The following is a 142,909-nucleotide window of genomic DNA, read 5'->3' on the forward strand; positions in this document are numbered from 1 at the left end:
TCTTTATTCCCGAACTCACACCAGCCGTCTACAATCACGTTCTGGGGAAATCCACGTTCTCTGCCCAAATCCACATCCACTGGGCTTCTGTCTCCCAAAAAATACTGTCTGAATCCCGTGAGAACTCAAGGGGAACTCAGGCAGCAGGATACGCCCTATTCCCAGCAGGAATAATCTTAAACCTTAAACCTGGAACCTAAACCGGGAACGCCCTAATCCGCCTTGGTCCTTGAGCAAGGTCACCTACATTCAATGTCACTGCAACATGGGGTACGCTGGCAAGGAAATTGTCATACCTACTTGGCTAATGGCTCCCAGCAAGTTTTAAAATCTTAACTTTCATATTTAGGTCACTGATCCACTTTTAGACAATTTTTGTAGATAATGTGAGAAAGAGGTCCAACCAACTTGACTCTTTTGCATGTATACATCCAGTTATACCAGCACAATTTATTAAAGAGTCTATCCTTTCCCCACCTAATAGTCTTGACAGCCTTGTTGAACATTCAGTAGCAAAGAATGCATGAGTTTATTTCTGAACTCTCAATTCTATCCCATTGATCTGTTTGTATGTTAGTCCCACACTATTTTGGTTATTGTATATTTGTAATGTATTTTGAAACCAAGTTTTTTAATCTATGAATATTGGCTGCCTTTGCTTTATTTATATATTCTTTATATTCTTTTATAATTTTTGTAGTTTTAGTAAACAAGCCTTTCACTGGTTAAGTTTATTTGTAGGTATTTTATTATTTGATGCTATTGTAAATGAAACTATTTTCCGAATTTTCGTGTTGGATTGTTCATTTCTGATGTATAGAAATGCAACCAATTCTGTGTGTCAATCTTGTACTCTGCAACTTTGCCAAATTTTTGTTATAAACCTGGTAAGGATTTTAATGGATTATTTGGCATTTTCTACATATATATAAGATAATGTCATCTTGGATTATAGTTTTGTTTCTTGCTTTTTTTATCTTGATGTCTTTTAATTCCTTTTCTTACCTAATTCCAATAGCTAGAACTTCTAGTTTGATGTTAAATAGCAATTATGAAAATGAGCACCTTTGTCTTATACCTGGTCTTAGAAATCATTCAGTCTTTCACTACTGAGCATGATATTAACTGTGGTGTTTTGACAAATGCTCTCTATTATGTTCAGGAAGTTCCTTTCTGTTCCATTTTTTTTCAAATATTTTTTGTCTTGAGGTATATTGTATTTTTCCCCCTGTGTCAACTAAGATGCAGAGGTGTATTATTTTATTTTGCCTTTTTTCTGTTATTGTGGTATATTGCATTGCTTGGTCTTTTTATGTCAACTCATGTACATTCTCTGAATAAATCTCACTTGGTCGTGGTGTATAATCCTTCTAATGTGTCATTGGATTCTGTTTGTTGAGAATTTTTGCATCTATCATGAAAGATATTGGTCTCTAGCATTTTCATGATGTCACCTTAGCTTTATTCTCATGGCAATACTGGCTTTATAGAATAAGTGAGGAAGTGTTCCCTTTTCCTCTATTTTTGGAAAAACTGTCAGAAGTATTGATGCTAATTTTTTAAAAAATGTTTATAAAACTTACGAGTAAGGCCATCTGACCCAGAATGTGTGTGCGTATGTGTGTGTGTGTGTGTATACACACATACACAGAGGTTTGTTTTGTTTTGTTTTGTTTTTTGGTGGAGGGATATTTTTCATTACTGGCTCAATCTATTTTTTTTATAGATCCTTTTGGACTTTCTACTTCTATTTCTTCCTGAGTTAATTTTTTGCAATTGTTAGAGTTTCTAGAAATTTGTTCACTTCCTTCTAGGTGATCTCATTTGTTGGTGTACAGTTATTCATGATATTTTCTTATGATTTTTTTATATCTGTAAAGTTGGCAGTAATAGCCCCCACTTTCATGTGATTTTCATTATTTGAATCTTCTCTTTTTTCTTAATCATTTAGATGAAGGTTTGTCAAATGGTTGATTGTTCAGAAAATCAAATTTTGCTTTCAACATGCGTTACTTTGAAACAGTACTGTGTGCCTGAGCTGCACTACAGATGGGTTGTCCACCACACTCTAGTTCTTCCCCCACCACCCCAAATGTTTATGGTTCCTGCAACATCATGTAGCAGCATCATGTAGGGTTCCCCAACCAACCATGGTTGATTGGTTCATCTCACGATCTCCGCCACCTGTTGCCCACCCAGAGCGAGGCCCGAAATGTCCACCCATCAGAATCTCTGCCACATCCAGCTCTGTGGGCTTCTTTTCATGCCACCTATATATACAAAAAAGCATAACCTGAATTTTCTGATGTTTGCCAGAGCACTGTGGCCCTCCCTGGGACACCTCAGAAGCCACAACAACAGGTAGAAAACTTCATCCTGCAGGCATTAGGAAACCTCATCCCGCAGGCACTCTGCAAGCCTTGGGGCAGGGAGGCCAGCAGGGTGTGACTGTGTTTCTCTTTCCCCAACTTGCCACTGCCATGTCCTGGGGGCATCTGTGAATTCCTTCTAAGGGCTCTATCCTCTCCCCAATCCTCCTTGCTACAGCAGGAGGCATCATACTGAGATCCAAGGTTAGTCATAGAGCATCTGAACTCCAGAACACAGAATTAACTCCTTAATACAGGCTTGAAACAAATCCTCTTCAGTCACTTGAGAGAGCTTTTCAGCAAGCAAACGTGGTAAAGATCCTGAGTTCTTTCTTTTTCCTCCCCAAAGTTTACGCGACCTGAAAATATGGAAACATCTGATCAACTACCTTTACGTTCTTAGTTAATAAAGACTTGACTATTTTGATGACCTTTTATTTCTATTTTTAATCATTTGGATGCCTTAGTGAACTCCCAAGATGGGGAAAACATCAGGTCTCCCCCCCTACTCGACATTTTCTTTCTTATTTTCTTTCTTTGAGTCGCTGCCTTTATTCTGGTTACTTCATGCTGCTTTGTCACTTAAAACGAAAATAGTTTGTTATTTTTATGATGAAGACATAACCTAAAGCAGATAGGAATTTGAAAACTACTTTTTCTGTGGGTACCCTATTAGTCCTGATAGTGTTTAACTAAAACCAAAGGTACAAAATCCTAGAACTCACTCATCTATTTTTGTAATCACAGGAAACACGTAAACCAGAGAAACCACAATGAACTAAAAGCAACTGTGAAGACAAGAGGCAAGAATATATATATATATATAATATATATATACACATACATACATACACACACACATATATATGTCCACTGCAGAGGACAGAGACTGTTACCAGGGCATCATCAAAGTACCATCAGACCACTGATGGACCTTTCTGCCTTCTTGTCTCACCACGGATTCTCTCCATCCCTGCTTTCCCCACATTTGCATGGGGTTCAGCCACAGGAGGTGCTGGCAGAGATCAGAGGGTGGGAGCAAAAGGCTAGAGCAACTTTCAGGACCCTTTTTTCCTCTGTTGTCCTGTTCTGCAAAGTTCTAATGAGAACTCGGGTGATACTGGCTGTTTTTGGTTGGGGGACTCTTCAAGTTCTCAGAAGAAAAAAAAATTGTTTTGCCTCAACCCTGATAATTTCTCAGTTGGAATAGACAAAAGACAGTTAACCAAGAGGGAGGAAAAAAGAAGTATATTAACATGTATATTTCATATCTAGGTAGCATATATCCAGGGAATGAATAATTCTCAAGCAGGCGGCTTTGGATTTCAGCTTATAAAGCATCTTCAATGAAAAACAGTAAAATTTAAGAGAAATGACAAGACAAAGGAAAAGGAATTTGAGTTTCTAAGGGTGGAAAGTTGTGGGAAGGCAAATAAATGGCAGATAAAGATTGGTTAGAAAAGCTTGTTAATGCAAATTCTTCTGGTACCATTTCCCTGTTGATAAGGATCTGAAGTTGTCTCTGGTGGTTAACCTTTGCTCTCTCTGGTAGAAGGGGTGTGGGACACTTTTTGCCTTTATAAAATCTATGTATTATTTTAGAGGGAAGGCAGAGAACTTTTCTGCATCTGCTCCTTCCAAATTACTTTCAGCTCATCGATCCTAATGCCAAAGAAGAATATTTTGGGGTGCACATTCTGGACTTCCACAAACCATAGGAGTCTTAGTTTCTGATGTTGCTAGACTCTGGACACCTCGCCACCCCTTTGGATCTCTCAACCCTGGTTGCCCTTCTGTAAGTACTTTCCAACTTATACAATCTCTTGCAAATTTCAGCCGCAGGTGTCACTAGTTTCCTGTGGTCAGATAGGATTTAAATCCTGGCTCTGCTGTCACCTACTTCAGCACCTCTCCTTAATGACAAAATGACAGGACTAGACCCAATGATCTCTAGTGTGCGGATAGAAATGTAAAGTGGTCCTAATTGGAGACAGCAAACTTCTTGGGTCTTGACCTTCCCTATCTTGGGTTGAATCAAAAAAAAAAAAAAAACTGATGGCAAGATCCAGGGTCAGGAGATTCCAGACATAGCAGGACACCCTGTTCCTGAACAAGGAAGGAAAGGAACTGCCTTCTAAAGAAAACCCTGAGGCCATCCTTGCTTAGCACAAAAACCTTGTCTTACACGGTACCCACCCACGGTTAAACTTACTCATTTCTAGAAAGGATACCTGGACTGCACTGAGGGTCTCTTGCTATTGTTATCCTGGACTGGCTGTATCCTTCAACTCTGCCCTCTGCACATGGCTCAGGTGAAGCTGTTTGTCCCTCATTGAGTGCCTACTGTGTGCCAGATACTATACTAGCTGTTTTATGATCATTTAACCCTTATAGGCTTCAGAGATCTTATGATTCTCGAGGAAGTGGAAGCTTAGAAATTTGCAAAGGACATAGCATGAGGTCCTCACCCCAGGGCCTGCTGAATTCTAGAGAGTTCCAGGGACTGGCTCAGATGATCCCACCTAAGACCTATCAGACCTTAGGGATGGTTCTTACACTGCAGAATTTTGTTTTCTCTTAACAAAATATCTTTCAGAGGAGTGGGACCTATAATAAGTGAGACTATTCTTGCTGAGGATGTCCCTGACCCCACAGATCATTTAGCTATCACTTTCATTAAACGCTTGATCTAATTAAAGTTTTAAAACAGATCCTAAATTCACAGCACTGAAACCAGTGCACCCAGTCACAGTAAAACCCCATCACGTTTCCTGCACCACAGCAAACAGTCCCCTTGCATTTATCCTCTAGGAAATGCTCAGTTCTGCTGTTTTTATGTCATGCAAATGATCACAAGTAGCAGGGCAGCAAGTGGAAAAGTTCCAGATGCAGAGACCCATCAGATAAAGAAGCCCAGTGTCAGTTAGATGTCAGAACAGATGTACAGGGACTCCCTGACTCACAATCAAGGTTGCACAAGCAAGATTTCAAAATCAATCCTCCTCTGGAGACCTCAGCCCAGTAGTGTTCAACGTTCCTATCTGGAAAAGAAGAACTGTATCTTCTTGATGCTTTTTTTTTTTAAATCTTCACCATCACTTGCCCTTATATCTCCGCCTTCTCTTTCTGCAGGAAACTTTATTTCCTACTTCTGCACACCCAGTTTCTACCTCCAGATCCGTCTGGTGCACTTGCTGAGAAGCCTGAGACACTGGGGCCACCTGGAAGAAGCCATCCACTGGTGAGTTGCAGGGGATTTTTCCACTACTTTAGGAACCAGAGACTCAAAGCTGGAAGTGCAGGGTGCAGGTTTACCTGAGGGGCTGCATTAGCAGATGTTAAGAAGACCCAGATGACAGTGAGGAAATGCAGGGTGGGACACGTTGTGACTTTCCCTGGGACTTAGGTGATGGCAAAAAGTGGACAACAAAGAAGTAAGAACAGCTGCTATGTCCAACCACCCTCCAAGCTCCCATGGGCTCTTTCTGTGCCTCTGAGCATGCAGGGGCTTCAAAGAGCTGGAACTTTCTATCTTGAAATCTTTCCCTCTTTTCCCTATAGGGGACAATTCAGGCCCTGGACCAAAATGTGCCTCTTGCCTCCACTCAGGAGGTCCACTGAGACTGAAGGGAGAAATTTCTTTTTTCTGAGAGGTGGCTGCTCCCTATCAGTTCTGGATGATCTGTCCTGATGCTTGAAATGACACCTAAGACAGTGCCACTATGTAGGAACCCAGTGCTAGCTAGCTGTGCTGAAGTTTAAGTTCATGAGTCTGCACGCAGTAGTTAACACAGCACCTGCAGCTTCAGGGGCACTGAAGTTGGAATTCTCTAGTGGGTGCATTTTTTCCCAACTTAGATCTTATTTAGCTTCTCCAGTTTTCAATATTTTGACTTGGTGGTGTGAAATGTGGCAGTCACAGGAGAGAGGGAAAGATTGGGTTTATGGATAGATGAAAACAAATGTATAATCACTGCCAGGAAAAAAAAAAATCAAGTCCTAGGGATGTAGGTCTTCTTGTTTTTGTTATTATCATTACAAAGAGTTTCATGTGCTCAAGCAGTGAACATTGGCTAGTACCTCTTTTTGATAGATGAAATCATAAGAGCTTGACATGGAAGCATAATCCAGTCATTGACCCTGAGAGGCATACAATGTGTGGAAGATCATGTGACATGTGCCTATTTGACTGTGTAAGGTGGTTTGACAGAGCGTGCACATTAGTCTTCACAGAGAAGGAAAATTGGAGCAGGAGGTATTAAAGGATGAATAGGTGCTCACTGACATTTTAGGCAGAGGAACAAGTACATACAAAACCACTGATGCATGAGGGAAATAGTGAGAAACTAGTAAGAAACTAGCTTAGAAAGGCCCTGCTGAGCTGTCTGGCTGTTGTCTTTAAGATTCTGCCATATATAAGTCTGAAGGTTTTAGGCTGAGAAGCTCATGATGCAATTTCAGCTTTAGAGAAGACATATTGAAAAGGAACATGGCTACGGACCAGGCAGGAGCAAAGGAAAGACCACAACAAAGCAAGGGCTGAGGAGTTTATGAGACAAGAAACTGACATTTGAAAGAGATGCAGAGGGGAGGAATCTGAGAGGTCTTTGTTAGGTAGGACTTTTATGACAATAATAACTCAGAGCCTCTCTCCCCCTAGAGCCTATGCTAAATCCTCACTTATCTCTAACGGTCTTCGTAGCAACTCAATGTTTTATATGCAAGGCAACTAATACTTGAAAACGTCATTGACCTCAAATTACACAACTTAGACATTGGAGGGAAGATTCCAATCCAGGTCCATTTGGCTCCAAAGATCTGACCCCAAGTTTTCTGAAGAGGAAGGGATCCAGGGTAATGCCAAGTATTGTTTCTTAGACAACAAAGTAACAATTAAGATAAGGATCCCACAACCTAGAGCAAATTTCAGGGAATGCTTAGTTGGTGGCTGGTTGAATGTGTGGTACCTGCTTGAGGCCTGTATTGCTCACTGATGAATCTCCAGCGCCTAAAACAAGACTATGAATCATAGCGGGCACTCCACAAACATTGGTGAAGCAAATAAATCCATGGGGAGATAAGCAGAGGACAATGAAAAGTTCGACTCTGAGATTCAGGGAAAAGGTGCAACTTGAAGAAGGGATTTTGAGAAGCATTAGCACACAGGGGGGTCAGACACTGAGATTGACTGAGATGATTCAGGAAGAACTTTGGAGCAAAAATAAAAGGCAAATGATAAGAAATGAAAGCCAAGAAATCATAAGAGCTTGACATGGAAGCATGATCCAGTCATTGACCTTGAGAGGCATACAATGTGTGGAAGATCATGTGACATGTGCTTATTTGGCATAAGAGCTTACAGTACGTGAGGGCTCATATGGTGTGGGCAGGGGGGAGAGATGCCAACAAAAAACATTAATAAGAGGTTGTCAGAAAGGAGCTTCCTCCTAGAAGCAAAGAGCTTTAAGTGGAGAAAGTTAGCAAAAGATCAATTGCTCTATGAAGATGAAATTGGAACAAAATTAAGGCATTTGAAAATTGGGTTGTCATAGCAATCTCAGCAAGAAAAGTGGAGGTAGAAAGTTGAGAGGGTCATCAAAATGCTTTTGGCTGCAAGTAATAGAAAATGCAATTCACGATGGCTTTTTCTTTCCCATCAAATGATAATGTTAGAAGATGAGCAGTTCTCATCTCCTGGGACTTTTCATGGCTTTTCTCTAGTTCTCTGGGTTTCTTGTTTATGGTCCCAAGTATCAAGCCCAGATAAGACAAGCTGCAAAAGTCAAAGAGCAGGAAGTGTTTCTTCTGTGTCTCTCTTACCTTTCCAGAAGATTCACTTGTCCAGGGCTGGATCACAAGCCTGTGTGCTACCTGCAGAGGAGCTAAAGAAAGTTAAGCATGCAGAAGTTTTAGTTAAGCAGGAATGATGCTGGTTTGGGGGAGACAAAGGCATTGGAAATGGCTGTTGGGTGGACAAACCAGTGTCTGATAAAAAGAATAAAAGGGAAGTGGGGCACTTGCTTTCAAGGAGATGGTTGTGAAGGAGAGACCAAAGACCAGAAATTTGCTTCAGTTGCAAGGCTGTTTGGACCATGGATGGTGACATGTTTGTTATGCGGTCCTCATTCCATTCTCTTTTACAGAACAGGGGAAAATGGAAGACAAGGACACGTTACCCCAGTTCATCCATAATATATTATCCACATCTCATTCTTTGTTTATAAGAAGTATTAAAGGAAGCAATGAAGAATCCACCACCACATATGACTATGACTACAGCAGTCCCTGTTACAAACCCGACGTGAAGTACATTGGAGCCCTGCTCCTGCCCCCGCTCTACTCTCTGGTGTTCATCTTTGGTTTCGTGGGCAACCTGCTGGTAGTTCTCATCCTGATCAACTGCAAAAAGCTAAAGAGCATGACTGACATCTACCTGCTCAATTTGGCCATCTCCGACCTGCTTTTCCTTCTCACTCTCCCATTCTGGGCTCACTATGCTGCAAATGAATGGATCTTTGGAGATGTCATGTGTAAGTCACTCACGGGGATGTATCAAATCGGTTATTTTGGAGGAATCTTTTTCATCATCCTCCTGACAATTGATAGGTACCTGGCCATTGTCCACGCTGTGTTTGCTTTAAAAGCAAGGACTGTCACCTTTGGGGTGGTGACAAGTGGGATCACCTGGGTGGCGGCCATGTTTGCCTCTGTCCCAGGAATCATCTTTACTAGATTCCAAGAAGAAAATTCTCATTACTCCTGTGGCCCATATTTTCCATTAAAATGGAAGAACTTTCATACAATAATGAGGAATGTCTTGAGCCTGGTGCTGCCCCTGCTTGTCATGGTCATCTGCTACTCGGGGATCCTGAGAACCCTGCTTCGGTGTCGGAATGAGAGGAAGAGACACAAGGCTGTGAGGCTCATCTTCACCATCATGATTGTCTACTTTCTTTTCTGGGCTCCCTACAACATCGTCCTCCTCCTGACCACCTTCCAGGAATTCTTTGGCCTGAGTAACTGTGAGAGCACCAGTCAGCTGGACCAAGCCATGCAGGTGACAGAGACTCTCGGGATGACGCACTGTTGCATCAACCCTGTCATCTACGCCTTCGTCGGGGAGAAGTTCAGAAGGTATCTCTCGGTGTTCTTCCGGAAGCACATCGCCAAGCATCTCTGCAAACAGTGTCCAGTTTTCTACAGGGAGACAGCAGATCGAGTGAGCTCCACATACACCCCTTCCACTGGGGAGCAGGATGTCTCAGTTGGCTTGTAAAATGAGTGACGATTTGCTTGTTGTACTTTAAGGGAGATGACAGTCCATATGTTCTCAAGCCTCTGCTGAAGAAGAAAGATCTATAAAATCAGGCACCCAGGAACCAAAGGGCCGTGCCAGGACAGACTCATGTCACTCTCTGTATCTCTAATGCATGCTCAGGGAATAGTCCAGAACAACTGGGGCTGCTGTTCCTGCCTCCTGGTGCCTTCCTCCCCCCCACAGTCCTTATCATGTCACTCTTGACTGTACAATTGTCCCTACTCCAAAAGACAGTTTGTGAAGGTCCAGAGGAGCAGACCAAGGGAGCATGTGAAGGAAACTACACACACATATGCCCCTTGACGGTCACAGGAGAGAAACAGCAAATGGTGGGGACACTGAGTCATGTCCTCGAGGCAGAGGAGACTGGAGACAGGAGTGACAGAGGCTCCTGCAGTGAAAATCACACGTCTTGGCCTGCGACTCTCAGTGTCTAAATTACCAGGCAGGGTAAGCCTAGATGAGGAAGGTTCTAGATGGGTTGGGAACTAATGTTTCCTAGTCTACCTTCCAGAGCTTTATTTTTTGATACAGGCATAGAGTTCAGACATTTTTTTTAAAATAGAAAAATAAAATAAGCCTGAAAATTGTAACTTGCATGATGAAGTGTTATTTAAAGAGTTGCTCATTTAATATTGTATTAATTAAAGAGACAACTCTGGCTTTGAGCTTAAAAGCTTGGAGCCTGACGTGTGCTTGGGAGACTGGGGACCTAACGCAGCTGCCTAAGAGAATGTGTTCTCCCCAAATGTATTTTTCTGTCATTACAAAGTCATGGATTTAAACATTTTCAAGTGCTTCAATGCCCTGCAGATGGCCTTGCTGATGACGAGTGGTCCCCTTTGGGCCAGAGGGAACTCCTAAGACAAGCTGGCTTCTGATCCGACGTCTTAAAGTCTACTTGTAATGGAGGGAGTTAGAGAAGCTCGCTTGCTCGCTCGAGTGAGCAAGGGCCTTCCTCTTGGTTGAGCCACATTAAGGATGCTCTTAGCTGTCACCTGGTGCATTTCTGATCTGATGGAAGCAAGAAACATTGGGAATTAGGCAGCTTGGGGGCTGGAAGTTACTAATGTGTAACTTCATTTTACCACATGGCCAGAGGTTTCTGGAAGTTGGGGCAGTGGGGGATGTCACCTTCATATATCCTAACAAATGCATATGATTCGATTTTGATGATGATGAAATGTAAATATTGGAAAATAAATCAGTGTTTTAACTATATTGTTAAAAAAATATTTTTTAAAAGCCATTGTCTTTTTTGTTAGACTGTGGTATGGGAGACTGTGTTTTGTTCACAATTTTACACTTGTGCTCTAGTCACACACCTGCCTTTGCTGTGTGACTTGCAGCCTGTCCTGTGGGTCACACAGCCCCATCCTGATCACAGCCACTGGGCCACTGGAATGTGAGCACAAGTGACATCTGCCTCATGCAAACAGAGCCTTAAGAGTGACTGGGCAGAGCCTCTTCTCAGCCACTAGAAGGCCTAAAGCCCAGCCCAGTTCACACTTGTGAGCCCCATGTCCTGGGGGGAACCTCTCAGTGGGCAATTAGAGGTAAACAGAGATGAGGTGAGGAAAGCTCACCACGACAAACCACAGGTGTCTCAAGACATTCTTGATGGAGGAGGAGGCTCACCATAGCCTACCCCATACCATCCCCCTTGGGTGTGATGCCCAAAGCATCTAGGAAGGGCTGGTCATTTTGCAGAGAGGCCCTGAAGCTGTCAGGGAGGGAGGGCTTACTCACCAAGACCCCATCCTTCCTCTTTTGCTTTTGCTCATAATCTAAACTTCCCTGACAAATTGAAACAGTGTCAGGTGAGATTGGCCCACAAGAAAGCCCACCTGGCACCACTCCGGGAAGCACACCACAAGAGAAGAGTCTGGTCTGCCGAGCGTCTGATTTTGCAAGGCAGCTCAGGATGGAGGGGATGGGGCCCGAGTTTGGGGAGTGATGGAGGTTGGAAATTTCTCCAGGTGTGGTCACTTTGGCACTGTGTTTGTAGGTTGGGAAAGTGCATGTCTGGGGTTGTAAACAGTTGTGTAATGTCATGGGTGAACCCAGATGGGGGGCCTGCTGAGACCCAAGCCCAAGATCAGGTATTTATAAGGCCTCTTCCTGCCACCGTCTAGGTACTCCCCAGCACAGCAGCCTCACAAGCAAAGATCAGGGCATTGAATAAAGTCTCATGTTGTACTGTCTCCTATAAAGCATCCTAACGTCCTCCATTCATGATATGAAATTATTTTATTTCTCTCCAATCAGTTTCAGCCCTAGGGTCAACTGGATTCTAAAGGGCTTCGCCTAGGCTAGGGGTGTGTCCTGTTCTTTCTGCACGAGCCCATGGCTAGTGACCTACGTCAGGGAGTCCTTCTGTGCTGCTCCCTCTTCTGGACAAGTATTGAGAGGAGGGGGAGATAGTTGGGAAAAGGGTGAATGCATCTTTACCCAGTCGACCCCTGCCATAGTCCACCAGAAAGGCAGGCATAATTGTGTGCTCCCTTCAAAGGGCCTAGAGCTGGTGGGGTTCCCCATGGTCACTTCTTAGACACACAGGGTCTCTCTTCAACTAGACTTCTTCCAGCCTACTATTTCTTGGGCGCTGGGTTCGCCTCACACAGACCTTGGGATCCAGCATAAGGGCTCTTGCCCAGTTACCTCTTGTCAGGTGACTCGGGCAAGTGCAGCCTAGGGACACTCTTGCAGCATAACTGACATGACATCTCCACCCACCACCTTCCTCCAATCTCTAGTCCTCTGGTCAGCTGAAGGCTGCCTCGTGAGGGACCCACGGGAAAGGAGTGCTGGCCTTACTTTTGGCAAACCCCCATTCCTCACCCTCTTCTCTCAGAGCCCCCCTGGGCCTTGAGGAAAGAGACTCCACTATGTTCTCCATCAATACCACATCGGCAACCCTTCCCCCACAATGGACTCCTTATGAAGGCTGGGGTGGAAGGGGACGATGTGATGGGTGGAGGCACAGGGCTGGTTATGTCACCTCTTAGTAAGCCCTGAAGAGGTGTTTGACCTCAGGTGTCAGTGGTTTTCTCTAGAACAATAGGGCACACCTCTTTGCCCTCATCCTTAAGCCATACTTGCCAGTACTGGGGCAACCAAAAGAGCCCTACCTAATATCCTGTTATGCAGAGAGCTAAATATAGAGCTGCAGGTGTGGCCTGACCCACTTAAGATGACATCGGGTCTCTGTGCACCTTAATCAGCATGTTGGACTTCGGTGTTGCCACGCCTCAGACCACATGAGCTCCTGAAAGAAATATCCCCGATGTGTAGGGCACACGTCTAAGCTGAGTCAAGGGGATTCTTCCACCATGTCTGGACATATCTAAGCACACGGACAGCCTGCTGGTGCCTACTGGGTTGGATGTTTTTCATGGAGTGTGTCAGGGATGTGGCACGTGGGCTGGGAAGAGGGTTATCCTGAGAAGGGTCCAGAGGGGACAAAGGCAGGAATGAAAGAGCAGCATGGTCACCTCATGTCACAGGCGTCTGAGACAGAAGGTGGCGAGGTCATCCCCACATAGGATGCTAGGAGTCCCAGGACCCAAGCCTCATTGCTAAGGCAAGCAGGTGACCCAGGGTGACACTGAGGAGAGAGAGTTGCTCCTCTTTCTGTGAAGACTGTGGGGATTCTCTGGCTGTCTTGGCAAAGGTGGCTTTGGGGACACTAGGAGTTTCCTCCTTGACAGGACGTCACAGCATTGTTGGTGGCTACAGTTCAGCATTGTTCATATTAGTGGACAACACCACCAAGAGCCTGGTGGTGTATTAATAGGGCACCGTTAAACATAGTCAAAGGGGTGACGTGGAAAGATAGAAACCATACAGGAGAGGACAGCATCTGGGATCCTGTCGAGTCGGAGTTAAACAATAGGTGGATTTAATCTGTATGAAGTCACAGAGAGACTTACTTCCAGGCAAGGCCCAGGGCGCCTTTCTGGGTGGTAGGGAAGTATAGTCCTCAAGGTGGTGGTGCCAGGAGTGTGTGCAAATTCAAACTCACCAAGCTGTACAACCCAAACCAGCACCCTAGGCTGTCTGTGAGACCTCAAGAAAAATAGAAAGTAAAGAACTATGATTTTAATAAAGATGCCTGTACTGTCATCTTGAGCAAAATAAAAAACCAAAAAGCCTCAGCGCATAGAGTGGTACACGTGTGAGAACAATCGAAAGGCGTGCGCGAGAAAAGGCAGGAATTGAAAAACATCAGTAAAAGGAATTGCTTTGAGATTGTGAGAATATGCCTGATTTTTCCCTACTTTCTGTTTTTTCCCAATTTCGTGCCATGAGCATATGTTGGTTTTATAATTAGATCTTTATTTTTCAAAATAAAAGACCATCTGGTATCTTTACAGTCCATCTCACCATCAAGCCAATCCTGACCTGGAGTCAACTCAAGCCCCAGGCATTTTCCAAAGAGCTGCCATAAAGCAGGATTTTAAGTCACTGTACTTCTGTCATTGACCCTTCCAATATCAAGAAGAAGCAACGTTCTCCCCCATCTGTTGATGATGCTTTGAGCATATGGCCCAGAGGTGGTGTGAGCAAGGAGAAAAGCAACCTCCGGAACATCAGTGCAAGAGATGGAGCTGCTGTTTGAAAACTAGCCCCAAAGGAGAGGTGGTGTGAGACACTTTCCAACGTGGGCATCAAGTCTGGAGCAGGAAACTGATCAAAGGATTATTTCTCATGGGGTCCGAACACCATACATAGGAGACTGAGAGCCATGCAAATGGAGAAGAGAGAATAGACAGAGAAGCAGAGACGAGAAACCAAGTCACAGAGTGATCAAGAGCTAGCTCGTTATTGTTACGTCCAGAACAGAGTTTCATTTATTAATTACTAAAGAATTTCTCATGGGTCCTCACTTAGTTGTGCATCCTTGGAACGGACCCCCATCCTAGAGGTAACTGGAACAGCTCTTTGGACCAGACACTGCAAGGAGAGTGAACACCCTGCTGAGTTGTGCTTCCTTGTTTCAGCCCATGAATCCTCACCCTGTTTCCCAAACTGCGTGGAGTTATGTACTATTTAAGTACAAGCTGACCCTGGGTCTAGAACATCACCGGAGGGATGAGGAAATGGAAACTCACAGAGGGGAAGTAACAAGTCAAAGTCATCCCCCAGGCACTGAGCAACTTCACAGTGCCCTCTGGGGGTGAGCAGGCCCTCACATCCTCAGCCACCCTGATGGCAGTCACCAGGGACACGGGTCTACACAGTGACAGTAAGAACCAACAACAGTCATAAACAGAAACATAACATTTGGCCAAGAGTTTCGCCCAAGAGCCAGACCCGTGAACACACAGGCTATCCGTCAAAGAGCCCAAACCAGAGCTATGTTACTTATGTGGTATAAATTTTTATGTCTGTTTATTGATATCCTGGGTTGCCAACGCTTTCTGAAGCACCCTTTGTATGTCCCCGTTTGAACAGCCCACAGAGGGCAGGGGTCTGAAGAGGATGGACATCCCTGTAACATTTGATCTTGACCACAGACATAGAGAATAGGCTTATGGTTTGTTTGTTGTTTGTTTTTAACCCTATTTTACAGATAAGAAAACAAGGTACAGCGAGAATCAGTAACTTTGTCTAGAGTTAAGTAATAAATAATGAAGCCAGGGTTGGACCCCCAACAGCTTTCACTGTTGCCTTTTGAATCGCATGCATGGAATGAACTTGAATGAATGCCCCCTAATTCATTGTCCTCCTGCTGGGTACCGAGTCCTGAGCACTGTCGTAATAGTCATACACCCCATGCAGGGTGGTTCTCGAGGGCTGAGCTGTTTCTGTACTTTTCTGGCTTTTTCTGAGCAGTCATTTTTTTCTATTCTCCAAGAACTGACTGCCTTTCAGTTTCTAATTTGCTGATACTAATCTGCTCCAGGCACGGTCTCCAGGAAACTCATTTTATTAGGGAAAAACAAATGTTCTCAAAATTTATTTATAAAATAAACTCTAAGAAAGGATCACTGAAGGAGTATCTAAGAACTCGGTGTTAATTGTGAGTTTGGTATCTGCTAAATGCCTGCTGTGGGTGCCTCATATAATCTTTCCAACAAACCCATTGAATGGCTGCTCTTATTCAGCCCACTACACAGAAGAGAAAGCTGAGAGTAGAGTCGGGCTTCAAGCTTGACCATCTGACCCCAGGGGCCACTTGCTCAGTCTGGGTACTAGGCTACCTCCACAGGTTTGGGAGCTTATTATTTTGCTTTTTGGAGTCTCCTTGGCCTTCTTGTGGATCATAAGCCATAGCTTCTTATTTCATCTCTGAAGTAATGGAAGCCCAGGAGTGCTCTTGAGACTCAGCTCTGTTGTCATTAGTTTGAGGTTTGGAGATAAGTCACCAAACACCAAGAGATCTTGACAGGACTGTACACAGTGTTAGCATAGAATCCTGGACATGACCACATTAATTTCTCTCCAAATAAATTATGTCCTTATGTGAGGAACTCAGACATCTGTCAATCTGCCTGGGTGTGGGCAATCATAAATGCTCACTGGATTGGAGGGTCATGCACAGAAATGCATGAGGATATGCGCCATGGGACACTATACTCAGAGAAAGATGGGAAATGTGTCTTGTTCCCAGGTGAACCTATGGTTAAGACCCTCTAGACAACCAGCTATTTTAGTTTACAAAGAAAAACAGGATTGGGTGGTGAGCCCATGTGAGTGAGCTGTGGTGGTTCAGGGGATGGAACGAGAGTGGGCAAAAGGGGGCACATGTAAAAAGTAGGGTTCCCCTTTGAAATATATATATATATATATATATATATATATATATATATATAAAGTTGGCTTTAATCAAGAGCAACTATTTAAAGAGTCCAGCTTTCTCATCCATTCAGCCTTACCACAAGATCTTTACAGATCTTCTGTAAATCATTTGCATCTTGGACACCAATTTCTTTTATTCAAACAATGGGCTTTTGATTAGATGGCTATGTCTACCTCTAGCTCTAATATCCCTAATTCTTTCTAGTTCCTAACAGACTCTGTGTAGTGGGATGAGCAGAGAATAAAAGTGAAATAAATCATGGAATGGGAGAAGCTGGCAAATAAATAAGGCCAGACCTCTTTTCTGTAGTCTATTTTAAATGAAACTTAGAAGGAAAAAAAAAAGAAGAAGAAGAAGAACTGTTCTCTGATTCTTTTCCCCTGCAATACACTTATTCATTAATCTCCGCCCCCCTTTAAGAGAAACTGTGCATTTCCTACTTCTAAACTGGCTGTATACTCAATTTGCACAGCTCAGTTAGCCAGAGGAGCTGAGACATCCGTTTCCCCCTACAAGAAACTCTGGTAAGTCATCTCTCAGCCTCTTGGTCTCTTAGCTCAGCTTCTGTAATGAGTAAAACCTTTACAGGAAACGCAGAGAAGACATCTGGCAGCACCAGGTGCCCAGAGAACTATCTTAAAATATGATCGTTAATAGAAGGAAAGAATTGGGATGTAGGGCAAGGGCCAGAGTAAGATAGCATCAAAGATACAAAAACATGATTATGAATGAAAGACTGAAGAGGGAGTAATATTACTTTTAAAACAAGTAATCCTCACCTCTGAAAAAGAAAGACTTCCAGAGAGAGGAATCTGTTGAAATCTCAGCAGGGACTCTCCTGAGTTAAGGAGAACTGAAACCACTCCTGTGGGTGCCATTGAGCATGTGCCCCCCCCCGCCCCGAAGCTAAATCCCGTACTACCCCACCCCACCTCCCCAAAAAAAGGGAAGCCTCAAAAATTGTCCAATTTAATATCAAATTACAAACATCAAATAAAGTTTCCTTCTAGTGGGTCAGTTTCATTTAGGATACGATTCCTTTTCTGGCTCAGAATTAAAGTGAGATTTCTCTGGGTGTTTCTTTAAGCCACCTCATGTGGGGTCCACAGAGTTCATGAGTAACCAGGATTAACTAGAGAGGATTTTCAGCTCAAGTGGTGGAATTTGAACACACTGGCCAAGCCAGCTGGTTGTATAGCCAAACTGCCTCAAACCGAGGACATCCACCTTTGGAAGTAGATGAAGTGTTTTCTTTTGGGTCATTTCTTTGTGTTTGTATGACAGCTCTTAGATGTGATAACTCAGAAACTACCAACACAAACTCCAGAGAAAAATGTTAGGATGGCAGCTTGGTTTGATCACTGGTGTTGGCTTCTGTCACCTTCCTGGGGACTTGGGCATCAACCCATTCCACTCTGACAATGGGTCACCAGTGGAGGGTCCTGTTCTTTAATTCTTTTGCCAAGAAGGTAGCATGGTGGTGGGGTGACATAGTGGTTGCAGTGCAGTTCCTTCCTTGCTGTGTGGCTTTGGGCAAGTTACTCATTCTTCCTGTGCTTGGGGGGTCCCGTCTGCAAAATGCGAACAATATTACCTGCCTCATAATGTTGCCCAGAGGATTAAATGAACAACTGGGTATGAAGCTCAGCATGGTGATTGGCCTCAAGTATATACCTGGGGACCTGGTGATTCTTACTGGCTCACTGGTGGTGTGTGTTTTTCGTGAGTTAAATAACTCTGGGGAACAGCCAGTTCCATATAGATTACAAAACAGTGAGTTACACTGTGCCTGATTCCGTTTCTCAAAACTGCTATCCTCGCTACATTCACCACACATTGCCATAGAAAACAAACTTTTCCTTGATGAGATGGTGCTTTTGTGAATTTCAGCTCCATCTGGTGAGTAGGGAGGATAGCAGCAAAACTTACCTTCCCAGAAAAGTGGATTGTTTGGAAAGAAGAAGGAAGTTCAGTTAAATGTAGAAATCTATGCATCAAAGGAAAGACCTGTTAAAGTAGAAAAGAGTGCACACTCAGAACAGACCACTAACTACACTCAACTTCATGAAATATCACTTTCTCTCTATTCACAGGATCAAACAAGATGGATTATCAAGTGTCAAGTCCCAGCTCTTACATCGATTACGAGACGTCAGAACCCTGCGTTAAAATTGACGTGAGGCAAATTGCAGCCAGGCTCCTGCCCCCGCTCTATTCTCTAGTGTTCATCTTTGGTGTCGTGGGCAACCTGCTGGTAGTTCTCATCCTGATCAACTGCAAAAGGCTGAAGAGCATGACTGACATCTACTTGCTCAACTTGGCCATCTCTGACCTGCTTTTCCTTCTTACCCTCCCATTCTGGGCTCACTATGCCGCCGCCCAGTGGGACTTTGGAAATGCAATGTGTCAGATTTTGACAGCAGTCTATTACATAGGCTTCTTCTCTGGAATCTTCTTCATCATCCTTCTGACAATAGACAGATACCTGGCCATCGTCCACGCTGTGTTTGCTCTCAAGGCCAGGACAGTCACCTTCGGGTTGGTGACAAGTGGGATCACCTGGGTCGCGGCCATGCTTGCCTCTCTCCCAGGAATGATCTTTACCAAATCTCAAAAAGAAGCTTCCCGTCATACCTGCAGCCCTCATTTTCCAGCCAGTCAATATCATTTCTGGAAGAAATTCCAGACATTAAAGATGGTCACCTTAGGCCTGGTGTTGCCCCTGCTCATCATGGTCATCTGCTACTCAGGGATCCTGAGAACCCTGCTTCGATGTCGGAGCGAGAAGAGACACAAGGCTGTGAGGCTCATCTTCACCATCATGATTGTCTACTTTCTTTTCTGGGCTCCCTACAACATCGTCCTCCTCCTGACCACCTTCCAGGAATTCTTTGGCCTGAATAATTGCGATAGTTCTAACAGACTGGACCAAGCCATGCAGGTGACAGAAACTCTCGGGATGACGCACTGTTGCATCAACCCTGTCATCTATGCCTTCGTCGGGGAGAAGTTCAGAAGGTATCTCTCGGTGTTCTTTCAGAAACACATCGCCAAGCACTTTTGCAAACTCTGTCCCAACTTCCAAAAGGAAGTCCCTGAGCGCGTAAGCTCAGTTTATACCCGATCTACTGGGGAGCAGGATATCTCAGTTGGCTTATGAGCTGGACTCAAGCTGGCCTATGACCTGGACTGCATTGTGTCTGTGACTCAGTTTTTATACACATCCTGGGGGGTGGGAGTGATTCTTTTAAAAAAAGAAGTTACTGTCACAGAGAGTCCAAGATTCGCCCCCTATTTGACATCTCTTTTGAGTATATTGGATCTTTTAAGCCCAGCAGCTTTCTAAGCTGAATCCAAATATGTTGATGAAATAGCAACCTTCTCATGTCCCCACCACTTTTATTAGGTTATTGGCAAACTCTTCTTTCACTGAAAAAGTTGCCTATATAAAAGCAATCCTCAGAGAACTGCTGATTCTTCAGTGTATCTGAAAAAAAAAAAATCAAGAAGCGTTTTGTTCAGGTTCATAGCTTGTTCAAGGCAACATACAGATTGTAAATGTGTTGAAAATAGATCTTTGGTGATTAGAATGAAAGATAAAAATGTGATCAGTTAAGAAATGGTATCTTCCTTGTGTGACTTCCCCAGAAAGTTCCATAGACTTTCAGGATCAGGTGAGCACCCCGTGGTCTAGAACAGCTGAGAATGCTTCTTTTTTTTGGGGGGGGGTTAGGGGAGGGGTACTGGGGATTGAACCCTGGGGCACTCAACCACTGAGCCACATCACCAGCTCTATTTTGTATCTCATTTAGAGACAGGGTCTCACTGAGTTGCTTAGCGCCTCACTTTTGCTGAGGCTGGCTTTGAACTTGCCATCCTCCTGCTTCATCCTTCTACGCCATTGGGATTAAAGGTGTGCACCACCATGCCTGGCATGAGAACGCTTCTTCATGAGAAGGAATTTGAGTTGGATCATCAGTCGGTGGAGAGGCTGAAACCTGTGCTTCAGGCTGCAGAACTGTGTGTGCAAAGCTTGTGCTTCAGGCTGCAGGATTGTGTGTGCAAAGCTTGGCTATACGAAGACACTGGGTTGGTTGGGAGAGAGCCTGGGGAGGAAGGACAGAGTCGGATCACAAGGAGCTTGACACCACTGCTCTATCAGAGTCATGAGCAGAGCAGAGCTCCCTGGCCTGTGAGGCATAAGACTTATTTCATGGCAATGGATGGCCTGGAAAGGTGAGCATTTAGGGCCTGAAGACCAACAGCAGTAAGGTGGGAGGGGAATGGCTTCCACCAAGGATCAGGCCCCGCTCCCATGGGGGAGAGAAGGTTAGTACGGCATTTAGGGTATAAAGTTAGCAGAACATGTATGAATTTTGAATTGGAGGTTGGATGGCAAAGAGGAGTCGGGGAGGACCCTGAGGCTTCAAGCCCATCAGAGAAGGCCTTGAAGAGACATCAAAAACGAAGGGAGAAGGGTTAGGTAGAGAAGAAGGGGTTTGGGCATCAGAGGATGAGTCCCATTTTCTGAGTTGAATCTTGCCTTCCCCAGAGGGGCTCCAGGCTGTCTTCACTGAAGGCTCCTGTCTGCAGAGCTGTCCTCCTCGTCCCAGCTAGGATCATGGGGTCCTTCCACGAGGCTCAGAAACACTAGATTTGTGAATAGCTGAGCTGAGGTCTACAAACACATTGTGGATCACACGGGAGTTCTAGGTGAGGATGGCTCATGTAGTTGAAATCCAGAGGGCTGGGATGTAGGTCAGTGGTTGAGCCCTTGCCTGGCATGCATGAAGCCCCAGTTCCTTCCACAACTCCACAAAAACAACAAACAAACAAACAAACAAACAAATCCAGAGTGTTATAATCTCACACAAGAAGGCCCAAAGAGGTGAGGGGAAGCTCTCTTGCCCAAGATTCTGTCTGCTCAGAAGCGTGAGCTCTCTGGATTTACCTATCTATATGCAAAGGGGGAAGTAACACATACATTTGGAAACAAGTTGCCCTGAGTTTCAGAAGCCACAAAAGTACAATTTACTAACCTCCATGTTTCAGGCCAAGTGTGGGGGTGCTGGATACTTTTTGCAGAAGCCTCCAGAAGAACTATACCCAAACATTTAGGGATGCATTCTCTTCAAGGGAGGGTGGGATTTTTTGTTTTTGTTTTTGTTTTTGTTTTTACATCCCTGGGGTTGTTTGAACTTCAGAGTTGTTAAGACAATCACAGCAAAGGCTACGTTAGGAAACATAAGTGGGTAAGAATCACTCAGGGGATTAAAGGGTCAGAATGATCAGAAGTGCTACTGGTTTTTCTCAAGCTTCTGAATGTGAAACTAGGGCATGTGGCTGTCAGCAGGAAATGAACAAATGGAAATGTCTTTCCTTTGTTCCGAAGGTCATTGAAAGTGCATGCGGAGCTACACCCCTCACCCCAAGTCAGTCCAAACATCTGACATCACTGAGGGTCCAAGATTCATCCAATCTCTTTACCTATCCATATGCAAAGGGGGGAAATGACACCTACAACTTGTTTCCAAATGTAGTTTCTTCCAAACTCCTTGGAAGAAAATATGCCTCTAATAAAAACCACCTTATAAATATAACTGTATTTTTTTATTTGTTTTAATTAGTTATAAATGACAGTAGAATGCACTTTGATACATCATACAAAATGGAGTGTAATTTCTCATCCTTGTGGTTGTACATGATGTAGAATCTCACCGGTCATATAGTTATATAAGCACATAGGGTAATAATGTGTGAGAACTACATGACCTAGAGTGGTTGTTACAATGGAAGGAATTGATAATTTCAAGACGCCGAGTCAATGATCTGAAAAAAAGAAATCTGATCTCCCAGAGGTTGGTCCCATTCTGCTCGGGCTAAGAAAAGGAATAATCCCATGTGTAATGATGATTATCAGAGTATATATCAAGGAGACTAACTGATGAGGCTAAGATTTTAAAAAGCTTTCATCATCCAAACATCGTAGGTGATCGTGCCTTTACTGAAGCCAGCGATGGCAGACTGTGCCTTGCTGTGGAATATGGAGGTGAAAAGTCTCTAAATGATTTCATAGAAGAGTGAAATAAAGACGGCCGATAAAATAAAATCAGCAGCTCTGATTTTAAAAGTTGCTTTGAACATGGCAAGAGGAGAGGGCTAAAGTGTCTGCACCGAGAAAAAAAAAATTGCTTCATGGAGACATGAAGTCTTCAAATGTTGTAATTAAAGGTGATTTTTGAAACAATTGAAATCTGTGATGTAGGTGTCTCTCTACCATTGGTTGAAAATACGACTGATTAAACTTTTGATGAAAGTGACTTCAATGATGAGGCATACTATGCAGCTTTGGGAAGAACTGGATGAATCATATGAGAAAGTGATTGAACTTTTCTCTGTATGCACTAATGAAGATCCTAACGTGTTCCTTGGTTGCACACATTGATGAAGCCTTAAAATTCAATGACCAGTGATCATATTCATGACCGCCTCACCGTGATGTATGGTTTGTGTCTCTAACTGTTCTGTTAACTTGGATACATTTGTATAGCTCCTAGGATGATCCATAGTTCTAGACTCTGGATGAGGTCCTACAATAGGACCAGAGTATTATTATTAATAGTTCTAGACTCTGGGAGAGGTCCTACAATAGGACCAGAGTATTATTATTAACATTTGAATAAAAGGCTACTTTTAATAGTTTTATATTAAGCACTCAGTATCATATTAAATATTCTGTAAAGTTTAAAAAGAATAGCTATGCAGGTACTTAGAAATTGCTCATACAGACTTAAAACACTAGCTATAAATGTTGTAAACTGTCTAATATTAATTTGAATCAAGGGACCCTTACTTTTATTAATGACCTTTCTTCAATTTTTCTCCTTTCATGATCTATTAATATTAGCACTCCTTGAGTTTGAGCTCAACATGACCTTCAGGATTGGCCTCTACTCAACATCCCCAGGGTGAAGGCACCTACCATCAAAAATAAATATAAATTAAAAATAAGCATAATTGTATTCTTGTCCTTTCGGTCAGTGTACATTTAGAGAACAGCACACAGAATTGTCAAACTATGTTATAAGTAACACCCTTAGTTTAAATAATACTTCATTTAAATGTGTGTGTGGGGGGGTTGTTTCCTTTTAAATATTTTTAAAAGTCCCCTTTCTTTATGAAACAATTTGCCATGGTAATTTGCATTTAAAGATGTTACTTCTAAGGGTGGACCTGAAAACTTTTAAATTTCAAATTGAATCCTACTTCTCAAGCAAAAGAGTTAGCAGGTCTAAAAAAAGAAACGGGCTGCTGTGAGTCCATTGCCCGTTTGCAAAGGAAGACAGCATGCCACCTCCAAGTCTCATGATTCACCCACGGTCCTGAGTTGAGGGGCTAAAATAAGTGAGCATGAGACTGGTTTCTGTAACAGCTTCTTTACGTCGCTTAAAATTCCTCCCAAAGACTTGACTTTCATTGCAGCGTTATTAAATGTTACTTTTGAATTTCCGTGCACATGTTTCTTAGCCTGAGAGGGGACAGGTGCTCCAGGTGGCCTGTCTAGGTCACATTCACAGTTTGGAGCTTGCTGGTTTTCAGTGTGCTGCACATTCAGCTTCCGGAGAAGGTCGCGGCAGCAGACACTGGAGTCGGCCATGGTCCTGCTTGGAAGCACCTGAACAGAGCTGGGTCTGGCCAGGAGCAGCTTCTCCTCCCTGAACCTGAAGAGCTGCCTCCCGTCTTGTAGGTCAAAAGGTGGAATGAGGGGAGGAAGGCTGGAGTCAGATGAGAGGGAAAAGGACAGGGAGAAGGGAGGCCCATGCCCTCCAATGGAAACCTCCTGGGGAGGTTAGATGGTGCCCGTTTTATGGCTTCTCTATTTTCCATCTCATTCAATGACTCCAGTGTTGACCTGAAGAAATGCTACCTGGGCTGTGGGCAGTCTTACCCTACCTCTTGAGTTTGAGCTCATTGTGACCTTCAGGATTCACCTCTACTCACCATCACCCAGGGTGAAGGCACCTACCATCACCCAGAGGTCCCTGTCAAGGAGGGGGTCACACACATGATATGGGAAAAGTCAAAATAGAGGTGAATGTCCTGAGCGAGGAGAAATAATGTGCAAATTCATAAATTGAGAGTCTGTGTGCATTTGTATTCCAGGGGTTCTTAGTTTAAATAGTTCTGACTATAATACACGCTGATACTTCCACAGTTATGATGAAGTTTACAGGTCATTTATTTTCCATCAGAGATACAGATTCCCAAACATGAGCATAACTTTGGAGTATTAATCCTTCTAATGGCTAGAAGTGCAGCTGCCAACCAGAGAGCAAGCCTTAAACCTTCCACCTGCTCTTCCTCACAATCCTATTCATGTCACCATTGCCCATGGGGATGAGGGGACAACTGAAACACAATATAAAAGCATTTCCATAGCTCCTTTCTCTGAAATAAAATTCACTATAAAAGTCTTGCTTGTGTTTCTCCCAAAATTCAGTCAAATTTTAATAGATCATATATTTCTTTCATAAATCTTCTATAAGCATTATAAGTCTTGCTTATATTGGGCTCCATATTGACACTGCTTAGTTTGATTATAAGTTCTGTGAAATCATTGCGATTCTGTCATGTTTGGGGGATTTGTTTTTGATTCTTGAGGGATAACCAGATTTTTAAAGCCTGAGTGGAAAGACTTAGGAGTCATTCTCAAACTAGATTCAAAGATCCGTCAAAGCCAGAAAGAACCATGGACTCTGCTGCCCCCGTGAGGCCACATGAGGAAACCCATCAGGGTGCAGGGCTGCAAGCCTTGACCAGAGAATTCCAAGGAGTATTTTACATTCAGCAGTTTAGCCTTTGCTTCTGCATCATTCCAGTTGTGGACAGAGGTGTTCCCACAGCAGCTCAGGGTAGATGATGCAAAGCTCATGAATTGTGAAGAGCAAGAGGTGCATCATTTGAGAAGGCAGGTTGATGCCAGGAGTGAAATTAAGGTTCCAGTTGCCCAAGCCAATCTCCACAGTGTACTTAGCCCAAGATTGCAAAAAAGGTCAGAAAATGCATTTTTCATAGTCCATACAAGTTTCTTCTGCATGTCACTCTGTCATCCTGTATATCCAAAGTGTTTGAAGTGATCAAATATGAAGGGAATGCAGGTGGGTTCATTATTTACACTGTCCTTTGTCCATGACTTTATCTCTCTGTTTTCATAGAACCCTCTTGTGGAATCCTATACTTTGAAAATGCAAAGTTTCAAGGACCAGTCAGCCCAGCCCCCTTGTGCCATAGATGAAGAGTGAAGTTTACCCCAAGCACCAGTGACTCTGATGTAGCAGGCCTTGGTGCCAAGCCCTGGCCCTTTGGATGGTGTTTCCTAATCCTACATGGACAGCGAGTGATGAGTAGGGAAGGTGGAAGAGGTTCTAACTCTCTGCTCCTGATAATCACACTCACAGAAGTTCAGGGAGTTGAGCCCAAAATTCATGAAGGTCATGCTCTGGCCCTGATTGAGTCTTGGCAGCATATTAGAATCACTGGGAGACTTTTACAAAGAGTGACACTGGGTCACACCCCAAGCAAATCTGATTTGATCCGTGGCAACGTGACCGGTAGTTCTATTAGAAACCCAGATAAGATGTGAGAGCAATCCAGCTGCAAGGTGACACACCCTGTTGGTGACCAGGGTTGATTCAACTGATCTGGCTGAGTAGCAGCGTGTCCCCTCCCTCCCTCACTGCTCCTGTGCGTTCTGTGTACTCAGTGGAAGAGGATGACCTTCCCGGATGGAGGAGGACCATTCTTCACTGGAGGATACACAAGTAGCTACAGTCCCCAGCTGGAACCTCCAAACCTGCCCCCAAGAAAGTTCCCAGGTGATTCTAAGCATAGCCAAGCTTGAGAACCGCTGCTTAAAGCCAAACTGAGATCAAGGATTGTGACCTCAGCAAAAGCATGCCTGGCTTGGAAGGAGGTGGCATGTGGGCCAGGGAGAGTCTGGATTCATCTCCTCCATTTTTATAACAGAATGGTAACCCCATCTTCTTCAAGCCTGTTTTTTAAAAGCTTATGAATCTAGACTTAATTGGCAATTATGAAATATTTGTAGTTGAGGCTCCAAGTATTCAGTTTCACTTCTGGTTTGGAATCATGCTTTGGCCCCTCTTCTCCAAACGAAAAATAAATAGAAGCAGGATGTCTGGAGCCCGGGCTGAGCTTGGTGATTTCAAAACCAAGAGAGAACAAGTCTCTTGTGTAGAAAAGGGTCATAGATATTTTATAAATGAATATGGAATTTGCTTATGTTGGAAAAAGAGTTCTCCTCCCACCCAGTTTCCTGTCCCTCCAGTGACACTGGAGCTCTGTCTAATAGAGCATTATTCCTGGAGAACTGGGAGTCTATGCCAGTTCATGCCAGCCCCAGGTCAAGGCCAAGGTAACTCAGCAGGGAATTAAAAGTTAGTGTTAAAATAGCAGTTTTCACAGGGCTCAAAGAATGGTCTGAATATGTGTACACGCACACAAAACAGACAAACAGCTCCTACTGCAAAGTAAATATCAGTGAAAATTTACTATTTGGGGTTTAAATCAAGACAACATCCTACAATTCAATTGCATTGAATGTAACACAATATAACTAATATTAAAAATAGAAAGTGGAGCACTGTGGCCTGTAGTCCTAGCTATTCTGGAGGCTTAGACAAGAGAATCACTTGAGCCCAAGAGGTCAAGGCCAGCCTAAAATAAAGCAATGTAGTGAGGTCCCATCTAAAAATAAATAAAAAAATGAAAATCTGATGGGAGCATTTTGGTATAGTCTATAAAAATTCTTCTACTTAGGTTTACTTTCAGAAGCTAAGATTATTCAAAAAAAAATACTTTTTAAGAAAATTATGATGCCTCCCAACAGTTCCACCAGGACTATGTCAATTGGTCAACTCAATCTTCTTCCTGCTGGACCAAAGAGTGGAAACTCAAAAGTCAGACTGACCTGAATTCCAACTTGAGGCTACGGGAGCTTGGGAAGGGACTTAAAGTCTCCAGGTCTCAGGTTCCTTCTTGGTAATTTGGGATACTGCTAATATTTATGTAATAGGGCTGAGTTGGAATAGACAGCGTCTCGCCCAGTGATGTCCAGTGGAAATTTCCATAGGGATAAACCTGTGCCATATCTGTGTTTTCCAATATGGCAGCCACCAGACTAGTGCAAAATATGGCTAGTGTGACTGAAGAACTGATATTTTAATTTTATTTAATTTTAACTCTAATGTGGCCAGCACTATTGAATTCACCTGATATCAATCATATCAATATCACTCAATGTCACTATATGAATTCACCTGATATCAATAGTTCTGGTCAGATTGTATTGGACCATGAAAGTCTGGCATGCAAAAAATTAAATGTCAGTGGACTTGGAATCTGGAGTCAGGGCATCCTAGCTTTGAGTTACTATGCAAGTTACTTACTGTCTCTAAGCCTCAGTTTCCTCATCTATAATAATAATAATAATACCTGCCTCAGAGGTTTGGTCAGAGAATAAATGAGAAATTGCATGTTCAGGACTAAACATAGCACACAGAAGTTTTTGAACCGTTAGCTACTTTAACAGTTTACTAGTAATGGATATTTCCCCTTTAGGTTAGAATTGTACTTCCCCAGATTGCTCTTAAATGTGCTGACCAATACGGGTCCCTCTCTGAAGTGGCATGAAACACTAGAAGATTAAACTTGAATGAAGTCTCCTTGCATGTGAAATCGACAGTGGTCTGACTACTTGATGGAAAGGACCTCACACTGTGTAGCTTTGTATTAAATCTCCTCAGCTATGTTGCTGCTTTTGAAGGCTTTTAGGATGAATCCACCTGATTTCCATAGTTTGGGTCAGATATAGACTCTATAGCTCAAGGCAAACCAGGAGAGCCAGTGAGACAGCCAACTCTCCACCCATCCCCCTGGATTCCAAGATAAGCTTAGACGCCAGGAAAACAAGTGGGCATGACTTTATCAGAAACTAGGTACACAATACACAATGAGGAACCCTGGCAATGCCACATGGGCAGATGGGGCTTACACACAGGAAGGAAGTAGGGTTTCTTATCACCGTACTTCCCAGCCAGATCTGGGACCCTCACCCTGGGTGTGCCTATGAAAAGAGAAGCAGTCCTCCCCTGAGAGGGAGAGGGAATGTGGGCAGAGCTTCTGCCCTCGAAAGCAGAAGCAAAAACCTGGAAGGTGGGAAAGCCAAGGAGCCATCCCCAGTACATTTTAGTTGTGCATTAACCACTGCTCATTCAGCAGTCCTTCATTCAGTCAACAAACAGTTATGAGGGCCTAATATATGCAAGACACTGACCCATAATAATAAAAAGAAGCCCAGTCTTCATGAGATTAGCTATATAGAGAAAAGGGTAAACAAACAGACAAATCATAAATCACAGTGATGTTTGATGAAACCAAATAAGAATCGGTTAGCAGCTACTGAAGGACAGCATAGGAGAAGGAACAATTCTGCGAATGTGCAGAGATAAAGGAGAGCAAGGCATGGTCCAAGTGCCTAAAGTGGCTCAGCAAAGATGAGCTGATGATGATGATGGTGGTGATAGATAGAGTGAGTGATAATTGAGCAATGGATGATGGATAGATAGAATGATGGATGCTAGATAAACTTGGATGGATGGATGGATGGAAAGGTGGATAGATGGATGAATGGATGGGTAAATGGATAGAAGGATGGATGAATGGATGGACAGAAGGATTGGTGGATTGTCACATTCCTCGTGACTAAAACACTCACGGTCACTCCAGGGGAACTGGGCTGCACGAAATAACCACCAAGAGTCAAAGATACCATTTTCTTTGGGGCTCGCAAAGAGAGAGAGAGTGAGTGCATGCTGAACCCTTTTTTTGGGGAGAAGCCATTCAAATGAAGCAAGGAGTCAGGTTTCAGGGGATTGAGTCTAGCTTCATGACGTCTGCTGTCAGCAGATTGACATCTAGGAAGGCCACATCCAAAGGCAGAGCAAGAGAAGGGGACACACAAAGGGCATTTCCATGGAACATTCTATCCCAAACAGGGCAAAGGGGTACTATCACAAAGGAACAGGTGAGCGTAGCTCAATCCATGGGGCTACATGCCTACGTCTGAAGACACATTCTGCTACTTTGAGGACTGGGGCAATATCCAGGTCACTATGAAAGTGACCAACAGAGCCTCTCCAATCACAGGAAGGAGAATGCGAATTCATTCAGACTGGCTGCCCACAATGGATGGATGGATGGATGGATGGATGGATGAAAAGGTGGATGGGTGAAGAGGTGGATGGATGGATGGACGGACAGACAGATGCTGTGAGCATGGATATGAGAAGACAAAAGGGAAAGGAAAAAAAAAGAATTAGCTTTCTTTCAAGGGCCATTGCAGTGGTCTTTCTTATCATAAATTCTAAGTGTATGCTACCCAAAATGAATCAGTAAGATTCTCACTTCTAGAAATGATGATCCATCCCAACTGGACCCACTAAGTCAGACAGTAGCCACAGTGCCCTGGAAAGAAAACCCATGTCTGTCAAGGGAGATGCCCCACAGAGCTACCCTAGGTCATGGGTTTCCTGAGTGCAGATGCTTGGCTTTTCATTCTTTGCTGTGACCAACCCCACCCATCTCCCAGGCTCCCCTTAATTGCTGGGAGAGCCTGAGCCAGACTCCCTGGTGCTTGCATTTTGAGTGCCTTGACTAACACAGATACCCTCTTCTCCCTCTTTCAGAGAGAAGCACTTCTCCCCTCCACTTTCGCTCCTCACTCATTAGCTTCTTCCAGTGGAGCAGACGGGTTTCCACACACAGATGTGCAAGTACAGGTGTGCCCATCATTTCCACCGTAAGGTAGCTGCCTATCTTTATGGATGTTGCTTTCTTAAGGAACTTATATTTAGTACAAGAGAATATCACTTTGTCCCCCTCAAAGTGCCACCCCTCTTTAAGAGGTCAAACAGTATTCTTTCTCTTCTGTCCATTTCCTCTTACCAAGGAGTAAACAAAGGACGATAGTGGAAAGTGTCACTATAATTTGCATAAATTATTTGCATGAGTTGACAATTATTCATTCTTTCAACAAGTATATATTGAGAAGCTATACTTGTGCTAGGGCTGTTACAGGAACAAGTTCCTCTATTCAAAGAATGATATAAAAGTCTAAGGGAAGCCAGAGGACAGACAGGCAATCACAGTGCAGGGGTGTGTGCTTCTAGGCACGTAGGTAGGCTTCCTAGCCCAGGGCTGAGCTATCCAAACCAACTCCTGACCTGGCCCAGCTAAAACCTAAGAACCAAGAGTGAGCCTTCTGGTATCTTGTAGTAATAGCACAAATGAGATTATCTTTGAACCCAACAACCTAGTCCTCATTCTCAGCTGCATTTGTTTTAGAACCTAAAGTTCCATTTGACCCTCCCTACATGTCCAATCCAACCCCATGGTTTTTGATAGCACACACAATTCATAGGATTGATTTTTCATTCAGTGTTCTCTAGCTAATTCCCCCCCCCGCCCCCGCCATTCCCCACCCCACAGTTGATCCTCCAACTGCAGCAGTTCTCAGCTAGGGGGAGACATTCCCCCCATCAAGGAGATATCTGGAGACATTCTGGTTGTGACAACTGAAAGGTTATCAGCCCTAGTGGGTGAAGGCCAGGGAGGTTGCCCAACATCCCACAATGCACAGGACAGTCCCCCACATCCACAGGCCATGGTGGAAGCCAGGGGGGATTCTGGGGGAGGACACTTCAAGGAGGATGTGGGAGGCTGGGCAGGCCCCTCGAAAATTTCTGCAGCAGACTCTGGAACATAGGTGTGCGTTCCAGAACCTAGCGGAGGCTTCAGCCCAGTGCAGAAGTTCATGGATTCCAACACAACAAAAGAGTATGGACTTCAGGAGACATGAGAGGGTCCAGGCTTGGGCCTGGTGAAAAGAGGAGCAATGGTTTCAGGTGTGGGAAGATGGCTTCAGTTTTCCAAACCAGCTGAGTTAGAAATCTTGAGGGACATCCGGACAGGTGTTGGGGAAGCTGGACGTGCTGGTATTGAACTCAGCCCCTGGGGTCTCAGCACCTGAGATCACGACAGTGGACCCACAGGCGTGGGCAAAATGGCTCAGATGGGGGCTGGGGTTGTGGCTCAGTGATAGAGCGCTTGCCTAGCATGTGTGAGGCACTGGGTTCGATCCTCAGCACTGCATAAAAATAAATAAAATAAAGGTATTGTGTCCATCTACCAACTAAAAAAATATACATATATTATTTTTTTTAAATGGCTCAGGTGGACAATTGACCCGGCTATCCCTCTCCCTGGACTATTCCCAAAGGACTTAAAAACAGCATATACAGGGACACAGCCACATCAATGTTTATAGCAGCACAATTCACAATAGCTAAACTGTGGAGCCAAACTAGATGCCCTTCAGTGGATGAATGGATAAAAAAAAATATGGCATATATACCCAATGGAATATTACTCAGCAATAAGAGAATAAAATCATGGCATTTGCAGGTAAATGGATGGCGCTGGAGAAGATAATGCTAAGTGAAGTTAGCCAATCCCAAAAAAACAAATGCTGAATGTTTTCTCTGACATAAGGAGGCTGACTCATAGTCAGAATCCCAATATGGAGGGGAAGCATGGGAGAATAGATGAATTCTAGATAGGACAGAGGGGTGGGAGGGGAAGGGAGGGGGCAGGGGATTAGCAAGGATGATAGAATGTGATGGACATCATTATCCAAAGTACATGTATAAAGACACAAATTGAGTGTCAACATACTTTATATACAACCAGAGATATGAAAAATTGTGTTCTGTATGTGTAATAAGAATTGTAATGCATTCTGCTGTCATTTTTTTAATCAATTAAAAAAAATAAAGTAAAATAAAACTTAAAAAAAAGAAAGACAAATAAATAGATACAGAATCGTGTCATTGGCAAAAAAAAAAAAAAAAGGCTCTGGTGGAACCCTGAGGCCCTCAGGCAGCAAAAAAGAACCCCAAGGAACAAGGAAATGTGTCCAGAAAGGCAGAGGTACCTCTGGGGCATCTTAGATCCCAGAGAAAAAGGCTGGGGAAGAAGAGGAAGTGTGAGCAAGTCAAAGGCTGCAGAGAGTGAAGCAAGACAAGGGCGGAAAAAACATCCCCAGGCACCGTGTCGCCACCCTAATGGCAAGATCACTTGATAACCCCGTCTTGGCTTCTTCCTTGACAAAGGAACATAACATTGCATTTCCCCCTTTTCTGGGAAGAGGGCAACTTTTGTCCCCAAGTTCTGGGCTCTCGGGAGGGGTCAGGACCAACTTTGTAGTTCAAAGGTCCTGGTTTACTGGGATGGAAGCACCTTTCTAGGATCCTTTCCAGAGGATGTGGCTGAATCCTTGAGACAGGAAGGAGGTGAAGGTCATGCACTCTAGGACAGAGATAGGAGGTAGCTCAAGTCAAGTCCTCTGAGGCTTCAGCCCCTGAGGAGTCTCAGGGGCACCGTTGGCAGAGCTGGCAGGAAGGAAGCGGAGCCTTCACAGGTCCCAGCTTATGGGCTCATAAAGTCCTTGGCCCAGGGCCAGGGAGAACCCTGGACAGCCACCCACACTGAAGATCAAAAGTAGGATGGGCTACAATTTAATTTTATTAAAGGGAATATTTTAAATGAGGATGCTAAGTGGTATGTTTATCACTCTTGTTTTTTAGCCTCTGTTCATAAAAGAAACATTTCTTAGACATTTCAACATTTATGATACAGATAATATTGAACCAGTGTCTATTCAACCCGACCCGAACCCATGAAAACTGGAGAGAAGGCTGGGAAAAAGAGGCCAAGGAGAAGCCGAAGGACGGGGCTGGGAATCCCAGTTCCTCCCTGACCCTCCTCTTCACACTCTGAGAACAGTGGGCGAGTGATCAACCAAACAACCTGGTGATGCAATGGCATGTGGCCGTGTTGAGCCTGTGTCTTCCTCCTCTGGTGTGCATGAGCCCTGTGGTTCCACAGTCTTGTGACACTGTGGCTTTGGAAATTTTAGTTCCCATTTCTTGTTATTCAGGGTAGTATTCAAGATTCGCAGGAAATTCAGAATCCTCCACGTACACAGAGGACACTGGGACCCTGCCCAGATACCTTCTTGGCTACTGCACCTCCCCACCCTAGTTGCTGTGAACAGAGCTGCTGGGACTCACATCTGTGCCCTCACGGGCAACGTCACCTACCTTCCCAGGGGATGGCTGGGGAGAACAATGGTGTGGTACAGTGGCCTGGTCATTCTCCAAAAGGCCAGCAACCCTGGAAGGCCGTGTCAGTTCCACGGCTCCTCCTGAGGGCTGAGGGCTCAGATTTGCCACCCTGAGGCCATTCCTCCTGCTGCCTGATCCTGCCTCATTCCATCCACCCCTTACAGGTATGTCTGCTCGAAGCCATGCCCAGCAAGTTCCCATGCACACCTCTCCCTCTCAGAGCTGGGGATTCCCAGGAACCTGATCCAAAATAATCTGTTCTTGGTTTCACTTTTCTTATACCAGAAGTCAGTCACAGATGAGAAGCAATATGATGTCACCACCTTGAGTTCTATTACTTTTCCTTTCCTTGTCCCATCTCTAAGAGACAAGCAAATGGTCCCTCAAGAACCTAAAAAGAGAAGACATTCGGAGAAAAGGGGAGAAGAGCAAGAGGCCCCCACATGCCTGACCTGGCTAAAACCCACTCAAGCTTCCAGGCAGGATGACACCCACCCTGGGAAACCAGGTGCCCTGTTGACTGAGCCCAGGACCCTGCGTGCTTCCACAGCTTTGCTCATCTCCCCATGAAATACAACCAGCTGTGTTCCTGACCACATCCCTCCAGGATGTCAATGCACTTGGGAGATGTGTCCTTCAGGATCTTAGAGGACTCAAGTGACATATGCAAGGTCAACTGAAGAAGGCTTAATGAAAGGCTGCTTTACAAAGATCTGGACGGGGTGCAGGGATCGCAGTGCAGGTGGAATACCCAGGGCTAATGAGAGCAGGTTGCTAATCCCACTGTGGGTCTGGAAGAGGCAAGAGGAGGAGCCTTCTGAAACTCTTCATTAGGTCCAGGGGCACATCAGCCACTGAGAGCACTCCAGGAGGGGCCAGGGACTAAATCCCCTGACTTCAACTTCAGCCTAAAACTCCTCATTGACCAAGCCCAAGTAAACATCGGAAGACACAGGAGCTTGTTCTCAACAAGGCAAGTGTCCCTGGACATGGAGCAGGGGGGACAAGAGTGGAGAGTGGATACACAAGGACAAAAGAAAGATTAAGACAGTAAGCACTCAATGCCTGTGACATGAATAAATGAACTGTGATCTCCAAAAAATAGTCATTGAAATACAGCTCTGTGGATATTTACCATTTTAGTCACTGTGTGATGTAGACAATACAAAGCCTGTACACATATTTTTTTTAAAGGCTACTAAATATAACATTGACATGGGGACCGACGGCAATGTCTTGGGCTCTGTGAGAAAGGAGCTGGAACTGACAGTTCCTCGCACACAGGTAGCACTTAGGAAAATGTGGACTACAAGGAACGCGTCACACACAGAGGAAGACAACTAGGCACCTGGTCTCTTTCTGTCTAGTCTCTAAATGGTCAGAGGGACACTCCTCTGAGAATTCAAACCCTGAGACTTGTGGCAAATATGAGGTTCAATTTGATAACACCAAGACCTTGGGATGCAGCAAAAGCAGTCCTGAGAGGGAAATTTATAGCAATAAAACTGTCATCAAAAGAAGAGAGATCTCAAATAAACAATCTAATATTATAACTTAAGGAGCTTTCTAGAAAAAAGACAAAGTGTGCTTAGCAGAAGAAGGAAGTAACAGAGGGCAAAACAGAAATAGAGACCGTTCCAGGTGCGGTGGCACACGCTTATAATCCCAATGGCTAGGGAGGCTGAGACAGGAGGATCATGAGTTCAAAGCCAGCCTCAGCAACTGCAAGGCGCCAAGCAACTCAGTGAGACCCTGTCTCTAAATAAAATACAAAATAGGGCTGGGGGTGTGGCATAGTGACTGAGTACCCTGGAGTTCAATCCCCAGTACCCACCCCACCCGCCCCCCAAAAAAGCAAATAGAGACCAGGAAAACAATAGAAAATATCATTGAAACTAAAGGTTGGGTTTTTGAAAGATAAACAAAATTGGCAAGACTTTAGCTAGGCAAACCTTTCTCAAACAAATTTTTTAAAAAGAGAAGACTCAGATGATATTAGAAATGAAAGAGGATGGAGCTGGGGTTGTGGCTCAGTGATAGAGAGCTCACCTAACAAGAGCAAGGCCCTGGGTTTGATCCTCAGCACCATATAAAAACTCACCTCCCCATGAAATACAACCAGCTATGTAAGTAAAATAAAGTAAGTAAGTAAAATATGTATGTAAGTAAAATAAAGGTATTGTGTCCAACTACAACTAAAAAATGAAAATTTATTTTAAAAAAAAGAAATGAAAGAAGATGTATGGTATCTCAGAAATATGAGAAACTGCTATGAACAGCTATACACACACACAAAAAAAAATTGTATTACCTAAAAGAAATGGGTAAATTCCTAGAAGCATGTGATCTATCAAGGCTGAATAAAGAAGAAATAAGAAATCTGGACAGACCGATAACAAATAAGAAGATCGAATTAATAACAAAAAGTCTCACATCAAAGGAAATCCCAGGACCTGATGACCTCACTGTTATATTTAAACAAACATTTAAAGAAGAATTCATACCAGTCCTTTTCATACTCTTCCAAAAAATTGAAGAGGATGGAATACTTCCAAACTCATTTTATGAGACCAAAATTACCCTAATATCGAAGTCAGACAAGGACACTGCAAGAAAACAACAGACCAATATCCCTGATAAACAGAGATGCAAAAAAAAATCCTCAGTAAAATGAATTCAACAACACAGTAAGAACATCATTCACCATAAAGCAGGATTTATCCAAGGGATGCGGGAATGGTTCAACATACCTGAATCAATAAATGCAATATTCCACATTAGCAAAAATAAGGCCCAAAACCACATGATGACCTCAAAAAATGCAGAAAAAGGATCTGACAAAATTGGACATCCACTCATTCTAAAGTATCTCAAAAATAAGTCTAGACCTCAAACAGCGTGAAGGCTACATACGACCAGCACACTTTTCACATCACATTACAGCGAATAAATGAAAGCTTTCTCTCTAAAATGAAGAACAATACAGGAAGGTCTACTCTTGCCCCTTGTGTTCTGCCACCACAGCAAAGCAACAATGAAAGATCAAGAGGAGGGGTGACAGGAGATTAAGAAAAACACAGAGACATTTTTAAGCAAAGCTGAGGCTAGGTGGATACTGTCCTCTGATGGAGGAACAGTGACCAGAACCAGCTCAGCATGTTTATTATATAGAGTCTCATTATCAGGAAGTTAAATTACAGAAGCCTTGTAAATTGTCCAAAGCTTGTGAGTTGTTGAGAGGTTTCTTTGTGCACTAAAAAGTACAGAATTAGGAATTTCTTGCGGCTATCCTGTTGTGCCCAGAAAACCCATTTTACCGGACTACTTTATAACTGTTAGCATCAGAGCCGAGTGTCAAGGCTATTCCCACATCTTGCCTTTGGCAGGGAATGTTTCCCAGGCATGGTTTTGCCAACACACAGGATAGGCTAATGACCAGGACTTATTTGCTCTTCACATCATTCATCATAGTACTAGAAATCCTCTCTCTCTCTCTCTCTCTCACACACACACACACACACACACACAAAATAGAACTGACTAACAAATTAAATCAAGTGGCAGGTTACAGAATCAACATGTCAAAGTCAGTAGCATTTCTATTCACCAACAATAAACTATCTGAAAAAAGAAATTAAGAAACTAATTCCATTTATAATAGTATCAAAAAATAAATAAAATACTTAGGTATAAATTTAACCAATGAGGCAAAGGATCTGGTTACTGAAAACTATAAGACACTGATGAAACAAATTAAAGAAGACACAAATTAATGAAAAGAAATCTCAGGTTCATTAACTGGAAGAATTAATATTGTTAAATTGCCTATACTACCCTAAGTTATCTACAGGTTAAATGCAATTGAATCCTATCAAAATACCACTGTAACTTTTCACATAAGTAGGAAAAAATCCTAAAATTCATTTGGCTGGTAAGCAGGAAACTACCTGAAGGGTTCCAGTTAGATTCTTCAGAAAAGTGGACACTCTGGGTCCTTAGCATGTCTCTGTCGAGAAAGCTGTTTTCAAAGGCTAAGCAAAACTCAGTAGGAGGTTACCCATTAGGTGCCACCAAAACTCAATAGGAAGTCACTTGTTATAGTGTATTCATCTGTTTTCTGTTACTATAACAAAATACCTAAGGTTAGATACTCTATGAAGAAAAGAGGTTTGTTTAGCTCATTGTTTGGGCAGTTCAAGGCGATGACACCAGTATGGGAGAGGGAGAGAGAATATGGCTAGACAGGAAGCCAGAAATCTGGGACAGCCCAATCTTGTTCTCTTATATCAACTCATTTGCACCTCCTAAAAGTTCCACCACACTCAAGAGCACCACATTGGGGACCGAGCTTCCAATGCATGAACCATTGAGAAACACCCTCCGACTACATCCAATTCTCAGCATGTGGTGTCTGAAAAATTCACTTTAGGGTGGCCACCACCACGGGGTCTCCACACAGCACAGGCAAATCATCCCAAGGGGCAAAAACAGAACAAAACAGAAACAAATTCTGGAGCCAGAAACTGAGACCCCTGCCTCTTACCGTAACCTCCCTACGCCTCGTATGCCAACCAGCAAAGGAGATGTGCTTACGGGGCCCAGCTCTGGAATCACAGGGCAAGACCGAGCTGCAGTACAGAACCTCAACAACTGTGTATGGTACCCTTGGCTTTTTGTTTATTTATGTAGTGAGGGTCCATACGATTTTTGCAGGAAGCCATCAGTGAACTGTCATGAACTAAAACAATGTTGAAGCCATCAGGCAGGAAAGGCTGGTTTTAGGAACTCCCAACAGCAACCCAGCTGGTTTGAGAATGCCTGGTTCATGTAGCGTCCTACCTCGCTCCATCACAAGCTCAGCACAGCATTGGAGATGGGGTGACCCAGCCTCTCAGAGATGGATGTGGCTTGCCAAAATGCCCACAGACCTGCTTCCTGCCAGACCCCTGCCACACCAAGAAGCAAGCACCCAGGACTCCTCTGGCTGCAACCTTAACCCTGCCTTTGACATACTCCCCCTTCAATAAAGACTCGGGGCCCTTTTTAAGTTGTTCATTTCCACCTCCTATCAGGACTGGAAGACCCGTCAAGCGCTCCCCTTTTTATAACTAATTTCTGGCTCTGTCTCTATTTCTTACTAATTATTTCAGACTTTTTCTTTCCCAGGCGGCTCACACCTCCTGAGCAGGAACCTACCCTGTTAGAGTGGCTGGTCACCCTGCAATATGAAAAGGACAACCTGTCTACCTCGTCCATAAAATTATTTCTGAAATTATCACCCAGGGTGTGTTTTTAGCTTCCCTGATACAAGAACTCAGCAGCAAGAAAGGCTGAGACCATAAACTATAACTATGGGACCTGGCTGTCCTGCGCCCACCTTCTCAGCAAGGCTGTTTGGACGACCAAACCACCCTTCCTATTCTCCTTCCTCACTTCCTCTTCCCATAGAGCTACTTTTCTACCAACCTACAATCGACTTGCTTCTTTGGTTTTAGTCTGCTGAGCATATGCCCAGTGAAGGTCAGGATTTGGGGCTGTTTTTCTCATTGATGTATCCCTGGCACCGAGAACAGGCTGACCCCTGTAAGACCCTCTTAAATGTTTTTTGAGTGAATGGATGATTTTCAAGTTGTGGGGGGTAGCGAGAGTAGGACAGGATGGCTTCTTAGGTTGAATCTGGGGTTGAAGGCTGTAATAAGGAGGAACCCAGACCTTTAAGGGTAAGGTCTGTGAGCCACAGGCCAAAGCCACAGAATGTGCTAGAGTTTCATCAGCAAAGACGGCTGCCAAGCTTTGGATGAGCACTCCCACAAAGGCCACACACATAGGGAAGGTTTGGTGCCCAGCCTGTGTTTCTATGGCAAAGTAGAGAAACCTTTAAGAGGTGGAATCTACTAGAAGGAAATATGGGAACCCCTGCCCCTTCCTGCCTCTCTTTTTCACTTTGCAGCCATTTCAGCCTGGTTTTCCTACCACAATGAGCTACCTCATCACAGCCCCAAAGGCACCAGGGGCAAGTGAACATGGATTGAAGCCTCTGAATCCATGAGCCAACTTTTCCCTCTTTAAAGTAGATTATCTCAGGTATTTTGTCACAGCAAGAGAGTGCTGACTAATACAATGTCCAGACAGTCGAATGGTAAATGGAACTTTCCTTGTGCCTCAGCTTCAGACCTCTAAGCTTCTCCTTCCTACCAGTTTAGAAGAAGCTTCAGGAATCTCATGGCCTGGGTGTGAACTAGTCAGAATGGTGGGAATCAAGCCAAAACCAAATAATACTGAAAGTGAAGGCCATGCTAATTGAGAAGTTAGGGTGAAAAAAAATTGGGGGAAATTTAAATTTCATGTGATTCGGTGACATGTAGTCTATGATGTGCCTACCTGCTCTTTCCCCCCCCACCTCTCCCCTCCCCCCAGCCGTCCGTCATCTAATGAGCAATGTGTATCCTGGTGGCTTGTTCAAGTTTCGATTCTGACTTGGCCCTCCCTCCCCTGCCTGGGGCTGACCACTGAGCCACCCTCACCTAGCCACCTGCCTTCTAGTGTTCTGGTGTGGCTGGAAGTCTTCCGGCAGAGTCAGTGAGACCTCAGGAGGAGGGAGAGGAGCCGTAGCCATCACCAGCAGGAGGTCAGAGGTTCCCAGGGTCTGGTAACCCCACTCACTCACCCGAGAGAGGAGAGGACTCACTGGGAGTCCTCTCACAGCCTGGGGTCCTGCTGCCCCAACCCATGTCTCCCTTTCTGCTGTGGCCGTTGGTATGCTTGGAGCTTAATGTCCCGTCAAACATCTATCGGGACTTTTTTATGCTTATCTTTCTCTTACTCTTTCTAGTTTGAAGGTTCACTTTCTGCATTCCTTGCTACCTCAGATGCATCTTTAGTGATAAAAAGGATGTCACTGAACCAGATTCATCCATGCCAGGCGGATACGTAGGACTGATTTCCAAATTAGGTGGATCCCAGGTACCAAGAGTCATTGACCCGACAGAAGTTCATCAACATTTTTCTCAGTTCTTTTAAGTTCCTCTTCTGAGCTCACACGCCTTCCACATCATCCCCTGTCCCCTCCCACCTCTAGATCTGTGTGTCGGCTCGGTCTCCTTTCTCCACCCCAGCCTCAGTTTGAGGTCCCATCATTTTCCTCGTGGTCTTTCCCACCTGACCTGAAGTCCCCTCCATGTCCTCATTTGGGATTTTCCCTCCTCTGGGTTCTTCACTGAACAGGGTCAGCTGCCCCAGATGTCCCCACAGCACAGAGGACTTCCGGGTACCTGCAGCACTCCTTGCTGTCTTCAACATCATTGCCCAGGCAGCCCTGCACTCACAGACACTGATGTCATCTCTGCCCCACTCTGTCCCCAACCTGTCCTTCCCCCACTGACTTCCCTCGGTGGCTTCCATTTTTCCCTCTTAGACCCTCAGCCAAAGCCCACTGTGCCTCTCAAAAATAGCAACAAAGATCCAAACACACCCTGCTGGAAGGGGGCTCTCGGGGCAGGTTCCCCATCCCGGCACTGATACGGGGACGCTGCCTGGGGAGGGTCAGGACCCTCAAGTCTCGACTCCTGATGGCCACAGACACGCTTCTCCTCTAGTAGCTGCCGCCTATTCAGAGCGCTAATGTCAGAAGCCAGAGGGGTCTCGGTGCTTCTCAGCATGGTGACACCAGCCGCCAACTATCACTCAAAGCAGCAGTAGCTTAGTTCCCTTATCTACGGCTACAGAAGGACAGTTGTCTAAAAGGCCACGGGGAAATTAAAGGCGGGGTCCAGGAGAAGAGGGGAGGAGAAAACTTCCCAGTTCCTTTCAGAGGCTCATGAGAGGCTCCAGAGTTCAACGGCTGCTGAACTCAGCTGATCCCTGAGATCCGAGACTGAAGGGGCAGAGCCACCCAGGGAATAACAGTGAGTGGCTCCTCTTGTCCCTGAGGGTCTCAACCAGCTCACTCAGAAGGAAGCCGTCTTCCCACTGCCCCAGGAATTCCCACGGCTCCCTGGATGGTGGATCAAGAGACTGCACCCCTCCCCGCAGGAACTCAATCAAACGGTAAGTCCTATAAGTTCTGCCCACGGGGATGCTCCGCGTGGTTTCACTTTTGCAAACATTTGTTTATCTCCCTCGAGAGGAAAACATCTCCGCCTGTCACAGGAAGCCGTTTCAAGGGTGAGCAAACTTTTTGAACATGTAGATATTATTAAGACCTACACGGATTTCTTGCAATTCAAAGCTGCGGTATTCAGTTCTCTTTCATTGTATGTGTTCTTAAATATTGTTTCCAAGTAGGCTAGCCTTGTGGCAACTAGAAGAAATTAAGCCAAGATGATGTCATGCCTATTTTAATGCCCTGGGGCACCTAGCACACCACTAAGTACTCAAGAGTCTGATGAATATAGTCGCTGCTGCTCCAGGGAGGTGGGTACCTGTTTAAAAAAAAAAAGTGTTTAATTTCAGCCTTCTGTGTTGCAGACCTACTCTGGTTAGAATAAAGCCAGGGGACCGTGTGGCTCTGTGGGTGCCATTCCTGGTTGTGGTTTCTTCTGGGATATTATACAGCCACAGGGAGGAGAAATAATCTCTTGTTTATCCACAGGACATCCAGAAAATGGGTAATTACACAGCAGCCCCGGATGACGAGGACTACGACGTCTTCATCAGCGATGTTCCGAAGAACGACGACAACGAGGTGGAACCACCACCGTGTGACAGATACATGGCCCAGGTCCTCTCAGCCCAGCAGGTGCTGCCGTTCTGCGGCACCCTGTTGGTGGCCGGTCTCCTGGGTAATGCCTTGTTTGTCTTTGTCCTGGTCAAATATAAAGGACTGAAATACGTGGAGAAAACCTATTTTCTGAACTTGGCCATTTCCAAGATGTGTTTCTTGCTTTTCCTGCCCTTCTGGTTTCACACTGCTCTGGAGAGGAGAAGTGCCGATGAGCCGCTGTGCTGGGTTTTCGCAGGACTCCGCGCGGTGGGTGTATTCAGTGAGGCGCTTTTCAACACCCTCCTGATCATGCAAAGGTACGTGGTGTTTTTCCACGTGAGATGGTTGTCCCCAGCCTTCAGGACGATGCCAGGCACTGTGATCACAAGTGTTCTGATGTGGGTGGTGGCCTTTCTGGTCACTTTGCCTGAATACGTGCTTTATCAACCTCAGATGGGATTCCAGGAAGACCAGTGGTGCTCCTTGAGCAGATCCCACTTTCTGCCAGCTGATGAGACCTTCTGGAAGCATTTTCTGACTCTGAAGATGAACATTTTGGTACTGGTTTTCCCGCTGCTCATTTTTGTATTTTGCTACGTGCGAATGAGAAACCGACAGAGGTTCAGGGAGAGTCCGCCTGACCTTTCTAGGCTCCCATTTGCCCTGACCGCCCTCTTCCTTTTGATGTGGGCACCCTACAACATCGTGCTTTTCCTGTCTGCTTTCAAAGAACACTTCTCCCTCCATGACTGCAAGGGCATCTACCGACTGGACAAGAGCGTTCAGGTCACAGAGATCGTGGCCATCGCCCTCTGCTGCCTCACCCCTCTTCTCTGTGTGTTTCGGAACAGGACACTTAGGAGATACCTCTGCAGGCGGCTCCTCTGGTGTAACGACACCTCGCCTCAACCCAGCGAGGGGTCAGACCCAGGTACATCAAGGCAAGATGAAGTCCACAGCACTGAAATGTAAACCAGCTAGCACCAACTGCGGGACAAATAAATGTTGACTTTTGTCTCTTTGCATTATTTTGTCCAATTTTTTTTTTTTTTACTCATTTGTATATGAAATAGAATATGGAAGAAAAAGGGGCTGGTGAAGGAACATTTACTAAGCCTTGGATTTGTCCCAGCCACTGTCCCTGGCTCTTTATGAACATGTGCTCTATCTCCCTGCTCCCTCAGTCCCATCCGGTGTAGATGGGATTCATCTCATTTCTCTGAGAAGGAAACTGAGGCTCAGAAATTAGAAAGCGGCAGGAGTGAGACACAAACCCAGTATCGTTTGCCCCAGACCCTATATGTTTTATCCAAGCAGGCTGAACTACCCGGAATTATCCAACAAAATACATGAAATAAATATGAGCTTTTAAAAAACAATTGGGGGCACATTCCACAATAAGAAACAACCCATTAATATAATTTTTCAGGCACATTTTCTTGCAGATGATCAGAAGGTCTGGCTATGGAAAGCAAGGCACAGTGACCTGTTCTGTAGGAGTTCTCCAAGATCCCTTGGCTACTCAGCACCCCAACGCCCCCAGGTCTCCCAAACCCATGCGCCTTCAAGGTTCCTAATATTTCCTCTGACTTTATCATAAAGGTGAGGGAATCTTAGGGAATATAAGTGCAAACTTCTGTTTAGAAAGGTCTAACAAGGGGCTGGGGTTAGAGCTCGGTGGTAGAGCGCTTATCTAACATGTGTGAGGCACTGGGTTTGATTCTCAGCACCACATATAAATAAATTAAATAAAGGTCCATCAACAACTTAAAAAAACATTTAAAAAAAAAAAGAAAGAAGGAAAAGGTCTAACAAAATAAACGCTTTGACCTTTTAATTATACCACACACCTCAGGCCTCACCAGCCCCTGACTACAGAATGTCCCACTTCCTTTCTACAACTGAATGATACCACACAGGACAGGCCCCACCTGCCACACCAGCAGAAAGCTAGCTCCCCACACAGAGTTCCCTCCCCCAGGACCCTGAGTCCTGCAAGTCTGGCTCAGTCTTGGTCTCATCATCCTCTCCCTGACCTGTGTTCAGAGACAGATTCCACACTCCCTGGTCTCTTGCTAACCCCATCCCTGTCCTTGAGGACGTGGGCAGTGGCCAGGTCTTGTAGACAAAGGGCCTGGGACAGGGCATCATCCAGAAGGTCCAACATCCTGCTTGCACCAGAGGCACAGCATTGACACTTGCTAAAGATGTCACCTGGTCACCTGCTCCTGCTGCGATCCAGAGCAGCAGCCAACACAGCTCCCCAGCACTGGCCATATGTTCGTTCCATTGAACCTCCGTGGAAAGCAGCAGGTCCACATCCCTCCTTCACAGCTAAATGGGTGGGTACGAATAAGGAGGCACAGGGACCTCTAACAAATGGAAAGGCCAAATCTTTGGCCAACCAAAAAGCATCCTTGATTTTGTCTCAAAACAGTGAATAGATAGGTAATTTGTATCAATGAAATAAGGTGAAGAAAATCTTATTTTCCAAGCATCAGAATTCTTTCCATGTCACCCTGAAGACTCCCCATTTGTGTTAGGTGAAGTATTTCAAAAGCCTATTAGGACATGGGATGAGACCCTCAAGGACCAGGCTTAAAAAACAATAAATGACTCCAGAGTAATTCTATGGCAGTGGTCTCAGACACGAGCACACATCACAACCTCTGTGTTGAAGCATGGATTCTGGGCCTCAGCCCCAAGTGTCTGATCCATTAGGTCTGAGAATGTGCATTGATGACAAATTTCCAAGGGATATGGATACTGCTGGCCCTGGGACCTCGCTAAGAACCACTGTTCTAGGGAGAAGAAACTCAACTAAGGTGTTTGGTTTTGTCCCCATTATAGTATGGAACTTAGAGCCAAGGCTGAATTGTTTGGGAATGTAACAGGGAATGGGGAGGCATTGGCAGGGGCTGCAGTGGGGGAGGTGGGGAAGACATAAGAAATGGCTGTCAGTTGCAGAGAAATTAGGGAGAGAAAGGATTAGTAAACCCTTCTCTGGTACTCTGCATCATTCACTGAGACGTTTTGGCTACATATACTTTTCTAAGATTGTGATGGGGTCCAAGTCTGATCATCTCAAGATGAGCTGGAGTTGGGCTGGGGGTGTGGCTCAGTGGTAAAACACTTGCCTAGCATGTGTGAAGCCCTGGGTTCCATCCCTAGCACTATAAAGAAAAAAGATAAAGATGAACTGGAGTGAGCACAGGGAACAGGTGTAACTGGGAGAAGCGTCCTTCTCTGCACAAAGGACCTTCCATTGCAAAGGTGAATGCTAGCTGACATCGAAAGAAAGAAGGAAGGAAGGAAGGAAGGAAGGAAGGAAGGAAGGAAGGAAGGAAGGAAGGAAAGAAAGAAAGAAAGAAAGAAAGAAGAGAATGAAACCAATGGTGACATTCAAAATGGTACCAAATATTTCAAGAAAAACATGGAGGAATTGGAACTCTCATTTACCACTGGTGGGAATATCCAATGGTACAACCACTTTGGAAAAACTTTAAAGGGTCTTAAAAAGTTAAACTATTACACTCAAGAATATTTGCCCAAGAGAAATGAAAACATGTAGCCATCCATAGACTTGTTCATGAATGTTCATGATTGCTGCATTTAAACAGTTCCACCATCCATCAACAAACATTATCAAGCAGGAGCATATCTATATAATGGAATACTGTGCACCAGTAAAAGGAATAAAGTACTGATTTGCACAACAACATGCATGAAATCTCAAAATGCTACATGAAGAAAGCCAGATATATTTTTAAAGAGTATTTATTTTATGAAGCCAAGTGCAATGGCGCACGCCTGTAATCCCAGCGGCTCAGGAGGCAGAGACAGGAGGATTGCAAGTTCAAAGCCAGCCTCATCAACAGTGGAGTGCTAAGCAACTCAGTGAGACCCTGTCTCTAAAGTACAAAATAGGGCTGGGGATGTGGCTCAGTGGTTGACTGCCCCTGAGTTCAATCCCCAGTACCAAAAAAAAACTTCTCCTTGGTATCAGGCATTGATATTTCTGTTTATTATATTAGAAATTTAGACACAGAAAATTTAGATATTTATCTTAAAGATTTTTTTAAAAAAATAATAAACCTATTGCATGTTAACATAAATATTTCTCTAAAAAAGATCTTCATTTTTTCAAAAGAAAAAAAAATTAACAATAAGTCTTGCTTTTTTTTTTTTTGGCATGTTCTTTTAATGGCTGACTCACTAAAAGAGACTGGATTCTCTTTCTCTTTCTGCAACCAAACTGTGGGAGTATCCATTGTCAGATAGCCCCTAGAGAATTCCACTTATGAGGGAATCAGAAAGAGAAATAACTTCTTGGCATCCTTATGAAACTAGTTTGTCCTCTAGGACCCCCTGAAAGTTTCACACACGGAGAAGAGCTCTAGACTGTCTCCTCAAAAATAAAATGACTAGATTCTAAGGTGTTTGTAGCTTCCAGACCCTTCCACATGGCACCATTTACACTCCCAGCTTCACAAGGTTACCAGCTCTCCAGATGGTCAAGACTTTAAAGATCAGAATAGAATACAGGTCTTCAGTGCTTGAGTAGGCAAAGGAAGTGGTTTCATTAAAATGCACTGTAGGCTGGGGTGCAGCTCATAGGTAGAGTGCTTGTCTCACCTACACCAGGCTCTGGGTTCCAGCCCCAGAACCACAGAGAGATGAGAAGGTTCTGTGTCAACTGACCGTCAGTATGAGAAAAAAAAAATGAAGTTTGACCTCTGCTCTATGTCATCAACAAAGGAACATGTCACCAACACGACATGGCCAGGAAGGAGGCAGACAGGAGAATCTATACTGTATGATCCCATTGACATCAAATTCAAAAACAGGCAAGATAGTGGTTACTTTGGGGGAGAAAGGAGGCAGGATTGGAAAACACATGAGAAGGGCTTCTGCTTATCATGTAGGTTCCCTGACCTAGTTCTAACATAAAAACCTAAAGACATCCTAGGACTACTGGGGGAATATGAATGTGAGCAGGGAGTCAGATGTCATGGAATTTTCATTTTCAAGCATGACAGTGAAATTTTGATGATAAGAAGAATGTCCTTGTCCTATGAAATACGGTCCTAGTCAGTTCAGACAACTACAATGAGAACTCCATAGACGAGTGGTTCAAACAACACTTACTTATCACGGTTCTGGAGGCTGGTAAGTCCAAGGTGGAGGTATCAGAGAGTCCTGTGCTGGCAGAGGGCCACTTCCACCTGCAGACAGCTGTCTTCTCCCCGTCCCTTCCCATGGCTGAGGGAGAGCAAGCAGACCTTCTCCTGTGTCTCTGCTCATAGGAGCACTAATCCCATCATGGCGGGGAGACCTCCTGACCTAGTCATCCCCCACCATATTCCCATCTCTATGTATCACTTTGGGGGTTAGGATTTCAGCATATGAATTGAGGGCAGCCACAAACATGTGGTCCATAACAAATGTCATTCAAATCATTGCATCACACGCACGCGCGTGCACACACACACACACCCCCCACATAAAAAGAAAGAGGGGAAAATATGTCAAAATGCTAACAGTTGGGAAATAGCACAGGGCTCCGCCAGGGTAGCAATAACTGCCACAGCAATGCCGAAGGGACCCAAGCAGCAACCACCAGAGGCCGAGTGAATCGGGGACGGAGACAGCACAAATCCCGCAGACAAGGTGGTGAAGAAAGGGAAGAAGGACAAGAAGACCAAAAAGACGTTCTTTGAGGAGCTGGCAGTAGAAGATAAACAGGCTGGGGAAGAAGAGAAAGTGCTCAAGGAGAAGGAACAACAGCAGCAAAAGCAGCATCAACAGCAACAGCAGCAAGAGAAGAAGCGAGACACTCGAAAAGGCCGGCGGAAGAAGGATGTGGATGATGATGGAGAGGAAAAAGAGCTAATGGAGCGCCTTTCTGTACCTGCCAGTGACAAAGAGGATGAGATACCTGCCCCAATACCCCGAGCAGGAAAGAAGACCAAGGGTGGTAATGTTTTTGCAGCCCTGATTCAGGATCAGAGTGAAGAAGAGGAGGAGGAAGAAAAGCATCCTCCCAAGGCTGCTAAGCCAGAGAAGAATCAGATCAATAAGGCTGTATCTGAGGAGCAACAGCCTGGGCTCAAGGGCAAAAAAGGAAAAGGAAGATAAAGGCCAAGCGTCAAAATAAATTTGCTGCTCTGGATAGTGAAGAGGAAGATGAAGAAGATGAAATGACGAAAGAAAAGGAGCCTCCCAAACAAGGAAAAGAGAAGGCCAAAAAGTCAGAGCAGGGTTCAGAGGAAGGAGAGGAGGAAGAGGGAGAGTCAAAGGCAGATGATCCCTATGCTCACCTTAGCAAAACGGAGAAGAAAAAGCTCAAGAAACGGATGGATTATGAGCGCCAGGTGGCTTCATTAAAAGCAGCTAATGCTGCCGAAAATGACTTCTCTGTATCCCAGGCAGAGGTGTCCTCCCGACAGGCCATGTTAGAAAATGCATCTGATGTCAAGCTGGAGAAGTTCAGTATCTCGGCCCACGGCAAGGAGTTGTTTGTGAATGCAGATCTATACATCGTAGCTAGACGCCGCTATGGGCTGGTGGGACCTAACAGCAAGGGCAAGACCACACTCCTCAAGCACATTGCCAACCGTGCCCTGGGCATCCCTCCTAACATTGATGTGCTGCTGTGTGAGCAGGAGGTAGTAGCAGATGAAACACCAGCAGAGCAGGCTGTTCTTCGAGCTGACACCAAGCGGTTGAAGCTGCTGGAAGAGGAACGATGACTTCAGAGGCAGTTGGAACAGGGGGATGACACAGCTGCTGAGAGGCTAGAGAAGGTATATGAGGAATTGTGAGCCACTGGGGCAGCAGCTGCAGAGGCCAAAGCACGACGGATCCTGGCTGGTCTGGGCTTTGACCCTGAGATGCAGAATCGGCCCACACAGAAGTTCTCAGGGGGCTGGCGCATGCGTGTCTCTCTGGCCAAGGCACTGTTCATGGAGCCTACACTGCTGATGTTGGATGAACCCACTAATCACCTGGACCTCAATGCTGTTATCTGGCTCAATAACTATCTTCAGGGCTGGCGGAAGACGCTGCTGATTGTCTCCCATGACCAGGGCTTCCTGGATGATGCGTGCACTGATATCATCCATCTCCCAGCGGCTCCACTACTATAGAGGCAATTACATGACCTTCAAGAAGATGTACCAGCAAAAGCAGAAAGAACTGCTGAAACAGTATGAGAAGCAGGAAAAAAAGCTGAAGGAGCAAGTCCACCAAGCAGGCAAACAAAGGAGGCCCTGACTCGAAAACAGCAGAAATGCCGTCGGAAAAACCAAGATGAGGAATCCCAGGAAGCCCCTGAGCTCCTGAAGCGCGCCCGAAGGGGTACACTGTGCACTTTACTTTCCCAAATCCCCCGCCACTCAGCCCTCCTGTGCTGGGTCTGCATGGTGTGACATTTGGCTATGAGGGGCAGAAACCACTCTTTAAGAACCTGGATTTTGGCATCGACATGGACTCAAGGATATGCATCGTGGGCCCTAATGGTGTGGGGGAAAGCACACTGCTCCTGCTGCTGACAGGCAAGCTGACACCGACACATGGGGAAATGAGAAAGAACCACCGATTGAAAATTGGCTTCTTCAACCAGCAATATGCAGAGCGGCTGCACATGGAGGAGACGCCCACTGAATATCTGCAGAGGAGCTTCAACCTGCCCTACCAGGATGCACGCAAGTGCCTGGGCTGCTTTGGCCTTGAGAGTCATGCTCACACCATCCAGATCTGCAAACTCTCTGGTGGGCAGAAAGCCCGAGTTGTCTTTGCAGAGCTGGCCTGTCGGGAGCCCGACGTCCTCATCTTGGACGAGCCAACCAATAACTTGGACATAGAATCTATCAGTGCTCTGGGGGAGGCCATCAATGAGTACAAGGGTGCTGTGATTGCCGTCAGCCATGATGCCCGACTCATCACAGAAACCAACTGCCAACTGTGGGTAGTGGAGGAGCAAAGTGTTAGCCAAATCGATGGGGACTTCCAAGACTACAAGCGGGAGGTGTTGGAAGCCCTGGGCAAAGTCATGGTCAATCGACCCCGAGAATGAGCTTTCCCTCCTGGAAATCTCCTGAGAGACAGGCTTATGTGGCCTAGAAGTACCCCATTGTCTCCCTCTCCTTGGAAGCCTGCCTCTGCCCTGCAGCTGACCCAGCAACCACTTGGGCACATGAAGGTGGAGCTGTGACCAGGATACTACTTTGATTGCTTCCTTTGAAAGATTTGTGTGTGCCACTTTTCTTCAGACAACTGAGCTGACTTACCCTCAGCAGCCCTCTACACAAAAAGAGGTGACCATCATTATTGTGGGGTTCCATCCAACCAAGCTTAGGTGGCCTCTTGTCTTGAGACTCATTCCTCAGAAGACTGCCTCTGATCTACCCTAAAGCTTCAGGCCTAGCTGCCCCCACAGGTTTTGAGTGGCGCTTTTCTTTTTTGATGGATTTAATGCTGACTTACACAAATATCCATTTGGACCTCAGAATTGGAGGCAGGTGTCTGAGGCCTGTGCTGTTATCCAGCCTAAGATTTGGTGCCTGTGGTCACTTGACTGATTGGGGACCTGAGGGCAGGAAAGGAAAGCTGCAAAACTTTAATTTTCTTTTACACAGGGAAGAAATAAAGGAAAGGAGTTGCTGCTGCCAAAAAAAAAAAAATGCTAACAGTTATAAATCCGGAGGGAGGAGAGACGGATGCTCATTGAACCCTTCTTTGACCTATCTGGTATAAATAGAAATTTCCAAGAGAACAAAGTTGAAGGGGAAACTGATTTTGATACTGTCTAAATAAGAACAAAAGAAGAGGCTGGTGTCTTCGTCCAGTAGAACGGTATCTCTCACAGTTCTGGAGGCTGGGAACGCAAGATAGAGAGGCAGGCATCACCCAGGTGTTTGGTGAGAGCCAACACCTGGTTCATAGTTGGCTGTCTTTTCACTATAAACTCACATGGTAGAAGGAAGGAGGGAGCTCTCTGGGGCCTCTTTTATGAGGACATTAATCCTGACCCTGAGGGCTCCGCTCTCATGACCCAATCACCTCCCATCGACCAGATCTTCTAATATCGTTACATTAGGGATTAGGTTTCAACATATTAATTTGGGAGGAAATAAATATTCTGTCCATAGCGGTTGTCCACAGGACATATTTTAAAAGAATCATCTTCCCCAGTCTCTAATAATTGGGGTCAAACTCAGTCTGTAGTGGAGCGAGAGACAGAACAAATCTAAGCCCCTCATTTTACCCACAATGCAGTGAAGGGACGGCTGTTCAGCCACACACAGCAGGACTGGGTGAAGCCCCGGGTGTCCCACTGCCCAGGCCTCCTCTTTCACCCACTCAGGACAGGCCTGTGGTTATTTCTGAAAACAATGATTAAATAAATGATTCTGAATGCCCTTTATAGGTGAAAGCCAATTCCTGGGGGTGGGGGCGGTGGGGAACAGGCATCACCTCAGGCTGTGACTCCACTCTCCCCAGACCTGAAAGCACAATGTCCCTCCTGGAGTGACAAGAGGTTTGCAGCAACACAGAGTACTTGACTTTTCCCTCAAAAGTGAACCTACGCTGCTGATCAGGAGGCCACAGGTGCACCTGCCAGTCCTTCTGCACCAGAGCACCTGGCCGTGGCTCTACAACAAGTGCAGGTGGCAGCTCCAGAGCTCCTGCAGCTCAGAGGGCACCGCTGTGCCCACGCACACCTGCACAGTGGACAGCAGGCTGGGCCCGAGCAACTGAGGTGTTGCTGCAGAGAAGCTTCGGCAGGCCCACAAGTCACAGTGCAGTAGGGGCCAAGGTCATCACTGTCATGCTTGAAGAATATGCTGAGGACCTGGACCTGGCACATCAGGGAGCAGAGCCCACCTCAAGGAGTGGAAGGGAGGAGACAGACAACCAATGTCTAGATACTAGAAAAGGGGTCACCAAACTACTGCCCTGGGGCCACATTCAGCCTCTCGCCCATTTGCAGCCCATGATCAAAAAATGACTTTTACATGTTCAAACAGGAAAACAATCAGAAAATAATAATATTTCATGGCACATAAAAATCATATGAAATTCACTTTTCAGTGCCCATAGACAGTTTTATTGGCTTACAGCCGTGTTCATTTACATATGTATGGCCAACGGCTGCTAGGAGTTGAGATAGTCTGTATGTGCCACTCTGGTGGCTTCCAGCTGCTGCTTGGTGCATTACCAGCCACAGGGAGCAGGTTCGCTGCAACAGTGTTCCCAGTCGATACGTCATGAAATCAGTAAGACTTCATTTTATGTTTATAAGCAGTGTTTGTAGATCCAGTGACAACAAGAGAAAAGACATGGACTTAGAATGCCACATGAACTTGGAATGACACTAGGGAGCATGGATTATTTTGTCATCAGATTACATGGCAAAGCATTGTATCTATTATGTTCTATAGTTAAAATGGGTTCCCCAAAGTTCATGTGTTAGAAACTAAATTTCCAATACAACTGTGTTGAGAGATGACCCTAAAAGGTGATTAGGTTTCCCAAAGGTCATGAATACACTAATGCTACTATCACGGGAGTGAGTTAGTTATCTCAGAAGTGGGTTTCTGATAAAGCAAGATGGGCCCCTTCTTGCTCTCCTGGGCCACCTTGCCTTTCCGTCTCTGCCATAGGGTGACATAGCACAATGACTCTCACCAGATGCCAGTTCCTTGACCTTGGACTTTCCGATCTCCAGAACTATAAGGGAAAAAAATGCATTTTTTTAAAATCACTCAGTCTCTGAAATTCCATATTGCAACACAAAACAGACTCAAGATGTGATGCTAAAGAACACATTGTGTGTTATCATGTTCACAATAAGCACTCAACACACAGTTCCCAATTCACAGGGGGGAAAGTCAGAAAAATTAGAAATGTTAAAGTGGAATAGCTCATCACAACAGAAATTCTTCCCCAAAACAGAAACTGAAAATGATTTTCTGAAGGGCTCATTTGTTAGGCAAGCAAGGAAAGCCATTTTCTTAGGATGAGTTAATTAAACCATATTTGAGTACAGCAGTCAAAAAAAATTGAAACAAAAATAACTGCACTCATCTGCCTCCTAGAACACCAAATGGTTGGAGATTAGATTAAATTAGATTAGATTAGACTTGATTATGTTTCTTAAGAAATGTAACATAAAATCATAAGACAGAACATCACTTATATATGAAACATACCACAGTAAATTTGATAACCAACGTTTGAATCATAAGAATGTTTATCCGTCTTATGTGCTTTCCCATGCTGCGAAGTTAACATTAGAAATGAGATCCCATTTGCATATATGTTTGCATTAGACTTATTATCTAAGCTCAGACTAGAGTATCAGTGTTTTTTAAACCTCAATGCAAGGACAATAAAGATTTTCATATTTCAAAACCAACTAAACTGTGAAGTTGAAGCACTTCAAGTGGAAGTGACCTCAAATCTAATGACATGCCATGCTAGAAAGAAACAGAAAAGAAGCTCATAGAATTTTTTAAGTATCTTTCAAGTAATAAATATTGCATTAGTCAGCTTTCCATCACAGTGACAAAAGAAGTGAGGTAAACAACTTATAAAAAGAAAAACCAGAAGAAAAAGAAGTTATACTCCATTTGTGTATGATGTGTCGACATGCATTGTACTGTCATGTATAACTAATTGGAACAAATTAAAAAAAATATTTTGGCTCATGATTTCTGAGGTTTTGATGTCTGGTCACTTGGACCTGTTGCTTTGTGCCTGTGGCAGAACAGCACATCATGGCAGGAGCACTTGGCAGAGGGGAATGCTCACTTCATCACAGCTGGGAAATGAAAGAGAAAGAGACAAGAAGGAGCCAGGCCTCAAAATCCCCTTCAAGGGCACACCCCAGTGACCTAACAAGCTTCTACTAGGACCTACATCTTAAATGTTCCACTTCCTCCCAACAGAGCCACCAGCTAGCAGCCATGTCTTTAACACTTGGCAGCCAGGTCTTTAGGGGACATTTAAGGTGCAAACTACAGACAAAATAAACAATTAAAAAATCATATGTTTGCAAATTGGCATTAGCCTTTGACAGCACCTAACTATGTGAAGACATTTTCAAAGATGAAATATGTAAAATCTCACTACATATCAGCATTAACAGATGAACATTTGCAATTAATGGTAATAATGGAGAGTACTAGTGGGCTGGGTTTGTGGCTCAGTGGTAGAGCCCTTGCCTGGCATGTGTGAGGCCCTGGGTTCCATCCTCAGCACCACATAAGAATCAATAAATAAATATCAAGGCATGGTGCCTATCTACAACTAAAAATTTAAAATAATAATAATAATAATGGAGGATACCAACTTGGAAGCCCCAATTAAGCAAAATGTTTAGAACAACCCCCCCAAAAAATTTCCAATCTTCTCATTAGTTGACCTGTGATACTAAAAAAAAAAAAAAAAAAAAAGTGCTTGAGTCCACACTGACACCTCCCATTCCAGCCCAAGAGGCAGGCTGTGCCTCACTTTGCCCATTCCATAGTCCTGTCTTCTTTCTTTCATGGTAACTGGAGGTCCCCAAATCAACGCTCATTTTCTCAATTCTACACACACATAAAAAGGTTTCAGAATTGCTACCCTCATATCACCTTCAAACACAACTTGTTTGCACTTCTTGTTCTTTTTTCCTAGAATGCAGCTTTCTAGTTAAATTACCATGCTCAAATGTTACAGGGATTCCCTTTTCCCTGTTTTTGCAGTGGTTATGTTATGTTGAGTTTCAGTTCATTTGTTTTTACTTGAATTTAGTTTGGTTTTTTTTTTTTCCTCACCATTTTTGAATACTGTTATAAAACATTAACATGCTTCCAAAATGTAACGCCACAGAAAAAAGGTGAGTTCAGGTGAGTGCTCTCCCTCTCCTCTCGCCCCTTCCACTTGTCTGCCCCAGTCCTGCAGGTCACTTTATGTTATTGTTGTCTAGTTTAACATTTTTTTTTTTTGCAAAAGTAAGGACATACATGTTTTCAACAGAAATGTTTGCATTGAATGTACTACTCTTTAATTTGCTTTAACAAACAATGTATCTTAGAGATCTGTCTCTGTTCTTACATGTGGATGGTCTGCATGTTTTTCCAACTGTTGTGTCATGTTCTTTAATACAGAAAATGAACTTCCTTATATTTACTTCATCATGCAACTCTGCAAGTTTTTCCATGATAAAATTGGAAAGGTGTCATGGCAGCTCTTCAGTTCCTCCTGGCTGTTAATAAGTTAAGAATTTTGTCAAAATAAAAAATCAGAGGGCTGGGGATGTGGCTCAAGCGGTAGTGCGCTCGCCTGGCATGCGTGCGGCCCGGGTTTGATCCTCAGCACCACATACAGACAAAGATGTTGTGTCTGCCAAAAACTACAAAATAAATATTTTAAAAATTCTCTCTCTTTAGAAAAAAAAAAGTCAGAATAATGCATCATTGCTGAGGGGTTTGTCCTTCCAGCATCAACTATGGGGATCTTGAGGGCATGGAGAAACACTTCTGGAGATGGTTTCAGAGAACTGAGAACTGTGTCTGCTTTATTGCACAGGAAAAAAAAATTATATATATATATATATATATATATATATATATATATATATATATATATGTGTGTGTGTGTGTGTGTGTGTGTGTGTGTGTGTGTCAATTTACATATAACAGTCATGATAGGCCAGAGGTGATACACCACATATTTTACAGGATCCAGACACCAAGAGTCCAGAAACTGCCACGTAGGCCAGCCTTATACCAACAGGGGAATAACTTCTTGTGAAAGGAACAAGGAAATGGTGCTTGCCAGTGTTCTGACAGCACTCTGCTCCAAAACATAGCATTCTATATTAGGACTTCGCTGCTGCACAATGAGCAAGGTAAGCATTCCTCCATGAGGGTTCAAGATCAGGCCCTGCAACACATCATGACATGAATATATTTTTAAAAAGAATGTTCTTGCCAGGCATGGTAGCCCACTCCTGTAATCCCAGCAGCTGGGGAGGCTAAGGCAGGAGGATCCTGAGTTCAAAGCCAACCTCAGCAAAAGCAAGGCACTAAGCAACAATGAGAATTTGTCTCTAAATGAAATATGAAATAGGGCTGGGGATGTGCTCAGTTCAATCTGAGTTCAATCCCCTGTACCTCCCTGCAAAGAAAAAAAGGAAGAAATGGGAGGGAACTAACATGGAACTAGCCTAGGGAGGCGTGGAGCGCGACTGAAATCACTCTGAAAACCTCCTCTCAATTCCCACACCATTCCTCTCAATTCCCACACCATTCCTCAGCTCCTCGATTCCTCCTGCCTGTTAATGAGTTCAGTCCAGTAATTTTTATGGAAATAAGAAATAAAGACTGTTTTCAATGAAAAACGTTAAATTGGATTTCATGATTGCATTGGTAAAAAGAAATGGAGTCCAGGACACGGGGTGGAGGGGGTGTATACAAACCCTGGGGAAAAAACATTCATAGGATTTGTTTGAAATTCAAGGAATTTTTTTTTTTTTTATTATTCAGTAGGAATTGGATTACTCTGAATCCACAAGGTATTTTGTTTGCAGAATTCACAGAACCACAGGGAAAGAGGGAAACAAACATGAGAAAATATGGCAAATAAGCGAGAAGAGGAATTGAACTTAGAGAAAGGGTGGGGACTTAGCCACCCCAGTAGAGGTGTGTGGCCGGGCTTAGAGACAACCTGGAGTGGGGGAGGCACCTGGGCCATGGAGACCGACTCTATCACAAGGAATGCGAGCCAGCAGGGCAGGAAGGGAAGGCGTCGTGGCAGAGTGGGCTCCCAGGAGCACACGGCCAGCAGGGTGAGCAGCAGAGGGCCACAGGAAGACGGCTGAAGTCCCTCACCTGATCATGGGAAGACATGGAGTCCTTTTCCTGAACCACTTCAGGGCAGTGACTAGGTCAGAGGCAAATCACAGGAGGGGAGAGAGAAGGGAAAGGAAGAAAGTAAAGATGGTCAGCTTGGACCATGTTTTGAAGAGCGTGGGGGAGCCAAAGGATAGAAAGCTGGTAACTAGAGATTAACCAGAGGGTGAGAGCCAATAAGGCCAAGGTATAGAAGTCTTCATGCATTTCCCTATTTGGTCCAAATTTACACATTTACTCTACCAGATGATATTTACTTTAAATACCAAATAGTCTCGAATCTTCCTTATATCCAGTTTCTTTCACTCATCCTTGTATTCTTATATCCTCTATTTCTGTCCTACCTTGTAAACACTCACACTCTGGAGGGAGATGATATCTTAGAGTGGTTTTGATTTGCATTTCTCTGATTGCTAGAGATGATGAACATTTTTTCATATATTTGTTGATTGATTGTATAACCTCTTCTGAGGAGTGTCTGTTCAGGTCCTTGGCCCATTTGTTGATTGGGTTATTTGTTTTTTTTTTGGTGCTTAGACAAACAACATTAAGTGTTGGTGAGGATGTGGGGGAAAAGGTACACTCATACATTGCAAATTGGCGGGATTGCAAATTGGTGCAGCCAATATGGAAATCAGTATGGAGATTCACTGGAAACCTGGGAATAGAACCACAATTTGACCCAGCTATCCCTCTCCTTGGTTTATACCTAAAAGACTTAAAAACAGCATACTACAGAGGCACATCAATGTTTATAGCAGCACAATTCACAATAGCTAAACTGTGGAGCCAAACTAGATGCCTTTCAGTGGATGAATGGATAAAAAAGTGTGGCATATATACACAATGGAATTTTACTCAGCAGTAAAAGAGAATAAAATCATGGCATTTGCAGGTAAATGGACAGAGTTGGAAAAGATAATGTTAAGTGAAGTTAGCTAATCCCCAAAAAACAAATACCGAATGTTTTCTCTGATATACGGAGGCTGACTCATATTGGGGTAGGGAGGGGGAGCATGGGAGAAACAGATGAATTCTAGATAGGGCAGAGGGGTGGGAGGGAAAGGGAGGGGACAGGGGATTAGCAAGGATGGTAGAATGTGATAGATACCATTATCCAAAATACATGTATGAAGACACGAATTGGTGTCAACATGCTTTATATACAACCAGAGATATGGAAAATTGTGCTGTATGCATGTAATAAGAATTGTAATGCATTCCACTGTCATGTATTTTTTAAAAAATCAATTTAAAAAAAGAAAACACTCACACACACCTTCACGTGTACACACAAATGCTAAGGCATACACATGTACGCATGTGCACACACGGCCTGGACACACACATACACATGGGACTGCAGGCACACATATACACACATACAGAGACAACTGTGTGAATGAATCAGATCTCCCTGGGAAAAACAGTCACTTGGCCTGTCCCCAGATTCCAGACCACTGGGCATTGTGCCCAAGACTGCAAAAGAAAGAAAGGCACATGGCTTCAGAATAAAATTCTAGAAAAAAAAAAATGAAGGATGCTTTACAAAGAGAAAAAACCAAAAGCATTTCTAATTTTATTTCTTCCTAAGATGATAGCAGGGAATTGTGGAAGCTGTGGATTGGCAAACCTCATCCTTAGCCAGGGGAGGACAAGGTTCTGCACAGCCAGGCTCGGGGGCTGTGGGCCCTGAAGGGCTGCAGATCCCTCCGGGAGGCTGGTCTGTCTTCTTGGGGTTTACTTCTTGAGGAAAGCACAGGCATCCAGGAGCTCTGCGGGATACAACAGAGCAAGAGATTCAAAAACTGATGTTTTAAATCAATTCTTTAAGTCAATAACCCAAGGAGGGCACTGGAACGGTTTCCTCTGCCTTCTCCCACCCCCGTGAGTCAGTGCGGGCCTCTCCCACATTTTTCCCATCTCTTCTCTCAGCAACTGCAGTGTCCAGAGAACACAGGCATGTCTAGCCTTCACCAGCGAGGGCGTTCCCCTGCTCTGGCCTAAGGGATGCTGCCACCCCTCCCTACTATCTCCAAGTGATCAGTTGTCACACTCTCAGGTTTACAAGGCGAGTAGTGGTCCTCTAAGTTCGAGAAAGTGAGCCATTAATGCAAATTTGTTTGCAACCACGTTCTTCTACCCACTCAATCATCCCTCTGCGAACACTTCCCGAGCTCCCACTTTGCATGAGTCACCATGCTGAGAACTGCCCCTGGGGTCAGCAGGGAGAGACAGCATCCCTCAAGGGCACACAGTCTCCATAATCCCCTGCTGACTGAAGCTGTAGTTATCAAAATGTGGTCCTCCTCAGCATCAAATGACCTGAAATGTGCCTCAGTCCTGGACAGGATTTCTCACCTTGACGCCATTGACCTTTGGAGCCTGGTGATAACTCTCTGATGTGGGGAGCTGTCCTGTGCATTCGTTAGTAGCATCCCTGGACTCTACCCATCTGATACCAGCAGCATCTTCTAAATTGTGGTAATCAAAAATGTCTCCAGGCATTGCTAAATGTTCCCTCACAGGCAAATTTGTTCTGAGTTGAGAACAAGCCTCTGCCTCCCTGGGTGAGGGACCAGGAATACAAATCTGGTTGATCACCGTGCACAGAGGTGTCAAGCTTGCTGGAACTTGAGAATCATCATTGGAAGACTTACAACACTCTGGAATATCTTCTAAATATTTTTAAAGGATTTAATTATGATCGGTACATTTCCCTGGTTAAGTTTCCCTACATTTGAATTTTTTTTTTTTTTTTTTGCTGGGGAGGGGTGCTGGGGATCAAACTCAGGGGCATTCAACCACTGAGCCACATCCCCAGCCCTATTTTGTATTTTAGTCAGACAGAGGGTCTCACTGAGTTGCTTAGGGCCTCACCATTGCCCAGGTTGGCTTTCAACTTGCAATCCTCCTGCCTCAGCCACCGGAGCCATTGGGATTACCCGGCCCTACATTGGAATCTTTTGAGAATGTGCATTCTAAGATGCATTTTGACCCTAAAATCTTGACCTTTACCAGCGATGGTTTCTCAGTGATGCTCTCTAGGGTCCTCTTACCAGAGGTTGAGCATTGCTGCAGATTAGCAACGGCTGTGATATACTGCTGTCCCAGATACTTCTCACTTGTTGTTCTGCCATGGAGTTTAGCCAGACACTCAGTGTTGTCATTGAACAGAAGGTTTTTGGTATCAGACTTGAACAGGCAGAATTCTCCTGGGCACCTACTGCCTTTTCTTCCAAACTTAACCTGTGTCAAAAGGTCAGACAGTACGTGAGTAGCCAAGGGAGACAGGAGAATGTATGAACTGGGAGGCTGTTTCTTCCATTCTCACACCACTTCTGATCTCACCTCCTGCCACCTTTCCTCCCTTCTAAATTTCTGGCCTCTTTCCATAGACCTTCTTGCAGTTGACTAGGTGACAGCTGAGTATTTTTGAGGCCTGCCCTCCAAGAACTGATCACCTAGAAAATTCTAACATGTCAGCTTTCTCAGAGAATCAGTCTTTCCACCAACCAGGCAATTGCCCCGGGGCAGGATACTCAGCCTCCCTTAGCTGCACACAGCCTCTTCTCCATACCCAGGGTCATTGCCTTGGAAGCACCCCTGGAGTAATGATGTCATGATATAAAAATAGAAGTTCTAGTAGAGAATCTCAGATTTTCAGGAAATTTTAGGGTTTCCTTCAAATCACATTGACATTGATGGACCTACATCTATGGAGAAAGCTCTGAGTTTGTGGTCTCAGGGACCTTGTCCAGAACATTATTCAGTGGCCCAGCCTCGGGAAACTGCCACAGTAACCACTCTCTGAGAGAAGAGGATGGTAATTGCCTCTTAGCCACGCAGGGAATGGGAGCCCAGGGGCACAGAGACTTGGGCAGAAGTCAAGTCCATCCCAGGAAGCCCAGAGTCAGAAGCCTCTGTGGTTCTCCTTGAGACTCCCCATGGCTCAGAGCAAATGGTGCTCCCACCAGCGTCGAGTGGAGGGGCCCAGAAGGCTTGTGCGGGCTGAGTCACCTGGCTCAGGGGTTACCCAACCTAACAGGAGCCCACAAAGTTAAGAGCAAGCCAGGGGCCCTGGTGGTCCATACCTGTTGATCCAGCAGCACCTGTTCAAGGTGTGCTGCCTTATCTTTCCTAGATACCACAGCATGATTTGGGGCCACCGCCAGATGGCAACTCCGAGCCTCAGTCACGGGCTTCCGGGTGCCATCAAGGCACAGAAGTTCAAAGTCATCCAGCTTCAGGTCCTTAGCCCATGCCTCCGTGTTCTTTCCTACCAAGACAAAAGAAGGTGGTATCAGTCACATCTGCCCTGCGTGGTCAAGGGGTCTTTCTGGGTGGATGTGACCCTCCCACTGACCTCTCAAAAATATATTCACTGGGGTTGTGGTGCTATGAGGGAGAGAAAAGAAAGCTTTGTTCTGGGCAATGACTCAAACTTCAGACAACCAAACATTAGCATATAGTGGGACACTATTGAGCAATAAAAGGAAGCCAAGGTCACACACGGATGGGCCTCAAACACTAAGTGAAAGAAGACATCACAAAAGACCACAAGTCATGATTCCATTCGCATGAGTAGGCAGCGCCACAGAAGCAGAAAGTGGACAGTCACCTGTGCGGAAGGAGTGGGGAGGGGTGATGCTACTAGGGGTAGGTGGCTCTTCAAGGGGTTTTCAAGTGCTCTTTGCTTTGTTGGTGGCTGTACAGCTCTGTGAGCTGGAGACCACTGAATGGCACACTTGGAATGGGAGAAACTTATAGTCTGCAAATTGTATATCAATAAAGATATTAAAAGTTCTTTAAGTTTTTGTGGTTTTTTTTTTTTTTTTTAAGAAAATGCTCCATCTATGCCATATTTTCCAGTGAATTCCAGAAAGGAAAAAAAAAAACAGGTTGAGTTTTTGTTTTTTTGTTTTTAATAAAAAATGTCTGGGATCAGAAGTGCTTTGAACTTTTTTTTTTTAATTTTGTCATATTTGCTTATATAGAATGAGATATCTTGGGGAATAGGTTCCAAATCGAAGCACAAATTTCATTTATGTTTCATATACCTGTGATGCCCATGAACTGAAGATAATGTCATACGGTGTTTCCAGTGTTTCTAGCCTGAATTTTGACTGTGAACCTATCACATGAGGTCAGGCGTGAAATTTTCCTCTGGGGGTGTCATGTCAGTGTTCAAAAATCTTTTGGAGCATTTCAGATTTTTTAATTAGGTGTCTCAACCTATAGCTCATTTATATTCAAGAGGAACATTTCCTTTCCTTTTCAAATGCTTTAAGTGTAACCAGAGAAAGGATAGGAATTTCTAGGATTTATCCAATATGTTTCCTCAGTTCCAATAAAAGATAGTACCAGAGGCCTTGAAATTAAATTTGACATCAATCTGGTCCCTGGAGACCACTTTGATTGACTTCCATTGATCCTAAATGCAATTTCCCGTGTGTCTGTGGGCGCACATATGGGCTCACGTTCAGGCCCTGCTTGTCTGTCTCTCCTGCCCTCCCACCTTAAGGAAACACCTCACCATCCTCTAGATCCCACTATTTGATATTGACATCCTTCTGGACCCACAGGTCTGCCTCTAATCCCTTTCCAGGAGACAAGAGGAGAGGCAGGAAGAGAGGGGAGAAGTGGCTGACTACAGGGCTCACTGAAGGAGGAAGGCAGAAGTGGAGGCTGTTCTTAGGGAACAATATAGCCAGCCATTGCTAAAGCTGAGGGGTGGGAGGCAGAGCAGGGCTGAAGAAGGGAGATGCTTTTGGAAGACAGCAAATAACTGAAGAAGCTTTTGTTTTTTCCAACTGGAGAGCAGAAGAGTGATTGCTCTACCATCGGCTGGTGAATTATCTTTCTCATCCACCTGTAATTTTTGTCCCCACTCTCTCCCAAGGAGCTTCCAGAACAAAGGCTCGCATGAGGCTGAATGAGGCCTCTACTTCCTTTTTTACTTTATTTTTTATTTATTTGTTTTTGGTAGCAGGGATTGAACCCAGGGGTGTTTAATCAGTGAGCCACACCCCCAGATCTTTTGATATCTTAGAGACAGGGCCTTGCTAAGTTTCTGAGGCTGGCTTTGAACTTGTGATGCTCCTGCCTCAGCCTCTCAAACCACTGGGATTACAGGCATGCATCATTATGCCCAGATCTACTTCCTTTTTTTAAAAGGGAAATATTATTTTCATATGTTCAGTTTTAAAAATCCATATCATCCACACTCATAGGTATGTGTGATCTGGTCCAGGCAGATGGTGAGTTTCTTTAGCTTAGACAAAGCCAGGGAGACCTTCTCTACTGAGTATGGTGTGTGTGTGTGTGTGTGTGTGTGTGTGTGTGTGAATTCAGCTTCACAATCACTGTATCACCTACAGATGTGACCATGTTGCCAACTAAGGTCAAATTTTGGAATTCTTTCAGTCAGTTTGGGAATTGCTAGAATGCCTCCTCACTGCAAAACCAAACACTGAGATGTGTTGTGATGCCAAAGACTCTGTTTTGAAAGAGGAAGGGAAATATCTTCACCTACCATCAGTGTTCTGCAAGACAGTGACATCTTTCAAAAATGCAACGTCTCCCGCCTTCTCAGCCAGGCACCTGAGAAGTTTCAAGAAAACAATGCATTACAAGAGAAGAGAAACAGAATTTTTGTAAATATTTATATTATGCATGTCAAAAATGGAAACACGAAAGTAAACATGTAAAAGATGAAAATATTTCTGGGAGTTTATGCTTTAAGATGGCAGATAGAACACATCTGTATTCTCTCCCTTCCTCTAAAAGTCCCAGTGAAATGACATTGATGAGATTTTGTTAAAACCCATTAAAAAAAGAGAGAGAAAGAGAAGATAATATAATCCACTTTAGAAGTCAGACAGCAAATAGCTGAGCAGTTACTGACCTAACAGAGCCAAGAAAGCTGTACTATAAGCTGGAAGGGGTTGAAACTCAGAAGAAAGCTAATGTGCACTGCAGAACCCCCGGGGCAGGGTGGGGGTGGGGGGCATGGCAGTTGGTGCTCTAGACATCACTGAAAGTGGCTGAGAAAGGAAGGCACCTCCACATCCCATGCACCTCCTCCTTCACCCTGGCAGAGGGGTAAAGGTTTGTCCACTGGGAGGCTGAACCTAAAGAGTACTATAGTCTAGAGAATCAAACACAGCTGAAGGCAGACATGGAACACTGAAAACAAAGAGTGAAATGAAAAATTTATATTCTAGAACATTAAGTCACAGCCCTTTTCCCCCACTCAGCTTGCAGAAGGCTGGTTGTTGGGGCTGTGATTTCCCCCAAGAAGCAGATAGTAAATTTCTTTGTTCTGGGGAATCTGATCAACTCAAGAACAATAACCATAGAATCTGATAATTGGTTGCTCACAAAGAAATGACACGAACCAGTAACCCGACAGGAAGACCCAGTGCTTGCCGAGATTGGTAACTGATAGGAGCTAACAGTCAGCACCAGAGCTTCTTTCTTTTTCTTTTTTTTTTTTCCCCAACTCTTAATATGGACAGTCAGAGGCCATCAAATATTTGAAGGAAAACCACAAGAAATGGAGATCAAAACAATTACACTCAAAGGATACAGAAACAACGTAGGAGAGATGATAAAGCTTTTTTTAACTATAATTAATATTATTAAAGATATGAAAGAAAGAAATTCATAAAACAAGAATAGGAAGTTCTGAAAAAGAATAGTCAGAATACAAAAAGAGTTCTTAGAAGGTAAAAAATAATCATCATCATAAAAATTCTTTTCAACCATATAAAACTAAAGTGAGCAGATATCCCAGAAACTGTAAGATAAAGAAAAGATAATAAAATAAATAATAAGGAAATCAGATGATAATCCAGAAAAATTAAAGTTTAAAGAGAAAATAGAAGGATGGAAATTGTCAAAGAAATAAGAATTTCCCCATACTAAATAACTTGAGTTTCCAGATGAAATGGTCAACCAAGAACCCAATCTAATAAATTGGGAATAGACTCACATAAAGAAATGTCATGCTGAAGTTTCAAACAACTTGCCATAAAAAGTAGCTCAAAACATTTTCAAGAAGAAAGTCATATACAAAGAACCAGTAATCAAAAATGATACCTCATTTCTCAACAGCAACTCTAGAAATAATGACAATGTACTAGTGGTTTTAAATTTTTAAATTTGTTATATTTTCCATTGTTTGTTCTTCCTGTGATACATTCCAGATAATTTATTTTTTTTCATATCTTCCACCTTACTAACTTCCTTTTTAGCTATTTCCTGTTAAACTAATGGATCACATAGTTCATTTTTTTCTTTCATATTTATTTTTATATATTTTTCCTTTTTAGAAGTTCTATTTATTCCTTTTAAAAAACACTTTTTTCTGTTGAATTTTACATCAAGCAATTTTTTTCTCTTATGTGTTCAGTTAATATTATTATAGTAACTTTTTACCATGTACTGCTCATTGCCATTGAAAGAGAATTTTTAAGTAGATTTTGAGAATTAATCTGAGGACTCTGTCTTCCAGATAGGTTTCTAGAGAGACAATTAATCTGGAACCACTTTTATATATATATATTTCTGGACCATCCAAGGAGGCAAAAGTTTGAATTGCAAATCCATGCAAGAATTGGTTCATGGCTTAAATTTTTCAGGAAATGTCCAGGCAACTTAAAATCCACTGAGAGTGGACATGGAAGCTTCTTCTGGTTCTCTCACCTTAAGGGTGTAAGGTAATTTCTTAGGGTCAAGTTTACCAAAATAAGGATAGAAGTGGTTCCACTTTACTCTCTGAATTCCTATTCCCTCCCTAGATTTTAGTCTGATAATTCCTTATTATTTTGTCAGTTATCTAGTGCTTTTAAGAATTTGTGTGTCTGGATGTAGGTGTGTATGTGCTTAATCCAGCATTTTTGCTTGTTTTTAGGAGGCAAGTTTAATGAAAATATCCTAATGTTGCTATTTCTCAAATTCAGAAATCTTATCAAAATTCCTAGGGGAAAAAAAATGTCCAACCTAGATCTAGTTACCCAAACTATAAATCAATTCAAAAATAGACAGGCAAATACTCAAAAAAATAGCAATTTCTATTCATCCTTAGTCAAGAAGCTGATGGGGGGTGTGCTCTGTTCCAATAAGACAAAGAGAGGTGATGATATAAAATCCAGGAAAGAGGCCATCTAACAAGAAACAACACAGAGTGAAGTCCCAGATGATGACCAAGAGGATTCCTAAGACCACGCATGTAAAGGTGGCCTAAAGAACACCCAATCAGACTGTGGAAGAGGGTAGAGGTCTGCAGGAGCAACATCTCCAAGTGTGGGATGAAAGCAAGACAGCACCCAATGTGTGTACACTTTGTGCATGGGTAAGAGATTACATTACTGGCAGAGAATTTGAATTAGTGAATAAAGAAAGCTCAGAAAATTCAGCAAATAAGAAAGGGGACAGTATGAACTCCAAAGTAAATTAAAACTTTGCCCAATAAGGGAAATATAGTTTTATCATATCTCATATTTAATATGATAATAATGTTTGATTAGTCATAATAATATAATGAATATGACACAATCGTATTGGATGCTAATGGAGGTGAAGATGTGGAGTGGAAGAGGGATAGGGAGCCATGTGAGAGACTAAAAATAAAGAGCCAGCAGTAATAGGGTGTTTGTTATAAATGCAAAGGTGAATAAGACCTCTGGTTCCAGCTTCCAATTATTTTGTTAAAAAATTCCCCCTGCAGCCTAGATTGTAAATAGAATTTGAATAAAAAACAAAGCAGTAAACATAGAAATACTAAAATGCAGACGATTCCAATGGAATAAGACTTTGCTACAGGTCCAGAAAAAGAAAAAAGGATCATATGATTCTGACGCAGTCTCATCAGACATGTGTCTATTCAATATTTTCTGAGTGGAATCCCATTATAACTTTTCCATTTGCAAAACCTTAGACCCTTAAAGATATTTTTGTACATTCCAAAAACATTTTTGTTTGTTTGATTTTTACAAATCGGAGTATTGCAATCCTTACAGCAAAAGCTACCGCATTCACATTAAAAGCTCAAAGGCTAGCATTTGACCAATCTTTCTTAGACGCATGATGCCATCTGGTGGTGAAATATACTCCAGGAGACCGGAAAAAGGGGCCAGGGAAAAGAGCCTTTTTACACCCTTCCAATAGCACCACTGTGAAACAATGAAACTATAACGTGGGCTGTGGATAGTTGTTACGACAACTCTAGGTTTACAACTTGTGAATTCTGAGAAGCTTATGTGTTGGTTGATTTTTCCCTTCACTACACTGCAATACTTTTTTTTTTTGTCATTTCTAAGGCCAGAGTCACTAGAGACCTGAGAGAGGGCATGGGAAAGAGAATTCTCCCCCGCAACGTTGAATTGTAGGAAGCACTTGAAGACCACACACTCAACCCATTTAATTTTTTGAGAATGAGGATACTGAGGTCTGCTGCAGTTGACTTTGGCTCAGAGCACAGGGAGGAGCATAGCAGAGCTGAGGTCAGACAACCCTGGTCCAGCCTCCACTCTGGGTGTGATGGAGGGAACCCTCACTAGTACTGCCCATTTGATGCCCACAGGATGGCTCCTGGCTCTTCTGTGTCAGGCCACACCTGGACCCTTAGAACTGCAGTGACAATGTGTTGCAGGATGAGAGACCAGACCCTTCCTGGTGGAGCTCAGTCACAGACTCACCTGAAAGCCCCAGTGTAGCCATAGTATCTCTCCTTATTGTTTGGCACACACTTATGCTCACCCTTCTCATCACCAATACACAGAGCACACAGATTGGATGTTGGATCAGACCCAGGGGCACAGCTTTGACTGAAGAATTCACCTGAACAAAAGAAACAAGGAAAGTCAGTTCTTCCAACCTGAATCAACACAGCCTTTACCTAACAGGTGATACAGCTTGGTTTTAGTTCAGCACATGGTCCAGGACAGAAAGAACACATTCACAGTCACAATAGGTGACATATTACCACCAACCAAGGACCCACCAGAAATCAGAAAATCTTTAGACTATAGGACTGATAAGAAACCTGATTGAGGCTGGGGAAGAAAGTCATGACCACAGAGGGTCCCAGCATCACAGCCTTGAGCTGAGGACTCAGCTGATGACCATGATGGTGCCATAGCAGAACCTACTGACTGCCTACTCCAGAATCTGATTTTTCCTTTTAGTCAACAATGGAAATCCTGCTTTTCTTCTGGGCATTGGACCCTTTGATATAAAGATTAGAATTATCAGGTGCCCTGTGGTTGGTATGCTCATGTGGCAAGGTACTAGCCAGTGACACTTGAGCTGGCTTGTTGGGTGCCAGCTCCTTGGAAACATCATAAGAAGGCAGTGGCAGGTGCTTTTGTCCCTTTTCCTTCCCTTTCTTTATCCTGAACCTGGACTGTAGAAGCAGAGACTGGACCTCCAGTTGTGATATGGGTCATGAAGTGACCTTGAGCATGGAAACCACATATGGCAGAGTAGCCAGATGTTTGAAACCAGGTTGCTGACCCTGTGTGTCATTGCACTAGCTTTGGACAATCCACCTCTGGACTTCACTTATATGAGAGACATAAATTTCTGTCTTATTTAGGTGTCTGCTATTTGGAGGGGAGATTCTGTTCCTTAAAGCTGAACCTAATGTGAATTAACCCATGATGTGATTTAACCCAAGGAATGAGGAAATAAAGGTGACAAGCCCTGCTCTATTAAGCACGTGTCACCCATTATCAGATTCCTGCAGCCCCTTTCACTGGAATAGCCACACTATGTGTCAGCCTCAGGAAAAGCTAGGAGCTTCCCACCACATCCTAGGGAAGCTCCTAGCTTCCTACAGCACAGGGGCCAACCTGGGGGGTTGGCACAAGGAGCCACAGCATGCACTTCTGGGAAGGGGCAGAGGCACATGAAGCTGCCCCCATCAGAACCGAAAACCCAGTGATAACACAGCCAGGACCCTGCTCCTCTAGGAGACGCCTACACAAGAGGTGAGCCATGGGGACAATGGGCCACCCACCTCTACATCACCGTGCCCACAGCAGACAGGGAATGGATTATGCCAACCAAAGTGAGTGTGGGATGTGGGAGGCAGAGAAAACCCCAGAAGCAGGTTGAGCTAGGCTCTGGAGGTCTTATTTAGGTTCCTTTGCAGGATGGAGTAAGAATTCAGTTCTGTTTAAAAGGAGAAACCCCCTTTTTTTGGAGGCAGACAATTGCCTTCCCCCAAGATGGGAAGCCAGGGCCTGTGAGGAATTTAGGTTTGGGTCTCCAAGAGGTACAAAAAAAACAAAAAAACAATTGTACTTCTCATGATCTATGTACATTCTTATGGTGCAGAGAAAAAAAATGATACTCCAGTCTTTTACCTTGGTGAGGTAGATGGCACCAGGAAAGAGGTGTGTGGGAAACCTCCCTGAGCCTCCATGAGCCACAGTCTGGCTGGGCACAAAATAACGGAGCCACCACAAAGCCTTGTAGATTCAAACAGCAACTCTTTATTCCTCGAACTCTCACCCGCACTCTACACGCACGTTCTGGGAAAATACACTCCCTTCACCGGGTTCTGTGTACCAATTCTCTCAGAACCCCCGCGAGAACTCAAGGGAACTCAAGGAGTGGGCGCCCAAGGCAACAGGATACGCCCTATTCCCAGCAGGATCCACCCTAAACCCGGAGCCACCCTAATCCAGCAGGATCCACCCTAAACCTGGAGCCACCCTAATCCCTGAGCAAGGTCACCTTTCAACCAAAAATGCCATGTCATTCCTACTTGGCTATGGCTCTCAGCATTCATGACTCCAGGAGGTGGCCACAGGGAGAACTCAATTATACCAAAAGAGACCTGTGGGCCACAGTCTGTGAGTCCCCTACTCTGCTCCCTTCCCTGAGGTTTCACAGCACCAGCCCTTCAAGATGACCCTCCCAGGACACCCTCAGGTCACCTTACCAAATTTACAGGAGCCTGTCTGGTTGAAGAGCAGCCCCATGGGAATGTTCCAGCCTGCGGTCCTGCCCACCGCGGTGTGGCAGGACTTCCTGCCTTTCAGAGAGTTCCAGGTGATGTCAGTGTCTGATTTCCTGACCGCCGCCACGGCGAGATACCCTTGCACAACAGACAACAGAAGAGCACATCTTAACCTCCAGGAGGCCTGGAGGGTCTGCAACCCAGGCCAACACAGGTCACGAGGCATCGCTGGGTAATGATTCCCCCAAATAACTAGCATTGTTAGATAGCCCAAAATAAGCTGAAGACACTGCCTTATTGCAGGGGGAAGACTGATCTGGGCTCCGAGATGAAGTAGTCAAAAAAAAAAAGCTAGGCGTGGTGACGCACACCTATAATCCCAGCGGCTCAGGAAGCTGAGGCAGGAGGGTCGCAAATTCAAAGCCAGCCTCAGCAAAAGCAAGGCACTGAACAACTCAGTGGGACCCTGACTCTAAATAAAATATAAATTAGGATTGGGGAGATGACTCAGTGGTCAAGGGGCCTGAATTCAACCCCTAGTACCACCACCCCCCAAAAAAAATCTGATCCTGTAAGTGATTACAGGGGACTGTCCTCAACCAGCCACAACATGTCCCTGAGTTACAAACCTTCACATGTGGATCAATAAAGCAATAAGCCTTAGACTGCAAGAATAGCCCCAACAGTGCATAAATCACAACCCGATATACGCATCACATGGGAACAGGGACTGCCACCAGATTAACTGGTTTATAGATGCAGGAGAGCATGTCTCCAAAGAGCTCCCTGTGCTGAGTCAAAACCAGCCCTGCACAGTGACGGAGTTCACAAGGGCATCATCCTTCTCTGTTAGAGTGCACCTGACCTGACGAGGACAAGAGTTGAGGCTTCTAAAGCTGAGCAAGCACCAGCTCTAGTAGGCAGGTAGGGCTGGTGCACAGAGCACTGGGTGTGGCACAAGAGACTCTGGTTCAGAGCCAGAATCTGCCATGGTACACCCTCCAGCCGTGGAGAGAGGTGTCCCAATGAAATGGGTTGTTTGAACTGAACAAGCAAAGGAAAGACTGTGTGTCCTGTTAATTCTCTGGACACTGGGGATTCTTTGGGCCACTACTTCCTTATTGATGAGAAGGGGGAGTAATACTGCTCCTTCCACATGATCAGGTACCATAAGGGAGTATATGAAAGTTCTCCACCAGACTAAAGGGCAATCTAAACATTAATTATAATCATTCCTCTATGAATTGTTTGTATCTCTAAATAATGGTTTCTATGGCCATGTCTCTGTGAATTTTATCAAGATCCTCCCTCCTCCGGCAACAAGGACTTACTCTTGACCCTGAAAGTGACTGATTCCAACTCACCTTCTGGTTGTCTGTTCACACAATCAGAGTCCTTGTTTTCTTGGGATTCTGAAAGAATGAGGATGAATAACACATCATTTAGACACTCAGATATATTGAGAAGTCACAAACTTTTAAATCCCCGTGACAGGCACTGTGGCACATGCCTGTAATCCCAGTGGCTTGGGAGGCTGAGTCAGGAGGATCACAAATTCAAAGCCAGCCTCAGCAAAAGCAAGGTGCTAAGCAACTCAGTGAGACCCTGTCTCTAAATAAAATACAAAATAGGGCTGGGGTGGGGCTCAGGGGTTGAGTGTCCCTAAATTCAATCCTGGTACCCAAAAAAATAATCCCCATAATACAGAATCAAATTAAAAAAAAAAAAAAAAGATACTGTCCCAGTATTTCCATGCAGCAGAAATGAATATTTGCTTCCACAAAAGACACAGATGCTGATGTTGATAGAGACCAGTCTCAATGGCCACCAACTGGAAATTACTTAAATGCCATCCACGGTGACATGGTTAAATAATTCCAGGTAGAGTCACACAGTAGAATACTATGCAACAGTGAGAACAAAAGAAAATCTATAACTACACACTTACATGGATAAATATCACAAACACTGAGCAGGAGAACTCAGATATGAAACACTCCCTGTGCAACTATAGGAAGCTCTGATTGATGCTGTTTTAATTCAGGAGAATGACCACCTAGAAGGGGTAAGGGGGCTGGCGGCAGCAGGACACAACAGGCTTCTGCAACTTTCTGTGTCTTCACAGGGGCACCCGTGAGGCAGGGCCAGGGGAGGGGACGGTTTGTGAAATGTCATTGAGTTGTATGCTTCTATGCACTTTCCTGTCTGTGCACAATACTTTATTTAAAAAAAAAAATTTTAATTAAGAAGAAGAAACCAGGAGCTGGGGTTGTGGCTCAGTGGCAGAGCACCCATCTAGCACATGTGAGGCCCTGGGTTCAATTAATTAATTGAAACAAAATAAAGGTATTGTATCCAACTACAACTTTAAAAAAATAAAAAAGAAGAAGAAGAAGAGGAAACCAGTATGGACCTTGTCAATTCACAGTGCAATGAGCTTCTTGGGTAACGTGGCCCCTTTTGCTTATTCTTTCTCTGATTCTCCTTTTGAATGTAGCTGTCCATCTTGACTTCTCTGGACCCAGTGAGTAGAGTCACTCCACCCCACTCCCACCCCACAGCCAAGAGGGGACGCTAACTCCACTTACGGTGGTTCTCTGCCAGGACAGGCACCAAACCACACTTGCCAGCAGTGTAGATAAATCCTCCGTCCAGACTCATGGCATCAGCTTCTCCCTTCTGCAGAGGCAAAGCAGATAAGCAGCAGTGAGCCTGTTTCCCTTGTTGCTGTCTTCAGCCCTGAGAGAGGCCTTAGGCCAGATATTCCAGTGAAACGGGTTGTTTGAACTGAACCAAAGGAGGCATCATGGGCACTGTTCTCTACCAGCCCCACATGCTTTGTGCCGGTAATTCAGTTAGAAAAAAAAAAAAAAACAGGACACGTTGCACTAACCCTCTGTCCTCTGAGCAAAACACTTCCTGTATCCAAGTACTCCAGGGACACCATCCTGAACTAGCCTCACTCATGGGGATAAAGATGGGAACAGTGGGGCCCCTCTGGTCCCAGCTCATTAATACTACACTCAAAGTGCTACACATAACCAGGTGTGTGCCTGTTATGTGTGGTGCACACCTGTAACCCCAGCATCTCAGGAGGCTGAGGCAGGAAGATCGCAAGTTCAAGGCCAGCCTCAGCAACTAGCAAGACAGGGCCCCAAAATAAAAAGGGCTGGGAATGTTGCTCAGTGGTTAAGCACCCCAGGTCCAGTTCCTAGTACCAAAAAGAAAGAAAAAAAGTGCAACACAGAAAAAAGGTGCCGAATAAAAGAACAGAAATCACTGGGGCTGGGGCTGGGGCTGAGGCTCATGTGAGGGCCTAGCACATGTGAGGCACTGGGCTTGATCCTCAGCACCACATAAAAATAAAAAAATAAATAGATAGATAGGTAAATGTATTGTGTCCATCTACAACTAAAAGAATATTTTTTTTAAAAAAAATCATTTTAAAAAATTTTTTAAAATTAACTTGGATGAGCCCATGCTCTTAACACAGGAACAGATTCATCAGGATTATAAATGGATTTGACCATCAGGATTTGACCCAGTAATAATATTTTATAACTATATCACAATGATTGGAGATGTGAGATGAAGCTTTCTATTCAAGAATTCTCACCATAGCAATATTGATAACAGCAAAGGGACCAAAAGGAGTAGGGTCATGACAAAAATGAGCTCGGATAAAAGATATTCTGAAACACTGTTTAGAAAATGTTTCCAAAGAGTAAGTGTTCGAGTGGGAAAACACCCATGTTTAGTGAAGACCCTCAAAAACTACATAACTGCTTCGATCCAGGATCACCATGTATGTGTACTTAAAGTTCATAGAAATCCTGGATGGAGAATTATCAAAACTTCCATCTTTGCTATCTGTGTATGAGGCCACGGTTGGTTTGGGGGTTGTTTTTTTTTTGTTTGTGTGTTTGTGAGTGTGTAGGTTTTTACATCACACCTTTCCATACTTTCCAAATTACCCACAATAATCCAAAATTGTTCTTACAATGAGAAAGGTGGAACCCCCACAATAACTGCTTTTTTAAACCTACAACCATGCCCCTTAGCACCACAGGTGTGGCCCCAAGGGCTCTCTCTAGCATCCCTTCCTTGAAGTGCCCTGTAGTGGCCTCTTGGGCATCAACTTTACCGTAAGCAGATGCCCATGGCCTTGGTGCTCTCAGGAGCACCCTGTGACACAGGCCACCTACCAAGATCAGGGAGATGCAGTCTTCTGTGGTGGGAGCCGAGGCGCAGGTCACTGTGCTGCCACTCACATCACTCCACGTGGTGCACTTGCGCTGCTCCTCCGTGCCCACCGCACACCACACTACCTGCCGCTGCCGGGCTGCCGTATCTGCCTCCCCTGTCGAGAGGTGTGACAGCCTGTGAGCAGAGCTCCCAGCCTGCCAGGGACACCCGAGCACCACCTCCATCCCAACTCTGCCCTCCGCAGAGCAGGGTTCCTGCTCAGAGGTGGGAGCCGCCTCCTCCTGGGGATGTGTGAGGCCCACACAGTTGCTCTTGCTCTACCCCTCACCTCCCCAACCCCTGCTTCAGGCCCCAAGGAGCTCACTGTGTTTCTCATTTCCACGCCCTGGGAGAGCTTCCCTGGCTTCTAATCCATCCATCAATCTAGTGTAATGATATGCCTAATGTCTCCGCCCCTCCTCTCCAAAAGTTCCATGACACAGAAGCCAGTGTCCATCCCTAAAGATGACCCAGGGGACCTCCAGTCCCTGACCTCCCCCAAGGACCAGAGTCCCATCAGGAACTACATGCAGTACAGTCTCCCAGGTTTCCCAGGTTCCCACCCCTAACCCCCACAGAGGAAGAGCCACAGCTGGCTTCTCCCATAGCAGTGTCCCCAGCCAAGTTCAGAGTGTGGCATAAGCGGGTGTCCCACCAGGCCTCTGGAGCCATCCCTCAGGGGCCCTGGCTCTCTTGGTTCATATTCCTATTTCTCACTTAATAGAAGGCTGAATGGTTTTCCTGTCGGGGCTGGGGATCTTGATAGACACAGGGGCACATGAAAGCGTTCATCCAGCAGCCAGGACATTCTTTAGAAGACACACCTCAAAATTGCCCTGACTTGGTCGGCAGAAGACACCCACGCCTGCATCAGAACTGCCAAGATGAAGACCTCAGAGTGGCTGAGAGAGGAAGAGCTGGGCCACTCCACCCCTGAGGCCACAGCCACAGCTCACGGCCCACACCAGCCACCCTCAGGGCCCAGCCCAGGGCTCACTCACTTTCCCTCAGGTTCTTTATGGCAGTGAAGTAACCGTAGCCCAGGTACAGCCCAGCATCTATTTTCGGGGGGACCCTCAAGAACCCCAGGGCAGTGTCCTTGAACAGTAGATCCTTTTGCCCTTTGGGGGAGCCAAAGAGTTGGAATTCTGGAGATTTGTTTTTTCCAAACTTTTCCTAATTAAGGAAAAAGAGAATTACAGTATCAGCAATAAGTAAAGAGGAGACAACAACTCTAGGTTGACAATAAGTATCGGGAACTTCGGGAATGGGGAGGAAGAGATTCTGAGAGTGGGGACCTCAGCTGACACCCTCCTGCAGAGGGACAAGCTATCCCAGAGACACAAGAGCAGCCTCAGCTTTTTCTCTGCAGAGTTACTAGGTCCTGGGAATAGGCATTGCCCTCTCCTGCCTCCATTGGGGCCCGAGATGCTGTTGGTTGGACATGCTAGAGGACGTTTTGTAGTCTCCTCTGTCCAAGGCAGAGGCTGGGCGAGTGGTCCCATAAGTCAGTGAACTGCGATGGGCACTGATGGGCTTCGCAAGTAGCAGGTGAGGGAAGGAAGCTTCCTCCCCACTCCCAAACCCAAGCAGGTGGGGAGGATGTGGGTGGGCCTACCTGGGCCTGGTGGAGGAACTCCCAGATGAGGTCCTCCTTGCCGTCCACGCTTCGGGCCACAACAGCATGAGAAGGAACTCGGGCCAGGTGGCACTCCTTGTACTGGTCCACTGGCTTCCGGGTGTTGTCTGGACAGAGCAGCTCATACTTGTCCCTTTCTGCCTCATCTGGCAAGTCCTCTGGTGGGGGAAGGGGAGAAATGGGAAGCAGCCCGGGTGAGCCAATTCTTCACCACCATGGGCCCTTGTCCCCATAGAAGGGAAGAGATAGAATTGCTCCAAAGATAAGTCAGAAAGGTAAAGATAGCCCCCAGAGAGCCCAAAGGCCAGGGGAGGCGCAATCCTCCTCCTTGATCATACTGGCTGCCCTGCAGTTGGTCACAGCTGCTGCCGGGCCGGAACAGATCCCAGCTGTGCTGGGCAGTTGGGCCTCAAGAGGGTCCTCTCAGAGACAAGCCCGGGTAAGCTGTCTTACCAGCATCATTGGAAAGAGTAAAAATGACCAAAAAAAAAAAAACACTTTAGGCAGAAAATACAGTTGACTCACTATGCACACTGGGGGCATTCACAGGAGGGGAAAGAATGATGCTCTTAGGAGTTCAGCCAGATTTGGGAGCTGTTCATCTATATCCTAAGAAAGCTGCTTCAGAATATACAGCGACAGAAACCTGCCCAAGTCATTTAATGAGATTCATGCAACCTTGATGTAACGTGAAAGGAAGGAAGGAAGGATTACAGACCTAGTTTATGAACATAAATGTAAAAATCCCAAAGAACACATTAGCTCACTCAATCTAACAGGTTTTTTTAATCAGTGTTAATAGGTCAGTATTAAGATTGATCAATTGATTCTGTGGACAATAGTAGCCAACATCAACAAACAAAACCAAAGTCACTCACCCCAGTAACTGATTAAAGGACAGACATAAGGTCATCTCAATTTTAACAGATGCAAAAAAAAGTATATGTGGGCTCAACATCTACTTGTGATTTGTTTGAAGTTCAGGAGATTGGTAATTTAAAGAGGTTAGTAAAGTTCTTGAATTTGGCAAATGCTTTTAATCAAAATACATATAGCAAAATTATATTTAAAAAAAAGAAAATTGCTGGGCATTGTTGTGCACACCTATAATCTCAGGGACTCAGGAGGCTAAGGCAAGAGGATCACAAGTTTAAGGCCAGGCTCAGCAATTTAGTGAGACTATAAGCAATTTAGCAAGACCTTATCACTAAATTAAGTATAACATGGGCTAGGCCTGTGGCTCAGTAATTTAGCATACTTAGGAGGAAGAGGAGGAGGTGGAAGAGGAGGAGAAGAAGAAGAAAATTTAGGGCAAGAGAGTTCAGAAGGAAAACAAGTTACAATATCAATGCATAAAAATCAAGTGTTATTAGCAATAACCCAACAGAAAATAACATGAAACATTATATTACCAACTGGTAATTAGACTAAAAATTGTATGACACAGTGAGAAAAAATTTACACTCTATCAAAGGATAGAAAAAGAGATGTGGGGGGATTTGACATCATCATAGATCAGACACCTCAGCATTATAGATAAGTCCATTTTTCATGGATCAAATTAAATTCTATATAACCCCAAACAAAACAAAGTATAATTTTTAAAGAAATTCATAAATATCTCAAAAATTTTAACTAGGAAAATTTGAAAAATAGAGTAAGGTTATTGGGGCAGGGGAGTCCCTTTTTCTACCAGGTAGTGAGACCTTCTGCAAGTCAGGGAAATAGGAACATATGAACATACCAATAAAATGAAATAGCTCAGAAACAGATCCAGGTGGATGTACACAAATCTAATGTAGAATTGGCTCCTCACGCCAGTAAGGAAAAGTTGGAAATTTTTTTATAGTTGTTGCTATAGGGGAAATCATCTTATTCATAAAGAGGGAAAAGCTAAGCTAAATTCATGCCAAATTTCCTAGGAGGTATACATGTAGACAAACATGTGCATGGGGTGGAGGAATCTTTAATCTTATTATGGTAAATTTTTGTGATTTTTTATGGTGAAGATGGCATCTTTAGAAGGCCCTAAAACTACAGATCAACAAGGCAAAACTGGGATTTGAGCCCGTCAATATGAAAGACTTCCATTCCACAGAGGGCGCTATGGACAGAGTTTTTTTTTTTTTTTTAATGTATTTTTTTTTAATTGTAGATGGACACGACAACTTTAATTTATTTACTTGTTTGTTTGTGTTTCTTTTTTTTTTTATGTAGTGCTGAGAATCGAACCTAGTACCTCACATGTGCGAGACAAGCACTCTACTGCTGAGCCACAATCCCAGCCCAATATGGACAGATTTTTGAGAAAAGATCTTCCTAAAGTCTAAAACCAACAGTGGTTTGATAACTAAATAGAAAGCCTCCTACATGTGAATTGAAATCATGAAGAAAGAAGGCATGAAACTCAACAGCAAATATCAAAGTTTACAAAGTAAGAAAGGAAGCTCAAATTACCAGCAAATATGTTGAGACAATCAACTCACTGGATGTCAGAGAAGTTCAAATGAAACCAACAATGAGATTGCTTTACAACCTTCATTTGAACAACAAATATATATGTATGGGGGAAAAAAACTGTTGTGGGGAAATGAGAATATGTGCAGAGGATTGATGAGAACACAAATCCTGGGAGATCCTGAAAGTCCACCCAGGTGGGCCAGGGTGAATTGTGATGGGCTGTCTCTAGTGGTCCTGGGGAATGAAGTGGCCTGTCCCTGGCAGTCCTCAGTAGAGTGATCAGCCTGTATATACCCAGCAATTATGCTTTATTGTGTAAGAGGTCATACATGTAGCTGTGTGTGCCAGAGAAGAGACACACTCCCTGTCTGTCCTTCGCTAGGGTGACAGAGAGGTAAAATCTAGTGAGTGTGCTCCAGGGCACACTCCTTAACTGTTAGAACCACATACATATATAAAACATGGATACATCTCTAAACCCAAATGCTGAGTAGGAAACCTCAGGGGCAGCTTGATTTCTAACACTCAGTAACTCATGTTACTTCAAGTATGAACTTGAACCCAGAGACACAAACCAGCACCGTCTATTTTGCAAAACCAGGTTCATCCTGGAGGACACATGTCAAACACTTTGGCGTGGGCTTCTGGCAGGGAAAGAGAAAGAGGGGGGCATGGGAGAGTGAAAGAACACTGATGGTTTAAAATATGGAAGAACATAAAATAAGAGCTGTGCCCATAGGGGAACTTGATACAGTGCGCCACGAATTAAGGAATCTAATTAGCTGAACAGTCAGAATTATGAAATAAGATAAAAGGGGGAGGAGCCCTGGCTCTTACCAAACACCGTGCTCTCTTTGGCAAAAGCCACATCTCCAGCCCCATCTCTCAGACACCTGTGAAATGAGAAAGCACCAGAGGGTGAGTCCGGGGGTGCCCTTCCCTGCCACCCTTTCCTCCCTGTGGAACGGTGGCCCTGGCCTTGGCTTCTGAGGACCTCTGGCTTCAAAGGGAACAGGGCTCTGGGGCCCCCTCCAGGTAGCTTCTCAAAAAGGGCTCCAGTGCCAACCAGAGACCCCTACCTTCTCTGAAGGCTAAAAGGGTGTAACTTCCTTTTTCTATGTAAAAGGGTTTCGAAGCTTCTACCCTCGAGGGTAAAAGCTTGGTGACCCTGGCCATGTGTCTCTTTCTCTCAGGACTGAGTGTGCAAACATGTCCTGGCCAGTGGGGAGCCAGGGAATTGCTTTCTGCAGATACTCCTGAGCCCCAGAAGATGACTGGGGAAGGGGCAGCTCAGCCCTGGCAGGGGCACAGGGGAGGCAGACACAGGTCAGGCAGAGCTCACGCCCTTCCACACTGGGGAGAGGCTGGGCAGGACAGAATGGCATCAGCCTGGATACAGTGGCCATCCTGCCCAGCTGGGAGCCTGAGAGTGGACATCTCACAGTAAGACTCTACCATGGTTAGGGGAGGGGTCAGCAGCCAGCAGGAGAACCCAGGTCAACAGAAGAGCTGGTCAGCTTTGGGCTGCTCTGGAAAGATGGGAGGGCCACAGCTGAGGCAAATTCCTATCAGGCTGGTGTAGAGGTGGGAGCCTAGCTGGGGCTCTGGGGCTGGAGAAGAACATGCACTGGACGAGGTCAGGTCCTCTCTGGACTCAGGTTCTCTGTCTCCTCTATGGTCCCTGCCAGCAGGCTGAGCCCTGGCCTGATGCTGGGTGGCCCATGGGCCACTGGGGAGAAGACAACATCACTCACTTGAAGGCACCAGAGTAGCCAAAGTATGGTTCCTGGGAGGAGGCAGCACATTTATTTCCCCCTGTCCCCACACACAGGCTACACAAGTTGGGAAACCGTACTCCGTCCGCACCAGGAACACAACTGCCTGAGAAAAACCTGGCCACAGCTGTAGAACAAAGAGAAGTGGACCACAGATGTAAGCCAGCCCTGGCCACAGCACTCACACCTCCCCACGGTGTCCCCAGGGCCCCTTCCTCCACCCTGCAGGACATACAGCCTCGGGCATGGGGTCAGGAGCCCAGGGAGGTACACCTTTGCAGACCCCATGCTCAGCTGCCACCTCCCAAGAGCTATGGGGGATTGGGCCTTGCCAGTGCCTGGCACCAGCAGTTAACCCCCCACACACACCTTGATTCCACCCTACACAGTCCCCTATGTGATCCCAAAGGGGCCTGTATGTGTAACTAGCTGGAGGAGACACCTCTGCCTGAGATCAGCCATGATCCCCAAGCCAACTTACCTGCCTCCAGGGGCTCAGGTGGCCCCTCCCAGTTTAAGAATGGACGAAGTATCCCTATGGGGACGTTCCAGCCCGCGGTCCTGCCAAGGCCTGTGTGGCAGGACCTCCGGCCCTGTAACTGATTCAGCTGGAAGCCAGTGCCCTTCTTCACAATGGCCACGGCATAATAGTAGGTCCGCGGTTCTGTAAAGGGGCAGAGAATGGAAAGGTCTTAGTCTAGACCAGAGGGAGAAAAACGACCCCCGCCCACCACCATCAAGCCTCTGTGGGGAGCCGGACACGTTTCCCCCTCCCCTGTCAGGTCAGTGTCTGCAAGAACAGCCTTCATCCAGCCCAAAAGCCTAGAGACTCTGTTTCCTGAAAGGCAGAGCCAAGCAGGACCCCACCTCTGCCTGCTGTCCTGCTCTGACTCCACAGAGCCCAGGCTTAAAGCCAAGCCCCCTGAGGACAACTCACTCGCTTCCGTCCCATAGACTTCTGCTGATACAGGTCGCAGTTTGTAGGGGTCCTGGCCGGCCTCAAACACCAAACCACCATCGAGGGTTACAGCATCTGCCTTATTTTTCTAAAAGAAAAGACACCAGATCAGCTCAGGAGAAAACCCAGCCAAAGCGGGGCAAGTGGGGAATCTCAGGACTTCAGAAAGGCTCCATGACAGAAGAGTCTTCAAAAAGGGTGTCATGTCCACATGTCCTGTAAGAGATGGCATGAATCAAGGGTCCCTCTCTCTGGGCAGTGAGCACCACCCAAGCCCATTAGCTCCAGGGGGTTGGCTTATGCCCACTTCCTTAGGTACCTGCCCACCTGTATCATCACTCCCTCGTTTAAACTCGTTCACCCTAGATGCTTCCTCTAGATGCTTCATATTTCTTTCTTTTACATTCTTTATTGAACAGAAACTATAACTATGACAATATCTTAAAATGATTGTAATCAGCCACGTTCTTCCTTCTTGACACAGCTCACCTGTTTTACCTGGTTGCCATGTGGTTCCAATCACATTTTGTGGCCCACTTTGGTCATCTGAAACTGCATGCATTTTCTACTTCTGCAGAGTTTTATGGATTTTATTGGCTGTATACTATTGTATGATAATGTGGATGGTCCCAAATTTATTAAGTAATTCCCCCAATTATTGGACTATTTCTAATTTTTGACTGGGAAACTATTTTCATGAATATTTTGCCCTCAGATTTTTCCTTCTGTTGACATGTGTCCTTGGGATAGTCACGGCAGGGTGGAAGTCACCATGGCAGTGAGCGTATTTCTCTTTATGGCCCTGGATGCTGCTGCCATTCAGTCTTCCAGAAGATCCATAATGCCCTGTGAGGACCAGGGGGCACTGTAGAATCACCAGCAGGACCCGAGATCAGTCTACAAACTGTTATTACTTTAGAAAATCCAAGTGCTAACAAATCACCTAGGTCTGATTATTAAGGGACACATGTTGCAACTGAGGCTCTGCTCATGCATTTTTCTAGAGGCTTCTCTTTCCTATCAGTTTGAATTGGTTCTTTATCAAGTGTGAATAGTAACCATTTGTCAGAGCCAGTGTATATTCATTCACTCTGGTGCTTTCTAAGATTTTGCTTTTATCGGCTATGAATTGTTTTTTTATATTTTATAATGTCAGTTTCTTTCATGATTTAGCCCAATGTTTAAAAGCTAAGAAATTTCTATTCTCCCTGTAGTTCTGCTAGGTTAATCTGTCCCCTAACATTTCAATAATATGTTTTATTTTTAACCATTTAATCTATCTCAACAGCATTTGGATGAATGGTATGTTGTACTGATTTCAAACAAGACTCTTATTAAAAGGGCAGATTTTGTGGCCCCCCTTCACAGATATTTAGATATTAAAATAAAAGACCTGGGAATCTTCATTTTAAATAAGCAGGGGGGCCTCAGTGCTGTTCATCTACAAAGTGTCAAAAAAATCTCCTAATACATCCATCCAAAGAGATTTTTCCCCCTCCAAGAATTCTAATAAATATTATATTTACAAAATAATCCTACACTAGTTATGTCCACTCTGTGCTGGAGTCACACATACATGGCTCTCGCACCCAGCTGGCACACAGAGCACATCTATTGAATGAGTGAGTCAAAATTATTTCGGCTTAAAAATTACTATATTTCAACAAACAAAAAGAATCAAAAAACCATGCACCATTCGTGATATCCTTTTCTCTCTCTCTTTCTCTGAATCTGTCTTGGGAAAATACCTTTCTAATGCCCAGTGCCCTGGCAGGCTCTTGACCCAGCAATGTGATGTGGCACTTACATGTGACCTTAACAGGTTTATTTCTCAAGGGCTTAACCTTGACTTTTGTCCATGTTACATATTCATCAAATAGAACTGCGTATGCTTCACTGTTGAACAGCTATTAACCACGTATGTTGAGACCTCAGTTGCCCCACACGTGGCCTCTCAATACTAGTTTCTTTCTCAGAGGCTCCTATTAACCCAAATTGCTCCCAACCTACAAGTGTCTGAGAAGTAAAGCAGAAGAAACAGGGCAAGCACATTTTTCTATCACATTCCATTCCTTGCCCTTGCTGTTCCCTCCCTCCAAGTTGGTCCCACCCAACCCATAGCATTGACTCACAGCAATGGCCTGGATACACTGAAGGTAGGAGTTCTTCCTGACACAGGACAAAGGTGGGGCACGCACTCTTCTCATATTCCTCTGCAACTGAGAGCATTTTGTTGCCTCGGGTTGTGATGTGGTGCACCATCGAACGCTGCCTTTCCTAGAGGCAGCCAAACACACTCCTGGGAGAAAGAGGCCAAGGTATTAGGGCGCCACCAATGTCTGTGGAGGTGACCACATCACCCTCTGATGGAATCTTCCAGACTCTGAACTCTCAGCAGCTCCATATCCTTTTGCAACCATGGCTAGGTCCAGCTGTCCTCCTCAAGAGGAGACACCTTGCTGGAGTAACAGAAACTCTGCCCTGGCCAGAGGTCTGTAATTCTCAATAAATTAAAAGCAATAGAACCTTTTCCTTCCTATGACTTTGACATGTTTGCTAGCTCTGAAAACATGATAACAATCCATCCCTCAAATCAGTTTATGGATCTTTCTAGCTGCTTTGTCCCATTTGAACCTGGGACTTGGGCAGGAAAGAGATCATTATACATGTTTTACAGATATAGAAACTGGTTCTTAAGGAGGCTGACTGTTGTGTCCATAAGCATCTCCCCAGAAGATGCTAAGAGAACAAGGGAAAATACATCTGAATCTATCCATAATCACAGCGAACGGTGGTTCAACAAGCAGGGCCAAATGAGTCACCAAGCCTGGGTTGTTGCCATTTACCTCAGTAATGATGAATGTATTTTAGTAGATGAATGTATTTTTAAAATGTGGCATATATACACAATGGAATATTACTCATCAATAAAAGAGAATAAAATCATGGCATTTGTAGGTAAATGGATGGCACTGGAGAAGATAATGCTAAGTGAAGTTAGCCAATCCCAAAAAAACAAATGGAGAATATTTTCTCTGATATAAGGTGAGTGACTCATAGTGGGGTAGGGAAAAGGAGCATGGGAGGAATTGATGAACTCTAGATAGGGCAGAGGGGTGGGAGGGGAAGGGAGGGGGCAGGGGGTTAGCAATGATGGAGGAATGTGATGGACATCATTATCCAAAGTACATATATGAAGACATGAATTGGTGTCAACAAACAGAGATATGAAAAATTGTGTTCTATATGTGTAATAAGAATTGTGATGAATTCCGCTGTCATGTATTTTAAAAATAAAAATAAATAAATAAACTTCTGGAGATGTAGTTCAGTAGTGGAGTATCATCAGGTTCAATCTGCAGCACACCCAAAAATAGAATAGCAAAAACATAGGGAAAAAACTATACATTCAGCAATGGGTGAATGGCTAGACATTGCAGTACATATATGCAATGAAATATTATTCAACAATCAAAAGGAAGAACTACCAATAGGTGCTACAACATGAATGAGCCTCATTTATGCTAAGACCACTTGCATGAGACATCCAGAAAAGGTAAATTTATAGATAGGAAGTGGATTAGTAGTTGCCTGATATGGAGTGGGAATGGGAATTATCTGTACATGGATTTGAAGGATTCTTATTGGGGGAAATAAATGAAAATATTCTAAAAGGGATTTATGGTGAAGACTGTAGCATTCAGTAAAGTTACCAAAAATCATTGAATTGTACCCAAAACAGTTTTAATGATGAACTTAATGATGTATAAAGTACACTCAGGAAAGCAAACGTGATTCCAAGAGCCCTCTTCTCCTTTGGTTATGCTCTGAGGTGAATATTCTGCCCTCTGACGCCCCCTATTTCTGAGCCATCCCCTCACAGTTAGACTCACCCAAGGCCCTTGAGGAACTCTGGGAACTGCCGCAGGAGACCTGCAGCTCCCAAGCCCACTCAGCAGGGGCACCAGGTGGCACACTCCTCCACCACCACCGTCCCTGGGAAATCCCAGAGGAGGCTACCTAGCCCTGGAAACTCCACAGAACTGTTCTGCAGTGAGAACTGACCCAATCCAATTCAGCTATTTGTGACTCAATGAGTATTAACTGGATGTCTACTGTATACACACCTCTCTGTGTCACACAGAGGAAAACGTAAATAGACAGAACTGCACCTCCCCTCTCACTGAAGAGGCAAAAGGCCCTTTTAATGAGGGACCCAAGTATGGCGAGTGTTCTAAAAATAATAATAATAATAACAACAACAACAACAAATCACGAGGGCGGTCCTGAGGTCCAGCTAGTGATTAGAGCGGGGGCATTGCAGGAAGCAAAAATGATGGGCGCATGCGCACAGCTAATGTCTCAAGTGTGTACGGTGGCAGGTGCTTACTCTGCGTTTCACACCCTCTCTCCCATTCATCCTTCCAGTTTCACTGTACTGTGAGTTCTTCCAGCACCTTCTTCTCCAAGGGAGGCAACTGTGGCTGAAGTTATGGGGCAGGAGTTACTCACCCGTGGCTCACAGGAGGGCCCAGGCACACTGCTGGGCCAGATGGGAATCCTCATTGGCTCCTTCTAACCCGTGATTCCAGGGGCTCCCCACCCGCTGTTCCCACAGCTCGCATCCAGCTTGGATCCACCCCACCAGAACCCTGCCAGCCTCAACACACACCGCTGGGGAGCAGAGCAGGAATCCCACAGAGCAGCTGCCACCTCCTCTTTCGAAGAGGAGGATTTCAATGGCGCTTTAGAGTGCAGGCCACCATCCCACTGATTATATCATTTAAACTACAGATCTCTCTGTAGGGGCCAAGAGAACCAAAAATCCAAATAAAAATGAAGCCCAGTGCTGCAACACTGAGCTGGAGTCCTGGACTATCACCGGGCAAGCAAGTCCTCCCTCCTGCCCAGCCCCTCTCAAGGTGGCCCTAACCAGTACAGCATGGCACACAGGAGGGAACATGAGGGAACGAGAACAGTTTGGTCCTGGCCAGACCCAATCTGCCTTAGAGAAGAGAGGGATGATCAATATCCACTGGCAGAAAGAGTCCAGAAGGACAGGGGCACAGGGTGAGCTCACGCTCCCTGCATTTGGGGGTGTACCATCACCATTGCCCTCTAACCAACACAACCCCCTTCCTATGCAGGAAGTTCCAGCCCCAAGGGGATGCTCTAAGTCAGGAGAAAACAGGACACCTGGGCTTCCACTCCACCCCACCCACTGCCTAGGTCCTGATGCCTGATACAGCCCTTTCTGCTGCAGCTTCTGCCTCAGACCCTCCCCTCTGGCACTGCGAGAAGCCCCTCAGTTATAGCTTAAACCCCTGCTGAGTGCCCCCTAAAACGCCCCAGGAATATCTGCAATACCTGGCATAGAACATTTGTTTAGAGCCTTCTCTTTGGTCCCTTCTATTGTGCCTCTTCTATTCTGGGCACATTTCAAGGGGAAAATAAGTCATTCCCCTCTCAAACTGACTCACACAAGGGGTTCATAAGGAGTCCTGCACTCCCTCTGCCCCCTCTGCCATGGGAGGTGTGCATACACTTTAGCTTAGCATTAGTACCCAGCCTCCTCCTCATAACCCTGGAAAAAGATAGTTAAATCGTTTTTTAAACGAAGAAAAGAAGGCTCAGAGAGGTTCTTTCTTGCCCAAGGACACACAGTCCTTGCAGGAACTAGGATCTAAACTCAGGTCTCCTGTGTCGTAAGTAAATTGCTCACCCTCTCTGAGCCTCACTTTCCTCCTGTATAAAAGGTGTGCAACAGTAGGATGGATGCACACAAGAAGACAAAGTTCCCAGAAGAACATTGTGAATCTGGGATCTCTGATCAAGCCTACAGATACCCCATCCCAACTTCCAGGAGCAGGTGAGAGAACAAGAGGCAATCGCACAACCCCAAGCTTAGGAGTATGAGCCCATCCTTGTGTCTCTGACCTCTGCCACCTCTCCAAATCCTTCCCCCAAAATATTGGACATCCTTTTCTTTCCTAAGGCAGATTGGGCCTGGCCAGGACCAAACTGTCCCAGGCAGAGACAGGCGGACCCCATCCCACAAGTCCGCAGATTTCCTGGTTTCAAGCGCAGGGACCCGCGCGCCCATCGCCAAAGCGCACAGCTTCCCGGAGGCCCACAGTCCCGGCAGTGCGCGCCCCCGGGCACTCACCAAGGGCCCCAAGGAACAGCAGGGCGAGGAAGAGGAGCCTCATGTCTGCGGACCTAAGGCGACTTGGAGAACCAAGGCTCTGACTTCCGCGCTCTCCAGCGCCCCTTTATCCAGGCTTGGTGACCTCACCGGGTCCCGCCCTGTTGCCCAATAAGCTTCTCCTTTCCTCCCCACCAGGTTACCTGTTGCCAGAGGCGTCGGGCTCCGAAAGGAAAAGCGCTGGGGGGAGGAGGGGAGAAGCGGAACCTGGGCGACTCCACCTAGCCAAAGGAGACCCAGCCAAAGGAGACCCAGCCAAAGGAGACCCAGCCAAAGGAGACCCAGCCCGCTCCCACAGCCCGGGTTCTCCGGCCTCTGGCGATGTTCTTTCCCTCCCACTGCAAGCCCTGGGGAGTCGCTGCTCTTGTGTCTCAGTGCCTTGTGAAGGGCGGGACACAGCAAGAGGACCTTTATTTGCGGAGCGACTTAAGACACCTGTGAGAGCGTTCAAAGTGACTGGGACCCAGTTAGCTCGCAGGTGGATTCGCTTCCACCCTGGCTCCAGCCCCAGATCAGCAGTGCGCAGGGAAAGCTGACAGGGACAGAAGCGGACACAGGTTTCCCGCAGGTTCCCTCTCAACTCCCAGAATACAGAGCCAGGAACCCCCAGAGGAGAATGCCCACCACCCAGTGCTGACTTCCCTGTCACATCATTTGCCAATGAGAAAGATGCCCTATGGCTTGAATTTCTTTCCTCCTCCTCTTCTTCCTCCCTTCTTTCTTTGCATTCTCATATTCTGTGTGTCTGTCCTTCTTTCTTTGCCTCTTTCTTCTTTGCTTTCTCCCTTTTTATGTAATAATGGTATGAGGGGTGAGATGGGAACCTCAATCTCATTTTCATCCATGTCATATTTGGGGTGAAGCCATTTTAAAATTCAGAAGCTAGAATGCTGCTTGTAAATGCACCCATGTTGTACACAAGGGCTCAGCACAAAAGTCTCCAGGGCACAGATGCATGTCATTGATTAGAAGAAAACTAAATACGCCTTCTGGAGAGCATCACCTAAAGTGGAGTGCTCACGCATGAAGTGGAACACTGGGGGCCTTGTCAAGAACATGGCAACTCTGTACATACAGAGATCAGCAAGAGAAGAAGCCAGGTACTAACCCTGAGGGAAGTCATAGATCACTGGAGCAACTCTCTAGGCTAGATGGCTCCATCTGGCCAATATGTGACTCTAAAATTTGCTTCTCCTGAAAGACAGGTCTTGACCTTGCTTTGACTTCTCGATAGTAAAAGTGTTTCCTGGAGCAGAAGAGCCATATTCCAGGGAGCCGGCACTGCACGGGTAGGTGTGCAGTAGGCACTCAGCCCGGAGAAACAGGTCCAGCCTGAGTCTGAGAGGCCATCCCTGGATGTGGATCCCACCAAGGCACAAGGGTGCTGTCTGATCAGGGGGTCCTGCTTGCCTGGTGCAAGAATGCGGTTTGGGGTTTGGTGCTAGAATGACCTGCTGGGGTTTGGGGTGATAGATCCAGGACCTCTCATTTGGAAACAAGATATCGCAACATTGAAAGTTTCTTTCATCAATAATTGCAATAAGTCATTTCAAAAAATGATGAAGAAATGCAAAATTGACTAACCCTCAGGAGTGCCGAAGTATCTTTTGTACCTGAATTAGCAACTAGGCCTTGCCTTTTCATATAAAAGTATTAAGAAACATTATAACCCAGGTTTCTCTCTGAGTACAAGTTAGAAAAAAAAGATGGGTTGGGAGGTCAGAAGCCCCTAGAGGCTTGTCTGTATGTTACAGTGTTAGTGAGAACAGAGAAGCTGGAAACACAATCAAGAGGCTGAGCTGAGGGGTGCCTGGAGGCAGGACCAGTCAAGCAACAAGGTTGTCTGTTTCCCATTGGATCTGCTGTGCCAGCCCCAGGGCAGAGATGCTCTCCTCTAGATACAGGACAGAGCAGTCTCCAGCCTCTGAGGTCATATCCAAGAAGCTGATTAGAAGATGCGTCTGCAGAAAGAAAATTGAGGTTCTTTTGGCCTATTTTCAACACTCATTCATTCATTCATTCATTCATGCCAGAAATGATGGGTGTCATAAGAGACACAGAGAAGAGGGGTCTGCCCTTACCCTCAGAAGGTAGAAGCATGGGCTTCTGGCACACGGCCCACCTGGGGAAGGGTTAGGCAGCATAAACCAAGCCAGGGTGGGATCCCAGAGGAGGATCAAGAGGTCCCACCATGAGAACTCCAGAAGAGTTTGAAAAAGAGCATTTGACCTGGGTACCTGAAAGGCAGGCAGGATTCCTACAGGTAGAGTATTCCAGATAGAATAGACAACCCAATGAAGGCTTGAAAGCATGAGCCCAATTATCAATTATCTGAGGGACAACAAAATGTCACTCTGGACTTGCAGCCAAAAATTCTGGCATAAATAAAGCCCTCCTCCTCTACCCTGAGCGCAACATCATATGTCCATATGCCTCTGGACAGCAACTTTTGCAGGTCCCTTGGATGCTTAATGCATCTAAAATGCAACTCATCTGTTCCCTTCAGCCTGGCATCTCTCATATTTCTTACCTCTTTCCACAAAGCCTGCCAGACAAAGGCCGCAAAGTCTTCCTCAAAAATCTTCACCCAGCAGGGAACGGTGGCGCATACCTATAATCCTAGTGGCTCGGGAGGCTGAGGCAGAAAGATCACGAGTTCAAAGCCAGCCTCAGCAACTTAGCAAGGCACTAAGAACTCTGAGAGACCCTGTCTCTAAATAAAAATAAAAAAGGGGTGGGGATGTGGCTTAGTGGTAGACAGTGGTAGAGCACCCCTGGGTGCAATCCCTGGTACAAAAATAAAAAAACTTCCACCAGCTAGTTCCCTGCATGCAGTAGACAGTAGACAGATGATCACTATCAGTCAAAGGAATGAATGAATCAGGAGGATGTACTGGCCGGCCGAGAGGGGGACAAAAGATTGAGTTCTGTAGAGCCTGAAGAACAAAAAATGGCTGGGCTACTTAAGCCAGGCCACCCTAGAGCCTGTGGACATGGCCTTACTCCCCAATCCATCAATTCACCTTCAGTGTGCCAGGAGGTGGGCCAGATTTGAAGAGCATGAAGGCAAGTAGAGTGCAGGTTACCAAATGCTGACGCAGTGGGATGAATATCTGGGATTGCCTGGTGGCTCAACCCAGCAGAGACTGCAATCAGTCATGGTGGATGTATTCACACCATGGAAACCAGCAAATGAGAGAACAGGACTCTTCCCATGAGAGCAGTTTGCCAGCACGCCATTCCCTGAGTTCATCATCATTAGGTGGCACACGGTGCCCATGTTAAGTGTGGGTAAGTTCATATGTGCCTGGCTCTGCCATCCCTGGCAGAAAGAGAAGATTTTGTTTGGTGTTTGTATGGTGCTTTTAACTCTAAACAGAGCTGTCAGGAACCATTTCACATGACACTAACTGCAGCTTAAAATTCCCATTCTAAAGACAGAGAGCTGAGAGCTGCCTGTGGTCACATAGTGAATGGGACACAGGCAGAACTGACTTCCCTGAGTTTTCCATTAGGCCCTCAACCAGGGGCCTTTCCTTCCATGGGGACTGGTAACCGACAGCTCAGGATGCAGAGACCAAGACCAAGACCCAGGAATAGACAGACACAACCCTTGTGAATCCCAGCAGGAAAGAAACCAACAAGGACTGTACCCCTTCTAGGGCCCAGGCACATCCAACCCCTTCCACATGTCTCTGCTGCTCTTGATCCTTGCAGAAGTACCCATCAGACAAGGGGATGCAGACAACATGGCCTGTCTAAGGTCACACAACTGGTGAAGGATGGAGAAATCCATCCAGTGACTCCTTGGGGCACTTGGTGCCTTGGTATTGATCATTTCTTTGCTGGTCATCTGAACAGAAGGGCAGAGACTGGACAAAAATGAGAGAGAAATGGAGAGCTCCCTATTCCTCTACCAACCCCAAGTCCTCAAGAGATTCCATCATCTGCAGAGGACACCTCAGCCTGTGGCCCTGCATCATCAGTCCCTTGAGTAGATCCAAAGGCCCTTGGGTGTCTAGATATGTTTCTGTGGAGGATGGAGAGGTGGGGGACCACCATCAGGAGGAAGCTCGGCTGAAGGGCAATAGGCAGGAAAACACTGGTTTGTTAACCAACAGGTCTCATTGCCAAATGTCACCCGGTTTACAAACAAAGAGCTTCTGTCTTCTTGGCTCAGCCCTCTTGTTCCTGTTCCTGCTTCTCCTCCGCTTGCCCACTTCTCCTCATAATCGGGACCCTCTGTCCTCTGGGGTCTCTCTCTTCACAGGGATCAATCTTCTTGGACCTGATTTAAAAATAAAAATAAAAAACCTGCTAAGCAACTCCCCAGTGATGGAAACAGCTCAGGTCTCCATCCCTTCCCCAGTTCTGAGATTTCCATTCTCCTGGCTAGGGTAGCGCCCCGAGTCCCTGGCAGGAAATCTGAACTGCATGAGCACATAATCACCACATCTGTTGGAATGAAGAATGTGTAGCAGGTCAGGTTCAGGGGAGTCTTCTGGGAAGGAAGTCACCAGCCAAGGGCAGCCTGGAGGGTATCAATGGCTGGCTTAGGGCCAATCATTAAAACTTCTTCCCAGAAGGAATGAAGCCCTGGCCCAGGGAAAGCCCCAGCCAGGAAGGCCCAGTCCCCCTTTCTTGGGGCTGCACTCTGGCCAGGGAGAGGGAGGGGGCTCTGGGCCTGCTTTCTACATACACCCCGTGAGGACAAGGTCAGGAGGACCCTTCACTAAGGAGGCTGAGATGGACACAGAAAAGTCAGGAGCCTCAAGTTTCCTCCATTTCCCTGAGTGAAGAGTTGCTCCTCCATTCTCTATGCCAAGAGAGCTACTACAATTTAGTTTTGCCTCGTTTGAATTTTATATAGAAGAAATCATACAATATGTGCCCTCTTGTATCTGATTTCTTTCATTTGCCACTGTGTTTATGAGGTCATTCTATTTTTAATTTTCTAATTTTGATTTCATTTTGTAATAATTGCTACTATTAGAAATACAACCTGTATTTTGTATTATCCTTAGGTCTAGTAACCTTGTTCAGTTCACCTATAAAGTCTAATTACTTAGAAACTTCCATGAACACAAGAATAAGAGCTCTGTTAATTTTTTTCCAATAACTTTGTGCTGGATGGGACTTTAAGTACAACTTTGAATAGGTGTGGAGATAACAGCATCCGGGTCTTGTTCCTGATCCCAGAAGGAAGGTTTCAACATTTCCTGCATTAAATATGGTATACGCTTGCTATAGGTTTGTAGATTTTCGTAGATTAAAATGTTCTTTAGATACCTACTTTTGAACATAAATGAATGTTGAATTTCAGCAGCTATTGAGATCATTGATTTTTCTTTTTTGTGATTAATTGCAATGACTTATTTTCCAAATACCAAGCCAGACTTATATTCCGGAATGTGTTTGTGTGTGTGTGTGTATATATATATATATATATATATATATATATTCTGAACATGTGTGTGTGCACGTGTGTATTCATTCAGTCTCTAATATGGTGATATTTGGTTTTGAAAATAACTTTTTATTAAAGTATAACATACATATTATATATAGCATATGTAATATAACAAATGCTCAAATCATAAATGTATAGTTTGATGGGTTGTAAGTTTTTTAATACCTTCCTATAAAACAGCTCTCAATTCAAGAAATAAATTAGCACCAGCCCCCCAGAAACCCCACACAAGAGTTTTTCCAGTCAATCCCAAAGATAACCATTGTTCTGCCATCTAACACAATTAATTATTTCTTATTTTTTGTAAGTTTTTATAAATGAAATTGTATAGAATGTACATGAGTTCTTTTATTTGAAATTTTGCTTATGAGATTCTCCCTTGTTTTCCCATGTAGAAGTAGTTCTTGTACTCTCATTGCTATGTAGTTCTTATTTATGGTGAATCTATCATATCTGTCCATTATCTGTCCCTTCTCTGGATGAAACGCTTAGGTCATTTTAACTGGGGGGCTATTACATAGTGCTGAGTTAAACCTGCATGTTCATCACTACTGGGCTTACACCAAGAAGTAGGTTTGCACAGCATGTGCACATGTTCTGCTTTAGAAAATTCTGCCAAACACATTTCCAAGAGTAGTCATGACAATTCTTTCTCCCACCAACGTTAAGAGAGTTCCAGATCCTTGCCAAGGCTTAGAATCCTCTCTTTCCCATTTTAGTCACTCTTTGGGGGAATGCAGTGATGTTGCATGATGACTTTAATTTGAGCTTTCCCTGAGGACTAATAAAGTTGATCATCTTTTCCTGTTTGAGGAGAGCATTAAGATAGCTTCTTTTTGGATGGGGCTGCTCATGTCTTTAGTTTTTGTTTTGTTTGGTTGATTTGTTGGTTTGGTGGATTCAGTCTGTTTCTTCCTGACTGACCTGCAACCTCTAAATATTCTTTGGAGGTACCACCATCTCCCTCCATGAGCCTGCTGCTCTCCTCCCTCACTTCCTTCAAATCCAAATAGAGTCTAGCTTCTCTGAGTTCATCCCAACCCTGCACCTGCATTCAGATGATTCCTTTTCCCTTCTTTCATTCAACTAGATGGTCTAGTACCCTGAAAGGCAGGGAGAGTGACCAGAGTGGTTAAAATTCACAGGAATGGGAGTTTTAAACCAGCTCTACCTTTTGCCCTGAGCTTTGGTTTCCCCATATGAAAATAGGAATAAAATACTTTCCTCATAAAATCATTAGTATTTAATGAAGTCATTCATAAACCTGCTTAGAACCGTGCCTAGCACATGGGGGATGCTCAATGAATATTTTTTCACTCATACATGAATGAATGTAGGATGTTCAATACAAGACCAAGCCATATTTGGAAACCTTAGTAAATATGTTATCATTGCCATTGTTTCCAGACATTTCTGAGCCCTGCTACAAGCCAGTGCCAATGCAGAATGCCTGAGGATCTGCAAGGGGGTCCCTTTCCATGGGCTCCAGGTGAGTCATGATCCAGCGTGGGGACAGGATGAACAGAGGCAAGCCCACCTACAAGGGAGGACAGGGAGGGAGGAGGAACCTTGCAGAGTGGGGACCACCTTCCCCACAGTCTCCTTCTTGAGACTGAACCAAGCAGTGTGTTCCGAGTCCAGACTCCAGACATCTGTCTTATTATCTTTGGACACCCATCCCCAACTCAGTTTCCCATACTCTTCCTCTGTCCTATTATCTGTAACTTTGTGGCGCTCTCTTGGGACCTCCACCTCTTTCTCAGTCGCCAGGTCTCTGTCCCTCATCTCTCTCCGCAGCTTTCTTCCTGCAGCACCATCCCCCCAGCCGCTTCAGTGCCCCCTTTGGCATTACCTGCCCTGTCTCCCAGTCAGCTGCCTCCTAACCCTTAGTCCTGCCTCTGCTCCACGTCTCTCCACCTAGGGTCCTTGGGGCTTCAAAGCAAGCTTCTTCCCCAGGAGCTGAAGGTCACTGGGTTGGAAACTAGGAGGAAGTGATACACTTCACCTCTCTGCAGGCCCAGCAGCAGACATGGGCAGACCCATGGAAAGTGCCAACCCAGAGGTGAGCCCAAGCCTGCCTGGGTCTTCACCAGCACTCTCCCTCATTGGAAAGACACAGGATGTAACATGGAAGCCAGAGGACCAGGATGAGACCTAGAGCAGAACACACTCCTACAATGAGGAACTGGGGGAGTGTGGACCTGGTAGACGAAGCAGAACCTGGTGGCTATTTGGAAATGGAGGAAAGAATCAGCAATTTCCAGGATATTTGGAAACATCTTGGCTTGAGATTGCTCCTATGACATAATTTGACCAAGAAAATCAAACTTTCTCAGAGCTGAAGTTCTCCTTCAGGGTCTCTGAGTCCAGGGCAGCAGAGAGCCTACCCAGACCTCTCTTTGGGGAGGTAGAATCAGGCTCCCTGATTCCTGGCACTGAGGGGTTTTCCCTAACCTGAACACATCCTCATGGAAGACTGACTGTGGCCCAGGTCTTTGTGGAGTATTGAGGTCACCAGTGTGAGTCAGACTTGGTCCCTGACCTTAAGGACAACAGATAAGGGAGCCAGCAATTTCTGCTAGAGGAGATGGGGATGTCCACTGACCATAGGGATTCCAGAGGCATGAAGGACCACACTTGTACCCAGTGTTCTGTAAATGGTGGGGGCCCTGCCTTCCACCAGTGACAGCTCTGGAGAAGGGATAACAGGTCCTAAAACAGGCAGGAAAAACTCCCCCACTCCCCCCCACCAGGGATCCTCCAGCAACCTCCACAAGATGGGCTTGACTGGAACCAAAGGATTGAGAGAGGGATCATAGGGACAGGATTTGTGGGAGCTGGTGGGTAGCAACAGAACTTCGGCTTTTACCCTGAGGGAAGTGGAGCCCTTACAAGGGCTAAGGAAAGACTGAGAAGAAGGGGCAGAGAGGAGCAGAAAGGTGATTCTCAAGGCTTCATCCATAATGCAGGAGAGAGAGGAAGGAACTTAGATGAGGACAGGAGTTGAGAAGTAGTGAGGCAGATTGGATGTCAGACATTCTAAAGGTGGAGAAACCTGGGGTATGAAGGAGAGGAGTGGAGATGGCACCGGGTGTGTGGGCCGAGACTGGAAGGAGGGAGTTGCAGTGCTGAAATGGGGAAGAGGTGAATCCAGAGCTCCATTTTGGACGTAGTGAGACTGGCGGATCTTGGACACCCAGGTGAGGGAACAAGCTCCCTGGGTGCCACTCAGGGTGGTACCGACATTGCAGAAGTCAAAGGGAGAGGTCTGGAACTTTAGTGAGAATTATTATGTGAATCATGGTTCCATTACCTCCCTAGGACCATGCCCATATCTATTTACACAAAATGTGGGGTCCAACTCTGGGGGTTTTGTGGGATACTTCACATCACATCTGTGGAAGTCTGGGGTCCCACAATTTTCCTAACCATCCCTTTGAGTCGGACTCTAACCTTCCTGTCATATTCCTGCCCTGTACTTGTGGAAGCAGCATGTGTAGCCAAACTTCCATTCAAGCCTTCTGCTCCAAGGACTGAAGATCACCTGCCCTCCTTCCTGCATGATTCCATCCTTACACATAGACTCAGAGGGGGCTGAGATTTTTTTTCTCTGCCCTGGCCATATCTGGTACTGAGCTTGCCTATGGGTGTTAGCTAAACTTCATGATTGATTTGTGACCTCGTCCTGGCCTCTAGGTGAGAGACCCAGCCGGAAATTTATGTCCTGGCTTCAAGGACAATAGGCACATTCACAAACCTCAGAAGGATTTGTGTGCAGTGTGGAACATTGTTTATTCATTGCCTCACGGGTCACTCTGCATTGTCTGCAGGCCTCAGTGAACAAAAGAGTTTACTGAAATGAGAAAGCGGTTGTCCATCAGTTAGCTGTGGTTGGTGAAGCAGGAAATCAGAGGTGTCTGCAGGAGGAAACAGGAAACAAAGAAGAGTGAAGTCAAACATTCCTAGTGTGTGCTGATAGATGGAGCTGCCCAATCTGTCTGCCTCCTGGCCGTTCCTCTCCACTGCCTGAGGCCAGACAGGCAAACTCTCCCACGCTGGGCTGGGGAGAAAAGTTCACAGGATGTAGAAGCCTGGCCCCTGGGCCAAGTGCCCACCCTTACCCTCTGTACCCAGCCAACCCCTCTGACTCCCCAGCACCTGCTAGGGCAGGGGGGAATGACCTTCTTCCTTCCCTTTGCTAATTAAATTCTTGACCCAGTTAGACTGCAATCCAGGGCCCAGTTGGAGTTTCAAAGATCAAGGGAGCTGGTAGCAGAAAGCTCAGAGGTGCAGCCTAGCCAAACCAGAGGCAGGTGACAGAAGGTCACCATAAGGGCTGCTGACTGGCCTCCAGCTTTGTTCTCCTCTGGGCCCACAGTCCTCTGGGCCCAAGCCAGCTGTGCGAATTGTGACACTGCTCACTGGGAGCAAGGCAGAGCACCTTGCTGAGGAGCAAGAATGAGCAGAAACTCCCATGTACTGAGGGAGGGAAGGTGGGATGGGAAGCTCTTCCTCAGGGATGAATAGGACAATCTGGTAGGAAAGAGGGTATAGTGTGGTGTGGCAGCTGCCAGCTGTCAGTGAGAGACCATGTGTTCACTTTATGGTAATCACAGGGACTCTGAGGTCACAGGCCAAGCTGGGGAGGGAGGAGTAGGCAGAGGCCCCAATATGGCTCCTGGGAAGAGTTATAAGAGCAGGAGGCACCCCAAACCAAATTCTCCCCTTGCTCAGACCTTCACCCCTTATAGAACCATTGACATGGACCAACTCCCTTGCTTCCCAGAGGTCTTGACCACTCTCACATGTAAAGTCGTCTTCTCAAAGCTTTGGCATCCACGTTCACTGCTGTCATGCCATCAGTCGCTGGCGCACTGTATTTGCTGGTTGCAGAAACCAAGGCAAAGTCAAATCCACCCTTCAACAATCGTTGCTCAGGCTGAAGCTTGGAACAGCCTTGGATGTGGGCCAGACCTGTGCTATAGCCCACTGAGCAAGGACCTTCTGCTTTGTGCAGATGTCTGAGGTGGCCTTCAGGCTATAGCTGGGCACTCACTTCTTCCCAGAGGAGGAACCAAGGCAACAGATTGGATGAAACCAGGAGGATTCTGGAGAGACCGAGGCCAGAACTCCACTCTCCATGCTTCCCCCAGAAAGGGCCCAGGTAGGAACCCAGAGAAACTTCCTCAGAATCTTTTAAGGTCTGCCTGAGAGAAGAAAGTCAGAAAGGGGAGGAGAGAAGGAGGTTGGCCTGTCCCCTGGAAGGGAAGGGAGTGAGTGCAGGGTTTTGGGTTCTCACAACTCTGCTTGTGTCACTAGGCCTGACTGAGGACTCACTCCGCCCCAGTCCTAGAATCACAGGTGTTTGAGCTGGAAGTCCCTAAGGGGACTTGGCCAGCAGCCTCAATTCCTGCAAGGCCCACATGGAGGGATAAAGAAAGTTATGAGGCCAAGAAAGTCCAGCTCAGCCCCAAGGGCAGGATCAAGGTGACCTACTACAAAACAGTATGCTGTGTTGCCAGGCCAGACCTTATGTTTTCCTTACCTCTTGATTGTATCAAGAGGCCATGTCATAGGGTACACTCTATGATGTTCACACGAGGAAATCACCCACGACACACGCTTCTTGGAAAGTGTCCCAGCCTTAAGCAGCACTTGAGTATATATGCTCTGGCATAAATTCTTGAAGCATCTCTCCTTTATAAGGAGCATGATGATAACTGTCTTGGTACAAGGGGCCGGAAGGACATTGCAAGGAGGGACACTCTTGCAGTTTCCATCATGGGCCAGCAGAGGGCAGTGCAGTGCAAGCACCCGCTGGGTACTCTGCGCCCTGGGTGTGCTGGCTACCTTTTCAGCACCATGAGTGAGTCCTGGAGCAGCCTATGTGCTCTGCATGCCTGCTGTCCAAGTCTCTCTCTAAACTTCTGCCCAGCTTGCAGCCCCTACGATCACATATTGAGCTGCCACACCACCTGCACATGGCTCAGGTGCTCAGAAGGCCTCTTGTCCTTCCAAATACCCATACCACTGGTTTTTGACCCAGGATTGCTTACTGCTGGCTCAGCAACTCCAGGTCAGGACTAGTCTGACCACACCCCTATCAATAGGAACCTTCTCCAAGTTTGTCCTTCCTTGGGCTGTCAACCTGGAAGGTGAGCGAGGATAAAGTTTATTCCAGCCAATGGGTAGATGATTGTCCAGGGTGGGGGACAAATTCTAGATACTTAGTGCCAAGCAGCATCAACAAAGGATCCTGAGTAAGGGTGACAGGAGATGGAGAAAAACACAAAGAAAACACATTTTCAAGTAAAGCTGGGGCCAGGGGGGACACAGCACTCTGATGGAGGAACAGTGACCTAGAACTAGCTCCACACATTTAATATATAGAGTCTCATAATTAGGAAGTGAAACTATGGGGACATTGTAAGTTGTGAGTTTTCAAGGCTTGGAAGTTATCAAGAGGCTTCTTTGTGCACTAAAAGTTACAGAGCTAGAAACTCTTTGTGGCTATCCTGCTGTTCAACAGTGCTAGGAACATCCTGCAATTATCCCTCTGTACCCAGGAAGCCCATTGTACTGGAATGTGTGATAACTGTTAGTGTCAGAGCCAAGTGTCAAGGCTGTTAACATCTTCGCCTTTTGGAAAAGGAATGTTTCCCAGGCTTGGCTTTTGCCAGCACCACAGGATCAGCCAATGACGGGAGTCTCCTCTCCTCTCCACAACTTAGAATTGGTACTCCTCCAAGTGGTGTCCCACAGGTCTGGGATTTTTTTAAAAGGAGAATGAGGAAACTGCAAACTGGTTGTTGCAATTATATTCGTTGACAATAACAACACAGGATATTAATCAGCGGTGGGTCACTTATGTTGTATGACCCAGTTAGAAATTGTGATAAGAAGGAAAAGGCTTTTAATGAGGTTATTTATTATCTTCATAGCATTAAGCAGTCTGCAGAAACCTACCACACTAGGTCAAAATGACCTATGTGACCGTGGTCTCATGCCTCGTGGTTCCCAGTCTGTTTGGGGTGTGTGACATTTTCAATCCTTTCTCAGTGACTCTTACTCAGCCTAGGGTACAATGCAGAGTCTCCTTACTAACTCCTCCACTATTCTAGGAACATTCTCTCTGGGACAGAAAGTGTGCCTTGGTCCTAGAGGAGTGTGTCCTAATTTAATAGAGCAGCCCAATTGCAGCACCTCGGGGTTGAGAAAAAGTCAATGGGATGAGAAATGCAAGCTCGGGCTAGTGTCGTGTGCACCTGGGCTGGTGTCAGCAGCAGCTGGCTAGCGGCCCACCCCCAACCCCAGCCTTGAGCATTCACCTGGATCTTGGTCCCATGTGGTTCCTTCCTCGTGGCTCTTCCTGGTTTTCCTCTGTGACACTGGAGAGTGTGTCTGATGCCCCTGGACCAGGTAAGCTTCTCTGAGACCCTTCAGGCATAAGGGGGTAGGGGCAAAAAGGAAACTAGACTAAAAGAAACCCCAAGTTACAATAAACTCTCATCTGAGTCTGGGGTATTCTCTACTCCCTGAGCTGACCATGGCATCCTTTGCTGGCTGAGGCTTCTTGCAGCATTTAGGGGATAGACAGCCTTCACTCTCTCGGGCCCAAGCTGGAAAATACTGACTAGTGCTGCTTCCAAGATAGTCTGCAGCCACATGCCCAGCCACAGGCTCTCCTGGTTCCCCAAGGAAAGGCCCAAATCAGCACCAGACCACCCAGCAGCACCCAGTAGCCCAATGGACTGGGGCCCTTAAAGAGGCTCTGTAATTGTTCCCTCATATTTTTTTAATTTATTTATTTTAATCAGTTATACATGACAGCAGAATGTTCTTTGTTTCATTGCACACAAATGGAACACAATTTTTCACTTCTCTGGTTGTACACGAAGTAGGGTCATACCATTTATGCAACATACATGTACTAGGGTAATGATGTCTGTCTCATTCTACCGTCTTTCCTATCCCCATGATCCTGTCCTTCCCTTCCCTCCCCTTTGCCCAATCCAGAGTTTTTCCATATTTCCCATGCCCTGCCCACCATTGTAGATCAGCATCCACTTATCAGAGAAAACATTCAGTTTTGGGGTTTTGGGGGGATTGGCTTACTTATCTTAGCATTATATTCTCCAACTCCATCCATTTACCTGCAAATGCCATAATTTTATTCTCTTTTATTGCTGAGTATTATTCCATATGTATATATAACAGTTTCTTGATCCATCCACCTACTGATGGGCATCGAGATTGGTTCCACAGTTTAGCTATAGTGAATTGTGCTTCTATAAACATTGATGTGGCTGTGTCCCTGTAGTAGGCTGTTTTTAAGTCCTTTGGGTATAGACCAAGGAGTGGGATAGCTGGGTCAAATGGTGCTTCCATTCCAAGTTTTCTAAGGAATCTCCAATCTGCTTTCCAGATTGACTGCACCAATTTGCAGTCCCACCTGCAATGTATGAGTGTGCCCTTTCCCCCACATCCTCGCAAACACTTTTTATTTCTTGTATTCTTAATAACTGCCATTCTGATTGGAGTGAAATGAAATCTTAGAGTAGTTTTTATTTGCATTTCTCTAATTACTACAGATGTTGAACATTTTTTCATATATTTGTTGATCGATCGTATATCTTCTGAGAAGTATCTGTGTGGTTCCTTGGTCCATTTATTGGTTGGGTTGCTTGTCTTTTTGGTGCCAAGTTTTTCGAGTTCTTTTTATATCCTGAAGATTAGTGCTCTATCTGATGTGTGTGTATGGTAAATCCTCCTTCTGTAAAGAGTAAAATAGTAAATACTTAGGCTTTGTGGACCAAGAAGAAAATTAACAATATTATGTAGGCACTTATATGATAAGAGGGAATGAAAAATTTCCACAAATCTCTATTGATGAAATTCAAAATGTAACAATAATAATACAATTTTTGTTGGTAATACAGGTCTAGAAGAGTGAAGTCCTTTTGAATGGAATAATACCAAAGTTAGAGTTCCTTATCTTATTGCAAAGGTCCATTTTATAAACCATTCTTAGTTCTGAGATATATAAAATTAAATAATGGGCCAGATTTGGCTGAAAGCTGAAGTTTGCCAAACTCTAGTCCATTCATTTTCACTTCTATATAGAATTCCACAGGTTGGTTGTAGTGTAATTTGTTCAATAATTCACTGAGGTCAGATGGAGGTGATTCCATTTGGTTTTGTTTTCAAATGGTATTTCTGTAAGTATTCCAGTACATATCAGTGTTCTATATACGTGTTTCTCTGTTAGTTAGTGCACATAGAAGTAGAATTGCCAAACAGAACATAATCTTTAATGCCATACTGCTTCCAAAGTGGTTGTATTAATTTCTACCAATAGCAGCAGTAACATTTGTCTCTATTGGTCCATGTGTATATCAATACTTGGTATTTCAGAAGTTCCAGAATATGCAAATCTCACAGCCATATAGTGCCACATCATTTTGACTGTCATTTTCATTTCTGGATTACAAGTGAGGTTGAACCCCAACTTTTCAAAAGCTCATCAGGCCAGGCACGGTGGTACACGCCTGTAATTCCAGCAGCTAGGTAGGCTAAGGCAGGAGGGTCACAAATTCAAAGCCAGCCTCAACAAAAGTGAGACACTAAGCAATTCAGTGAGACCCTCCCTGTTCCTAAATCAAATAGAAAATAGGGCTGGGGATGTGGCTTAGTGTTTGAGTGCCCCTGAGTTCAATCCCCAGTACACAAAAAGAAAAAAAAAAGTTAATATTCTCTCTTCTATAAATTGCTGAATCATATCTTTCACCCATTGGGTTGTTTATGATTTTCTATTGGGTTGTTTATGATTTTCTGACTGATTTGTACAAGTGATTCATATAGTCTATTAACCCTTTCTTAGTTTAAATGGGTTAATGACACCTTCTCCTATTTTGTGTTTTCCTTTTTCAAACCACATAGATCTTTATGTCCTCTAAGTATGTACTTCAAAAGGTTTCTAAATTTTGTTTTCCTTTATTCTTCAGGAAATTAAGATGGGGGACTAACTGTTGTTTATTGGATGGTTTATAATCCTTGAACAATTTTTGATAACTCTATCTTTTCTAAAAATCTTCAGTATATCACCCTCACTTACCATATTTCTGGGTACCAATTGGTCCATTTAGGTGGCCAATTTCTGCACATTGCCTTGATTGCTATAGTTTTTTTTATTATTACTATAGTTTTTTTTTTTTTTTTTAAAAAAAAAAAAACAAGCTTTGATGTTTAGTAGGGAAAATCCCACCTCAACTTGATCTTTAAAATTTTCTTGGTTACTTTGGCCTTTTGCTCTTCTGTTCAAATTCTAGAACCAAGCATGACAATGAAGTCTTTGAAAACATCCATCATGATTTTGACTGAAATTTCAGTACTTGAAGATTAATTGAAGAAGAATTGACATTTTTGCATATTTTAATGGTTCATTATAGTTGTACATAATGGTGGGATTTGTGGTTACATATTTGTACATGCACACAATATAACAATATAATTTGACTAATATCATATCCCAGTTTTTCCTCCTTTTCTCTCCTCCTCCCTCCCCCTGGTCCCTTACTCTGCTGATCTCCTGTTGTTTTTTAGGAGATACCTACCAACACACACACACACACACACACACACACACCTTTCTTTTCCCTTTTTCCTCTCTAGCTTCCACATGTGGGAGAAAATACACAACCCTTGGCTTTCTGAGTTCAATTTATTTTGCTTAACATACTGTTTTCAAGTTCTATTTTCCTGCAAATGACATAATTTCATTCGTCTTTATGACTAAATAAAACTCCACACACCACATTGTCTTTATCAATTCACCCACTGATGAACATGTAGACTGGTTCCATAGTTTGGCTAATTGTGAATTTCGCTGCTATAAACATGGGTATGCATGTGTCACTGTACTATGTTGGGTTTTTAATTCTTTAAAAAGGAGGAGTGGGATAGCCGGATCATATGGTGGTTTCATGCCTGGTGGTTGTACTAATTTACTATCCCACCAACAGTATAAAAATGTTTCTTTTTCTCCACATTCTCTCCAGCATTTGCTATTGTTTGTATTCTTATTAATTGATGTTTTTAACTAGGACAAGATGAAATCTCAGTGTAGTTTCCAATTGCATTTCCCTAATTGCTAATGATATTGAATACTTTTTCATATTTGCTGGCCATTTGTAGTTCTTCCTTTGAGAAGTGTCATTCTAGTTCATTTGCCCATTTATTATTGTTTTGTTTTGTTGTTAAGTTTTTGAGTTCTTTATACATTTTGTGTTAGTTGCAGAGCAGGCTGACCGAATGTTAGCTGCAGGGTAGCCTGGACATTCAGCCCCCATCTGTCTGGTTCCTTATCTCTTGTTGTCTCAAGGTTGAACACTCAACCCCACTCAAGGCTGAACACTCAACTCCCACCCGCCTGGTGCAACGGAACCCACGACCAACATCTGCCCGGTCAGCCTGAGGGCAGAAGATGACACCCTTAGCAACTACTGTATGATCCAATCATTGTACACCAACAAGGCAGCTTGCAGACCCAGAGACCCCATTAGATTTTGGCTATAAAAACTCTCTCCTGCCGGGCCCCCCTCACTCTCTCTCACTCTTTCCTCTCTCTCTCCCCCCCCCCGCCTTTTTTCTCTCTTTCCTCTCTCTCTCTCTCTCTCTCTCTCTCTCTTTTTTCCCTGTCGATCAGACACCACCACAATAAAGATCTCTTGGTCGCTCTGAGTGTCTTAGTCACTTTCCTTTCATTTTGGATATTAATCCTCTGTCAGAAGAGTAGCTAGTGAAGATTGTCTCCCATTCTATGGGTTCTTCACATTCTTAACTGTTTCCTTTGCTGTGCATCAGCTTTTTAATTTGATGCCATTCCATTTATTAACTCTTGGCTTTATCTCCTGAGCTTTAGGGGTCTATTGAGAAAGTCATTGCCTGCCCCCATATGTTGGAGTATTGAACCTATGTTTGAAAAAAATCAACATTTTAGTGATGTTTAATCATCTGGCCCATGGACACAGTATAGCTCTCCTTTGGGGAAAGATTTGGATCTTATTAGTTAATGTCTATTATAAGTTAAATAATTTTTCCCTGAATTTTTTTCAACATTTTTTGTTAGATTTACTCTTAGGTCCTTTTTTTTTTTTTTTTTTTTTTTGTAACTGTTATTGTGAATGTCATTTAAAATATCTTTCGTTTTCTAATTGTTGTCAGTATATAAATATGCACATGGCTTTGGTATATGCCTCTTATAACTTGAACTTTTATAAATTTTCCTCACTTCTCTTTAGATTCTTTTGGGAGTTTTCTTCTAGTAAGTAATCATGTTCTCTGTGAATAGTAGCACTTTTAAATTCTTCTCTATAATCTTTCTATTAACAACTAATTGGGCTGGCTAGGACTCTAAGGTTGAATAGTTTAGCTAAATAATGATGTCTACCCTTGACTCCCTTCTTATTTTAAAGGGATAAACAAGCTTCTACTATTTCACCTTTTGGAATGGTTTTGCTATTGGTTTTTATTAGGGACTCTTTATCAGACTAAGTAATTCCCTTCTATTCCTAGTTTGCTAAGTTTGCTTTTCTTGGTTTCGGTAGGGGAGGTTTGTTTGATTTTGGGTTTACATGGACTTTGGATTTTACTGAAAAGCTTTTTTTTCCCAACAGTTTTGAACATTACAGATTATTATGATGAATTGCAATAATACAATTTTCAACGTTTAAATATTTTTGCATTCCTGCAAAAATTTAACTTGATCAAGAAATTTTTTTAAGTATATAGCTAGAGTCATTTTGCCAATTTGTTTTGTCTTGTTTAATGACTTAAGTTGTTAGAGGATATTGGTAATTTGTTTTCTAGGTTGCTTTTAGGATCAAAGTTATACTAGCCCAATAAAAATTATTTACCAACTGTGATATTCTTTCTATGACACATGGAGGGAGAAATTATGTAAGATTGGAATTATCAAAGTATTAGAATACTTTGTAGAAGGATCTAGAACACAGAACCTACTACCATTCTCTGTAGTTTTCTTTAATAATTATAGGACTGTTCAGATGTTAAATTCTCTTCAATAAGTTCTACAACTTTAGAAAGCTATCCTTTTCCTCTATATTTCCAAATTTATTGTTGTAAAGATCCCCAGAAAAGACTTGATACTATACAATAAAGCATCAACAAAAGGTAGTCACCATGAATAGATGTTAAACCTCAACATTAATCAGGGAAACATAAATTTAAACAATGATGAGATAATCTCTACATGCCCCCCCTAGAAAGGCTAAATGTTAAAGAATAGTAATATAACTGTTGGTGACAATGCAGAGCAATTGAAATGCTCATACAATACAGGAGGAAAAGTAGATTGGTACCACTTTCAAAAACTGACAAATCTCTTGGAAGACACATCTAAGAATTTGCAGTATTACAACAGGCAAACACTGAAAGCAATACACACTGCTTAATTACAATAGTATAGATAAATATATTGTAATATTAATTCAGTGGAATTTGAGGAATAGAGAATGCATAAATTACTGTTATGTGGAGCAACCTGGGTGAATCTCACATATTTATACTGTTGAAGAAGCAAGACAAAATGATGCATGTAGTTTGATTTTATTTATGCAGCATTTTTAAAAGACAAAGTGAAACTGTATTGTTTACACCATTACATCAAGCTTAGTGTTATGGAGAGCTGCCTCAGAAAACACTCTAAGTCCGAATTCAAATCAAAGAGATCTTTATTTACCTGGCCAGGGACTGTCACCCACCCATAGAGATTGAAACTATGTAAGAGAACAGCAATTTCCTAGCCTGTGGCTTGGGAATTTAAGGACAAAAACCACAGCTCAGGGACTTTCCTTAGCATCATGCAAGCAAGTCAATCATAGAAGCTAAGATAGCAATTAGCACAGCAACTCAAGACAATCGCATCTTGGACTTGAGCAAGTGTTAGACAACCATATCCTGAGTTTAAGCAGGTGGTTAGTAGGGGGCGAGAATCTAGTGCAAAGTCTTGGATCACCAAGGCCACTATATCCTGGGTTGAATACATTTTGTAGGGTACTAAGTACAGAAAACAATACATTATAAGAAAACAGCCTTTATTTCAGTTTCTCAGAAACAGCTCTTGTAACAGTGTTTTATAGAAGGCAGCACAATGGAGTCTTAGGGCTGTCTATGACAGCTCTTGCTTAATAATTGTCTTATCTCACTTAACAAAATCTTATATCTCTAATCTATATTTTTTACTAATCTAGAACCTATAACTTACACTCTTATTGATTGTACTTATCAGTTCACACCACAACATTCCCCACTGGTTTTATGAGACTAAATCAAATCATTGTTTATTTAAGTTTCGTGTTATCTAAGTTGACCATGTCATAATCATATTTTTCAAGGACCAGCAGTCTAATCTTTAGAAGCAGGCTTCCTGTCTTTTTCTGGCCTCAAGAATTTCCAAGTACCGCTGTGTGCAGTGTGCATGTCTGAAAGGGAAACAAAAACAGAAAGTAAAAATCTAGGGTACTGTTCATCGTCGGTTGTCCTCGGCTGTATCTTCTGTTGGAGCTGGCTTCTTGATTTGGGAGTGATGAATCCAATGTTGTTTTCCAGTGACTTTTACAGCAGTAGAAGTGGTCAGGATGGCTGGAAAGGGTCTGTGCCCGCGAGGTTCCAAGGTGAATGGATAATGGCTCGGCTGGAATAGGTGAGTGAAGTTCTCTCCTGCAGCTAGCTGCCGGACTCTTTGTTAAAGCCTGAGTCTGTGGGAGGCTTGCTGGAGAGCCTGTGAGGACTTAAGAAATGAGTGGTCACTTATTTCAGCTAGTTTTTTATCTTTTAGTCTGGGAACCAGCAGGGGTGGTCTTAGAACAAAGGGAAAAAGAAGACCCGTCCAGTCTATGCCAATCTCCAAGTGTAATTAGTAAGGGTGTCTTTTAGATTTCTATTTATCCTTTTTACTTGTCTTAAACTCTAAGGCCTATATACAATGTACGTCCCATTTAATTCTAAAGATTTTAGATAAATTTTGAGTTATCTTAGCTATGAAAGCTGGGCCATATCGGACCCCATGGCTATTGGGAGGCCAAATTGAGGAATTATCTCCTGAATAAGTGTCCACATATATCAGCAAATATTTATAACCATATTGTCTGGGTTTTACTTTAGTGAAGTCCACTTCTTATTTTTCTCTTGGTGTTTTTCTTTGTAGTCTGTTCCTGTAAATTCTTTATAGAGATCTCCCTGTACATGAACAGTAGGAAAACCATACCTACTGACAGGGTAGATATTAACAGATTTTCCTTTGCCGGGTCTGAGAGCCTAGGTAAGTGCAATTAGCTCTGCCTTTTGTGCAGAAGTTCTATGTCCCAGAGGCTGAGCCGAGACAATTTCATTTAAAGTAACTACAGCTGTCCCCACATACCTGATTCCATTTTGGACGTAGCTATTGCCATCAGAGTAGCATGTCTCATCTGGGTCTGGCCACGGTGTGTCCATCAGGTCCCACTGGACATTCTGGAGTCAACTCCAAGATTTCCTGGCAGTCGTGCAGTGGCCTAGAGGGATCATCATCAGGATGAGGGTGAAAAGCTGAAGTTTTTAGGAATTTTTTTCTGGGCTGGTCTGGAAGAAGGGCCTGGTGTGGGGTGGTACGAGCGTTGGAGAGCCAGTGCTCTGGAGGGCTCCAGAGTAAGATTTCCACATGTGGAGCTACCACCTATAAATCTTGCCCCAACGTAAGCTTATCTGCCTCCTTAACCAGGATTGCTGTGGCAGCGATGGCTCAGAGGCAGTTTGGCCATCCTGCCCCAACATAGTCCAGTCTTTTGGATAGATGTTTCCATGGCCCCAAAGTCTGAGTTTGCATCCTTTGGCTATTCCCCTGATTTCATGTACAAACAGCTGAAATGGCTTCAGAACATCTGAGAGGTCCAATGCAGGAGCAGAGACTAGGGCTTGCTTCAGTTTGTCAAATGTCTCTTGTTTTTGTTTGTCTGTTTGTTTGTTTTTGTTTTTTCAGTCCAAGTCAGAGAGTCCTTTTTCCCCCCTGTACTAACATACAAGGGCTGGGCTAGTTCAGCAAAACCAAGGATCTAAAGGTGGCAATACCTAATGGCCCCGAGGAATTCTCGTACCTGACACTTAGTCTTGGGGCGAGGAATCTGCATGATTGCTTTAATTCTGTCCTGCGACAGAATCCTTTTTCCTTCTTTCAGGTGGTAGCCCAAGTAGGTGGCTGTTGAGGTGCACAATTGGGCCTTTCTAGCTGACACCCGGTACCCTAAGGTTTTTAACAAGTTGTTGGTGGCCTGTTCACATTTAGTCATAGTTTGGGTTGCTGTCAGGAGATCATTTACATATTGTAAAAGTTCAGTCTCAGGGTGTTGCTGCCTGTAAGCTGTGAGGTCCCAGCTTAGGGACTCATCAAATAGAGTTGGAGAGTTTTTAAATCCTTATGGCAACTGTGTCCAAGTCAATTGTCCTAAAAATCTCCCGTCTGGATCTGACTATTTAGAAGTAAAAATTGGTTGGCTTAGCTTAGCTGATGGCAAGTTGAAGAAGGCATCTCTGAGATCCAGGAAAGTGTACACTTGGCGAAAAGGAGGCAATGAACTGAGAAGAGTGTAGGGATTTGGTACTATGGGATGAATGCTTTCCATCCTGTTGACTTCTTTTAGGTCCTGTTCCAGTCCGTAGTCTTTTGTCTCAGGTTTCTGGACAGGCAGCAATGGCGTGTTTTAGGCTGATTGACAGGGGATCAGGATAGTAGCTTCCCCGCAACCTGTGGATATGAATGGCTATGACTTTTTTAGCTTCCAGTCTGATAGGATACTGGCGGATCTGCACAGGAGTGGCAGTGCTGTTGAGCTGCACTATACTAGGTGGCAGGTGCTCCGCTAAGCCAGGAGAATTGGATTCTGCCCAAACCCCTGGGATTTTTTTTTTTTTTTTTTTGGAATCTGGTGAGGACATCAGAAGGTGGGGTACAGGGGTCTTTTGTTAAGAGCAGGTATTCTTCCTCAATTGGACAAGTGTGTGTGTGTGTGTGTGTGTGTGTGTGTGTGTTGTATACATATATATGCATATAAAAGCTTCTGGCCCTTTTAATGACAGGTTGGCTGTGCCTCACAAGGAACAAGTGAGTTATCCTCCCTTTTTTAAGTCAGTTCTCATTAGAAATTGGCCCCTTACTTTCCATTCCTGGGGGCTATTGTTGTTTAGGGAGTGGAGCCCTTGGGGGTTGTTGTCCAGGGGCTTGAGGCCTTAAGGTGCCTTGAGACTCTGACATAGCCATCACCGTGACTCTTGTCAACCTTTTAGCCTGTTTTTCTTTGTTGGGGGATCTCTGCTATTGTAGACCCTTTGGGCTATTTCCACCCATTTTGACAGCATCTTTCCCTTAAATCCTTCCTGTCTCTGTAACTTTTTCCTAATATCTGGGGCCGATTATGTTACAAAAGCAATATTAAGAGCCCTTCTATTCTCTGGAACCTCTGGGTTTATGGGTGTGTACACATGATAAGCCTTGAGAAGGCACTCCAGGAAAGCAGCCAGGGGTTCATCTGATCCTTGAAATATCTCACTTACCTTTGCCAAATTGGTGGGGTTTCTACTGGCTGCTTTGATCTCTCTCAGTGGAGCCTGGCGTACTGATCAGTCACCTCCATACCTGTGTTTGTCCAATTGGGACGAATTGAGGGGAAAATGAGTTCCACATGAGCTGGATCATCAGAGGGTTGGCCATCAATGCCGAGAGAGTAGTTTGGGGGCTTTTCTTTTGATTTTAACAGAGAAATTATTAGTAGAAAAAGGAACATATATTATGAAACGGTTTCCTCTTTCTCCCGATGTGGAAGGGGGAGCCTGACAGAGGGGAAGTATAGGGACCGGAGTTTGGGTATAGGATGGGAAGGCTTGGGCATCGAGCGGGTACTAGGCACCTGAGGAACAGAGGGATCCAGAGGAGGAAGATCCAGGTCCTAGGAGCTCTCTTGTTGGACTCTTCTTCAGGGAGGAAGGTTTTGTTAGCAAGACAAGTTTTGGTTTTGGTTTTTTAGCTGTTCCTGTAAGGCAAAATCTTAACCATCTTGGCTCTTCTAGGAGGATTTCAATCCAAATCTGTATATAGGGCAACTGATCTGGATGGCCAGGCCACCCGGAGATGACTCTATGAACTTGATAGGCGGTGGAGAGGCCGGTAATCCCTTCTGGGGGCCATCCGACTTAAAGCCTGACCAGTCTAATTCACAAAGTTTTCTGAGAGAGGAAGCATTACATGATGTTTTATCATTAGTTATTCTCTTTGAAAACTCTTTAAAGTTAGACAAAAAACATTTAAGGGGTTTACAAAACGAACATGAAGTGGACGGATTTTGACCCATAATGAGACTGAGACCAACAGTGAGACACACAACAGACAAGGCGCCATAAACAAACCTAGTTGACCAGAGATTTAGATGGAGTTTCCACCACCCCACCCCACCCCCCAATTTTTAAACCCAGATGGGCCAGAGGCAACATCTCGACACTGCCCTGGACCGGGAAGTATATGCTGCATCCAGCCTTACCTGACGACCCCAGACTGTGGAGCCACTCAAATCAAGTTCCAAGTTTCAAGCTTACCTTTCCCAGGAGAACTAAGTCGCAGGTGCAAACTGCAAATGCTCTCAAATAGGCAGTTTGCAGGTTTGGCAGGAGCCAATGAGGAGAGGACCCAGGGCTGGGGAGTTCTCCTCAGAGGCCTTCCCCAGCTAGTCTCTGACTCACCAGGTCTCTTGGGTGTTTCTGAGCATTCTCCCATTTCTGAGAAGAGAAATATCTCTTTCATCCCGAACAGGCCCCCAAGAGGTTATTGGGAGCTGCTTCAGAAAACACTCTATGTCAGAATTCAAATCAAAGAGAGCTATATTTACCTAGCCAGGGACTGTCACCCACCCATAGAGACTGAAGCTATGTAAGAGAACAGCAATTTCCTGGCCTGTGGCTTGGGAATTTAAGGACAAAAACCACAGCTCAGGGACTTTCCTTAGCATCATGCAAGCAAGCCAACCATGGAAGCTAAGACAGCAATTAGCACAGCAACTCAAGACAATCGCATGCATCTTGGGTTTGAGCAAGTGTTAGACAACTGTATCCTGAGTTCAAGCAGGTGGTTAGCAGGGACGAGAATTTACTTCAAAGTCTTGGGTCACCAAGACCACCATATCCTGGGTTGAGTACATTTTGTGAGGTACAAAGTACAGAAAACAATATATTATAAGAAAATAGCCTTCATTTCAGTTTCTCAGAAAGAGCTCTTGGAACAGTTTTTTATAGGAGGCAGCAAAATGGAGTCTTGGGCCAGTATAGGACAGTTCTTGCTTAATAATTATCTCACTTATCAAAATCTTATATCTCTAAATTTTTTACTAATCTATAACCTATAACTTACACTCTTATTGACTGTATTTATCAGTTCATACCCCAACACTTAGAAAAATGGTTTCCTTCTAGAGATGAGGAAGCATTTTTGATGAGGGGAGGGGGGGACACTTGAGGACTTCTACAATGATGGCAATATTCTATTTCTTGAACCTAATGGTATTTATATGAGTAATTGCTTTATAATTCGGCTGACAATAAGCATATGTGTTTTACCTGCTATTCTATAGGTATATGGCATTTACAATAAAACATCAAAGTTCAAGATCTTAAAACCAGGATAAACAGATATGAAAGAGAAACAGATGTGTATTTATGTCTATTTTTTTTTTTTTAATGTGGCCTAAATATTTGAGCCGTACTTAGGGTTATCAGAATAGCTGCAGGTTCAAAAAAAAAAAAAAAAAAAAAAAAAAAAACTTAAGGAAATACATCAAAGAGTAAACTGGAAGTCCTTCCAGGAGTCAGTAACAGATGAAGCAGGGGTGTCTGTGGTGAGACCCTGGGCCAGCACTCAATAGTTCCCTAATTAAACGTTTTAAAATGCCCTCCACTGTCTCTGCATAGTGTATAGTGTCTGTGAAAAAGCGTTTGCTGGTTTTGTGCATAACTCTTTATTCAGGAAGTCTACTGTACTTCTAGACAATACACTGGGACTGAGGAGGATCCGGCTCAGGCAAGGGTGGGATTAACATAGAGTTTTAAGCCAGGGTTTGGCTCACTTGGGTCTTTCATCAGTGAGACTCCCAGGGACCTAGGGCAGCACAGCCAGCCCAGGCCAGTCTCCCCTCTGCAGGTCACCTCGCCGCTACTTTCTCCCTTTCCCTTCACCAGGGCTTGAGGTATATTTTGTGGGGTAGGAGGATATAAACCATAAAACTTGAATAATTTAGAGATTCATTTGTGAAGGTTCTGTAATGGAGTTTGTAAACTCATGCACACACAGTTCGGGCAGAGGGAGCCTAACTCTTCTCACTTCAGGCCCCCAAATGAGGACTTGGCCCTAGATTCAGACCCAGGAACTGTGGTCCAGATGGTGCAGAGCCACGCCAGCCATTGGCCATAATTCTGGCACACCTGCCACACTTCCGGGACACAGGCCACACTTCCGGGCCCTAAGCGTTCTCGCGAGATTTGTAATATTTGGCATAGACACCGCTATAGCTGATGCTGCTGGTTTTCGAACCTTCATAGTAGGGGATGCTAGTTCAGAAGCCGGGGGCCCTGCAGCGTCTGGCTGGGCAGAGGGCAGAAGGCAGAGCATTCAGGCACCCGGACCAGGGTATTTAGCAAAAGATAAAATCCAGGATGCCCAGTTAAATTCGCATTTCAGATACTCCAGGAACAAACTATTAGTAGATGATACTGACTTTAGGGTACTTGTACTAAGATCGAATTGGAAGTTCACTGATGAGGAAGTTCAAATGCAGCTGTGATTTTGCAGCCCCCCCCCCCCCGCCCCCGCCCTGAGGCAGCCCCAGGAGCTGCTGACTGTTTGCCAGAATTAGAAACTGGGGGATAAAGGGAGAAATACTGAGTCCCAGGGTAAACACCGATGAACCAACACAGCCAGGAACAACTGGAACTCCTGAGCACGAGCACGTGCCCTTGACGCATTCCCAAGTCTCAACTAGCCCCAAATTAAGCTCCACCCTGGCTCTATCTCTAGATAGAACCTAGAAACAGCCCTCCATAAGTATTAACACCCCACAGGAAGGAATTGCTGTCTTTTCCCCTGGTGATAGCCCCATTCTCCCTTGAGTATGTATCTACTTTCATAAATAAACCTCTGTCTATGCCTTTGACTGGAGCATGCTGAAAATCCATCATCATTAGTTGTCAGTTCCCCCTTCTCCCTAGAAACTACTTGGATTCTCCTTCAGAGACAACTTTCCTGGCACCCCCAGGGGCGGGGGTTGTGCTGGACCAAGAACATTTAATAACAATTATTTATATTTAGACTTTTTTCACCATTTACAACAGAATTGTGAAAACAAGCTTGAAACACACAAGAAGAAAAGGCTTCAAAAAACACTAAGCCTCAGAGCAGTGAGGCTGGAGGTGTTCAGAACCAGGGCCCCTGAGCTCCATGACCTCAGACCCTTTTGGCCTCCTGACCTGTGTATCTGGTCGAGATGTCACAGGTACACCTGCTGGGTGGTGGCAGGGGAGTCCACAGGTTCTGAAATCACATGGCTTCCTATTGGTTCTGAATTGCTCATTACATAAGCCGTGGCCTGGGCTGTGAATCTTATCTCAGGTGGTTGGTGAGTTTGGGTCAATGATTTTTGTTGTTGTTCTTTTGTTTTTCTCTTGCATTCAGCACAGGAACAGTGCAAAATGAAAGAAAAACAGGGGAAGCCATATTTATTAAACAGCTTAGCAATAAGAAGATCATAGAGGTTAAGACTGACCAAGTTTGAAAGGGAAAGAGATTTACCTTGAATACACTTACCTCGAATAAACTTAAAGTTGGGAATCTGAGAGAACTATGTTAGTATGACTAGATCATGGATGATGCCAAGTCCAAGAAAGACTCAGAAGAGGCAAGTTATCAGAGGAAAATGGAGATAATTCCAAAGCCCAGACCCAGAAAACCATGGACAGTTGCCTTCCTAAAAGCTATAAGACAACTGCAAGACCATCCCACCCCACTTCTCTCTTCCCACATCCAGACCCCAAGCTGGCATAGTTCTACGGAGCCATAATACAGTTTGGGACAGAATTCATTCAGCACTTAATCAAGCAATTACTAAATACCCAAGCACTATTCAGATAAATCAGAATTCCCTCCTTTTCTGTCTTAGAACTGGCAGTTTCCTAGGAACTAAGGCAAGAAGTGATTTAAAAGCAAATAAATGAAAAAACAGGATAGTGAGAAGATAAGAGAGTGGGGGGAGGCTAAGAGGAAGGGTTATTATTTTATTTAAGGAAATTAAAGAAGTCCTGTCTAATAAGGATATTTGAGGGACTTAGAAGAGATAATATGAGCCACAGTCCAGCAGATCGTGTTTAGGGAAAAGAGGCCACCAGAGCCAACGGTGGCATTTGGATTTTTGGAGGAATTCTTCAGCAACTCTGTAAAGCATGTTTTTTTAAGAGAGAAGGGAAGAACATGAGCTAAGGAATTAATAAAATTGTTCAGTCAACAAATAGTAAGGCTCTGAACCCATGGAAGTGATAGTAAGTAGGAGAAAGAAGGCCACATGAGTTTAGGCATGTGCTGAGGTCTCCTCCTGTCCCCTGCACCTGATGGAGAAGCAGGCAGGGGAGTCCAGCCTTCAGGACAGCTGGGATGCCCAGGAGGTTTTATTTCCTAGGGCTGCTGTAAAAAAAAAAAAAACGTAATAAACCTATTCTTTTACATTTCTGGAAGGGTCAGCAGTACAATACCACGTTTCCTCTAAAGGCTCTCGAGAGAATCCTTTCCTGCCTCTCAGAGCTTCTATGGGTACCAGACTTTCCTCAGCTTGTGGCAGCCTTAAGCCAGTCTCTGCTTCTGTCTCCACGTGGCCCTCTCCTATGCCTCTGTGTCTCAGATGTCCCTCTGCCTCTCCCTTATAAGAATACCTGTCCTTGGGTTTAGGGCCTACCCTATGTCTGGGATGATCTGGTAATATAGTTTACGTGTTGTGTTTAGTTTTGCCTGATGAGTTCTTAACCCAGTTTTGAGGCCCTGACTGATGGTAGATCCATTTCCCTTCTTGAGCAGATGAAGCCCACACTCCAGACCACTGTACACTTGCCCTAACAGCTCCAGGGCCAGATACCAGGTGACTGGGGAGAACCCATGTGTCCCCAGAACCCTTGAAATTATTCAAATTAGCCAATCCTCAGGGAGCCCATGAGACCTACCTAACTCCAGGGCACTTGCCACACATGAGCTCTCCTCGCTGTACCCTATCTCCAGACACCCAGTGTGGCCCATCTCACAGGCTTCTCTAGTTCAGAGCTGTAAATACTAAAAAGTTCTGCCTTCCATCGATCTTCATATCATTGTGTCATGTTCTATCATCAAAAGAAACTTCAAATCTTCCACAATAGATCTCCTCTCCAGATCCTTAATTACATCTGCAAAGGTCCTTGTCTCCAAATACACACTCGCAGGTGGACATGCCTCTTGGGGTGCTACATTTCAACCCACGGCACCCTCTTTGAGAAGGCTGATAGCAGTTCTTAACCATAAGTTTAGGAGACTGGCTGGTGAAAGAGTGCAACTGTGGACTTTGGTCTTGGGGACATAGACTTGAGACAGAGGACAGCAGAGGCCCGGGGATTCTGTGGGATCTAGGACTGTTCGCTAACGACACTAGGAGTTAGTAACCTTCTGAACAAAAACTGGGTAACAGCAGAGACTTAAATTCAACACCCGAATTCTACCCATAGAAATGAGGAAGAAGGCAAATCACTAGGTAGACGAAGGAGAAGACAGTTGCTTCTTGTTATTTGGTCATTCTGGGCTCTTACCTGGCGCTCCTGAGGGAAATGTAGAATTGGGTTCCTGAGAACCACTGGCCACAAGATTTTGGTAATCTGATTGATGCATGACCTTGTGTTTTTACTGTCTAAAGACATTTTATTTAGTATATATTGTTGATTCATTAACATTGAACTCACAACCAACGGCATTATATCTCAGGGCTGAATGAAGCTTACCCACCACTTGCATTTCTCTGTAAGGAGTACTGCAGGCTTCTTGCTGTTAGGAACAGTACATGGCACTTCAGCAGCCTGTTTGGGAGCTGTTTGAAACAGCGAAGTCCCCCGTGAAATGCCCAAAAAATATGAACATGGCAAAATGGACCTCAAAAAGAACACTTTTTTAGTAAAAGCTGAAATAATCAGGCAAAGTGTAGCACAGAGAAAGAGACTGAAGAGGGAAGATCAAAAGAGAGAAATCGAAAGGGCTTCCCAAATCTAGTTAGTTTATAACTGAGCAAATAATGTTGGGAAACAAAACTGGTGAGGGAGGAGGGGAGACTGCCACCGTGTGAGCCTTCCCCGGGAGGAGCTGCATCCGGGCAGAGGCAGTGGGCAGCTGGACCTCAGAAAGTTTCCTTCTCCTCCCCCTCCTCTTTTCCTTCCTTTCCTCCCAGCCAAGAGTACAGCTTTCCTCTTGGGAGATAGCCAAGGACACAGGTCAGTGGCTGCATTACAGGAAGAACCACCATGTTCATAGACAATGCCTTGAAGTGTGGCCTCCAGGAATCTCGTCCACCTTCTCTGGGCTGTTGCCACTCTGGCGCTGGCCCCCTACTCTGCCCACCCCTCCTTCCTCCTCCTCCTCCTCTGCCTCTTCTGGAGGAAGTGGGGTGATAGCAGAGCACCTCTGGGAAGAGGGTGGTGGCTTCTGGTTGGTCTGGAACCAGTGGCCTCTCACCCACCTGGAGAATTGTCACCTCATCTCCTGGAACAACATCAGCTTTGATTGCCAAAGGGTGAAAGATCGGGCTTGGGATCTCCATTCTCCCACTCATGCTAGGAAACTGGAGGCCACTGAGTGTCTGCAAGACACCCTTGAACTGTGACTAGTCATGAGTGAGGACCTAGAGGGCATGGAACAATGATGCTGGGATCCCTGTGAGTTCCCACAATGGCCGTGTCCTTCTTCTCTGTGTCTCTCCTCCTGGAGCATGAACACATCATCCCAGTGTTTAAGGATTTTCAAATATTAGACAGAGAAGAGCAACTGTGACCTCCCTCTGCCATTACAGGGACTCCAGAGGTAAAAAGGTGCATTCCAGGTGAAAGGTAAGTAGGCAACAGAGACAGACTGAGACTGATTCCAGAGCTGTCTTCTTTGGTCATATTTTGATAGATAAAGCCATGAATTCTGTGTCTTGAAATGCCCTGTGGAACCTGCTGCCAATCTCTGAACTTGGAAACTGACTCAACTGACCTTTGCCCCTGGGGCAGAGATCTGTCCCATGGTCCCAATCTAGGTCTTCACAGGGAGAGACATTCGGAGCCCTCATTCTCTGAAGTGGACAACCTCGCCTCCTGCCACACACCTGGTCAGGACTCCGGAGACCCCAACCCATTCAGGCACACCATGGGGGACAAGAAGGGTCAGGACATAGAAGCATGGAGGCAAGTATTCCAGACGTTAATTCAGGAGGTGAAACCATGGCACAAATGGACCCTCACAGCAGACAAGGGCCTTCTTCCCAACGTCCTGCAGCCGGGCTGGATGCAATACCAGCTGTGGACTTTCGCCAGGTGAGAGGGGAATGCTGTGGTACATGTGCCAGAAAAAATCCTTGCTTGTTTCTGACTGTGCACACTTGTTGCTCTTCTGGTTCCACCTCAAAATTGTGTCACTTGATAGAGGTCCAAGGAGGTCCCCCAGAAGAGAGAGGACGATCTCAAATCCACCCTGGCGGGTTCTTGACCTACATCACAGAAAAGAATTTGAGGATGAATCAGAAAGAGACCCAAGTGAGATTTGATTAAGAAAATAAGGGATACACAGGGAGAGAGAATGAGTACAGGCTGTCTCAAGAATAAGACTTGCTTTGGGGGTCTAAGACTCTTCTTTCAAAGGAAACTGTATGAATGTGAGAAGTATATAGGAGTGAGCTCAGTTCTTCTAATTACAGAGAAGAGGGCAGTTGGTGGTGGTCTAGTTCTCATCTTGTTGACATCTGGTTGATATCTGGTTAATAGAATTTGTACCTATATCATAGGTCTCTAACATTATTTTTCCTTTGTCTTTGTTTAGTCTAAAAAAAAAAGAGGTTGTATAAGCTAGCAATGTATGTAGGCATTAATACTCTAAGAATCAGGGGATTTTAAAGAATTCTGGCCTGGGGAGCAAAAGTGAGGGTATTCGTGGACCTTCTTAGATTTGAAGTGTTAATCTCTTTTTCCTTCTGTTTATTTTTTTCTTTATTCTATCCTATCTCGCTTGCACATTAAAGACTACAGAAAGAAAGAAGTCCATCCATCAAGTTTTGACTTCATGAAATATCTTCTTTCCCATCAGGCATAGTGGTGCATGCCTGTAATCCCAGAAACTCGGGAAACCGAGGCAGGAGGATCATGAGTTCAAGGCCAGCCTGAGTGACTTAGTGAGACCCTGTCTCAAAATAAAAAATAAAAAGGGCTGGGAATGTGGCTCTGTGGATTCAATCCCTAGTACCCCCCCCCACCAAAAATCATTTTTCTTTATATAATTTCAGGCCTCAGCACTGGTTTGGGCTAATGTTCAGATAAAGAATTCAGTCTGCAGAGGTGGCAGGGGAGATGGGAGATGGGAGCTGGGAGGAGGAATGGCAGCTGTTTCACTAAAGGGATGTGACACTTGTTCCCTACCTTGGGAGACTGTGGGCCAACCTGGGTTTAGTGGACTGCACCAAGGAGACCCCTCAGGGAGAATCCAGAGGAGCAGGGTACTGAGCAACTCACATCAATCCTGCCCCCCTCTACTCTATGCTGATAGAATCTTTTAAAAATAGGACTCTGGGAAATCACCCAACATTTCACCCTTTCTTTTATAGATGGGAAAATGGAGCCCCAAGACCTGGGGGGAGGGGAGAAGGGCCCTGCCCACTACACAAGGAGTGGAGACCTGGGATAAATCCTGCCTCCTGCCCTCTCTGGGAGGGTCCAAGCAGAGGAGGCGGAGCTTCTCCAGGCCAGAGCAGGCATAGGGAGCCCCTGACCAAACTTTCAATCTGTTTATTTGGAAGAACTTGGAACTCTGGGCTGGCCCATTGTGAAGTGAAGCCAGAACACCATGACCAGGCCAAGGCAGTGAACGGGCAGCTCAAGGTGGCCCAGTCCCCTGTGCAAGGCCAACCCATGCTGACTTCCAGCTTGTGGACATCACAAGGCTCAGAGCTTTTAGGAGTCTTCCCCCTGGCTCATCCTCAGGTCCATTCCGAGAGGGCAGGTTAGAATAGAGGTGTGGGAGAGTCCACACTAACTTATGCTGCTCATTGCCCTCTAATTCCCCATCTCAGACTGCCGGCACCCCTGCATCAAGGCCAGCAAAGCTAGGCTCAGCTGCTGTGACAATACACCTAGATTTAACCTTGCACATGGCTCTCAAGTTCCCTGAGGGGAGAGCTGGAGAGTTAGAAGGAGCACATCACTGCTGCCCGTACTCCATGGACCATCTGGTCCCATGGCCCCAACCTAACTGCAAGCGGGGCTGGAAGTGGGAGGGTGAGCACAGATGTCTCTGCCATGCTGTGGCCCTCTGCCTGTCCTGTAATTCCTGTCATGGGTGTACCATGTGCTTCCTGCCTTCTTTCTCTCCCAGTCCTAAGAGGTACTTGTGCAAATATCTTAACTCAGAAAATTACCCTCCTTGCTGAGACACGGTGTTGTTTCCTTGAACCCTGTTGGAGGCCAAGGCAACATTCTCCAGACTACCTTGAGCAAAGGAATGGGGTTGAGGGGAGCAAAAGAAGACAGTGTTGCAGACAGTGATCTCCCCTGATGCTGTAGATCAGTGGCCCTGGGCAACCAAGGGCCGGCAAAGCTTCTCTCTAGGACAAGGACTTTTCAGTCTCTCTCCCTGATCTATCTGTAGCTTTGTGACCTAACCAATACCCACTGTTGTCACTCGTGGACTTCAGCAGAGGGATCTTGGGTTATCTATCTCTGGTAGCCTTTGACCTGTTCAAATCTGTTTGAAGGATCCTTGGCTCAGGGTCAAGAGACTGGAGCTCCAGTCCAGCCTCTTGTATTCCACTGGGCTCTAGAGCATGGAGCTCCCAGAGGTGCCCTCATCTCTAATGAGGGCACATTGGACTTAGAAGGTGCCCAAGGTCCCATTCCCAGCCCAGACAGTTTGTGATAGACTATTTTGATCACCTGTGCACTGGAGATGAGAACAAGGAGCTCAGTGGTTTCTTCCATTGCTAGTCCATGACCCCAACCCAATCATGTCTCTGTTGTGTTCAGTGACTCCTTCCTCCCTCAGCAGCAGCCCATAATCTGGCTGAAGCTCCCATCTTCTATCTCCACAGGTTCCAGTGTTCTTCCTGCTCTCGCAGTTGGGCCTCTGCCCATGTCCAGGTCCTTTTCCACATGCACTGGAGTGAGAAGAAGCACAGGGGCCAGGTGAAGATGAGGGTCTTTGCCCAGAGATGTAAGAAGTGCCCCCAGCCTCCATTTGAGGTCCCTGAGTTCACACAGGAGAACATCTCAAGGGTCCTGAATAACCTGGTGATCCGAATTCTGAAGAAATGCTACAGAGAAGGATTTAAGATTGTAGAGGAGATTCCTGCGATCAAGGATATCTGTCTTCAAGGGCCACATGACAGTAAAAACTGTGAGGCATGTCTGCAGGGATCCTGTGCTCAGAGCGGGTTGGGCCTGGCCAAGGAGTCACCAGTGCCCACACCCTCCAAGGATGCTGGGGAACCCAGGCTAACTGCTACTTGTACCAATCTCCCCTGCTCACAATCAGCCTCTAGAGTGGACAAGATCCTTACACCAGCAGTGAGCCTCAAAGTCTCTAACCCTCCCAAGGCTGACCCCAAGGTCATACACAGCTCAGAACCACCAACTGCTCCAAGAATTGTAATCCCACAGGTGCCACCCATGTCAACAGTGAGCCCCCAAATCTCTAACCCTCCCAAGGCTGACCCCAAGGTCAGACACAGCTCAGAACCACCAACTGCTCCAAGATTTCCAACCCCACAGGTGTCACCCAGGTCCACAGTGAATCCCAAAGTCCCTGACTCTCCCAAGGCTGACCCCAATGTCAGACACAGCTCAAAACCACCAACTGCTCCAAGATTTCCAACCCAACAGGTGCCACCAAGAAGCTCACTTCCCCCTGTTCGGGCCACTCGAATGCCTTCTCCCACAAACAATACAGCAACAGATGCAGCAGCCAGGGTCACCAGACCAAAGACAGGAAATCCATTACCCTCCTCCTCCTTGCTTGCTATGCCCACAAGCACTACAAACCTCCCCACTTCTTGGAGCCCAGAAGCAAACACCACTTGCCAGATGGAGAGTAGAATCCAGATCTACCCTGAAAGTGGGCATTTCTATTCCAGCAGGGGGCATTTCTATTCCAGCCCATTCCAGAATTGCGTACCAGGGCGCTTAAGCACTTCCTGCTGTTGTCTCCTTCTAATCATTGTTGTCGTTGTCACAATGATTATGGTAAAAAATACTTTCTGAGCAGGATGTATTAATTGCCTATTGTTGTTCTAACAAATAACAACAAATTTGTTGGCTTAAAATAAAAAGGTATTATATTACAATCCTGTATGCCAGAAGTCCAATATAGTTCTCACTGGGCTAAAATCAGGGCACTGACAGGGAATCCAATCCCTAGTCCCAGGAGATGCAGCCGGGTGGCCTGAAGCACAGGCATGGAGCTCACCATGCCGGTGCAGGTCTGAGGCATGGTGAGCGAGGGCCAAGGCAAGCCAGGTGCACCAACCTGTCACACCCCAGGCAGCTGACCCAACCTGGTGTGGATGTCCCTCCACACATCATGGCAGTCCAGCACTCCAAGCAGCCACAATCCACCATCCTTATCCCATGTCCTAAGGCACGGCAGGAAAACAAATGGGGCAGACCCAAATGGAGATGGCAGGACCAACCAATAGCATTAAGACTTTCAAGACCTGATTAATATAAATTTGGATCAATAGCATTGACCCAAGTGGACACTAGCATACTCAAGCAGCAAACTGCTATTGGGTCCCCTCTCACCCTTTAAGAGTTCTGTCTCTTTTTCCCACTTGAATAAATCCTACTCTTTTCACTTTTGCTTGAGATAAGAACCTGGAAAGAAGTTGGTAGCGAGCTTCTGGGGTCTGCTGTGACACTCACTGGAGGGCATAGCCCACCATTAAGAGCTGCAACATGCCACTCAGTAATATGTGGAGAAGAGTCTGGCTTTGCTGGCTTCAATCCTGGGAGCTGATGCCTTCAGGCATCTCTTGCCTTGATTAGCTGCTAACACTAAAATGGGGTTTTTCTTGGCTGCAGAGGGCAGCAGCTTATGCAGACCCCACCTTCCAGCAGAAGTGGAGAAACTGGCTTCAGCAACCCTGTGTTTCTTCCTGCAGGCTTTAGGAGGAAATCTGTTTCCTTGAATTTTCCAGCTTCTGGAAGCCATCCCTGTTCTTTTAGGCTCCCAACCTCTTTCCTCCATCTTCAAAGCCAGCAGTGATGCACCTATGACCCCTTTCTGTAGTCATGTCTCTCTGATAAGAACCAGGGAAGATTGTCCATTTGTAGGGACTCACGTGATTATATTGGACCCAGCTGAGATCCAAGATAACCAAGGATAATCTCACCACCTTAACTTTAACCATATCATGCCATATAGGGTACATAGTCACAGATGCTGGGGATTGGATGTGGACATTTTGAGGCCATATCATGGAGGAATTCACCTATAATTTCTTCTAATACTTGTAAGGTTTTATTTACATTTAGATCTCTAATGTATTTGGAATTTATTCTGATATATGGTTTGAAGACTAGCTCTAATTTTATCTTTTATCTTTTGGCTAGGTTATCCAGTTATTCTAAAAACACTTATTAAGGGCTGGGGTTGTGGCTCAAAGTGGTAGAGTGCCGCAGTCTGGCTGGGCACACAATCACGAGCCACCACACAGCTTGCAGATTCAAACAGCAACTCTTTATTCCCGAACTCACACCAGCCGTCTACAATCACGTTCTGGGGAAATCCACGTTCTCTGCCCAAATCCACCTCCACTGGGCTTCTGTCTCCAAAATATACTGTCTGAATCCCGTGAGAACTCAAGGGGAACTCAGGCAGCAGGATACGCCCTATTCCCAGCAGGAATAATCTTAAACCTTAAACCTGGAACCTAAACTGGGAACGCCCTAAACACGATTATCTTAAAACCGGGAACACCCTAATCTGCCTTGGTCCTTGAGCAAGGTCACGTACATTCAATGTCACTGCAACATGGGGTACGCTGGCAAGGAAATTGTCATACCTACTTGGCTAATGGCTCCCAGCATCTCCCCCCTTCTGATTAATTAAACAACAAGCAATGTGGCTTAAGGACCGTGCCTGGTAGGTTGTCCAATTCAACATGTGGTTCTTACCCGTCATGGGAAAAACTGACCTTTAGGCGTCAGCCTCCTGTCTTAGGTTGATACCACTGCAATTGAATCATACCCGTCACTGACTACCGGTCCAGCATATAGCCATACTTGTGGATAGGTCTATGCACCAGTGGGGGGGTGAGGTTCTTTGCCTCACCTTTGTTGGCCCCCAAATTTGGCCTTGGTGCCAGTGGGGGAGTGAGGTTAATGTAGCTTATGGACCGTGCCTGGTAGGTTGTCCAATTCAACATATGGTTCTTACCCGTCATCGGAAAACTGACCTTTAGGCGTCAGCCTCCTGTCTTAGGTTGATACCACTGCAATTGGATCATACCCGTCACTGACTACCGGTCCAGCATAAGCCATTGGCCCCCAAATTTTAGACCATCACTAGCAGAAGGGAGGAGGATACAGAAATGCCACGACACCAAGCCAATTGACGGCTCCTTGGGAAAAATTGCGTCACTGGTGACACCATCAGCAAAGATATGTCAGCACTACCACAATTAACATGGGGTGCGCTGGCAAGGAAATAAAAATTGCATCACTAGTGACACCATCAGCAAAGATATGCCAGCATTACCACAATTCGCTGCACCAAACGATAGTTACATAGTCCAGGCAAGTTCTGCAAGCAGTTCAAAGCAGAGGAATCTATCAATATGTCCATTTCCTCCCAAAATCCGTTTCCTCCCAAAGTAAGTTGACTCTTTGATTGAGCATTACTTGTTGAGTTCTTCACCGGCACTGGGATGGAGATAGGAATTCTGGCAATGATGCTAAAGAGACATTATCCTGGGTGAAATCTCCATTGTAATGTTTAAAAACTCCACAGTCAAAAAATAAAACTGATCAGAAAAACATTAACCTAGGTTTGTATGAGCTCAAAAAATAAAAATAGAACCTTATGATGTGGAAAAATGCAATAATAAAATAGCTATTGAAAAAAGCATCCTGGTTAATCACTGTCGCAGATGTAAGAATGGCCAAGCTGGAGTTCTGGATATCAGCTGTTATGGATTTGAGTCAAATCATCTTCTTTTCGATCTGTAGAAACTGTTTTAGTTAATCTCTCTGGAATCCAAATGGGCTGCTGTTCTCCCTGTGGAAAAACACAAACAGACCCCCGACTCCAGACAATCACTGGGTCAGGACCTTTCCATTGTCCTGTTAGAATATCTTTCCAAAGTACTTTAGGCTTATGTACATTTTTTGGATACATATGCCTTTCCGCAGCACTAAGTCCTGATGAATCCAAATTTAAAAAGTTTAGAGTAAAAAGCGTTATTTTAAGTTTATCTTTGGGGGATATATACCCCCTTCCAATTCCCTCTTTTTGCTTTAATAAGTATGTTTTAATAGTTTGATGAGCTCTTTCAACTATGCCTTGTCCCTGTGGATTGTATGGGATTCCTGTTATATGAGTAATACCAAATGATGAGCAAAATTATTTAAAAGAGGTAGAGGTATAGCCAGGACCATTATCAGTTTTTAACTGTTTAGGAACGCCCACAGTGGCAAAATTTTGTAAGCAATGAGCTATAACATCTTTAGTTTTTTCTCCGGCATGAAGGGAGCCCATCAAAAATCCAGAAGAAGTATCAACTGTAACGTGTAAATATTTTAATTTTCCAAATTCTGGCAAGTGTGTGACGTCCATCTGCCAAATATGGTTAGGTATCAGTCCTCTAGGATTGACTCCAAGATTAACTTGTGGTAAAAATGTCACACAATTTTGACATTGTTTTATTATATGTCTGGCTTGTTCCTTAGTTATTTTAAAACGCTTTTGTAAAGTATTAGCATTAACATGAAACCTTTTATGAAAATTTGTAGCTTCTTCAAATGTAGATAAAATATGTATGTCATGTGTAGTTTTATCTGCTAAATCATTGCCTAAACTAAGGGCTCCAGGCAATCCTGTATGTGCCCTAATATGTCCTATAAAGAATGGATCTTTTCTGTCCCAGATTAGACTTTGTATAGTGGAAAACAAAGAGAAAACAGTAGAAGAAGGGGAAATCCTACCAGCATCTTCAAGAGATACTATAGCATTAACTACATACTGACTATCAGAAAATAAATTAAATACAGAATCTTTAAACATCAAAAAGGCTTGTAAAACTGCATTAAGCTCTACCTTTTGAGCTGATTGTTTTGGTACTAAAAATGTAAAAGTTCGATCTGGGGTAACTACTGCTGCTGTACCATTATTAGACCCATCAGTGAATATATTTGGAGCATTCATGATAGGTGTTTTTCTTGTCATTTTAGGAAAAACTACAGGATGCTTAGACCAAAAAGACAACAAAGGATTAGATGGTAAATGATTATCAAATGTAACATTAGATTTACACATGATTATTGCCCAAGTATTTAACTCATTAGCTAACTCATCAATTTGATCCATAGTATATGGAGTAATAATTTTATTGGGAGAAATTCCAAACACTCCCTTTGCTGCTTTTATTCCTTTGAGTATTAATTGTCCTACAGCCTCAGGATACCTAGTAAGAATAGTGTTAGGAGAATAAGATAAATGTATCCACAATAATGGACCTTCTTGCCAAAATACTCCTGTAGGAATATTTTTTGTTGGTAGTACAATAAATAATAAAGGCAAACTTATATCAATTCTATCCAAATGTATGTTTTCCATATATGTTTCAATAATTTTTAATGCCTTTCTTGCTTTAGGAGTTAACATGCGGGGTGAATTTGGATCTGATGGACCTTTTAGAATATCAAATAAAGGTCCCAATTCTCCTGTTGGTATACCTAGATAAGGCTTTATCCAATTTATGTCTCCTAATAACTTTTGAAAGTCATTAAGTGATTTGAGTTGATCTACTCGTATTTGAATTTTTGGTGGATGGACCATGGTTGAGGATAGTAGAACTCCTAAATAATTAATTGGAAAATTTAATTGTACTTTATCTATTGCTATCTCTAGATTATAATTTTTTAATAAGTTTGTAAGTGTGGCATAACATTCCAGCAATATGTTTTTATCTTTATGTGCCAATAATACATCATCCATATAGTGAAATATTTGTAGTTCAGGATTTTGATTTCTAAGTGGCTGGATTGCTTTGTTAACATATATTTGACACATAGTTGGACTGTTAGCCATCCCTTGAGGGAGTACTTTCCATTCATATCTCTGATCAGGACCTTCATGATTTAATGCAGGGATAGTAAATGCAAAACGTGGACTATCCTCGGGATGAATTGGAATTGAAAAAAAACAATCTTTAATATCTATAGCTAAAACATGCCAGGTTTTTGGCAAAGCAGACAATTGAGGAATCCCTGATTGAGCAGGTCCCATAATAACCATCTCATTATTAATGGCTCTTAAATCTTGCAATAATCTCCATTTACCAGATTTCTTTTTGATGACAAAAATGGGAGTATTATGGGGAGATATGGAAGGTTGTATATGTCCTTCCGCTAATTGTTGTTTGACCAGATCATGGGCTACTTGTGTCTTTTCTTTTGTCAGGGGCCACTGAGGAACCCACACTGGTCTTTCTGATTTCCAAGTAATTTTGATTGTCTCAGTGGCCCTTTCTGAAAATCCAACCCATGTCTGTCTGTTCCTTGATCTATTTGTATTGGTGCTGCTATACCTTGCCCTTGTTTTCCTAATCTTTTTTTCTTTCCTAAAGCCTTGTCTAGCCCTAGTAGTGGGCGCATTAGGATTGATGTTATTTGTTAACGTCAAACCTAATTGATCTAGGACATCTCGTCCCCATAAATTTATAGGAAGATGATCCAATACATATGGCTGTATAGTTCCTTCACATCCTTCAGGATCCTTCCAATCTAATATCATAGAACTTCTATGGGGATTAGTCGCCACTCCTAGGCCTTGAAGCGTTTGAGTGGCTTGTTGTAATGGCCAATGTTTTGGCCATTCTTGACGAGATATGATGCTAAGGTCAGCTCCTGTGTCCAGTAGTCCATTAAACTCATGACCTTGAATATTTAGTTTTAGCATTGGGCGAGAATCTAAATTTAAAGACAACATAGCCCAATCTACACCTGTGGAGCCTAATCCCCTGGAACCTCTTTCTACACTATGACTAGGAAATTTATTATGTAGGCTGGGTATTATTAACAACTGTGCTATTCTATCTCCAGGTGAAATTACTGATATACCTCTTGGAGAACTAGCTATAATTTTTATTTCACCTACATAATCGGGATCAATTACCCAAGGACTTATCATAAGTCCTTTTAATGTAGATGAACTACGTCCCAGTAATAAGCCTACTGTTCCTTGGGGAAGAGGTCCTTTTACTCCTGTGGGAATGATTTGAACTCCCATCTCTGGAGTTAATACTGCTCTGGCAGAGGCACAGATGTCCAACCCTGCGCTCCCTCGGGTTTGTCTGATGAGGGATTTAATGGACAATGTGTCCTGGGCACTACCCTGATGGTGTTGCTGGGATCCTCCACTGCCCCGTATATTTGTGGTTGTGGGCCCCGGAGCATTGGGCCCCCCTGTCCATTTTTTGGCAATGGAGCCTGATGCCTTTCTCCACGATATCTTGGATAAATACCTGGTCTTTGTCCGTTTTTTGATAAGGGAGTACCTTCTATGGTGGTTTGAGAACGGCATTCATTAGCCCAATGTCTCCCTCTACGGCATCGTGGGCAAATACCCGGTATTCTATTCCTTTGATACCTACTTTTGTTAAACCTTCCTCCTATGGGGCAATTCCTTTTAAAATGTCCTGTTTGTTCACAATCATAGCATGTTTTTGGCCTGGCATCTAAAGCCTGTTGTACTGCAGCTGCCAAGACTTGCCCTTGTTCATTAATATCTCTACATAATTTAATATATGTGTTTAAATCTTCATGTCTCCATGGTCTAATAACCTCTCTGCAGCAACGATTTGCTTGGTCATAAGCCAGTTGTTTTATTAATGGCATTGCTTGTTCTGTATCCCCAAAAATTTTGGCAGCCGTTTGAATTAGCCTATCTACAAAGTCAGCGTAAGGTTCATTAGCTCTCTGTATTACCTTAGATAGCTGACCTTGTAAATCTCCATGTCCTTGTAAAGTCTTCCATGCCCTAACTGCGTCTGCAGCAATTTGTGCATATATAGCAGGATCATATTCAATTTGTTGCCGTTGACCCTCATAAGGTCCTTTTCCTAACAACATATCTAGATTTCTTTGAGGATAACCGGCTGCTGCATTTCGCCTAGCTGTCTCCGTGCAAAATTCCTCATTGGCAACCTTCCATAACAAATATTGTCCTCCATTTAGTACAGATTTACACATGCTAGCCCAATCTGCTGGCGTCATGTCCAAGTTAGTAATGGACTCAACCATGCTTACCGTGAAGGGAGCTTGGGGACCATAGGTTGTTACAGCCTCCTTTAACTGCTTCACTGTTTTAAAATCTAAAGCACGGTGAATTCGCTGCCCTCCTGCCTGTTCAAGTATAGGGCATGCTAATCTTTGAGGTCCTGTCTCAGGATCCCATTTATCAACTACGGGGTTTGAGGGCCACTCAGCTGTCTCCATCGGTGGGGCTGTTGGTTGAATTACGCCCTCTTGTGATAAAATGGAGTTAGTAACAGCCTCCTGTTGTGGCCTTTTTCCTAACAACCCCTTTTCCTTTAAATTTTCTTCCTCTGTCTGACTAGCTCGAGAGACCTTCTCTTTTGCTTGATCTAAAATGTCTTTCTCCATGGTCTGAACCTCTAACAATTTACTTAACATCTTCTCGGTTTGTTTTTTACTAATTTCTAATCTACTATAAAGATAACGCAACCCAATAAGATAGCACAAAACAAAGCCGAAACTGAATGAAACAAAAACGGAATAAAAAATCGTTGTATCAATTTTCTCTTCCTCAGGGCCGACAAACTTCAAACCTTTAGTCAACCATTTTTTCCAGTTTGCCTGAGAAATTTCTAGGGATAGGCAGCTTGAAACAAAAACAAGATAAATCAAAACAATAACACATTGTTTTTTGAGTTGGTCACCCATTCTTTCGCTCTTCCTCAGGGGCGAGCAATTTCACTTACCTCCAAGCTTCAGAAGTTCCCCGTACGAGCCGCCAAATGCCGCAGTCTGGCTGGGCACACAATCACGAGCCACCACACAGCTTGTAGATTCAAACAGCAACTCTTTATTCCCGAACTCACACCAGCCGTCTACAATCACGTTCTGGGGAAATCCACGTTCTCTGCCCAAATCCACCTCCACTGGGCTTCTGTCTCCAAAATATACTGTCTGAATCCTGTGAGAACTCAAGGGGAACTCAGGCAGCAGGATACGCCCTATTCCCAGCAGGAATAATCTTAAACCTTAAACCTGGAACCTAAACTGGGAACGCCCTAAACACGATTATCTTAAAACCGGGAACACCCTAATCTGCCTTGGTCCTTGAGCAAGGTCACGTACATTCAATGTCACTGCAACATGGGGTACGCTGGCAAGGAAATTGTCATACCTACTTGGCTAATGGCTCCCAGCAGTAGAGTACTCGCCTAGCACATGCAAGGCCCTGGGTCTGATCCTCAGCACCACATAAAAATAAATACATAAAATAAAGGTATTGTGTCCTTTATTGTCCTAATGGACAATCTCTTGGCCCCCTCTTGGGTCACAATCTAAGCTTCTGACTGCTCTTTCCTAAAGGTTTATTCAGTAGAAATGTTGAAAATAGTGGCACAAGTGGGAAATGTCATAGGAAAGCCCCCCTAGAACCAAGGAGGGGGAATGGCAAGCTGGACTGATGACCTTGAATCCAGCAAATTGTTCCTAAACAAATAAGAAACATCTGGTTATGAGGAACTTCAGATATAGAAGTGGGAGCTGTGCACTAACAGAAGTCTCCTGTGGAGGAGTGTTATTTTAATTTGTCAGATTAAATTACTACATACAGAGTTTCCCCGATGTCATTTCTCAGCCCCAGAGAATTTGGCTTCTGCAAGACTCTAATTACTTAAATTATGATGTCACCTTAATTTCAGTGTTAGTTAATGATCATTATGTCCTCTGTTCTATAATGAGAGTGTTTTTAGAGTAAAACTGGCAAAGGTGACGATAACAAGAAGTTAACTGGAAAGGATTATTGAAGAACAGAAACTCAGCACAAGACTTCAGAGAGCTTTGATTCACAGAAGAGGTAACTGTAAGCCAGACTTGACATTGGAGTTTACAAAACAAAATGTAATTATTTTTAATTGTGGTGATACACACACACACACATAAAATTGACTATGTTAACCACTTTAAAGTATAGAATCACATAGTTACTTTCACATTGTTGTGAAACAGATCTTCAGAACTCTACACCCATTTAAAAAATAACTTTTGGGCTACGGCTATAGCTTAGTTGGTAGAGTGTTTGCCTCTCATGCACAAAGCCCTGGGTTCAATCCCCAGCACCATAAAAAAAATGATAATAATTTTCTCTTTCTCCCTCCCCTCTAGCCCCTGAAAAATCACCATTCTACTCTCTTTCCATGAACTTGATTAAATACCTCACAGAAGTGGAATCATACAGTATTAGTCTTTTTGTGATTGGCTTATTTCAATTAGCATAATTGTCCTCAAGGTGCATCCATGAGGGCTGAGCATGGATCTCAGTGGTAGAGCATTCAGGCCTTGGGTTCAATGTCCACACCACACCCAATAAAGTTCATCCAGGTTGTATCACGTGTCAGAATCTTCTTCCTTCCCAAGGCTCAATGCTATTCTATTGTGCGTATATACCACATTTTGTTTATTCATCTATCAATGTATATTTTATTGGTCATTGTAAATTGTGCTGCTGTGAAAATAAAAGTGTGCACATCTCCTTAAGACCCTGCTTTCACGTATTTTGGATAGACACCTACAAGTGTGATTGCTGGATCCTGTGGAAATTCTATTTCTAAGTTTTTAAGAAACCACCGTATTGTCTACACCATTTGACAATCCCACTAGCAGTTCATAAGGGTTCCAATTCCTCCCCATCCTTACTAATATTTCTTTCTTGATTTTTGTTTATCATGGCCATACTAACAGGTGTGAAGTGATATCTCATTGTGGTTTTGATTTGCATTTCTAGAAAATGCAATTTTTGTGGTGCATGTTCATACTTTTGAGGCAATATCATAAATAATATTTATATATCTATTGGAAGTAACTGTTGGGAAAATAGCAAAAATGCAGGTGCAAATTCTCTGTAGATTCGCTATTTGTCATCAAACTTTTGAGCACAGTCTAAATGTATTAGCCAAACTCCAGAAACTGAAAATCTTATATGAGACAAGACAGATACTGAAGGGATCCAGCTCAACCCAACTGCAGAATATCTTGACTCATAAACTCTACGATTGCCCCCAAGTAACCCTGGTCTGTTTCCCCCTGCATAGTTTCCAGTATGCTATAAATAAACAAAACCATTAGAGTGGCATGTGGAGCTTTAGAACTGGACACTGTCACCATCAGCACCAGGAATGCTTCTGATGTCCTTGTTGTTCAAACCAGGTACATTCTGATTTAGACATAAGTCACTTTTGTCCTGACCACTATATCTCCTACAGCAACATGCTGGCTGAGGAATCCCAGGAGAGATGCCCTAAAGAATAAGAAGTCTCTGGGGCTGGGGATGTGGCTCAAGCGGTAGCGTGCTCGCCTGGCATGCGTGGGGCTCTGGGTTCGATTCTCAGCACCACATAAAAGTAAAATAAAGATATTGTGTCCACCTAAAACTAAAAAATAAATATTTAAAAAAAAAAAAAAGAATCAGAAGTCTCTTCCAGCTCACTCCATGAGGTTAATATTTCCCTTTACAGGATGGACATTGTTCTTAGCCTCATGAATATTGGAAAAAGCAGCTTGAAGAGAAGTGTTTGCTCTGTACAATTTTATTTTTTTCAATTTTAAATACCAAGTGCTTCTCACTGGCAATTTTGAAATAACTCTTCTAACAAATAATAAGAATTCTTTGGGGCTCTAATTACATTGCCACCCAAACATACTAAGCCTGTGCTGCAAGGAATACCGTTTGGCAAGGACCTGGAGGATTCTGCACAGGACTTGGCAGAACAGGGCTCTGTGTTGTGCCTTCAGTTCCAACATTCTTGATTGCACACAAATCCAGCAAAGGCTAATTCATAAGAGCCGCAAAGGACTCTCCACAGACATGGCATATATTTTAGGAAGACTAGACCCCTGCAAGGGGTGAGTTAATTAAATTAAAATGAATAAATAAAGTTCTGGAACCTCCACTCCACTTCAACTCTTACAGAGCGTAACTTCTCTCCTGATTTATGCAGTGGTCACCTTTCTAGTACACCATAAGAAATACCTGAGAAGAGCAATTTGTGGATAGAAAGGGTTATTTGGGGTCAATTGTGGAGGTTTCAGTCCATAGCTGGTTGGCCTGTCGCTTTAGGATCTGTGGCAAGGCAGCACATCATCAGAGCAGCACATGGACAGCAAAGCCACTCCCCTGATGCCCAGGAAGAGAATGAGAGCGAGGGAAAGATCTGGGTCCCACAATATCCTTCAAGAACACATTCCCCAGTGACCCAAAGACCTCTCAATGAGACCCACTGCCAGGCACGGTGACACTGGACTGTATTCCCTGTGGCTCAAGAAGCTGAGGCAGGAGGATGGCAAGTTAGAGGCCAGCCTCAGCAACTCAGCGAGGCCCTAAAAAACTTAGTGAGACCCTGTCTCAAAACTTAAAAGAAACAACAACAAAAAAAAAGAGCTGCAGATGTAGGTCAGTGGGAAAGCACCCCTGGGTTCAGTCCCCAGTTAAAAAAAAAAAAAGTTTTCATCACCTCTCAATAGTGCCAAGATGAGGACCAAGCCACGTAACACATGAACCTTTGGGGACTCTTCTCCTGCAGCAGGCCAGGAAAGAATCTTTTCCTCTCTGAAGTAGTTTATAACATCCTTATCCCAGAGTATCCCCACCATACGCAAAAAAAAAAAGGAAAACTCTTCTTCACAACAATAGAGATGCCAAGAAGCTTCTGAACAGGCCTTGCTAAATTCCCCAAGTCTATCACCACTAGTCATTCCCTTTGGTCCTCCAGTCATGTCTCTACAACTATCTACTTCTTTATCAAACTTACAAAAAAAAAAAAAAAAAGCTTACCTGTTTCTTTGGACCTTCATTTTTTGGGGGGTGGGGCACTGGGGATTGAACCTAGGGGCACTTAACCACTAAGCCACATCCCCAGCCCTTTTTTTATATTTTATTTAGAGACAGGGTCTCAGTGAGTTATTTAGGGTCTTGCTAAATTGCTGAGGCTGGCTTTGAACTCATGATCCTGCTGCCTTAGCCTTCTGAGCCACTGGGATTACAGGCATGCGCCACCGCACCCCGCTGGATCTTCATTTCTGAAGGCTCCCGTATCATGTAAAACTTACATTAAATGTGTTTTTCTTGTTAATTTGTCTTTTGTTATCAAAGTCACAGCCATGAACCTAGCAATGGATGAGAAAGGAAATCTTTCCTCTCCTACATTTCCTTCATAGAAAAAAATGGATGTTGTTGTCCATTTTGAAACCAGAAGACCTTTCTTCTAAGAAATATTTTATTCTTCTCTCATTCCTTTAATGTTCCTACAAATATTCTATTATGTAAATAACTTTTCCAAATTAGGCATCAGCGGCCAGGCATGGTGGTGCATACCTATAATCCCAGCTGTCTCTGGAAGCTGAAGCAGGAGGATAGCAAGTTACAGGCCAGCCTTAGCAATTTAGTAAGACTCTATCTCAAAATTAAATTTTTTAAAAGGCCTGGGGCTGGAGCTCAATGGCAGAGCACTTGCCAAGCATGTGTGAGGCCCTGGGTTCAATCACCAGCCCCAAAAATAATAATTTATAATAATAATAATAATACATGGGTCCATATGGATCATGTAAAGTTTTTTATTTTAAATCTCTAGGATATTTCCACTAAGAAGCATTTTCTACTTTTGGAACTTTCTGCATTTTTATACTTATATAATAAATTAAGTAGTATTTTAATAAACATATTCAAATAACATGCTTCTTTTCAGAGTATTATATAACATGAAATATATGTAAATGCAGTTTTTTTCATTTATTTATATGTGACACTGAGACAACTGGTTTTAGTGAATGAAAGAAAATGATATAAATTACAGACAGCCTCTCTGTGTGAAAACCTACTCCCCTTTTCACTTATAGTTTCCATTTGGCTATAGATGGCATGAGATAAAACTTCAAAATCTTTCAAGTAGTGCAACCAATAATCTTGATTATATTTTTAAAGTGTTAACGAAAGCGATTTTTCATTTTCCTACTCCTTTTATCTTTTAAACTTCTCAAGAGTTTGTTTTCAAATTGGAACAACCCTTTATTGAAGCATTACCAGGTGGTTTTAGAATGGTCTGCTTATTTTCTATCTGATGAGGATTAAATATTTGAACTTGTCCAAAATATTGACTTGAACAAAAACCTGGGGTGTTAAAAGTAACCTTTTTGAACTGCATGCCTCTGAGAACAGATTAGCTCTTTGGATAAGAAAAATTAAAATCACCTTTCAGAGATGAAAGGTGATTAACTTCCAAAACCTCCAATTGGCTATACCTTGTTGTCACATAGGGCAACTACTTGTGGCTACTTGAATTAAATTCCACTTAAAATACAGTCCTTGAATCACATCAACCACTGTTCAAGTGTTCAAGAACCCTGTGTCTGGCAGTTACTGTGCTGGATGACAAAGATACAGAACATTTCTTTCACTGCTGAAAGCTACTATTGGACATCACCAGGCTAGACCATAAAAGTGAATGTGTGCACATTTTCCTTCTTAATCACAAAAGCTAGTTAAGTATTTCTTCAAGACAATCAGTCACATCTTGTTTATCTTAATCTAAGACAATTGTATAAAAATAGGAACTTTGTAAGATTTATCCAAATCATGTGATGTGACCTAAGATCACAAAGCCCTGAAGTGAATCCCACCTTTTATGCTATAACATACAGTCCCATGGGCCTCCTGGGCCATGGTCACTGTGGGTGGTGTTTTCCTGCAGTACCCACAGGGAAGCCTTGCCCAGGATGAACTCAGCAGTGTATGCAGTTGGTCTCCAGACTCTAAGTGGACCCCTGGGAGGAAAGACCCCCTGAGGGCACTGCTTCTGCTTTCTGTACTCAGGTAGCTCCCAGGACCCCCAAGGTGGCACTCAGGAAAGGATGGTTGCTGTCCAGGCAGGCCATTCAAAACTTTCCACCCCAGCAGGGCTCACACTTCTTCCTTGAGGGACAGCCACACCCCATCTGAGTGTCTGGAACCCCATGCATGGGCAGCCTTCCCACCCCTAAGGCCCAAGTCACACCCTGGGTCTCTTCTGAGAGCCAAAACAGAGCTCCAAATATTCTTGCCAAAATATAATTTAAAACATCATGGAAGTAACAGTTCATTTAAATCCAAGGAACGTTAATTACTCTCAGTAAAAGAAAAAATGTATTAAACATTTTCAAATAACAAAACTATGATCTGACTCGTCCAATATGAAGGCTCTTTTCACCATCCTTTACCCCTTGATTTCTGAAAACAATGCATTCAGTGTCAGAATTTGGTCATTAAGTTATAATTTTACAAAAAAAAAAACCTTCTATAATATTAAATGTGCATTATTTAGAAACAATTGTATGCAAATGAACCTATAAATACCAATATATAAACTAATTTATCAATTCTTGAGCCCATAGAGGAAGATATTCATATACTTGAAATTTGAAAATTATTTTTCTTAATGACTATGACAGTGGTTAATAGACTTTGTCCTAAAACACAAGCCATGATTTCTATGTGACATGACCTATGCACAAAGTTGTAAAGCTCCACAGGATGGTGAGATTTTGCAGTCTTCTGATGGATGATGTTAAAGTTGAAGGCTAAAAGATACCTTGGTGGTATAGCTGGGCACAGATTCTATGAGGAGAAAAAAAAATAAATACTTCATTAGTCATTCACCCTTTTATTATTATTGCTACTTAATATTTTAAGCATAGATAATGTCTAAGTGGTGAATAATGAATTCATCACCATTAAGTTAACCATCACTAATGGGTAGCCAAGCTTAGGAATGTTTACATGTAAGATGGAATCATTAAATCTTGTCCTTGGGGCTGGGGATGTGGCTCAAGCGGTAGCGCACTCGCCTGGCATGCGTGCGGCCCGGGTTCGATCCTCAGTACCACATACAAACAAAGATGTTGTGTCCGTCAAAAACTAAAAAATAAAATATAAAAAAAAAAAAATCTTGTCCTTGGCAATCTTTCCAAACAACTAACACAGCTGTGTCAAGGATTTAGAAAGTATATAGCCCTATAATAATAAAAGTTGAAATAATAAAAATCGAAATAGATGGGCAAAGACCAGGGACTATAGGTATCAGGTGGAAGAGAGAAATTTGGGCTATCCCTAATCCAAGCATGACCTTAATAAGTGCACCTTCTCTCTGCCTTGCTCTTTCCACTAGTTACTGCCCCATCCCTCGGTCTTCACAGCGAAATTTTGTCCAAGGATGTTCTGTACCAATGGTTCTCAAAAATGTGGGTTGTCTCAGACTGAAGGCACCAACACGACCGGGGAGCTTGTTAGAAATGCTCCTGTGCAGACCCCACCACAGAGCCAGAGTCCAAACTCCAGTGTAAGGTCCTCTAGAGTTCAAGGAACAGTGAGGGCTTCAAGCTCCTCATCAACCTCAGACCACACAGGTTGTAGGTCCAGGTGGACTGGCAGACTCTAGTGTTTTCTGCTGATAGACATGGATTCTATGACTGATGGGGAAGGAGAGAAAAAAGGGAAGACTGAGATAAAGAAAAGCAAACAGTTGGGGTGCGGTGGCACATGCCTGTAATCCCAGCAGTTTGGGAGGCTGAGGCAGGAAGATTTCAAGTTCAAAGCCACTCTAGCAACTTAGCGAGGCTCAAAGTAACTCAGGGAGACCCTATCTCTAAATAAAATATTAAAAAGGGCTGAGGATGTAGCTCAGTGGTTAAGTACCCCTCGGTCAAATCCCTGGTACCAAAATAAATGAATGAATGAATGCAAAAGAATTTTTAAAAATTCAAAGCACACACATTACCATATCTAACTGGACTTTAAGAAATTGCCATTTCTGGGGTTGGGGGGATATAACTCAGTCAATAGAGTGCTTGCCTCACATGCACAAGGCCCTGGGTTCAATCCCCAGCACCACCAAAAAAAAAAAAAAGAAAAAGAAATTGCCATTTCTGTAGGTCAAAGCTAGCTGAATATTAGCAATATCATTTGATTCAACCTAATATGAATATATTTACAAAGGATCAAATTATTATAATTGTTCAGAAATAAGTGAATGGATCAAAACTCATCATCACTAAAGGTAATTTTAAAAAACAAGTATCTTTCATAAATAAGGTATTTTTTTTTTAAAGAGAGAGAGAGGTAGAGAGAGAGAATTTTTTTTTAATATTTATTTTTTAGTTATCGGCGGGCACAACATCTTTGTTTGTATGTGGTGCTGAGGATCGAACCTGGGCCGCACGCATGCCAGGCGAGCACGCTACCGCTTGAGCCACATCCCCAGCCCCATAAATAAGGTATTTCATTTAAGTAAATACATTTCTATATTTTTGTCACTATTAATAACTACTGAATAATAAATAAGTTTTAACTGATTGACTTTAAAGGTGAATTATTATTTCTATTCTCTTAGATTCAAAACTTCATATCCATATCCTCTAGTTCTTTCTTGTATTTTTACATAATAGCACTAAATATAAAAAAATGAATAAAGTAATAATAAAGATAACAATAAAGTTTTTTTGTTTTGTTTTGGTACCAGGGATTGAACCCACAGGCCCTTAACCACTGAGCCACACCCCCAGTATCACCACCCCCCACACCCCTTTTGTCCAGCTGTAGATAGATACAATACCTTTATTTTATTTATTTTAATGTGGTGCTGAGGATTGAACCTACTGCCTCACATGTGCACTGAGATACAACCCCAGCCTGGTCCAGCCTATATATATATATATATATATATATATATATATATATATATATACTTTTTTTTTTTTTTTTAGAGACAGGGCTCACCAGCAGAATCTGGCCTCAAATTTGGAATCATCCCTCCCCAGTCTCCTGAATCACTGGGATTACTGGTGTGCACCATTGTGCTCGGCTTAGGTTTCATATTTTGCATAAATTTCTACTTTATTTCAGAATAATTCAGCACTTGAGATTAGGAAGAGCCAGATTAGAGGTAACAATAGAAATAGATTAGAGGTAGCAATAGAAATTATCTTCATTTTGTTAAAGTTTTTTAGTTTGCCAAATAAATGGCATTTTTCATTAATGCCAATGAAATCTCTGAGTGTATGAATGACTAATTATTCAGACACCTACTAATGAGGGGGAAGAGTGCTCACATTCATGGTGTCTCCTGAGGGGGGCTGAGGCAACCTGCCCACAGTGCCCATCCCCAAAGGCAGTGGAGTCCACACAAACTCCTCCCTAAATTCTGTGAGGCTTGCACCTGGACTATTAAAGAACTGGAAAATTAAGCAGTGATTATTAGGCATCTTGCATTTTTCCTTCTGTGAGTTTGTTTTGTTGTTGTTGTTTGGTGGGGGGTGGGTAGTGAGGATTGAACTCAGGGACATTCAATCACTGAGCTTCATCCCCAGCCCTGTTTTGTATTTTATTTAGAGACAAGAGTTTCACTGAGTTGCTTAGCTCCTCACCATTGCTGAGGCTGGCTTTGAACTCACCATCCTCCTACTTCAATCTCCTGAGCCACTGGGATTACAGGCGTGCACCACCGTGCCTGGCTCTTTTTGTGTTCTTTACACAGGTATTTTTTGATTTAGATGATATAACTTTTTCCAAAAATGTAAGCAGACTTTTGAAATGGAATCATTTATTTTCCCATTAGCATAGAATGTTGTTTTGCAAATATGATTTAGTTTAAAATCCACAAACAGTTAATAATAGAGCCCTTGCATCTCGAGTGTATGTTTCTCAGCCTCTCTGCCCAGTACTTGATGATGTGTCCATCATTCAAGGATGATTTTTAAGGAAATTTATCATTTGGGTTCTTTGGTGAGGAGTAAATGGTTACAGAGTAACCTGACTCCCTAATCAATGAACTTTTTGTCAATATGATTTATGTTAATAAATATATTGTATGATCAGTGGAATTCTTCATATTTGTTTTAGATAATTTTAAATATGAGCAACTCACCTCTTTCTTTAAGATCCTCAATATAGGCTTTCATAAATTCTTTATCAAAATGTTGTCGTTCCTGTTCACTTTCCATTATCTCATCACCATCTTGACCCTGGGCCTTATCAATAGGATTATCCATCAGACTTATGAATCTATTCAAGGAAGCATGGAAAATACCACATTTCCAACTGTTCATGTTTAAGCAAAAAATTCCTAACGTTAGAAGCCAACCTTTGCAGAGAGCAATGATTCACGCCTATAATCCCAGCAGCTCGGGAGGCTGAGACAGGAGGATCACAAGTTCAAAGCCAGCCTCAGCAATGCTCCTTTATCAACCTCCCAAATTGTTGGGATTATAGGTGTGTGCCACCATGCCCAGCCTGTATCTAATCTTTTTATTGAACATTCGTCAATTCAAAGAGCTTTCATCCATTATTCTGAGATTGCCAAATCCTACAACTACACTATTGGAAGTTATTTCAGTGATGCGATGGTTCTACCCTGACTTCTCTCGGATGCAAAGTTGCCAAGACTGTTCCCTGGTGCCCAAATGGGTTGGATCCTCCTACCTGTCTCACCAGTGATCTTCTCCCCAAACAACATTCCTAACATAGTGGAGGAGGACCCTGGAAGACCTATTCCAGGGGAAGGAATAGAAGGGAACAGGTGGGGAATGTCTTGTACCTCTACTAATCTTGCATTTACACAGACATGAAACAGGTCTCTCACTTCCCAGTAGTTAAACCTCTGTATTTGTTTGCCACATGTCTTACTGCAGTGACAGAGAGATAAGGAAGACTTAAGTCTACGTTGATAGTGAGCATTTACCAGTGAGAGAGAACCTGTGGCCTTCACAGAAGATGGGTCTCTGGACACAGAGAGAAGGTGGTTCTTGCCAGAGCTTCCCCGGGTGAAGGCTCGGGAAAGGCTCCAAGCTGCTAAGGCTCCAAAATGGTCTCAGGGTAGAAGTGATAGGGGAAACCCCTCAGCTCCAAATTTTGGCAGGATGTGCTCCAGGGAGTCACACCAGGTATCTCAGAGTCATTTGAGGGAATGATGGAGCTGGGGCTTCCACGACCAGGATAAGAAAGACTATGTCTCCCCCAGATCCCAGTCTGTTTGTATCACATTTGCATGGATGATTTATTTTAGCTTGGGGTGGTTTATGGGTTCGTTTAGGGAATCAAAAGGACAAGGCACCCAGGGAGGGTTTTGTGAACAGTGGCTGACCCCGCAGGGACAACAGCCGTGTCTGTGCTGAGCAACAGGGGGCTCCTGACATCTGTCTCCCAATGCCTTCAATCAGCAAGTAGCATTTGTCCAGAAATCCTGTTCCCTGGTTCCCTGAGCTCTATCTTCTCATGCCATGTGCACCAAACTTCCAAATCCAGTGAAAAGCAAACTGGGATCAGGTTCTCTAGGGAGGAGAACCATCTAATCTGGTTCTGGAGACAGGCTCCCAGGCTCTGGAGACTCTTTGCTCTCTCCCTGTGTCTGACTGTGTCTACCAGGATCTCTGGTCTACTCACTTCAATGGCGTGGAGGAGTCACAAAGGGCAGTTGGGAGCTCCACCAAATGGTCCCCACTGACGACCAGCAAGGTGAGCTTCTTGAGGTTCAGCATGCAGTATGGGAGGTAGGTCAACTTGTTCTTATACAAGAGAAAGCTCTGCAGTTCTTCCAGCCTGAGGAGAAGTAGAGAGGATCAGAACACAAGGGTTTGGCCTCCTAGCCAATTACAGATTCCAGAAGGCAACCCCTACTGAGCAGATTCCATCTATGTGATGGATATGAGAACAAGCTAAACTTTACATTTTAAATAAATAAATAAATAAAACCACACCGGATAACATGATTTTTTTTTTAAGTTTTTGCTGACTTAATCACCAGTGGAAGACACAGATAAAGCAGCAAGGTAGCTGGGCATGGTAGTGCACCCCTGTAATCCCAGCTGCTTGGGAGGCTAAAGCAGGAGGATCACAAGTTCAAAGCCAACCTCAGCAACTTAGCAAGGCCTGAGCCACTCAGTGAGACCCTGTGTCTAAATAAAATATGAAAAAGGACTGGAGATGTGGCTCAGTGGTAAAGCACCCCTGGG

General features: G+C 44.2%; 6 protein-coding genes, 1 long non-coding RNA gene and 2 pseudogenes across 22 annotated transcripts in view; 6 read left to right on the forward strand and 3 right to left on the reverse strand.

Annotated features, from left to right (window-relative positions):
* Positions 1-3,910: 3,910 nt before the first annotated feature.
* Positions 3,911-10,922, forward strand: Ccr2 (C-C motif chemokine receptor 2). Its single transcript, XM_046437457.2, has 3 exons — positions 3,911-4,164; positions 5,502-5,610; positions 8,513-10,922. The coding sequence occupies exon 3, from the start codon at positions 8,524-8,526 to the stop codon at positions 9,643-9,645; it is 1,122 nt and encodes a 373-aa protein (XP_046293413.1). The 5' UTR covers positions 3,911-4,164; positions 5,502-5,610; positions 8,513-8,523; the 3' UTR covers positions 9,646-10,922.
* A 6,009-nt stretch (positions 10,923-16,931) lies between these two features.
* On the forward strand, positions 16,932-22,092 carry Ccr5 (C-C motif chemokine receptor 5). Its single transcript, XM_046437564.2, has 2 exons — positions 16,932-17,016; positions 18,586-22,092. Exon 2 carries the CDS (start codon positions 18,597-18,599, stop codon positions 19,650-19,652), a length of 1,056 nt encoding a protein of 351 aa, XP_046293520.1. The 5' UTR covers positions 16,932-17,016; positions 18,586-18,596; the 3' UTR covers positions 19,653-22,092.
* Positions 22,093-22,281: 189 nt separating this feature from the next.
* On the forward strand, positions 22,282-23,539 carry LOC131423898 (lymphokine-activated killer T-cell-originated protein kinase-like; annotated as a pseudogene).
* A 17,820-nt stretch (positions 23,540-41,359) lies between these two features.
* On the forward strand, positions 41,360-43,482 carry Ccrl2 (C-C motif chemokine receptor like 2). 7 transcript variants are annotated; one of them, XR_006850210.2, is made up of 4 exons: positions 41,487-41,802; positions 42,347-42,774; positions 42,911-43,015; positions 43,309-43,482. XR_006850210.2 is itself a non-coding variant. In XM_046437050.2 (3 exons), the coding sequence occupies exons 2-3, from the start codon at positions 42,359-42,361 to the stop codon at positions 43,315-43,317; spliced, it is 666 nt and encodes a 221-aa protein (XP_046293006.1). In that variant the 5' UTR covers positions 41,360-41,802; positions 42,347-42,358; the 3' UTR covers positions 43,318-43,482. The 7 variants fall into 7 exon arrangements, 6 of the variants coding, with proteins under 6 accessions (XP_046293006.1, XP_046293007.1, XP_046293004.1 ...); XM_046437050.2 differs by having other exon boundaries at positions 41,360-41,802; positions 42,347-43,015; XM_046437051.2 differs by lacking the exon at positions 43,309-43,482 and having other exon boundaries at positions 41,488-41,802; positions 42,911-43,048.
* Positions 43,483-48,049: 4,567 nt separating this feature from the next.
* Positions 48,050-51,122, forward strand: LOC124087899 (ATP-binding cassette sub-family F member 1-like; annotated as a pseudogene).
* A 7,779-nt stretch (positions 51,123-58,901) lies between these two features.
* Ltf (lactotransferrin) lies at positions 58,902-87,691 on the reverse strand. Its single transcript, XM_046437672.2, has 17 exons — positions 87,577-87,691; positions 83,543-83,709; positions 81,390-81,498; positions 80,934-81,116; positions 80,432-80,579; positions 79,515-79,570; positions 76,197-76,375; positions 75,580-75,754; positions 74,539-74,693; positions 72,922-73,012; positions 71,698-71,745; positions 70,316-70,471; positions 68,064-68,205; positions 63,896-63,963; positions 61,455-61,639; positions 60,420-60,609; positions 58,902-59,135 (listed from the first exon to the last, which is right to left on the reverse strand). The coding sequence occupies exons 1-17, from the start codon at positions 87,617-87,619 to the stop codon at positions 59,101-59,103; spliced, it is 2,130 nt and encodes a 709-aa protein (XP_046293628.1). The 5' UTR covers positions 87,620-87,691; the 3' UTR covers positions 58,902-59,100.
* A 19,004-nt stretch (positions 87,692-106,695) lies between these two features.
* On the reverse strand, positions 106,696-111,553 carry LOC124087614 (uncharacterized). Of its 2 annotated transcripts, none has more exons than XR_006850170.1 (4): positions 111,043-111,553; positions 110,690-110,771; positions 108,525-108,657; positions 106,696-107,894 (listed from the first exon to the last, which is right to left on the reverse strand). It is a non-coding gene; the product is annotated as an uncharacterized LOC124087614 (long non-coding RNA). The 2 variants fall into 2 exon arrangements; XR_006850168.1 differs by having other exon boundaries at positions 108,525-109,883.
* On the forward strand, positions 107,598-122,751 carry Rtp3 (receptor transporter protein 3). 8 transcript variants are annotated; one of them, XM_046436559.2, is made up of 4 exons: positions 114,575-117,661; positions 118,237-118,273; positions 118,465-118,741; positions 121,501-122,751. In XM_046436559.2, the coding sequence occupies exons 3-4, from the start codon at positions 118,575-118,577 to the stop codon at positions 122,666-122,668; spliced, it is 1,335 nt and encodes a 444-aa protein (XP_046292515.1). In that variant the 5' UTR covers positions 114,575-117,661; positions 118,237-118,273; positions 118,465-118,574; the 3' UTR covers positions 122,669-122,751. The 8 variants fall into 8 exon arrangements, with proteins under 8 accessions (XP_046292509.1, XP_046292510.1, XP_046292515.1 ...); XM_046436556.2 differs by having other exon boundaries at positions 114,576-117,661; positions 118,439-118,741; XM_046436557.2 differs by lacking the exon at positions 114,575-117,661 and adding an exon at positions 117,677-118,102 and having other exon boundaries at positions 118,439-118,741.
* A 12,720-nt stretch (positions 122,752-135,471) lies between these two features.
* Positions 135,472-142,909, reverse strand: part of Lrrc2 (leucine rich repeat containing 2) — a 23,472-nt gene continuing 16,034 nt past the window's right edge. For both annotated transcript variants that reach the window (XM_046436564.2, XM_046436566.2), the window contains exons 7-9: positions 142,341-142,496; positions 140,827-140,963; positions 135,472-137,522 (exon numbers count right to left, since the gene is read on the reverse strand). In XM_046436564.2, the coding sequence (XP_046292520.1) occupies positions 137,473-137,522; positions 140,827-140,963; positions 142,341-142,496 (343 nt within the window). In that variant the 3' untranslated portion in view covers positions 135,472-137,472. The remainder of the gene's footprint in view (positions 137,523-140,826; positions 140,964-142,340; positions 142,497-142,909) is intronic.

This window comes from Marmota monax, unplaced genomic scaffold, assembly GCF_021218885.2.
Source record: "Marmota monax isolate L192 unplaced genomic scaffold, Marmota_monax_Labrador192_F-V1.1 WCK01_AAM20220418_F8-fsc00021, whole genome shotgun sequence".
Taxonomy (NCBI): Eukaryota; Metazoa; Chordata; class Mammalia; order Rodentia; family Sciuridae; genus Marmota; species Marmota monax.

Bases quoted from the DNA above. Each gene is read 5' to 3' on its own strand.
- Ccr2 (XM_046437457.2), top strand. From the start codon at position 8,524: ATGGAAGACAAGGACACGTTACCCCAGTTCATCCATAATATATTATCC.
- Ccr5 (XM_046437564.2), top strand. From the start codon at position 18,597: ATGGATTATCAAGTGTCAAGTCCCAGCTCTTACATCGATTACGAGACG.
- Ccrl2 (XM_046437048.2), top strand. From the start codon at position 42,359: ATGGGTAATTACACAGCAGCCCCGGATGACGAGGACTACGACGTCTTC.
- Ltf (XM_046437672.2), bottom strand. From the start codon at position 87,619: ATGAGGCTCCTCTTCCTCGCCCTGCTGTTCCTTGGGGCCCTTG. The intron at 81,117-81,389 runs GTGAGTTGTCCT...GCCCCTTTACAG, and splicing joins AGTCTATGGGACGGAAGCGA to AACCGCGGACCTACTATTAT. The intron at 61,640-63,895 runs GTAGGTGAAGAT...TTGTCTTGGTAG, and splicing joins TGTCTTGCAGAACACTGATG to GAAAGAACACGGAGGCATGG.
- Rtp3 (XM_058576478.1), top strand. From the start codon at position 118,368: ATGCCCTGTGGAACCTGCTGCCAATCTCTGAACTTGGAAACTGACTCA. The intron at 118,742-121,500 runs GTGAGAGGGGAA...CTATCTCCACAG, and splicing joins CAGCTGTGGACTTTCGCCAG to GTTCCAGTGTTCTTCCTGCT.